The 121,896-nt window shown below is 45.4% G+C and overlaps 2 protein-coding genes across 2 annotated transcripts; one reads left to right on the top strand and one right to left on the bottom strand.

Annotated features, from left to right (window-relative positions):
* Window positions 1-2,868: 2,868 nt before the first annotated feature.
* Window positions 2,869-23,984, top strand: USP42 (ubiquitin specific peptidase 42). The gene is made up of 18 exons (XM_080940854.1): window positions 2,869-2,933; window positions 6,728-6,974; window positions 8,034-8,234; window positions 10,606-10,716; window positions 11,456-11,558; window positions 12,206-12,273; window positions 12,772-12,842; window positions 13,278-13,360; window positions 14,076-14,187; window positions 14,592-14,732; window positions 14,897-14,997; window positions 16,603-16,756; window positions 17,218-17,922; window positions 18,031-18,125; window positions 18,624-20,090; window positions 20,781-21,082; window positions 22,416-22,454; window positions 23,074-23,984. The coding sequence occupies exons 2-17, from the start codon at window positions 6,737-6,739 to the stop codon at window positions 22,421-22,423; spliced, it is 3,960 nt and encodes a 1,319-aa protein (XP_080796980.1). The 5' UTR covers window positions 2,869-2,933; window positions 6,728-6,736; the 3' UTR covers window positions 22,424-22,454; window positions 23,074-23,984.
* Window positions 23,985-24,229: 245 nt separating this feature from the next.
* CYTH3 (cytohesin 3) lies at window positions 24,230-112,378 on the bottom strand. Its single transcript, XM_080940482.1, has 13 exons — window positions 112,227-112,378; window positions 47,803-47,885; window positions 45,996-46,060; window positions 45,497-45,563; window positions 38,645-38,763; window positions 34,624-34,704; window positions 32,619-32,731; window positions 32,280-32,428; window positions 31,191-31,302; window positions 27,247-27,323; window positions 27,088-27,159; window positions 26,828-26,982; window positions 24,230-26,621 (listed from the first exon to the last, which is right to left on the bottom strand). Exons 1-13 carry the CDS (start codon window positions 112,258-112,260, stop codon window positions 26,549-26,551), a joined length of 1,200 nt encoding a protein of 399 aa, XP_080796608.1. The 5' UTR covers window positions 112,261-112,378; the 3' UTR covers window positions 24,230-26,548.
* Between the last annotated feature and the right edge of the window lie 9,518 nt (window positions 112,379-121,896).

Genomic DNA, 121,896 nt, shown 5'->3' with positions numbered 1-121,896 from the left:
GGGTGGTGAAATAAGGCAGGTCCCCATGCCGTCCTGGCCAACCAGTCTAACCTTCTTGGCATGTTCCATGCCAATGAAAGTCACTGTCTCAAAAAAAAAAAAAAAACAAAAAACAAAAAAACAAAACAAACAAAAAAACCCAAAAAGGCAATAGCATCTAATGATGACTGAAGTTTTGCTTGCCCATGCGCACATACACACACACACACACACACACAGATGCTAGGCATGATTGTGTACCCCAGTTATCTCATTTCTCTTGAGATTGGTGCAGGAGGATCAGTGGTTCAAAGTCAGCTGCACAGCCAGTTTTAGGCAAGCCAGGACTCTATATATATTTTACCCTTTCTCAAAAAAGCCTACACTCAGAAGAGAAATGATCTGGCCATAGCCTACTTATATTGCCTGGAGTGGTGGATGTAGCAGGAATTGCAAGGAGGCAATTCTCTTAGCTCTGAGATGTCTGCACAGTCTTCTAGAATGCACTCTGCTCTTTAGGAGAGCTGCTTGCCAAGGCCAGTGCAGACAAGCTGAAGTGCTCACAGCTGGAACAGTGTCCTTACACTGCCAGGGAGAGGGAGGGGACACAGCATATGACATACGTCTCTCAGAAGCTTGATGACCATCTAACCAAGCTCTCAGTTTAGTATGATATATGAAGATGCCAGAAGTTAACCTCTGTTCTTCACACACACACACACACACACACACACACACCTCCCCACAAAACATTTTCATAGTCAAATTGCTAAGGTGATCTGAATTAATGTCAAACTTTATGTAAAATGAAATTAGAATCAAGGGCCATTTCAGACTGTCCCACCCACTGGGGCCAAATTTTCTCTCTCCCCTCACTTACATCAGCAAGCCCAGCAGTTGCAGATTGAGGTGGAGGTTGTTCAGTTTAAGCCCAGTTTACAGAATACGACCTTTCCTCTAAAAGCAAACACCAAAACCCCTTCTTAATAAATCCTAATGGGGCAGGGAGAACTTCTGTGATTTCAAAGAAAGTGTTTTGAAATACAGTAAAGCTCAGTTTAATAACAATTTAGTTCCTTAGCATTTTGATTTAGTCACCTGGAAAAGGCAATGTACGAAGCCAGTCAGTTCTAGTCTCACAAATCTGTCATTTTCTTTGAGACATGGTCTCACTCTGTAGCCTTGGCTGACCAGGGTTACAGACATGCACCATCACACTTAGGTATGTGTGTGTATGTGCACATGTATATATATATATATGTGTGTGTGTGTATATGTATGTATAAAATTATATATTAATTTTTCAGACAGGGTCTCACTCTGTAGACCAGGCTGGCTTGAACATGGCAATCCTTCTGCCTCAGCTCCCTGTATTCTAGGATCACAGACATGGTTACTTTCCCTTTTGCAAATCTCTTAATGTTTAAAGGTCTACAATGGTGAAATTCCATACCATTTTTTTCTGAAGAAAAAAGTTGTGGTATTAATCTTGACAGGAGATGCTACAATGTGAGCAACTCGGATTCTCTTTCTTCCTTTTAATTCCTCAAAGTACTTGAGTTTTTTGCTCCAAATACACAATGGGAATGTTATAGCCAGACCACAGGGACAGTCATGAAGGTGGCAGCATGAGCAGGTATGGGCTCCTGGCCTCTTTATAACGTTTGAAGGTTAGCAGGCTGTGGCTAGAACACAGAAAAGAAAAAAGGAAATGTGGAGTTAGAGTTTTGATGTTTCGAAACTGGGCATTCCAATGTAGCACAGGGTGCCTTCAAACTTGCGATCCTCCTGCCTCAGACTCACCCGTATTGGGAATCATTAAAATGGGATTTTTATTGCTGAAGCTGAGAAGTTTAGCTTATTCTCTGGCCCAGGGAAGACTCTGAAGAGGGAAATGTTATGTTCTGTATTTTAAAATAAAACAACAACAACAAAATGTGTCCACAATAGTAAAGCGAAACCAGAAGTGCTGGAGGAGTCAGACTAGGCTTAATGAGAGGCCAGTGGACGGTGGTCAGGACCATAGCTCCTTGTGTCAGTCAGTATGGTGGAGCGAATTGGTGGTGTAAGGGGTGAAAGACTTTGGTCAGCAGTGAAGCACTTCAGGGGTGTGTCCTAAATGGATGCCACAGACAGGCGCTGTAGGGGAGAAAATGCCAGGATGAACTACTTTGTCCAGCCTTGGGAACCAGGAAGTGACAAGAAATATGACTGTAGGACTGGGGCTCAAGAACCCACCCAGGCGCCTCAAACTGCAGAACTAAGGCTTGAAGTGAAATGTCGATGGGGGTGCATGGTCTGTTCCTTTGCCCAGCGGGGCTACGTAACACAGAGACAGCGGAGCCCTCGTCACGGTGAGGGCCTGTGGGTCTAAAAACCAGAGATCGCGGAGCCCAGTGGCCCCGCCGTGGTTCTCTGCAGGACGAAGCGCAGGAGAGGCATCAGTCTCCGGGGATGGGAAGCTCAGGTGTGACTCTCTAGCTTTAGGGCCCCAGCTGGGGCCGCTCCTGGAACTCAGGACGGAAGCTGCCCCTCCCCGCCCTGCTGCCGGACACCCAGCCAATCAGTGCGTCCCGCCAATCAGGGCGTCGGACCAATCAGTGTGCTTTCTCCGGCGCGCCCGGCGCTTAGCTGACGCATGAGGCCCGCCCGCGCCCCGCCGCCCTTGGGCGACGGCCCCTCCCGCGCTTGCCCGGCCCGTTAGCTGCGCGCCGCGCCTCTTGCGCGACGGCCCCTGGGCGGCGGAGGCCGTGGCGGCGGCGCGTGCGGGCGCGGCCCTGGCGCGCCCCCTGGCGGCCCGGCCGGCGAGCTGCGGGTGCGGCGCTGACCCGGAGGCGGCGGCGGCGGTGCCCGGATGGAGGCACGTCATTGTCCCCCGCCGGGCGGCTGGGCTGTGTGCGGCGGCGGCGGCGGCGGCGACCGAGGGGGATGGAGCGAGTGCCGAGCCGGGTCAGGTAAGCTCCCGCCTCCTTCCCGCCCGCTGCAGGCCGGCGTGGGGCCGGGCCGCGTGTCCCTGCTTCGCGGCCTTAGCCGCCCCGCCACCTTCAGCCGGCCGCGGCCCGCCGGGACTAGCGCGGCCCCTCACCCGCCGCCCCCTCTACAGCGGCCGGGCGGCCCGGGGACCCCACGGCTGCGGGACCGGCGCTGCTGCCGCCCAGCCGGGCCAGGCCGGCAGAGCAGGAGGCGGTGGCCACGGCGGGCAGGGTCGCAGCGAAGGCACCGCTGGGGTTGCACGGGAAGGGCCGGACCCCCCCTGGTTGCCATGGCCACCGCGCTCCCACCCCCACCGGCCCCAGCCCGCCCCCTCGGTCCGCTGCTCCTGCCGGGCTGCAGCGGGCAGCTTGGGGCCGGCCGGCGCGTTTGGAGCTGCTGGGGTGGGCGTGTGCACGCCGGGACAGTGTAGCCGGCGTCCGGGGCCCTCCCGCCGCCCCCCGCGTGGCTGCCACCTCCGGATCCAGGGCGCCCCTCGAAGCTCGGGGCTGGCTTCCCCGCCCCCACCCCACCCCTAGAAACTTTACCACCCGGGCGCGGTCCACTCGGCTCCTGAGCAGAACACCCGAGTTGCCCATGCCGGAGCGGACACTCGAAAGGAGAGGCGCACAGCCGGGGGTGTGGGTGGGAGGAGCCCCGTAGCTCTTTACCCTCCGAAAAAAGCGAGTGTGCCTTCCTCCCTCAGGTTCTTTATCTTTGGGGCACGGAGAACCTACTTACCTGGAGGAAAAGGCGGGTGGGAGGGATCGGATTCAGATGTTTGAAATGAAAATTTGGTGGGACCAAAGTTTTACAATCTAGGACTTTAACCTCCCTAGAATGAATACAGTTGAGATTACTTTTGTTGAATAGCTCTTTTATATTTGAAGGCCTTAGGACTTGCTTGTTTGTGGTTCTTTCAAGTAAATACACTCAAGAAACAGAAAGTGTTGGGAAACTAGTTAACGCCCCTTTTACAAAGTAACAACTGGACTCAGGTTCTCACAGCTGTTTATGGAGAATCACTTTTCTTCAAAGCGTGCATTTTAAACATCTGCTTTTACCATGTCACTCATTCAGATGCTTAGGTCTGTGAATAATGAGTTACACTTAATTGTTTTTACTCAGGAACAGTTTCACTTTCTTTTCTGTAATCATTGACTCAAGACTACAGTAAGTATTTGGTTTGCAAAGTTTTAAGGCTAATCATTCTGTTTACCTAAATACAATTAAAAATCAAGTGGTATCTTTTTAAAGTTTCTTAAAACGGAAATGTTACCAGAACTTGAATAATACTGTTTATGAAGAGCTCACATATAACAGTTTCTTTAATGTGTTGACCTTACCTCTTCAGTGTATATGGAGTGACGCTATGTTTAAATAGTGATATTCTTTTTTAAAATGAAAGAGATAAATGTAGCTTGGCATTTACTCTTCATAAAAGAGACATAAGCAAGTAAAGGTTCTTAGTTGGGCACATTTATCCAACTTTGGTCCCTGTTCAGGTTTCAAATGGACTGTTGTAACTTTGTATATCATGAAAACGTGTTGGGGGAAAGTCTCAACTTTAAAAGTAGTTAACTTTGACTATCCCTTTTGAACACTAATTTTCAGAAGCTTTACTTAGAATAAAAACAGGAGCCACATGAATCCTGGCTTAAATAATATAATTGGGTTTTAAGAAAGGTTGTCTCTATTATAGGTGGAGTTTAGTTTGGTCCCTGGTAGCTTTAGGGTGAGATTTCATTGACTGAATATCTCAAGTGAAGGACATGAATGGATTTTGTTATTCTTGCCAGAATCAAAACTATAGCATGGGAAAGGTTGTCTGTCCCAGGAAAATCTAGGGCTTTCACTATGTTGTTTTAAATGATGATAGACTAACCTTTCCTTATTACTGAATTTTGGCTTTCTTCCTCCTGTTCCTTTTCTTTCATCAACACACACACGTACACACATACATGTATTATATGTATATACATTTGTGTATATATATACACACACACACATACAAAATCCTTTTGCCTCTAGCATGATAAATGCATAAACTTTATTTGGATAATAGGCCCAAGTTTTCTTATGAATGAAAGTGGTTTATCTTTAAGTATTCAAGTTAGAGATAATTGACTTACTGATTTTTTTGTAACTGTCCCTACATTGTGAAGGTTGTGCTTCACTTGAATTAGAAATTGTAAAGAAGAAGGTTGAAACTTTTAAGAAACAACTTTATTGTAGGCACCAAGCACATGATGACATCTGCTCACTGAAGTGTCAAGTACATGAGTATTTTATTACCCTTCGTACTTTAAAATCGGTGAATGCTTTAAAGGCCAAATTTTAGAGGTACTTTCTTAATTCAGAGGTTTCAAAGAATTATATGAGATACCATATGTAAGTCATTCAGCACAAGCTGGTGCTAAAAGCAAACACTAGTTTCTTCCTGTTTGCATGATTTCATTCATTTATCAAGTCCATGTTTGGAAAGCTTTCCCCATGAGTAAGTTCTTACTTCATACTGCCATAGAAATCAGCCCAAGGGGTTCTTAGGATTGGTTTCTGACCCAGTCTTGGGGTGAAAGACGTTGTCAAGGAAACCCTTTAGGATGGGTTTCTAATCCAGTCTAGGAATGAAAGGACTTGTCAGAGAAAGCATTCAGATGATCAAGTTCTAAACTTGAACGTGTTAACTGGCCAGAGGTAGAAAGGTGGAGAACGTGTAAAGAATGGCTTGCAGGAGCTCAGACAGCAGGGACTAAAAATGGACCCTGTCTATGGTAGGAACGTAATGTGCGGAGTGTTCCAGAGACTAAGTCATGAAGTTCAGATGAAGAACATAGGGAAGTCAGTGGAGCACTCCTAAAAGGTTTTCTTCAGTGTGTGACATGTAGATTTGGCTGCTTGGATGTGTCACATTGAGGACCATTCCTAAAAGCACTTTGCTGACTTAGGTTGCATAATGCCTAGACAACAGTCCTGGGTGCTTTGGCTCAAACACTGACCTTGCAGATTTTGGCTGATCTTTCAAAGGTTTATCATGAAAATTTAGCAAGTAAATATATATTCAGCAATTAATAGGTTACATAGCACATTGAAGAAACTCAATTTAAAAATATAAGTTAGAGATTTAAATACGCATTTGTGTTCAAAGTTTGATGTTAGTAAAATTTCTGTTTTAATTTAAAAAGTTAAAATACTGTATACTGGACTTCTTCAGAAAAATGCATTTGTTTCACTGGTAAGACTTCTCTCATAGCTAAAAATTTTCAAAACTCCAAATTTCATACAATGGTATTTTAGACTTTGAGTTAAAAATTAAAACTAAATATTCTCTATGCAATTGAATTTTTCCCCCCTGAAAAATGGTATATGAATTGAAAATGTAGTCAATGTATTAAAGTGTCGACTATTCCTAGCTTTAAGCGGTAAAGGTTTTCAAAAGGTGTTTTTAGATAAGTGTACATAATTGTAAATTGAGGTGCCTAAGTATAAACTTAGATGGTTTGGGGGATGTTGCTTTCAAGACAAGGTCTTTCCGAGACAGGGTCTTATACTGAATTCTTGATCTTCCTGCCTCCACCTTCATTGCTGGGATTACAGGCATGCACCCCTATGGCTGGGCAGGACCTCTACCAACTGAGCTACATCTACACCCTCACTAATATTTTATATTTGGTTGATTTGCTTAAAGATAGTTTTATTTGGTTGGACACAAGTTTGGAGGATACACGTAGCTGCTCTTCTCACCCTTTGAAACAAATATACTTTTTGTCTTTTGCAGAGTTGAAAAATGACCATAGTTGACAAAACTGAACCTTCAGACCCATCAACCTGTCAGAACCAGCCTGGCAGTTCTGAGGCGGTCTCACCTGAAGACATGGACACAGGCTCTGCCAGTTGGGGTGCCGTGTCTTCAATAAGTGATGTTTCAAATCATACACTTTCATTAGGGCCGGTGCCTGGTGCTGTAGTTTATTCTAATTCGACTGTACCTGAGAAATCAAAACCATCACCACCAAAGGATCAAGGTATGACTGCAGAGTTACTGCTAGGAACTCATGTACAGATGATTCAGAAGGGCATTGCTTTTCAAGATTGACACTTAATTCATTTCGCTCTAATGAGCATTCATTAATTTACCTACCCACCCACAGACCGTTATTGCCCTGTATCACAAATAGGATAGATTGATTTCTAGTTGTCAGGATATGAATTTTTTCTATTTAAATTTTAGTTTCATAAAGAATGAACTTTTATCTTGGTCTCAAACTCATTAGCTGAATCTGGTCTGATTGTTTTGTCTTCTTGATTCTCTTGTCTCTACCTCCTGAATGCTGGGTTACCCAGGACTTTCTCTGCATTCTAAGGAAGCATTCTGCTAATTGAGCTACATTTGCAGACTATTATTATGAAAAAGTATGAGAAAATATAAAGTTATGGGTCTAATAAGCTCTCAGACATCCATCAGCCAGTGCCAACAATTCATGGCCTCTGAGCTGAACCCACAGACCACCTTTGTGTGTGTATGTGTGTGTCTATGTGTGGCTTAAACCTTCTGGCATTCACAGCACCTGTGCCTGTATGTGCACAGGTGTGGCACACACAGAGAAATATAAACAAATCCAGTCAATATTTAGATTTCTCCATTATATAATTTTGAAAAATTGTATTCTTGTGAGTGTGTCCCTGTTATGGTATATATGTAGAAGTCAGAAGATAAGTTTCCAGGGTCAGGTTCTCTGCTTCTGCTGCAGGTTCCATGGTTAAACTTAGGTCATCACACTGTGTGGCAGGTTACTTTGTCTGCTGAGCCCTCTTGCAGGCCCTTGGAAAAAAATTTTAACTTGCGTAAATAAAGTCTACACTTGGCTTCGGGTGGACTTATGTCTCTGAAGATTCTTTAATTTGTACCCAGCCCCCCTCCTGTGTCCTTGAAGATGGTTTGTTGAAGAAGCCAAGTGAATGTGAAGTTAATGTCATCCTAGCTTCTGAACTTTCTCCTCTGTGCAGGCTAGTGAAAGGTATAGACTCTTGATCATATTCTGACACTGCTGTACATTTTGCTTATGTGGTTTTAATTTTTTAAGTCCTAGGTGACGGCATTGCTCCTCCTCAGAAGGTCCTATTTCCATCTGAAAAGATTTGTCTTAAGTGGCAACAAAGTCATCGAGTTGGCGCTGGGCTCCAGAATTTGGGCAATACCTGTTTTGCCAATGCCGCATTGCAATGTCTGACTTACACGCCACCCCTCGCCAATTACATGTTATCCCATGAACACTCCAAGACATGTGAGTGCCTCGCACTCTTGAGTGCATGTTTTAGTGCTGTAGTTTGATTCCCTCATTCTGTCTTCTTCAGAAATAATAACTGTTTAGTGACATTACCTGACCATGGCTCAGTAGTAGTGCGCTCACCTAGCATGTGCAGGGCCCTAGGTTTAATCCTCAAATCAACAAAAACTCCCAAGTTAAATGATCACCAAGCAGTTGGTTTGCTGGTTTAGAAACTGGGTGGAGTGGGAGGAACTTCTACGATTGGTTTGGAGTTGCATAAGGGACATTTCACACCTAGTTTGATCGGTGAAGTATTTTAAAAGAAGCTTATTTTGTTAACTTTGACATCTCAGAATCCCTTGATTTTTTTTTTTTTTTTTTTTTTGGTGTGTGTGCGCGTGTGTGTATGTCTGTCTTAGTCTCACTATATAATCTGCCAGCCTTAAAATGAAGTCCAACATCCTCCTCAGCCTCCCAGATGTAACCTGACATTCCTGTTTTTTTTTTACATTTCTTTTATTTAACTCAGTAGAAGCCCAGCTCAGTGTTGGCTAGTGAAATTTGGAATTAAATCATTTAGTTTGGGGGTTGTCTGCTGTCCCTACCCCTCACCACAGTTCCTTTGAGGTGTGATTGATAGTGAGCCTGTACTTTAGATTCACAAATTGATGTGTGCTGACACTTGTGCACCTCTGAGACATGACCACAGCTCTACTCGTGAGACCCAGAAGTTCCCTCTTTGCAGTCCTCACAGCAGATCAGCTTGATTTGATTTACTTTTTTGTATGTTGCATATATTGAGTTACAACATATATATAACTTTTTTTCCGCCTGATTCGACATAATTAATTCAACATCATTCTGTGGGTTGCATGTATCAACATGTTTTGAGCTATTACAGATTACACAGCGACACACTTGGGAAGTGAAGGCAGGAGGGTCTACAGAGTGAGTTCCAGGCCCTATCTCCAATAAGTAGTCATAAGTATTTTTTCTCTGGGGTACATGTGTAAGAATGAAATGGCTTCATCTTGTGCTGGGCACATAACTTTTAAATATTTCAGAACCAGCAGGAGATAAGAGTTCTGTTCACTCTATTTTCTAACACAAGATGTGCTCAGGGCTTATTTTTTGGGGGGTGTGGGTACAGGGGCTTGAGACTAGAATGTCACACCTGCTGTGCTAGGTAATGGTCTATCCCTCACTTACACCCTCGGCCCCATTCTATTGTGGTCCTTCTCAGGAATGTTCCTAGTCTTCTGACTGTTGTGACATTTCTCTGCACTTCTCTGAGTAGTAATGATGTAAATATCTTGTGGGGATTTGAACTCTAGATGTTTACTTGGCTGAAATGAAATGCGTATATTTTTTTCCCCTGAGATAGGATCTCATGTAGTCCAGACTTATTCAGCCACTTCTGATCTTCCTGTTTTTACCTCTTGAGTCCTGGGATTACAGGTGTTGATAAACCAGGTTTCGCATGCTAAGGGGAGCAAGGTGGCAATTGAGCTACAGCTCTCTCTCCGCATTAGATGTTTTGTCTGTCTGAAAACTGGTTTTTCAGTGTATTGAATTTTGAGGGTTTTATACTTTTTGCAAACAGTAGACTGAGATTTGTAAATTTTTTTTCCTGTCTCACTTGTGTCTTTTCATTGATGTCAGTGTCTTTTGGAAAATGTGTTACTTGTCAGAATTTGTAGTTTATTATTTTTTTATCAGTTATATCTTAAATGTTCTATTAAGAAATCTTGAGCTGGCAAGATGACTCAGGGTCAGGTTGCTTGCTACTAGACTTGACAACCTGAACAAATACCTGGGACCCCTGTAACAGAAGGAAGGAATGGGCTCCCACAAGTGGTCCTCTGACATCGGCATGTGTGTCCAAACAGAATACACCAGAATAAGTAAAATATAAAAAATCTAGTCTGAGGTCAGAGATATTTTTACTACATTTTCTTCTATACATTACCCAAAGGGCCTGTGATAACCTTTTTAGTTGATGTCCATTTGTGGTGTGAAGAATGTGGTTTTTTTTTCCTTTCAGTGCTGGGGATTGAACACAGGGGCCCGCATGTGCTAAGTGAGTGCTTAGCCCTGTGCTACAAAGGCCTCTCCTGTTGAGGTTGCTCACACTGTGCTCAGAGCAGCCTTCCTCAAAGGTCTGCCACCTTCTCCTGCTCATCTGCTGCTTAATAGTTGGGCACATTCCTTCTCTCGATGTTAAAGTGCTTGGGATATCTCTTCCCCGACCAGTAGTAGCAAGCTCAGGGCACACACATGGCAGCTGGCACTGTTGCTGCATCCTGGGTACTGCCCCTCATTTCTGGTCTACCTTCCTGTTGCACATTGTCACATTTTGCTCATTTGGATTCTCATTATCTTGCAGGCCACGCAGAAGGATTTTGTATGATGTGCACAATGCAGACACACATTACTCAGGCACTTAGCAACCCTGGGGATGTTATCAAGCCGATGTTTGTCATCAATGAAATGCGGCGTAAGTCTCACTGCAGTAGCTCAGGGCAGTCTCCCATGTCTAGCTGTTGTCCTCCATACTTTTTCCTTCTTGTATTTTGGGTTAAGGACTTCCTCTGTAGGGGTAGGCTGACCCCAAATTTATGCATGCCTCCTGAATCATCCTCTCAAGTGCTGACAGGGTCATAGGTATGTAATACTGTGCTGGGCTTGTGTGGAGTTTTCCTTTTTCTTACACACTTTTTGCTTTCTGAGACTGGGTTGTCTTGGTCCTAGTCTGGCCTAACTTGTTATCCTTTAGTTTTCACATCCCAAGCAGAGCACAGGTGTGTGTCGTCACGCCCACTGTATTGATAGGCTTTTTGCATCACGACTTACTTTAATTAACCAAGTTGTAATAAAATAAAAAATGAACACAAAACTTGTTTGGGCTTCTAGCTGAGTAGTTAGATGACAAGAGGTAATCACACAATGACAGACTGTGATCCTTTTGCTTAAAGAGCTGCTGAGAGTCAGAGATTATCTGAGCATGGTGATGCTCACTTCTATTCCTACTGCTTGGAAACTGAAGGCAGGAGGGTCAGGAGTTCAAGGTCATCCTTAGCTACATGGAGAGTTTGAGGATTAGACTCAGCCTCAAAAAACAAACCAAGTCATTCAGAGATTTTTCCAGACACATACTTGAAAGTGTTACTTTTAGGGATGTTGCCGTGGCATAAGATATGTAAGAGTAAAGCCTTGGCTTTCTTTAAATCTTTCAGGTATAGCTAGACACTTCCGTTTTGGAAACCAGGAAGATGCCCATGAATTTCTTCAGTACACGGTTGATGCCATGCAGAAAGCGTGTTTAAATGGCAGCAATAAGTAAGTATAGAAGAGCACGTACCCAGCCTGTCAGTCCGCTGTACCTGGTGTCTCATCACCTTTTCCTAAGATCAGCATTACTTTTAAATGCTATGCTTACTATCACCATTTGATTTTGTTGCTCTTAGATGCTGGGCATCTTGTTGCTGTTTAGTTTCCAGGTCCAAGTGTCACTCCCTTTACTTTTTAGCCATGTTTGATGGTTTCCTTGTTCATCTCCAAGATTCCACAGTCTGCCCCTAACCCCACACATGCAGGCTCAGGAGGGCCATGTGGCAGACGGCCACGCAGCCATGCACAACGCACACCTCGCTCTTGGCTCTCACTGTCTCACGACTGAAAAGATTGGTCTGAGTGATCGCTAGTGCTGAGCTGAGGAAGGCACTCTGCCTTCAGCCCCCCTTGCCAGGCCTTGGGAAAGAAAAGAAGGCCAGGTTTGCAGAGGGCGCCCTCATGACAGAGTGCCTTATGTCCTCTTCATGTCCTCAGAGTGGGACAGTCTTCAGCTGCAACATGTTCTGATGGCATCATCTTTTGTGATTCTCCTGAATTCTTACTCCTGTATAAACATAGAGGCTTTTAAAATGTAGCCACAGTATCCAGTTTGCCAAGCTCTTCTCTCATATTACTGTCTGATTGTTTTTCAGATTAGACAGACACACCCAGGCCACCACCCTGGTCTGCCAGATATTTGGAGGCTACCTAAGATCCCGAGGTAAAGTTTTGTGTGAAGGGTCATCATAACACACATGCTCATAGTTGTAAGTGTTAGCAGTGGGGAGGATGGTAATGAAAAGTGGATCCCAGGTCTGCCCAGACTCTGTTCACAGAATGGCCTCCTGGTGCCTGCTTCTGCATGTGTAAGCTCAGAAGTCAGAGTTCCATTTCATTTCCTGTTGAGGGATAGGTCAGTTTATGTTCTGGTGGTATCCAAATATATGCACCTTTGTGTGTGTAAATGTGTGTTGAGGTTAAAGTCTTCTAATATCTGAATCATACAGTATCTAATGGGGATGGCATTATATTCCAGCAGTAGTTCATAGGGGCTAGGTTCATCTCACTTCTACCCACAGTACAGAGTATTTATTTACAGTTGTTTTTACATTGTAATAAAAGTTGTACTCTTAGGAGTTCTTTATTTTGAAGTATTTTCTGTTGTTTCAGTAGGCAAAAAGTAGACCTTACTCACTGTTCATATTTTGTTTTATTTCAGTCAAATGTTTAAATTGCAAGGGTGTTTCAGATACCTTTGATCCATATCTGGACATAACATTGGAGATTAAGGTAAGCTCAAAGTTAACAGTAGTGAGTTAAACATTCGTCAGTCGCCTTGGATTTTTTATACATTCTTATATCAATTAAACTAAGATGGTTGTTACTCTTAGAAACTGTAGCTCATTGAATTTTTCCCCCCACACTCTCTTTTGTTGCTTGGAGCTTTTGTTTTTCTGATTAGATTCAGTTCTGTGCTTACTGTATAAAGAAGAAATATTTCAGAGAAATGCAAAACCTGCTTCTCAAAACCTGCCTCTCAGAATTCATTCTGTAGTGCTGTGATCTATACAGCTCCACAAGTAGATTGATTGCTTTTTTAAAAAGAATTTAGAATCCTCAAGTATGGGTGTAAATGTGCATCTGCGTGCACGCACGTTTCATTGTTTGTCCGTCTCAGCCTCTGGCAGGATGCATGCTGACGTGGTGTTTATGCTCCTTTCCTAGGCTGCACAGAGTGTTACCAAGGCATTAGAGCAGTTTGTGAAGCCAGAACAACTGGATGGAGAAAACTCCTACAAATGTAGCAAGTATGACTGGGTGATAGGCTTCTTCCCACTTTCCTGTGTTGATTCCTTTTGCACAGTGACTCAATTTTCAGTGCTTTTTAATTGATCTTTATTTCTTTGTTCTTTTGGTTTGGGTATGGGATGCTGAGTCCAGTCTCACATGTGATAGGCAAATGCAGTTAGTCATTTAAAGTCACTGTTTTTGAGTGCTTGTTTTTTTACAGGCAGGGTCTTTGTGTGGCCCAGTCTGCTTTGATCTTTGATTATCCTGAACTGCCAGCTTACATCTCCTTCATGTCAGTTCCCTCTGTAATTATTACTATTGCTCTGTGTATGTGGGTGTTACAGAGGGTTGAACCTGGGCCCTTGAGCAAGTGCTCCACTACTGACCTCCAGGCCTCATGGTATTTTTAATTTTACAATTTTGACTATTGGTCCAAGGGGATATTTTATTGTTGTTTTTGTTTCGTTTTCTTGTTTTAATTTTTTTTATTTTATGTACATTGGTGATTCGACTGGATGTATATGTCTGATATACTAGAACTGGAGTTAAAGTTGTGAGCTGCCATGTGGGTGCTAGGAATAGAACCCAGATCCTCTGGAAGAGCACCCAGTGCTCTTCACTGCTGAGCCCTTGTTTGAAAATCTTAATGTAAGGTGTTCTAGAAAGTAAAAGCCAAAACACCTAGGACATTTCTACACTGAGTATCCTAACCTTTCCTTCCTGTGCTTCTAGGTGCAAAAAAATGGTTCCAGCTTCAAAGAGATTCACTATTCATAGGTCCTCTAATGTTCTTACCATTTCACTGAAGCGTTTTGCCAATTTTACCGGTGGAAAAATTGCTAAGGTATGTACATGACTCATGATTGATTGTTCTCATCTCTGTACACGGATTTCCCCCCTTTTTTCTTCCCAATTAATGAAGGGTGAAATGGCCAAGATACAGTGGTGTGCAAGAGATATAACACACACGCACGTCACTTAAGATAAACCTTATGAGTAATGTCTAGAGCTATTAATGTTTCTATATTTGTTGAACATTCACAGTGTGGATCCTTCCTTATTAAAGAAAAACAACGGGGTTTCTTTTTGGTCCCTTCTATTCCATGCATTCGGTTTCTGGGGTCAACAGCTGTGGGTCCTGCAAGTCTCTTCTTGCAGGCATCCTTAGGAGTATGCCTGCAGCTGAAAACATGGGTATCCGTGTCTTCAGAAATGGCAGAACTTAATCCTTTTTCCACTGACTTTTAGGATGTGAAATATCCTGAGTACCTTGATATTCGGCCCTATATGTCTCAGCCCAACGGAGAACCAATTATTTATGTTTTGTATGCTGTGCTGGTGCACACTGGTTTTAACTGTCATGCTGGCCACTACTTTTGCTACATCAAGGTAAGCTGTTGGGTGGCTAATAAGTCTGCACTGGACATCAGTGTATTCATGGGGCAGACAGTGAGGTGTGAAGGTCTATTTTTCTTAGGTGTTTTTGACTGTAGTTTTTGATATCACACTAAATCTAACTACTGCCCACTACCCCGCCCTCCATCTCTTTGCAGGCTAGCAATGGCCTCTGGTATCAGATGAACGACTCTATCGTGTCCACCAGTGATATTAGATCGGTGCTTAATCAGCAAGCTTACGTGCTCTTTTATATCAGGTACTGCTTTAGAAACAGCTGTTGCTATTATGTCGATTTCTTCCCCTCCCCCCATCTGCCTGTAAGCACAAGGAGGCCTTTCTTTTTACTTAAAGATTTATTTATTATATATAAGCTACATATATATATATATATATATATATATATATATATGTAGCTGTCTTCATACACACCAGAAGAAGACATCAGATCTTATTATAGATGGTTGTGAGCCACCACGTGGTTTTCTGGATTTGAACTCTGGACCTCTGGAAGAGCAGTCAGTGCTCTTAACCGCTGAGCCATCTCTCCAGCCCCTCCAAGGAGGCCTTTCTGAGCAATGAGTTTGTTGTCACTTCTGACAGGTGTAGAAGGCAGGAGCAGCCCTGAGGAGTGGTTTAGGGACAGTGGAAGCCATGGGAATGGGCTCTGAGTCCCGTGTTTTCTCAGCCAGTATCTCACCAGTTTGAGCATAGGCCTCTCCGTCAGGTCCTGCTAGCAGCAGTGTCTGTCCTGCTGCAGGTACAAGCTGTTAACTCAGCAGCGCTCTCTAGAGAAATGCCTGCTTCTCTCCTTGTAAGGTCTTTGGGTTAGAGCCCAGGGCCTATGTGTGGCAGCCAATCCTTCTGTCAGTCACAGCCACAGCCCCACAAAGTATTCCAAATAGCTGAAGATTAAGGCTATCCCCAGACACTCACCCTGGAAAGAATTGTGAGAGCCATGTGCTACAATACAATGACAATATTAAGAGGGGTTTGGGGGAGATGAGGGTCTGACTGTGTTTATACAGGCTGACCTTGATTTCTTGATCTTTCCGCTAATGATGATTTTCAGAAAGCCTTTTTTTTTTTTTTTTTTTTTAATGTTCTGGGAAAGTGCCTGATGTTTATGGAAGAGAAACAAGTTGAAATATTAAGTCAGGTATTGAAAAGAGTAATGGGCAAAAAGCCTGTGGGATAATACAAATCAGAGGGGGAGATGTTTCCGTAACAGTTCTCTAAGTAACTGTTTGAGATTACAGATTTTCTATAATGGTATATATTTATAATTGAAAGCATGAGCAGAAAAATAGTTTTTCAGATAACAGAACTATCAGGATATACAGTTCAAAACATTAGCTGAGAACCAGGCATGGAAGCTCATCCTCAGGCAGAGGATTGCTCCAAGTTTGAGGCCAGTGAAAACTATATGAGTGAGCTCCAAGCCATCCAGAGCTTTAGAAGGAGACCTCCTTCAAAACGGTAACAAAAAGACAAAAACTTAACAACAACAACACTGAAACAAACATTTCATTGACTCATTTGGTGAGAGGCGTGACGGCACACAGCAACCCGCAGATGCTGAGGCAGGTGGATCTCTCTGTATTTGAAACCAGCCTAATCTATATACCAGTTCCAGACTAGCCAGGGCCATATACTGTGTCTTAGTGGGGAAAGGGGGATGTGTGTCGCTGAGTCAGGTCCTTGTGTCCTTCCTTCATCACACAACTCCTAATGGAGGTGATGTGTATAGTTCTGTGAGACATAGAAGCTCCAGTTCCTGTGTCTGACTGTAGTGTTGAATTTGTAAATGAGTCTTCTAAGGACCTGTTCTTTCTCACATAAGCCATTTCATTCTGTGTCCCAGGTCCCATGATGTGAAAAATGGAGGGGAACCCGCTCATCCTACGCATAGCCCCGGCCAGTCCTCTCCCCGCCCAGGAATCAGTCAGCGGGTAGTCAACAACAAGCAGGCCGCACCAGGGTTTATTGGGCCCCAGCTGCCTTCCCATGTGATGAAGGTAACACTTGGGTCAGGATTGACTTCATTTCTGCTCGGATCCAAACCTGGTCTCACTGTAGTAATTGCCTCATCTACAACTGGACTTCCTGCTTGAGGGCATTGCAGCCCTTGATTTCAGAGGCCTCCGGATGGGAGAGTAATCCAGTGACTGCTTAAGGACTGTCTGTGTAGAAGGTCCCACTTACTGTATACTCCCACACTTCTTATGGGTTAAATAGTTGGGTTATTTATTAAAGTCGAAAAAAAGTGAAGCTCTTTCAGAAACATTGTGTTCATGTCTGTGGGGTCATCTTAGGAATGTGGCAGTGTAAAAGCCGTTGGGCTCCGCAACAGGTGAAAAAATGTAGGGTGTATCTTACAGAGGTGAAGTTTGTCAGTTACCAAGACCAAAATGAGAAGGGCCTTAGCCATTATGCACCATGTCCAGTGCTGACCCAACTGTTCTCTTCCTTCTTCTAGAATACACCACACTTGAATGGCACCACACCAGTGAAAGACACACCAAGCAGTTCTGTGTCAAGCCCTAACGGAAACACCAGTGTCAATAGGGCCAGTCCTCCTACTGCTTCGACTTCTGTGCAGAACTGGTCTGTTAACAGGCCCTCAGTTATTCCAGAACACCCCAAGAAACAAAAAATTACCATCAGTATTCACAACAAGTTGCCTGTTCGCCAAAGTCAGGCACAGCTGAATAACAACCTCCATGGCACTTGTCTGGAGGCCCCTAGCAAGGCGGCCCCCTCCTCCACCATCACCAACCCTTCTGCAATACAGTCTACCTCGAACGTACCCACGACATCAGTTTCCCCTAGTGAGTCCTGTTCCAAGCCCATGGTGAACGGCAAGGCTAAAGTGGGCTCCAGTGTGCTCGTCCCCTATGGGGCTGAGTCCTCAGAAGAGTCTGATGAGGAGTCCAAGGGCCTGGCCAAGGAGAACGGTGTGGACACAATGGCCGGCACTCACTCCGATAGGCCAGAAGCTGCAGACGAGAACGGTGAGGCTTCCCCTCATGAGCTTCAAGAATCCGTCATGCTAAATGGTGCTAATAGCGCAGACGGTGACTCAAGAGAGAGCAGCCTGGCACTTGACAGTACCAGCTGTCAGGCCCAGCCCGATCTACACACAGAAAACCTCTTTTCCAAACTTAATGGTCTTCCTGGAAAGGTGAGTGGCAGCAAGGTTGGTCTCAAGTCTCCTGGTTCATTCACTTAGCTGGATTTCAGTAGGCATGGAGCTGGCTGCAGGAGCTGAAGTACCTTTGTCTCATTGTAGGTGACGCCTGCTCCTTTGCAGTCTGTTCCTGAAGACAGAATTCTTGAGACCTTCAAGCTTACCACCCAGGCAAAGGGTCCAGCGGCTGAAGAGAGGTAGGAGCCGTGCCACTGGGTGTGTACCTCACCCCTGGTGTGTGTATTGAGGACACAACCCCGGGCTTTGTGTGTGCTGGGTGAGCACTGCCAGCTGAGCCACACGTCCCAGCCCTGGACTTATTCACACACAGTCTCACTGTATAGTGCGGGCTGGTCTGGAGCTTCCTATGTAGATGAGTCTTGTTTCAGATTCTTGCCCAGTTTCCCAGATGCTGGGGTTACAAGTGTGTGTAGCTTCCATTCTTGCCTACACTTGGCTCTTCAAATGAGTTAGTATGAGGTGTCTAGAACTGCAGAGTGATGAAAACAGGGTAGTCCTGATAGAGAATTGATTTTTTACTGAATGAGGGAAAAGAAAAACTTGGTTTCCAGGAATGATGAGTTTGATACTGGTCCCGTTAGATATGCTTAAGTTGCAGGATGTTGAGTGGAACTACCAGGCAGTCCTGTGTGGCAGGCAGGTAACTGTGACTTGGTTCCTTTGTCTTGCTGTAGCTGGACTACAACAGGGGGAAGCTCTCCAAAGGACCCTGTTTCACAGCCGGAGCTCATCACTGATGAGACCAGTCCCATTGAGACACTGGAGGCAGTCACCAATGGGAGCATGAAGACCCCTTCCACCACGTCACCTCTGGAGCCCCCCATCAGCTGTACCAAAGAAGACTCATCTGTCATTGTCTCAGCCGAACCTATGGAGGACTTGCCTTCCATCCCTGCTCTTTGTAACAGCACCGGTACTACCTTGGGGGATGCCCCAGTATCTGAATCGTGTGACCCTGGAGACTTGACTGCCAACCCGAGCCAGCCAACCCAAGTAGTGAAAGGCAATACAGCTGAGAACTCTCAGGACTCCGCCCTGGCTGAAATGGTGGAGAGGCTGAGTCCTGCTCCCTCTGTAATCACAGGTGACGGGTGTGAGCAGAAACTTTTCCTTTACCTCAGTACAGAGGGGTCAGAGGAGGCGGAAGACTCTTCCAGAAGCTCAGCGATCTCTGCTGACACGATGCCTCCTCAGCCTGACAGGACCACCAGCAGCTCCTGTGAAGGGGCTGCTGAGCAGGCAGCTGGGGATAGAGGTGATGGAGGCAGTGTGGGACCCAAAGCTCAGGAGCCTTGCCCAGCCCAGGAAAAGATCAACAGCCTTCGGAAAGTGGACCGAGGACATTATCGAAGCCGCAGAGACCGGTCCTCCAGTGGGGAACACGTGAGGGACAGCAGGGCCCGACCAGAGGACCATCACCATAAGAAGCGGAACTGCTACAGCCGAGAGCGGCCCAAGCAGGACCGCCACCCTGTTAATACATACTGCAATGGGGGCCAGCACTTGGGCCACGGTGACAGAGCCACTCCTGAGCGTCGCTCCCTAAGCAGGTACAGCCACCATCACTCACGGATTAGGAGTGGCCTGGAGCAGGACTGGAGCCGGTACCACCATGTGGAAAATGAGCATGCCTGGGTCAGGGAGAGATTCTACTCAGACAAGATGCGGTGGGACAAGTGTAGGTATTACCACGACAGGTACTCGGCACTGCACACGGCCCGGGAGTGGCGGCCTCTGCATGGTCGTGAGCATGAACGCCTTGTCCAGTCTGGACGGCCACACAAGGACAGCTACTGGGGCCGCAAGGGCTGGGAACTGCAATCCCGAGGGAAGGAACGGCCCCACTTCCACAGCCCCCGAGAGGTCCCTGGCCTTGCTGTGCCCCTCGAGAGGCATCTCCAAGAGAAGGCAGCGCTGTGTGTGCAGGACAGCAGCCACAGTCTCCCCGAGCGCTTTCATGAACATGAAGGTGTCAAGTCAAGGAAACGGAGGTATGAGACTCTAGAAAATGATGGCCGTCTAGAAAAGAAAGTCCACAAAAGCCTGGAGAAGGACATGTTAGAAGAGCCAAGGGTGAAGAAGCACAAAAAATCTAAAAAGAAAAAGAAGTCCAAAGATAAACACCGGGATCGAGACAGCAGGTGAGGGTTGGTCGTGGGCCTGCTGTGTCCTGACACAGTTTGAAATTGTTGGTCCCTAAGGACTCTTCCAGGCCCATCACATATTCTTGTAACTGTTGTATTTTCTTCTCTGCCTGTCTGCCTGCTTAGAGTGATCTTAAAACACACCATTTATTCCTTTGGCTTTTGTTTTTTTTTTTTAGGCCATCATCTTTCATTTTCAAGTCTAAATTTTTTTTGTTATCTTTTTAAGGCCTGGGCCAGCCTCAAACTTAGATCCTCCTGCCTCAGTGTCCCCAATGCGGGGGTTACAACACTGCAGCTGGTTGGTTGGTTTTGTGTAACGTAGGTGCTTAACTGTTGGCAATTGTCTTAATGGATTCTGATAGAGAAGCAAAATATGATTCCTGGATTTTTTTTTAGCTAATATCACGTAACACTAAACTGAGAGAAGGCTACGTAGTCTTTTGTAACCAGCTGCAATCACAGCTGCCTCTGTCCTGCCTGAACACAGACAGAACATGGCAGAGTAGGCAGGGCAAAGCTGTACGGGCTGGGGAATGTGTAGACTGCTTAAAACTTGTTTCTATGAAAGGAACTCACACAGTAGCAGGGGATATTTGCCCACATATGCATAGCCAGGATCCTGGGGTACAGGGAACCTAGACGACAGTTTTCCTTGCTGCTAAACTCTGGCTGCTTCTTCTGCAGGCACCAGCAAGAGTCTGATTTTTCAGGAGCATACTCTGATGCTGACCTCCATAGACACCGGAAGAAAAAGAAGAAAAAGAAAAGGCATTCGAGGAAGTCTGAGGACTTTATAAAAGATGTTGAGATGCATTTACCGAAGCTCTCAAGCTATGAGGCCATTGGCCATTTCCGGAAAACAGAGGGCACCTTTCTACTTGCTGATGGTCTGCCTGTGGAAGACAGCGGTCCTTTCCGGGAGAAAACGAAGCAGTTAAGGATGGAAAGCCGGCCCGACAGATGCCATCTGTCAGAATATGGCCAGGGTAAGGGGATTAAGGACCCAGTGACAAACACAGAAACATAGAGGCACAGAAGGTGTGACAATGGACTGGAGATGCCCCAGACAAGACCTGCCCATGAGCAGAGGGTTGCTTTCATCTCTGCCTGGGAGCATCTGGCTCTGTGCAGTGCCTCCGTTTCATAGAGCCAGGCCCAGCACAGCTGTGCACTCTCACCCTCAGAACTAGAGTGTCTGTGAGTGTCACACAGTAGAACTTTTGGTTTTTAAATCATTCTGTGCCTTGTATTTTTTTTATGTGCATACACACATGTACATCTGTATGTGTTGGTGAACCCCTAAATGCACTAGTGTTTCCCAGCTCCTAAGTAATAAATAGAATGGTCTCTGGACATGTAGCTTCAGTGTAGGGCTCTGGTATCCTTCAAGGCTGCTGGTTTCTGGGGTGGTTCTTGCAGATCTCTTTTCCCTAAATAGTAGGTCTGTACACTGTACTCTGTATACAGCAGCCCCTGTGCCTTCATCATCCTATGTAGTCCAGGCTAGCCTATGACTCATAGTTCTGTGTTAGCATCCTGAGTGCTGGGAGCACAGGCTAGTGTCAATGTGCTCAGCTGTTCCTTCTCTTTCCGAACATATGCCCTAGACAGGAACATTGGGCTAAGCTGCGTGGGCTGTGAATGTCAGTGGGGCTAGAGCAGAGGCTTGCAGCCTGTAGCCAGTCTAACCTGAAGTTTCAAATGGCTCTTAACAGTTGAAAGTGCTAAGGACTAATATTTGTTCAAGTGAGGCAGTGTGTGGAGCTGGAGGGTTGGTGTCCGTAGACTGGTGGAGGCCCATGTGCTTTGGGTTATGAGTTGGTACCACTCAGTAGGTTTTCATCACCTAACCCTTTGTATAAAAAGCTTGACAATTCTGCTTAATGCACCCAAAGATCGCAAATTTAGGATATGTGTGTTGCTACAGAGATGTGGGCATCTTGGGGTCCCCAAGTGGAACCTTTTGCTCCTTGGCAGTCCATCCATACACTGCAGCTGGGTTTGCAGCTAGCGCCTCTGCACCCACACTTATGCTCTGGGGCCTGACCACTGCCCTTTTGAAAAGGCACAGCCCTTCCTCCAGCTCTTTGTGTGACTCTCAGTTCATTTCTTCATCGTGAAAAGAATGTTCATCCACATGAGGACGTGAAGCACTGCTGGGGCGGAGACCTGGTCCTGTGTGGCTCTTGACTATCTTGTGCCCATGCTCTGTGGCACTGCCAGCTCCTGCTGTAGGAGTGCTTTTCAGCAGCTGATAACGAGCTGTAGGAATTGATTATGGTTAGTCCAAAATAGTCACTTCCTCACTTTGCCTTCTAGGTGACTAAAAAGCCTTGGCCTCATAACAACAAAATTACGGTAAGAGTTGTCCTGTGTTTTGGTCATTTGTGGAAGTACTGAGTGGATATAGGTGGGTTTCCTTGTGAAGAAAACTGGGCGTGGGGAAGGGGAGGGTCCTAGCGTGTCTGTGCCTCCAGCACTCACTGAGTCACTAGCTAGTATCCACATGCTCGAGTTGTGCTAAGAATGAGAAACAGGGTATCTGCCAGCAGAGAGACCACGCAAGGGTCAGGGCTAAGCCCTGGTTCCTAATGGTGGTGGTGTATTTTGTGGCCCTGACACACAGGAACTCTGAGCCGGTACTTTGTGAAGGATAGTGTCTGTCAGGTCTAGTCAGCAGGGGCTTTAAAAAGAGCTGCTACAGCACTCAGCTTGCAGCTAATTAACAGGCTTCATCTGTGTCATGGAAACAAAGATTCTAAGCTTCTCTCTGCCCGGTAAAAGTGGTATCTGAGGTCTGAGGCGATTTGCCGCTGTGGGGCCCGGCAGATGGCGCCGCCCTGACATCCCAGGGTTTGCTACTGTGGTTTTAGGAAGGTAGAGTCCATTTTAGCAACTTGTTAAAAGCCTTGGGGGACACATCCAGAGAGTGAGACTGGCCTGTGTTTGGCTAATGCCTGTACCTCTTATCTTTCAGATTCAACATTTTCAACAGAAGCCATCCCCAACCCAGCTTAAATTATAAACGTAGAAAATGACTTTGTCCAAACTGCGTGGTGCTTCTTTAGTAAATACTGTACAGATTTTACCATGGACCTTTTTTCCTTTTTTTTTTTTTTTCTTTTTTTTCTTTTTTCTTTTTTTTTTCAGTTTTTATCTTTTCTTAATTGCCCTTATTCCAAACGGATACTTTCTACACTGCTGAACGTTGTAAATTACCGTGTATATAAAATCACACTGACAATAATGCCCTGGAATAGACCATCTCAAATGCTGCTTAACCACAGACTCAGGTTGACTACTTGTATCTCATGTAATGTTCCTCCACGCTAGACACCTGGTGCACGGCCAGCTGGGAACCACGGACTTCAAAAGGACAAGCGACAGTGCGTCCATTTAATTTAAAGACTTATTTAGAGACCCAAGCTCTCAGCGAGACCTTTGAGGGCTTCCTCTGCAATGTCTGATACCAGAAACTAATTTGCTTCACATTTTAGTTGTATTCAAGATTTGAAGATGTATTTTATAGACAAGTTCTGTTTTTGAACTTTGTGGAACTATTCCAATCAATTTACCAGTTATGATGAGTATTTGCATTATGAATGTATAATCCAGACATTATTTGTAAAGCCTACAGTATGTTTTTTTTACCTAACACTTTTTATACTGTGTCTCGTCTCGACAATATGATATTGGAGTCTGAGTCGTCAGCTTGATCCCTTCAAGTTTCTAGTTACAGACAAAAATCATACTGTGATTTTATTTTTAATATGGATATGCTATAAAACTGTGACACTTATAATTCACTGGTCCTGCATCAGGAGACGGGAGTGGGGAGAAGACTGTATTTAATACAGTGTGTATCTGAATAATCTGTATGGTTTATACAGTTTGTGTTGTTCAGAGATGTCTAAAGTTGATCTTTGTTTTTTTAAGATTAAAAAAAGCACTTGCCCCACTGTATATATACGGCATGTAAGATTTATATAGTATATAAACGGCAGCAAATTAAACAACTCTGTCTCAGTTTTTACTCTGTTCTCCACTAGCCGTATCTGTTTTGAAGAATTGGGTCATAGGCAGTTTGTTTTTAGCAGTATGTTTTTATTTATGGAAACAGTATTTGCAATAGTCTGACAGCTGTAAGGCCCTCCATTTTACTAGCTGTTTGCTTTGCAATAGCCAGAAATTCTGATAACATTAATAGGATATTTCTTCATGCAGGTTGTAGGAGTATGTACATTGTATAACACTGAAGAAATTAATACATATGTACATTATTTACATAGTAACTATTTATTGTAAATAGAAATGTTTTCTAAGATAAAAAGAAGAAGAAATCACAACTTATGGTTTCTGGTCTGTGACGACCGAACATGTCAGCAAAGCGCACCTGTAGCTGAAATCAGTATGACGTGAAGCACAGCATCCGCTGCATCTCCAAACGGTTCCTAGTTACACTGCAGTACCACAGCAAGTGTTCTGAAACCCAGCAGGACAGGAAACTGTCTTTGGCCAGAGTAGGGCTTAATGCTTCACTGATGAGTGCAGGCAAAGGGTGAAGGGCATGAGGGCCTGAGCCTTTACAAGCTCTGGGAGTGGCCAGATGCCCTTGGGGTTAATACTGTCACAACATAACCTGAGTTAAGTGACTCCATGTGGATGCTCCAAGAGCCAGTAACTTAGGATTCTTAGCACCAACAGCCATAAAGTAAGGTCCCCTCAAAGATGACTATGGCATTAAAGACATTAGGTAGCCTCATGCTTAATGTCCTGTCCTCGATATCCAACAGAGAGCTCTGTTGTCCAGGGCCACACGTGGGTTGAACAGGAGACCCCGGCTTATCATGGTCCTGATAGAAGGAATGCCGGTTTCCACCTCCCAACAGGTGCCCCACCAGCAGTAAATTCAGGTCTGAGGTGGTGAAGGCAGAAAGTGGGGATTACGGGGGCAGGGATCATGGAAGACTGGAAGCCAGGCTGCATACACACCAGCCAGGCAGCTCAAATGCAAGGGTTTCAGATCTGAGGTATTAGTAAAAGAAAGCCTAGAAGCTTGGGAATAAACCAAAAGTGATCAGTTTGGTGCATGAGGGAAGTTTTGGCCTTCACATCCCCCTGTGCCATCTTAGATGACAGCTACCACCAAGGTCAGAGACAAAATGCCTCAAGACAAGTCTTGTGTAAGGGCATTTGTTTGGCAGTTCTCAGGGGCCCTCAGAACACAAACTCCAGGTGTGTGTGCAGACAGTTGTGAAGCAGGTCTGCAGGGGAAAGCCATTTTCCCAATAAGCCAAATGGCAGCCTCCAGAGGGTTCTCTAAAATGAATGGGCCCTATCGCCTTATCGAATCTTAGCCCAAGCACATGTGCCCTCAAGTCATACACTGGTGTGTATATATAGGGGTCTAGATGCCACAGGTGTCCCTCAGTGACATCTTCAGCTTTCCCCTTCTTAAAAGGATGTCAAATGTTGGAAAATTTGGTACCAAAGGACAGATGGATTTTTTTCTGGCTGCTTCTGGCTGCCTACTCACTACATCAAAATATACGTCAGCACTTAACCAAAGTTTGAAACAGCAAGCAACAAAAGGACCAAAATCATGAGCCATGTGCAGTCAGACTACATGGAACTGCCCCATACCAAGGTCAAACAGCTTAATGTGGTTCTACACATAAGTGGTCTGTTTCCAGAGAATTCCATCTCCAGGCCTTGGTGCTGACAGGATAAACGCCCGGAACCACAGCCTTATCTTACTGATTCATCTTAGAGAAGCATGTGAGAAGAGGCAGTCATGCACATGTCCTCATGGTTACCCCAATGCCTCTTCACCTGGAGTGGTGCCTACGCCCCAGCGGACACGGTGTCAGGATGACTGTGTCCCAGCTGTTCCCACCCCAAGTGCTTGGGAGCTGCATATATAGACTGTCTCTGTGCACAGTATATACTTGTGTCCAGGAGTTAAGTTTATAGCTGCCATTCTAAAAATACTACTGTTAGAAATTAAGTATCTTTCATTATAATTTTCAGAATATAAAAGCATATAAAAGCTATAATCCTATATATCTGAGAAAAATTCTGAATAAAAAAGTGGTAGATTTTCCTTTCCCATTTTGATATAAAACAGCGACTTCTAGAACATCTTTGCTGCCCCAAAGAGCAGGTGTGGCATGGTGTGGATGAGGCTCTGGCTCCAGAAAAGGAGTCCCACGTGGGCTGTGCAGATCTGGAGGCTGTTCACCAGGTGCTGTTGTGGACAAGGGTCCCCAAAGGTCAACGCCAGCACGGTGGCAGGAAAAAGACGCTCACAGCTGACCAATGTCCCAGAGCACGGGTCTGAGGGCTCAGCTTTGGCTGGCTGTTCTGGAGGATCCATGGGCACCACACTGTCCCCAGTCCTGTAGCTTGTGAGGCCAGTGTATATCTGCTGAAGTCTGGGTCTTGACATTTACCTATTTCTTATTGGCAATCCTCCTTTTCCTCGTAGCCAACATGTCATAGAATGGGTCCCTACTGATGCTCGCTCTGGGGAAGAAAGGAAGTTGTGGGTTGTAGCTGCAAGGTAGCCTGATGCCCACCTCAGCCCTCAGGTTCCCAAGCAGCAGGTTCAAGTGTGAGGTAGCCAGACTGGCTTGCTCCATATCCGACATTGAGTAAAGCATTCAACATGCACTCGTGTCCACACGTCCCTGCTCCACATAAGACTGACCAGCCTGGCTGTGCCTACTCACTTGATGGACTTCATCCACTCCTCCTTCTCTTCAGGGCTGGGAGCAGAGATCCGGTACACAACATGATTCCCCTCCACCACACGGCCATCTGCCTCTGTCTTGCAGGCTTTGATGACTTGCCCTTTATGACTGGGGTTGTACAGCTCAAAGCAGTTCTGGTAGAGAGAAGGGAGCTGTCACAGGAGTGCCAGAGGCATGGGAGGGGGTGCTGCAAAAATCTAGGGTGGAAGGAAGGACACAGGTGCAGGAAAAGCACATACCGGTTTCCGAGGGTCCTCCACCTCCCTGATGCTGAGGTTCTCCAGTGGGATAATCCCCCTGGGCTCCTTATCCTGAGAGAGAGTAAGTGAGAAAGAGATGTGTGAGGCAGGGCCCGGCAGAGTGAGGCTCCCAGGATTTTGGAGGGTGTACTCACTTACCGTGGTGTACTCAAAGTAGTAGAGGCAGTTATCTGTGAGGATAAACCAGCGCCGTTTCCAGGTCTTCACTCGACCCCCTAGGAGCAGCAGAAGAGCCCTGTGAGGCAGGGACCCTGGAAGATGGAGCCCCAGGGCCCGGAGTGGGTCCCAGAGTCCCCTACCACCACATCACTACCTTGGTCAAAGGCCACAGGTGCCAAGCTCGGAACTGGGCTTCCTTCCTCTTCAAACCATCCCACACCGACCAGTTATAAGTCAAGGGCAAGCCATGAGGCCTGACCTTCCAGGTCCCCATGCACCCCCCACCCAGGGCCCACACAGGAACTCTCTCCATGGCCTCCCAGGGTCACCTTAGATCACACACTGCTTTCAAATCTGCTTCCTGGAAAAGTTAGTTGTAATGGATGGGTGTAATATTTCCCCCATGAAATGAACACGATGAAGTCAGTGCCGGCTCACACAGGTCTGTCCAGGCTTAATCCTGTTACGTCAGGGTTGTTATCGCATTACTGGGACTTTGAGCAGCCCTGGGATCCATCAAAGTCAATTACTCTTGGCCCAGGGAATTATTAGATTGAATTAATCTTTTAACAAGATCTGATCTGGAGTTACACACACACACACACACACACACACACATACACACACACACATGGTTATCTGTAACACACACAGAGGGTTATCTGTAACTCATTCTCTCTCTCTCTCACACACACACAGACACACACACACACACACACACACACAGAGCTATCTGTAACTGCTCTTTATTATAGAAAGGAACTCTTCTTTCTGCCTTCTGCCCTGACGTATTTGGTACTCTTAGTCAAAATTATTCCTACTGATAGTTCCTGCTTTTGACAAGAAGTTTGAAAACACAATAGGGGAAAGCTGCTTGTGCTGACAAAGTCAGGCGCTCCGAGGGGCTCCAGGTGAGCTGGCCTCCTCGCTCCGGAGGCTCATGGCACTGATAGTGCTAACAGAAGTCTCTACACGCTGATGCAGAAGTGTGCCTGGGGCTGCATGTGTAGCCTCCTAAGCTCTGCAGACAAATGCAAGGTTCTGGAAGGCTGTGGGAGGCACCAAAGGTGCCCAGTGTGAGGCAGGAGCTTCCAGTTAAAGACATGGGACTTCAATACAGCAGACAGTAGGAAGAGGAAGAGATAGAGTGGAGGATCTACAAGGTCTCCAGAGTGCAGTGGGGTGTCAGACCAAGTCCAACCATTTCCCCAGGTGTCACCACACTACACACCCTCCTGCCTCTTCCCCAGCCTGGAGTCATTCCTCTCCCCACCATCCTTCTGGTGCCTGGCCTGCACTCCTGCTCCCCACATTGCAGCTTCCTCACTGAAGTCCTGCCCTAAGTCAAGGTCTGTCTCACTCCACTCAACACAGGAGATTAGGGACTTATGGGAAGTCCCATTGCATGCAGGGGCCCAGAAAAACTCAGTTCTATCCGTCATGTCCCTATCTCCTCCAGTGAGAAACAGAGAAAGGAATGTCAAGATCTAGCCACACTAGCTTCTCTCGCTGCTCTCCCAGGCCTAAGCTGTGACAGAATCAGGTGACAGCAAGCTCACAAGTCAGACACCAGTCTGCTGCCTCTTCTCCCCTCAAGGACTTTTACTGCATGGTCATCCCAGCTACCTGGTGCCTCTAGACCTAGACAGGCCACCTTCCCAACAATAGCCAAAAGCACTTAGAAATTAACATGCCTAACTTCCCGCTTCCTCCTCCCACCATGGGCTCCTCCTGGGCAGAGCTGCTCAGGTCTCTGTGGCAGCAGCCCCCGGCAAACGCCTGCTCCTCTCCCATGCTATCTGTCCCTGCTCTGTACTATAGAAAGGAAGCTCCTGCCCTCTGCCCTGACACACCAGTACTGTCAGTCAAATTATTCCCACTGACAGCGCCGGCTTTTGACGGGACGTCTGAAAACACCTGGCTCTCAGGCCCTTCTGTGTTCTGCTCAGCCTCAAGCTGCCTGCCAGCCATGGATCATAGCTGCCAAGGGTACCTGTGCACACTGCTGCAGCCTGGCCGGCAGGCACCTACACCGAGCAACATTAGCTGGGTTCCAGGCTGTCCGGCAGGGCTACATTCAGCTCAGATGCAGGTCTAGCAGGGATCGAAGTCACATTAGATTCTGTTACGGAGGGTTGGGATGTCCTCTGCTTATCGTGTCTGTGTGTTTCACCTTCATTCGTGTTACCAGGCATGTGTAAGTGGACACACACATAACACACTGACACAGATATGCCTACACACACCTTTTCCTTCACGATAATTCAACTCTACCTACAGCCCATGTTTTTACTTGAATGTTCAAAATCCAACATGCACACAGCCCGCCAAGACCGCAGGTGGCTTCCAGCACATCTTCCAGTCTCCTGGCTGCAGCAAATGCTACTTATGTGCCCCACACCTGGGGACACCATAGGCAGAAGTGTCCATGGGCATCAGGCACTGGGGAGCGGCCAGTGAGGTTCTCGGTGCCTCATGCTGCGGTGCCATCTACAGGCCTCGTGTAGCCATGGCTTTGGTTCAGACTTTATAGCCATAGCTTTGGTTCAGACTTTACCCCAGAGCAGCAAGGACGCAGAGGCTGCCTGCGTGAGGGAGAGCGCAGGCGCCCGCACCGGCTCAAGCAGGTCTCAGGACAAGCCGCTCGGCTCTGCCTGTACAGAGGCTTCCTGCAGAAACATCCCTATGGAAACGGGATTGTTCACTGCACTTGAGACAATTGGGACTGTGCCTGCTGTCTCCACGGCACACCCCATGGCACACCCCATCCTCCTTTGATTCATCTTTTTAAAAATACCATCAAAATTCTACCTTTCATGTCTTTCTTACTACACAGCAGTAACCTTGCCTGAATAGAGTGCTGTCATGTGTCACAGGCTTGACTGCAAATCTGCAGTGACACTTTATCCCCCAAGAGTCAAATGAACCCTCAAAGTCTCAGTTGTCTCAAATACAGGAAACAATTATGTTTCCACAGGGATGTTTCCACAGGGAAGCCTCTGTACAGGTACAGCACTGTGGGTAAGCAGGAGTGTGGGGGTGGGGATGTGGGGGTGGGGGTGGGGAGGCCCTGCAAGGACAGGATGGTTACCAGCCTCCTCCCTGTCGCAGGACCCTGAAGACAGAGGCAAGCTCATTCCCACACAGCCTCCCCATGCGCTTCTGGTCCCAGGTGCTCTGGACCCCGCTCCTGGTGGGTGATGTCACACACTCTATGCCTGCTCCTGGTGGGTGATGTCACACACTCTATGCCTGCTCCTGGTGGGTGATGTCACACACTCTACGCCTGCTCCTGGTGGGTGGTGTCACACACTCTACGCCTGCATGATGCTGTCCCAGCCAAGTCCAAAGCCAAACAGATCAGATGAATGGCAACCACAGACCAGAGCTTCACACAGACCAACGTGGGGGAGAGAATGAGCTGCTGGGGAGGGGAGGAAGCCACTGGGTACCTACCTCCTAACGCAGGACAAGCAGGGACAGCCCGTCACAGAACAGAAAGGTGGGAGCCACAGGCAGAAGGAAAACAACAAGAAGGCACATTTAAACCACTCGTCAGAATCACAGCCACGCCAAAGCACAGGAAAGCACACAGGTTCTGGAGAGAAAGGCACTTGCTTCTCAGGCAGAGGACTACCCGGATCCATGTGGACACTAACTCAGTAGCTTTCTGGGATGGGCTGTGCAGTGAATGCTGCAAACATGACCCGCTCCGGAAGGCCACAGCTCTGGGACAGAGCTACCAGTGCTGGGGGGTGTGGCTGCCCAGAGTGGGCTCTGGCTTGACTGCACTTGTCTTTTTAATCTTTCTGCCTTGTAGCTGGGGGCTCTGGCTCCAAAGAAGGAGCAGGGCAAGGAGGCCCCTGGGAGCTGCTGCTGTGGGCAGAGGGGTACAGGTGCAAGCCCCGCCCTGCCAGGCTCACCCAGCTTCAGCAGCCAGCCTTCTCGGTCTGGATTGAAGAATGTGTGCGTCAGGTCATTCCCATCGTCTTCTGGGATCTTAAATGGCTCGTTCTTGATACTTTCATACAAGTTCTGTAAGGGAGTGAAGAGCCAGTCAGGGACTGTAATGAGAAGCAACCATCCTGTCCCCCCCTCTGCACAGAATCACCATGCAGCTTGAGAGACCAGGTGGTTAGGGAGACACTTGGAAGACACCTTTGAAGTCAATAACCCAGCATTACTGATTTTCATTGGCTGGAGAGCATTTAAAGATTAAAAATAACTTGAGAGGCCAGGCGATGGCTTGGCTGGTGAAATCCCACCTGACTGTGCACATGTGAGAGCCTAGGGTTGGTAGTACCTGTGCTTGTCACCTCAGAAGCAGACACAGGAGGATCCTTGGAACTTACTGGCCTGTGAGAGACTCTGTCTCCACAAACAATAACAACAAAACACGTGGAAGTTGGTACAGGCTCAGCAGGTGTAGGCAGTGGGCACACAGCCTGACAACCTGAGTTCCATCTACGCAACTCACGCACACACGCATGGAAGGAGAAAGCCAACTGCAGAGTGCAGTTCTCTGACCTCCACATGCCACCACCCCACACACAGCACACACACACACACACGACAAATAATAGTAATAATTAGTAATAAAATACAGGAGAGAAACGACTTAAGGGAGAAATCCAACACTTGGCCCGCCCCTCCCACACACACACAAGTAGGAAAACCCCACGAGGGACGGTAAGGACGGCGGTTCATCTTAACTGTCAACACGACACTATCTGGATCACCTGAGAAAGAAGCATTAGCAGGGAACTGTCTACATCAGGCTGCCTGTGAGGAGGGAAGAGCTGGTGCGGGTCCCACGGTGTACAGAGAGTGCACATGAGGTGAACTCGCTCTGCATTCAGGGACCTGCCCTAACCTCCCCACAGTGATGGCCCCTATGCACACCTAGACACTGTAAGCTCAACAAAGCCTTCTTCCCTCAGAGCTGCATTTGTCTGGGGATTGTATCACAGCAACAGGACAGACACACAGCAGGGAAGCCGTCTGCGACTCACCCTCAGCAGCTCCTCAGGAAGGTCCCCACCCTCGTTGATGCCTCGGTTCATGGTGATGAAGCGCTCCGCGGTGGGCTTGTCGCGCACATTGTGGTTGTGCAGGCTGGTGTTGAGCATGATGATGGCAAAGGAGAGCACATAGCATGTATCTGCAACCACAGAGGTGGCGGCTGACCTCACTGCGGCCCACTCGAGGACTGGGGCCCAGAAGTGCTGCCAAGTTGCTGCCCCGGCAGGAGGGCCTGCTCGCTATGAGGGATGGCTCCCTACAGAGGCAGTAGGGGTGATGGGGGCTATGAGTGGGAGCATCTCAACTCAGGGGCGTGGCGGGCTGCTGACCTGTGGACTGGAAGACCCCAGGGTTGCACAGGCAGTATCGGGATGCAAAGGCCTCCATCATGCGGTCGATCTTCTGTGCCTCTCCAGGAAGTCTGAAGCTCCACAGGAACTGTCTGCAAAGACAGGACGCTTCACTGAGCACCCAGGGAGGACAGAGCAGGCCAGGTCCCGACCACAGCAAGAGCATAGCTTGCCCAGTCAGTCCGAACTCCCATGAGGCATCTGGTTTTCTCCTATTCAACAACTGCAGACTGCTGACCGCTCCCTTTTGTGTGACTACAAACAATTCCAGAGCTGCTGCAGACAACATAAACCTATCCAGATCTCCAACACATCGCCCCTCATGTCACCAACTCCTACATGTACCAGATCGTCACCAGAGCCCACTTTGTCCCCACAGCTGCCACAGCTCTCACAGGATAAAGGACCTCTCACTACAAGGCAAGGTCAGTCAACAGCCAGTGCCCACCAACCTTCCAGGACACAGCCATGGTGTGTGGTGTCACCCCAACTCTAAGGATCAGACCTGAGCACAGCAATACTACTGCCCTCAGAAGTCCTACACTGGATGCCCTTGCGTGACACTGTAGTTCCTGCCTCATGTCTCCAATTCCCACTTGCTTCACTTTCTCCGTCTGCACAGCACCCACCTGTCTGCCTTAAGTACTGTGGGCAAGGTCATGTGGCTGCCCTGCCCTTAAGGTCTCCCTGGCCTGTGAGGCTCATACCTGGCTGCTCAGGCTCAGCATGAAGGCGAGAATGCACATCAGATCTATAGGCTGGAGAGAACTTCTGGGCTGCTTTTGATCTTTAGACATGGCTACACAGCGACACCAGCGAGGAGGGCCCGTGTCTCTGGGCTCTCCAGATGAGCTGGTAAATAGAATGGGTTCCCCTGGGCTGGGCCACCACTCCCTTCTCCTTGCCACTGTGCCCATTGCACATTGCAGAGGGATTCCTGCCACAACAGCCCCTCACTCAGCCAGAGCCTGGCTCAGTAGCATCTGTAGTGAGAATGTTGGTCTCTACAGAACACAGAAATAGGAATGTGCTTTGGTTTTAATCCCAGGCGTGGGGATATGGGGCTGCTACATATGATTTGCCTCATACTCTGGTGGGGGCATGATTTTGCCAACTGTAGATAGTGTCTGTGACTGTGCGACATTTGAAATTCTGGAGACTTTTTAGAGGGTATATGAGTTCTAGAGTCCCAAGAGGCATGGTGGATTGCTGGTTGGTGTTGGTCATGGTTTGTTAAGTAATTGTGCACAAAGAAGAAATGAAAGAAGAAGAGGAGGAGGAGGTAGAAAGGAAGAGAATGGCACAGGCAGCAAAGCACACATATGCTATGATGTTAACCTCCACTGTCACCTTGACTGGATATGGGATCACCGTGGAGACACACCTGTGGGTGGCATCATCCATGGACCGAAACTTATCCCTTTTACTCCCATCTCCACAAAACCTGCAAGAGCAAGGAGCTGCTCTCTTCTTAGAGCAGAAGGATCTCTCTTTGCTTCTGACCCTACTATCTACACCCACGATTCTGCTGCTCTGAAGCTGCACCGGAGCCTGTAATCCTCCAAATAAAGCTGTGGGGGGACCTTACCTCAGCCTCCTTTCTGTAAACCTGTCAACATCGGTTCTTGTCTATGCGTGTATCTTATGCAGCTGCTATGCCTTCCCCATTGTGGCAGACTGCACCCTCAAACTGAACCAAAACAAACCCCTCCTTAAGGCACTTCTTAATCAGGGCACTGTTAGAGCAACAGGCAGGTAAGTGCAAGGGGTCCTTAGAATCGTGTCACACAGGCAGAGAGGGCACAGAACAGAAGAACTTCTGGGGGCGTCCATCAGAGTCACCTGGAACCATTCGATGGCTGCTGCCACCTCAGCCTCCCATCTACACACTCGATGGCTGCTGCCACCTCAGCCTCCCATCTACACACTCGATGGCTGCTGCCACCTCAGCCTCCCATCTACACACTCAATGGCACTCACTCACCTTAAGGCCTGGACAAGGTTGAGATCAGCAAACTCATGCAGCTCAACAAAAGCCTGAAGGACTTTGATGTTAAAGTCGTCTCTAGGAAAGAACATAAACAGGGTGAACACATTACAGCTGAGTCCCTTGGAGAGAAGGCAGACCATGGCAGGCCTCGGAGGTAACAACAGCTGACAACAGGCAACCACACTCTTCATGGAAATTTGTTTGCAGAGTTTTTATTTGGTTTGCCTTTTGAGACAGAGTCTCTCACTAGACTGGAGAAGGCCTGGAACTCAGGATCCTCCTGCCTCCACCTCCAGGTGCTGAGGGTACGCCATCTACACATGCTGGGGCCTTCAAATGTCCCTGAGCAAGGCCTCTTCTGGCCTCTGCTTCATAAATAGGGCTTTGAGCATAAGGATAATGAAGAGGGGGTTGGATCTGTTTTGTTTTTGAAGGGGGGTAGGATGAGGTCTCATTCTGTAACCTGGATTGGCACGAAACTCTATATAACCAGGAACTATAACCTTGAGAACACACTGGAATCCTCGTGCCTCAGCCTTGTGAGTTCTGGGATTACTGCAGACTATAAGTGCAGTCACACTTGTTTTACAACTAAACATGAAAATACAGTAAAATACAATAAAAACTGAAACAATAGAAAGAAAAACGGAAGTATCTGTGCTTCCCGGGATCCCCACGTGCTCTGAGGACATCCCGAGCAGCTCGATGCCAGAGCTCACCTGCCTATCTCTGGACTGTATCCACCATGCAGGTCAAATACCACAGCTTCAAAGGACACAGGGATCAGACTGACAGAAAAACAAGTCTGTACCAGACAGACACTAGACATGTCGGAAGCAGTGGCCCTAGTTCAGTGCTGTCTGCCCACAGGACACCTCCCAGGTGGAGGTTTCGAGTTAAAAGAAGGGAGCACAGAAACAAAGCTCTGTTGGGGAAGTGATGGTTCCTTAGCCTGTGTCCCCAGAAGGGGGCATGATGGGACCATCCTTGGAGGCATGAAAGGCCTGTCCCTGCAGATCGCAGAGGTTGGCTTGAGTCCCCAATCTTGCAGCACACTTGTCAGATGCACCAGGTGCACACACACGCCCTGTGGAAGGAGCACAGTGGCAGACAGGCTAGGCCACAGCTAAGGACAAAGCCTGTAACCAGAATGGAAGCAGAACTGGGGGAGTGGTGGACCCACAGGCAGTTTCGGGCAGACTCTATCCTACAGCACTAGGGTCTGGGACTGAGGCAGGTCAGATGGCAGGACTTCCTTCTGTCTCCAGCTGTGTCCCAACAGTTGTCAAGTGAGATCTAATGCTGCTCTTCGAGGGGTGGGGGGAGCTGTCCCCCTCCCTCACCACCACCATGACCCTCCCTGGTTCACGACAGGCTTTCTCTGTATAGCTCTGGCTGTCCTGGAACTTACTCTGTAGACCTGACTAACCTCAAATTCAGATCTGTCTGCCTCTGCCTCCCGAGTGTTGGGATTAACAGTGTGCACCATCACTTGCAGCTTTTCTCTTTTCTTTTTCTTCCCTCTTTCTTAATAATATTGTCTGAAGCAGAGTTTGATTCCAGCGCCCATGTGGGGGAAACAGAACTAACACTCACAGGTTATCAACTGGTCTGTCAAAGTGGCATAGCATGCTATCCTCACACACACAAACAGATAAACATTCAAATGTTTAAAACAATTTTGTGATGTTCAGTTAACCCCGCCTTCTTTAACTGCTCGAGCTTTGGGCACTAGGCCTATAAAGCTCTTACAAGAACAGGATCATTGTGATTTGCCCCTGGTTCTTTCTGAGCATGTAAAGCTTCACATCTGTGTCCTGGAACCCTCTTACCTTCATGTTTAGTGAGGAGTCGATGTTGTCTCTCACAGATGTCACCTGATGCTACCTGCTGGGGTCATTCTTCCCTCACGCAGGTGTCTTGTGATGTGTTAAAATCATTTGACAGCGACACAGTTGTTTGATTTCTCGATTCTCAGTCCCATTCTATCATCTTCTGGACTACTTTTATATTGATGCCAATTGTGTGTATGAATGACCGGGGAAGGGGGACGGCACAGGTGAGCTGAGGTACAACAGAGGTCAGAAGAGGGTACCAGACCCTGGGGAAGCCACTAGATGTGGGTGTCACAAGCACAACTCAGGCCCTCCATGGAGCTCTTGCCTGCTGAGCCTGCTCTCCAGCCCCCCGATCTTCTACATGTCTGTCTTTATGTCAGCGTTGCACTTGACTGATTAGTATAATTTAATTTTATTCTGTAATCATAAAGTGGTTTTTCTATTTCAAGACGGTGGCTATTTTGATCCCTAGAACCTTCCACATGGAATTTCATAATTAGCTCGTGGGTTTATGTGAAGAAGCCAAATGGAGCTTTAATAAGAGTGTGGATCTGCCCATCACAATGGGGCATTGCTCCGAGTATTTTATCACAGCATCAGAATGAAATCAGGACATCATGTGTATGTAAGTATGGTGTGTGCACATGCCTGCTTGCAAGTGTGTTGGTGCAAAGGTGTGTTTAGCTACATATGTGCAGAGGCCAGAGGCTAATTAATGCTAATTAATGCCTCAACCACTTTCTGCTTTACAGGGTCCCACACTGACTCTGATGCTAGTGACCCAGCTTGCCCTGGGTACCGCCTCACCCCTACATCTTGAGTGCTTGGGATTACAGGTGGCTGCCACCCCTGCTCGGCTTTTCTGTAGGATTCTCTATACACATGGATCATACCATCTGCAAACCGTTCTATCTCTACCTCTCCAATATGCACTTTTGTCATTTGTTGCCTATGTGACCTGGCCAACAGCAGCAGCCCGGTGCCACACTGAGGAGCAGGAATGAGAGCAGGCAGACTTCCCGTCCTGACATGCACTGTCCTATTGAGGGAGATCCTGTCTAGTGGTTTATCATGAAACAGTGTTGCCTTTGCCACATTTCCCGAGGTATCTCCATGAGTTTTGCCGTTTACTCTAAGGCATGTGCCACCATGACCAGCTTGTGCAGTGCTGCCTAGGTCTTGTATGTTACACAGGCAACTCTAACATGTAATCTATATGGCTGGCCCTGAATTAATTGGGGTGTGTCTGTGTGTGTCACTTGGGATGAATACAGGGCCTCATGCATGCTAAGCAAGCACTGTACACTAAGTGTCACCAAAGCTCGGTAACTGACTCCACTGAACTCACTGCCCAGGGCTAGAAATGCCAGGAGTCAGCAGAGAAAGGAGTGACTGAACCCAGAGAAAGGAGTGGCACGCCTGATGGTACACAATCTTCACTTACCAGTAAGTCTGATTTGCTAACTGGTTTTCTAAAGTTCATTTCTATAGGCACAAGCTACTCCCTTGTGGCTTTTGGCTCATCGCTGTCTTGTTTGGGTGTCATCTGACCTCCCTGAATTAGCTGGGGAACGGTCACTTTAGATCAGGTGTTTTTAGTGATAAGCTAGAAGCAGACTTGCCCCGATGAGGCAATGTTAAAGGGGGGCTTTAAATGCTCCCCTCTTGGCATCTGTTGCCACTGTCTTCCCACCTAGCCTCAGCTAAGCACAGCAGACAGTTCTTCAGGGAATGGTGATGCCCCTGTAATCCCAGCCTTGGAGGCAGAGGGAAGATGATGTGTGAGGCCAACCAAGGCTACATACACAGCAAGACCTGGCCGCAAAATCCAACAAAGACAAGCAAACTAAAGCCACCAGCAGACAGACCTTTAGTTGAGCTGGGAAAATCACCTCAAGTGACAGGGGAGAGACCCCTGAGAAGACATGCTTTCACAGGCCAGGAGGGAATGCCACTGGTGACACAGACCTACCTGACTCTCAGTCACCCACTCTTTCTTCTGCTGTGTTATGTAAGAAGCCCTGTAAGGTTCAGATCATCGAGTTCAACCCTACACTTCCTAAGGAGGTCTTTGGTCCATAAGGTCCCAAATGCCCGGGTGTCCCAGTTCCTGTCCTCACTCAGCCCCCAGCAACTTGGGGTCAGCACCTCTGTTTCTGAGAGCCTCCTGAGCTTACCTCTCACCCAGGTAGTCTCCGATGACGGTCTTGTTCAGGCCCTCTCCTTTGTACAGAAACTGGGCGACGTCCTCTGGGGAGCTCTGCAGCAGGTCATTCTCAATTAGGAACTGAATGCCCTGAGGAACAATGTGGGATGAACATCCGGTCAGGAGGGCTGCTCATGATCCATTTTCAAAGTTGAAAACTGACAGGTGTAGACACAGTGAAAATGCCAGAGACGTATGGAGCCCACATGGTCTGGTTTCCAAAATACCACAGTATGTTCATCCATTTAAGAAAGAGCCACTGTGTTTGTCAGGCATTACACAAGCAGTTAAAAAGCATCATCCAATTTGTAAAACTTGGGGAAAACATCTCGTTCCTGCTGCACGGAACCTTGCCGTGGTGAGAACTGCTGTATAGCCAATATCTGCCCCCAGCCACCGCTCACTTGAAAACCTTGCTTTTCTACTTTATGTGACTGCTTTGCCTGTATGCATGCCTAGCACCTGCAGAGGCCAGAAGGAGGAGTCTGATCCTCCGAGACTGGCGTTACTGACAGTTTGAGCTACAATGTGTATGCTGGGAACTGACCTCAGTCCTCAGGAAGAGCAGCTGAGTCATCTCTCCAGAAGCCCTTCCCTACCTTTTAAAAATAATTTTAACTTATTAAAATCAAACTTATATTTATGTGTGTGAGCCCATGCAATGGACATAATCAGCAGACAACTTGCCATGACTGGATCTGTCCTTCTACCATGGTGTCCTGGGGACGGAACTCAGGTCTTCAGGCGTGGTGGTGCCTTTACCTGATGAGCCACCTGGCCAGCCCTCCTGATTCATGTGATTGTGTGAGTGACACACACGTGTGTAAGTCAGAGGACAGCCTTCAGAAATCGGTTCTCTCCTCCCCCGGACCCTGGAGAAGGAACTTGTGTGGCTGTGCTGTTCTCTCATCTTCCCACTCTGCCCCAACCCAACCCGTCTATTCTGCCATCTTACTCCAAAGAACGGCTTCACAGCACAGCACCCCGATATAAATGACCTTATGATTCAGGCCTGGGCCAGCTGACACAAATAGAAGCCTGTAGGAATGTCTTGACTGCCTTTCCTCTTTCTACTTTCAAGTCCATGCGATGACCAGCACCACAGGAAAGACTGAGATAAGCGTCTTGCTCCCGTCACTTGGGAAGATACTGCCACAGCTACTATACGAGAAAATAAACTCCATTGTGTATCCAGTTGGGGGTGGGTATTTCTGTTACCTGAAGCCAAAAACATGTTAACTGGCACACTACCACTGGGCTCACACCAACCTGCTTACAGAAGAGTCTGCAAAGCACAACCTGGAGGTCCAAGAATGGGTTGTCCCAGGCCCAGCACTACACTGTCTCACAGGACTCCAGGACACACCACGATGTCAGACCTGCCCCTTCCGAACAACTGGAGAGCCAGTTTATACCAAGCTACCCTATACCAAGGCTGGGGAAAGCACATGGAATTCTGCTATCCGTGTGCCAAGAGGCGTTTCTACAAATTCAGAGGCTTTTCCAGCTGAAACTCCCGGGCCTAAGCCTGCTGTGGCTTCCTCATACACCCACAGTCCATCTGGCAGCCATATTTAGCATTTCCAAAAACTTCAGACAGCAACAGACAACCAGTAAGAGAAAGGACAAAGATAGAAGATGGAAGATTGCAAGTAGGTGGAAAGAACAAAGTGAGCGAGAGGCTCATAGACCTGGGACCCAGTAAATGACAGCGCTAGAGCACATGTGTGTAAACACTGTGTGCGTGGTGCAGACATGTGGAAGTACACATGTATGTGGCTCATGCACAGAGAACCTACACTGCTGCCTTACCTTCCTTCACTGTGCTCCATTTTTAATTGATTGAGGCAGGGTCTCCCACTGAACCTAGAGCTACCGACTCTAGTCCATCTATCTTGACTCGGGGCTTTCCTGACTCTGCCTCTCTAGTGTGGGACCACTATGGCTGCTCCAGTTTTACTTGTGTTTGGAGGATCAATCTCTGGTCCTCAAGCTTGCTGGCAAGTTCCATGACCACTGGAACGTCTCCTCATCCCCAGGCAGAGATATTTTCATTCTGCTTACGCAGGTTTAAAAAAAGAAAACCTAATTTTGGTGATAGTATAGGATACCTGGGGGAATGGATTTGAGAAACAGTGGCCCCAGAAAGGTGGCCTACAATGTTTTGCAAGTACAGTTTGTTCTGGGTTGAGGGTTTTGTTTCTGGATTTGTCAGGAGGCTTCAAGACTTACATTTAAAATGTGTGGGCCATTTAACATGCCGTTTAAATCTGACAGTCCTACATTAACTTTTGCGTGTTTCTCGTCGGAATGGGAAAGAGCATGTCACCTGGGTGCTACTGTGAAAGCCACACATACCCTGCATACTCCACTGTGACTGTGGGAACACAGCTGTGCTGGAATATGGGCTAAAAACCAACCTTACTGCTGCTTTGTGAAGCTTGTTCTCCAACCATCCAGATGAGAAGAATTAGGAGTACTCAGAGACAGTGAGCCAGCAGCTAGCAGCCAGCAGCCAGCGGGAGAACACAGGGCAGGGATACCCTTGGAGCTGGCAAGAGACGGGCAATAACCTCAGGAGTTTACTGTCTAACACCTCAGGGTCAAAGGTCAATACTCCAGCATTATAGAGCCCTTGCTAAGAATATTAGGATTCAGAAGACTAACAGTAAGTGTAAACTGGTACATCTTGCTATTCAGGGTAGGGGAGGCATCTGAAAGCACCCAGGATTTATGGAAGTAGAGTCTAAAGTGGGTCTGGCCCACGCCTGGTTCCTGGAGACCCCTTTCACTAATGCTGTAAGAGCAGAGGTTGAGTTTGTAGTCAACCCCTCAAAGAACCTGGTGACCCCTAGGCAGACACAAATAGTCCCAGGACCCTTCAGAGGTTCTTGCGTCCTTGTCCTCTGGCTTTTTCTCTCCTCCTACCTGACCAGGAGTGCCAGACCCTGGAACGTCAGGTCTCTGCCAGGTCACAGTGACTTTGTGGAACACACTATATAGATAAAGTTCAGGACCTGCCCTGAGCCTCCATCCTCCTAAAGAACTAGGTCACTGTAACAGCCGATCTTGACTGTCACCCTGACAGCACTTAGAATCACTTAGGAGAAAAGCTCATCTGTGAGGGAATGTTAAGAGACTTTGAATCGAGATGGAAGGCCCCACTTGAATGTGCATGACACCCCCATGGTGGATTGACCCTTGACCTGTGAGCCCATGTGATCCCTTCCTGGGGTCTATTCTGTCAGGCACTTTGTCACAGCAGCAGAAAAGGAATCAATACAAATGCTTGGGGTGGCATGAGAAAGCCAGATGGCCAGAACAAGGTGATTTCTGACTTACATCACAGAAGGGATACAAGGGGGTCCCAACAAAGTGGTCCCTCTGCAAGAGACACAAGTCCTAATCGTTGGAAACAGGAAGCTGCTGGGGAGTGCAGGGCAGAGACCTATGGTGGTTAATTTTGTCAACCTGACTGGATTGAGAGACACCTAGGTCAGTGGACACCTCTGGGTGTCTGTGCTTCCACACGACTAGATTAGACTAGACTAGACTAGACTAGACTAGGTTCTGATCTCATTAATGTTAAGATTCTTCAAGGTTGATAGGGTGAGGGCAGCGGAGCTGTCTACGGGGTCTGGGTAGAGGAAGTGGGCTGATGGAGCCATGTCTTTGAAGGGTCTCTCTGGCCCCTTCCTGCTGATTCTCTCTGCCTCCCGTCTCCATGAGCAAAGGGCCTCTGCCACACCTCCTACCACATAATGTTTTGCCTCCCCTCAGGCCCAAAGCATGCAGATGACCATGGCCGAAACTCTAAAACCGTGGGCCTAATCTAATCTTTTTCCTTTAAACTCTGCTCAGGGATGAAATGTCTAACACAGATTAAGCACAAGTGGAGCCAAAAGCCAAGCACGTGGGTGTAAGAAAGTCTCCATCAGGACGAGACACGGGAAGGAAGCAGAGGACACAGGAGCAGGCTTTGGGCTCAGTGATCAATGTCCCTAAAAGAGCAGTTAAGCCAGGTGTATGGCACATACCTGCAATCTTAGCACTTTAGGGGCTAAGTCAGGACAATCACGAGTTCTAGGCCAGCCTGAACTACAGTGAGAGGAAAGGTGCACAAAAGAGAAGGCACAGAGGCTGGAGGCCATGTTCACAGCTAAGGAGCACCTGCTGTCAATCACCTGCAGCTCGGAGAGGGGCCTGGACAGACCCTCCATCCAAGTTTGAAAGGTATTCTGCTTGGACCTTTAGCTTAGACTCCTTGCCTCCTGTAAGAGGATATATTTCTGTGTCTTAAGCTATCTAGTTTGTGGTAATTTGTTACACAAGGTATATGGTACTACACATTAAACAATCACTTATAAAAGAAATCAAATATCTCATTATTAAAAAAATATATTTTGAGGGCTGGAGAGATGGCTCGGCAGTTAAGAGCGCCAACTACTCTTCCAGAAGACCTGAGTTCAATTCCCAGCAACCACATGGTGGCTCACAACTATCTGTAATGGGATCTGATGCCCTCTTCTGGTGTGTCTCAAGACAGCTACAGTGTACTTATAATAAATCAATCAATCAATCTTTAAAAAATTTTTTTTGAGACAGGGTTTCACTGTGTAGCCCTGGCTGTTCTGGAACTCACTTTGTGGACCAGGATGGCCTTGAAGTGAGTAATCTGTCTACATCTGCCTCTTGCCTCTGCCTCCTGCGTACTGGCATAAAGGCATGTGCCCAGCAGAAAAATTAATATTAAAAACGTCAACAGCAGAAATGGGAGCACACTCAGCCTTTACCCCAGTGTCTGTTCATTCCCGCCTTCCTCTAAGGTCATCTCAACTGAGAAGTGCTGGTGTGTGTCCTTATGTGTGTGTGTGCTTTGCCTCCATGTATGTCTGAGCACCACATGCATGCAAAGGCCAGAAAGGGCTTCAAGTTTTCTGGATCTGGAGTCATAGTGTATTCGAGCCACCATGTGAGTGCTGGGTCTCCAACCCACTGAGCCATCTCTCTAGTCCCTGCTGTAATTTACTTCTAACCTAGGTAATTTAGCCAAGTCAAGATTCTGTTAGAACTTACTCCTAGCATCTCTTAGCCGAGTCTTAGAGTTTGTGAAAAGACCCCTCTATTGCAGCCCAGGTCACCACACTGTCATCATCATGCCTTCTTAATTTTACCTTTTCTAGTAACTATAAACCTTATTTCATCCCTATTTTAATGGCAACCCAAAATCTTGCCATTTGACCCTGTCCGTACCTATCAATACCTAGAGCACCTCAGCTGCCTTTGCTCCTCTTCTTTTCTCCTTTCTTATCAAATACACTGAACAAATTTGGAACTCCTAAATTACATTTTTTCACATAACCCTTTTCTTGTTTAGACTTGGGTTTTATCGGTTTCTTTTAATCTCTTTTTTTGTGGCTGTTTTAGGAGACGGTGTCACACTCTGTGGTCCAGGCTGATCCTGAACTTTATGATCCTCCTGCCTCAGCCTCCCCAGTACTGGGATTACAAACATGAGCCAGCACCCATGGCTCTGTGCACCTTTGTGTTCTGTATGTTTCTTACTTTTAGGTATATTTACTCAGTTTCTCAGTGAATAATCAGACAAGGTTTCAGTGACTTTTTGAGTCCCTGCATATCTAGAAATGTCACTGCTTTTTCATTTTTTTCCAATTTGGGACAGTCTGGACAGAGTTCTCACTTAAATCATTTCTACCCTTAAAGTACCTTAGAAGGTACTGTTTCAATACTGTGCCTGACACAGCATTCTCTGGTAATTCAGCTCCAGACTTCCTTGATCTAATCAAATCTTTCCTGATTTATTTATAAACGTCAGTACTACTTCTAGACTCCGGCCCACTGAACAAAACCAAGCTCCTTGCTTAAAGTCGCTCAGAGGCTGACAGTCCCTCCCACCTGAGACTAGTCACTCGGGAATTTCTGTGTGCTTTTACAAGGTGACATGGAACTGTAAGACACAGGCATAAATAGTGCCATGTCCCTCAAGATTCCCACAGAGGCCCAAACCTGTAACAGCCTGTGGAGGCAGAGACCATGGGGTAATTAGAGTGAGGTGCTGGGGTCAGAGCATAGAGCCTCCTGAGAAGAGAAGCTCTAGACTCAGCTTGTTCCACAGCCTGGTCACAGGAAGACTCAGAAAGAAGGCTGACTGCGCTACGGAAAGAGAGAGCACATGAGCACCCGAGGGCTCAGTCCTGCAGGCTGGAGAACCGTGAGAAGAAAATGTCTGTGGTTTAAGTCCCCGGCCTGGGTGCTGGGTTCATTTATACGCATCCCAGGATGGCCTCCACCTGGCTTTGTAGGTCAAGACGACCTTGAGCTTCTGATCCTCTGGCCCTCCTGTTTCTAGTACCAGCACTGGGCTTACACCCTCACCCCACCTGCCTGGTGCTCAGTGTGTGCTGTTTTGTTAGAACAGCTCAAGCTGACTAAAGCAAGTATCACAACCAAGTCTACAACACCAGATGATTTTGTTTTTACCCAGCAGGAAATCCACATGCAGACTAAATGAGCTTTTGCTTTTATAAAACAACTTAATTATAAATAGTTGAATAGAACCAGTAATTAACATAAAATGCATAAAAATACTTTCAGGTCAAAAGGGAGACAAAGTGAAACCTGCTAAGCAATTCACTGCAGCCTGGCTAACCCGATTCCCTTGAATGTGGCGGGCTGACTAGAGTGTGTAGAGCTGGAGCTCTCAGCAATCGGTCTGCTTGTGACAACTGAAATATCAGCTCTATCTTTTCACAAGGCTATGGGAGTCAGCATCTGCACGCTAAAGGCTGGACAATTCTCTCACCTTTTTGGGGTCCATGTTGAATTTCTTCCTTCCCATGGCTATTTGCTTGTTCCTCTGAGTAGTTTTGCTGTTGGTTTTAAACAATTTTAAAAATCATTAGTATTTTATGGAATATAGCAGAGTCACACCCTGCTGTTCCTTTCCCATCTCAGGTCAACCTGGGACATAAAGCAGTGGGTGTCCCACAGACCCCACCGCCCTCCACAGGTGACACTGCTGCAGTGGCATTTTTAATGAACATTAAGACTGCTTTAGAAAGGCTAATGGTGAAAGGCAGGGCCTTTCTAAAAATAGATTTTAGAGTACTGTTCTCAAGATACAGAAGGTTAATTCAGAGTCCCTGTGCTTATTTTCAAACCAACAGTGTTGGTGTGGACACAGGAGGCGGGAGGAAGGATGGCCACAGGCCCCAACTCCCTAGCCCAGCCCTTGCAGCTACTATAGTCTGCACGTAGGCAGTGAGTGCAGCTAGGGGTGGGAACAGTCTCGAGGGCTTTACCTCTCCTCCACTGAAGTCAGATTGTCAATCTCCGTCATCACTTCTGCAATTTCATATTTCAGCCTCTGTCAGAAAAGAAGGAACTAGGTCATGGGGTATCTTATACTCCTGGGCTCTGAGACATCCTATTCTTCTCCAGGCACAAGCTTGACCAAAGACTGACATGAGCATCACAAGGCCAAACCCAACATCTGTACCTGTAGGAGACTCAATGTCAGAGGAAGCACAGCACAGAGAACACAAGCATGCATGTGCATACTCAAGTGCAAACACACTCATGCACACCCACACACAATCTCCACCTCTCATCACACACATCACAGAGGTCAACTAGGCAGGCTCTTAAGTAACTGTATGAAAAATCAAGAAGAAAGTAAACAATATAAAAGCATGTACAGGTAAGCAGGAGTCCTTAGCTAAATCATGTTGTCATCACACATGACCAGAGGCATGGGTAGCCTGCATTCTGAGGGAAGCAGAAACCTAGATATGTCTAGGTTGGCATCGGGTTTGCCAACCAGTCTCATGACTGTCACTTCATAAAAGATAAAACTCCCCAGAGCAAGAGAAAAGGCTCAGAAGTTAAGAGCCTATGCTACTCTCTTCCAGAGAACTTAAGTCCAATCCCCCCACACACACCGGATGGCTCACAACCACATAGGTCCAGCTCCGGTGATCCCACTCCTTTGGCCTCTGTGAGCACCTGTACTCACGTACATATACCCACACACACATGCATAATTTGAAATAATAAAAATTTAAAGCAATGATTAGTTATGACTCCTTTTAAAAGAGTGACGTGAACCCCTAAGGACAAGGCCCAACGCAGAGACATCAGAAACAGGGGACAGAAAAGGTTCAATACCCACTGGCTGGCTTCCTCACGTCTCTGCAGTCAGATTCAGGGAAAGGTCCTTGCTACTGAGCAGTATGATCACTTCTGTCCACACGAGATCCAGTCTTACTCTTAGATAAAGGACTTCTCTGGTTTGCAGAATTTTCCAAGAATGCGGGCCAACCTTTCAGCTAAATGGCCACCAATTACCTCTCAAGTACAAAGACGTTTTATTCAGAATGCTATTATGTGCGTGCCAGCAAGTTCAGACGTAAATAAGTTCCTAGAAAGGAGTCATTGTCTAGGACAAGGCCTGGCCTGCGAGACAACATTTACTTTGGCAATGACAATGACTAGGAAGCTTCTCAAGCAGAGCCACACGACTGACTGTCTTTCCTGAGGAAGCTCCACACCAAGGACGGGGTGGCCTCTGAGTGGGGTCTGAGGCATCACAGATCCCCAGCTCCGAAACTGTAGCTTCCCTCAGCTCCTGTCCTGTGGGACGCCCTCTGCAAGTCACATACACGACTGCGGGAAGACAGAGTTTATCCCTTGGTTTTATTCATCTTTGTATGTTATTCTGCCCTTACCAAGCAGGCACATGGCACACAGTCAGAATCCAACAAATATACTTGTCTGTCCATTCAAAGGACACTTCTCTAAGTGCCTAGAATAACACACACAGAAAAGGGTATTGTATCCGGCTGCTGCCACTGTTTATGCCTAACACTTGTAACTCTGAGGCCACATGTCAACTACTGGGACTCTGGCCCCATCAAAGTCTCTACCAGAGTCCGTGCTGTCTGGGGTAGTGTTTGCCACACCAGCCTGGAGAAACCATCTCTTCTGTCTCTGTGCTTCTAAAACACACATACCGAAGACTCGGTTTTACATGTTCCTGAAGCTATTCTATTGATATTCAGTATCCCACACAAATCCAAAGGCTAAGACCCTCCGCTGTCACTGTTTTACCTCGATGTCATCAATAAGTTCCTTTTTTCTTCTACGAATGTCCAAAAGTTCTTCTCGCTCTTCTAATGACAGGTCTTCAGGTACTGAAAAGAAGAAGAAAGAAAAGTCAACAACTGCAGGGAACCTGGTAAGGCTGGAGACTGAGGTGGGCGGAGGGGATGGGAGGCCCCGACCCTCCTCTGATCCACCCCACAGAGGCCGCCTGCTTCTCTGGAGGAAGACAGAAGCTACAGGGCACCAGCCACCTCTGAGCACACCTCACTCCACAATGCTGACTATCCCGCCCCCAAGCTTTATCACTGACCTTCTCCACCCACAGAGCACCGAAGAGCAGTTACCATGCTGGGGTACTTCTCTGCTAAGACAGACACAGACGCCTACCATCACACCCCCAGCACCTGCTGTACTCGGTTCTCAGCTGCTTCTCAGCCTCTCACTGACCTGCTACATGTGTGACACAGAAAACATGCACAAAGGTAAGAAAGGTCAGAGTGGTTACACTCTGGGGACTGAGAAATGCAGTGGGAAGACAGCGCGGGGCTGGCCGCCCACACTCAGCCCCACCGCGAGCCTTGTAGAACTAGGGGCTTTCTTCAGCACAACTATAAAAATACATGCCAATCTCACCAGACTGGCTGTGGTGGGGTGGGAGCAGAACTCAAGGAGCACAAATGAGCAGGTACGTTGGGACACACTCAGGCACATCAGACAGCATCAAGGATGCACATGTCACGCCCAGCTGCTTTCCTTTAAGCATATACAGAACATTCTCCATCAATGCAGCAAGAAGTGCAACGATGTTGAAGAAGCATAGCTTATAGAGTAAAAACTATCCAAGACCTTAAATGCCCATCCTCGGTAGGATGGGTAAACGTGCTGGGCTCTCACACAAGTGCAGTTGCCACAAGCAACTATCAGGTGATTTCAGACCATCTGTGTAGACATCACATACATTCCTTTATGAACCTCTAGAGCAAAATACTAAATAACATATTGTTCAGGTATTTTCTTAGTCTTGTTCTCCAATGCCATGACAAAATACCCTGACAACATAAGAGGGAGAAGATATATTTGTCTCGAAATTCCGATCCATTGTTGTAGGGATGCCATGCGTTTGAACACACATCCAGTCAAGAGCAGAGAGACTGTGTGCGTGTGACCGTGTGTGTGACCATGCTAGTGCACACCTTGCTCTGTTCACTCACTTGGACCCGGCCCGTGCATGAAATGATGCCATCCACATTCTTTCCCACCTCAAACCAATCAAGAAATTTCCTCACAGCCATGACCACAAACCAGTCTAATCTAGAGAATTCTTCACTGAGACTTCTTTTCCAGACATTCTTTTAAATGTCAGGTTGGCAATTAAAACTAACCACCAACAGGCTGAAGAGATGAGCCTGAGCTGAGGAGCACTGGCTGTTCTTCCAGAGGACTGGGTTCAATTTGTAGTACCCACATGGTAGATAACAACTTTAACTCCAGCTCAAGGGAATCCAACACCCTCACACAAACATACATGCACCAATTCACATAAAATAAACAAATCATTTTTAAATAGTAAAAACTAATTATAATCACAGGCATATAAATACATGTCATAAAATAATTAGAACAATGAATACAGAATTTATAATAAGCACATCTTCTAAAGGGAGGGAAGGAGAAAGGTGGGAAGCAGAGCATCCGCCACATTTCTACTTCTTCCTTCCTCTGCTCCTCCACATTGAAATATGCACAGCACCTCAGCAGCGTCCTTAGGTAACTTTCTATGCCAAGACACTACTAAGGAAAGGGTTATTGTATCCAAGTAACAGTGAGCTATAAAATGCCCGGGCCCCTCAAAACACCATGAGAACAGCCATTGTTATCCCTATTTTATAACTGAGGCCAAAAGAGATGGGATGATTTTCCCTAGAGAAGCGATATTGAAGACAGAATGGGGCTGGAAAGATGGCTCAGCACTAAGGAACATTTGCTGCTCTATCAGAGGCTCAGATGATCAGAGGCTCCCAGTACCCACATGAGGCGGTTCACACGTGTCCATGACTATGATTCCAAGGGACTGGATGGCGCTTCTAGAGTCACTAGATAGATGGATGGATGGACAAATGGACGGATAAATTGACAGACACAAATGCACGTGCTTACACACACATACACACACACACACACACACACACACACACACACACACACACACACACACACCTAGATAGAGAGATAGCCAGGCAGGCAGAAAGAATCTTTTAAAGAGAAATAATGGTCTATAATTCAATGTGTCTGGTAAACAACAAGAATAGTACAATCCAAGATGTTCAACACATGCCAATCATGACAAACTTAGATTTCTACAAGGTCTCTGGAACCAGTGTCTTCCTTTTGTCTTGCAAAGTGCCAGCTTCACTATACAGTACCTGGTAGCTAAGGCTTCTTTACCCCAGGACTCCTCAAGCTTCTCCCCAGAAGGTCCTCTAGAAACTCTCCTTAATTCTCACTGGCCTAACCTGTCTCAGGTTGCAGATCTCAGCTCATACCAATCAGCAAAAGTAGGAGACATGTCCAACATATACCAAAGAGAGAAGACAAAGGAGCCAGGAACACCCAATACCCCGGAATATGAAGCATAAACAAGTATACACTTTTCCTCTTCAAACTATTTCCACATCCATGTATTCTAACAAAGAGAATATTTCCCAAATTACCCAGCCTCTAGTGCTATAAACCCAATATCAGTCAACCACACAGATCAGCTGCCTAAAGCAACCCCTAAGAAACCCTAAGGCTTTTCTCCTGCTGACCTCACTGACACATGCACACATGCATACACACGAGCGCGCGCGCGCGCGCGCACACACACACACACACACACACACACAAAACATAAGCATCTAGAAGGGAAGAACTGCAGATTTCAATCTTCTACAGATGGTTTTTCTAAGAAAATGGTTTTTCTCGGGCTGCCCTGAAGACGAGAAGGCTGCTAAGAATGATAAAGGTAACTGACATCTAGATGATTTCATCCTAAAGATGCCAGTGTTCATCCATGTGAACTCTCCATGGACTGCCTGGCTTTCTCTCTTCTTTAAAGACAGCAAGGCACTAAACAATAAAGGGCTGCGCATTCGCCTTACCAGGAATCCCAACCAAAGCTTGCTTCCTGTTTTAAAAGAGGGGAGCCAGAGGTACAGTGCTTCCCACAAAACCAAACCTGAGTGTGATCCCCAAGATCCTGAATCCTATATGTGTGTCATGGTGTGCATGCGCACATGCACACATGTATGCAAACACACAAACACATACACACAATGTAATTTTTAAAAGACACCATAATGGTGTTGCATTAATATAGGAAGTATCTTTATTTCCTAGAGACTTATACCCAAGTGCTTTGTGGTATCAGACTATTAAATTTCACTCTCAAAAACTTCAGAAAAAAATTAAACAAGCTAAAAGTTACTTAATCTATTTGATTGGCTGTCTGTTCTACATTTAAAGTTTGAGATTTCTAGGCTGGGTATGTGGGATGCCTTTAATCTCAGCACTCACAAGACTACAGCAAGCGGATCTCTGTAAGCTCAATGGGAGCCTGGTTTTCGCTCCCTCACTCTGCAGACCTTCCCCTGCAGGATGCCAGGCCTTGCCCAGGGAAGCCAGTACAAAGCCTGGACTTGCTTCTGACATCCTGGGCTCTGCCTTGTTACTTTCAGTCTCTTGGCTTGGGAGAAGTAAAGGTGCTATAATGAAAAATGTTCCCTCCAAATTCAAGTAAGAAAAAATGACAAAGGTGTCCATCCTGTGTGGTCTTTAACATTTGGATGTTTCCATTTTGCAAAAGGTCTTCAACAGAAGGTGTACTTTCTTTTCCTGGCCATGAAAATCCTGGGTGACAGCGTCACTGTGGAGAAGCTTTAAGCCATTTGTGAGTTGAATTTTCAGCACTGGGGGGGTGTGCCTGGCTGATACATCTGATACATCACTGCTTCTCCTGAGTGTGACATCAGCTTGAAGCCAGACTAAAGGCAGCACAGTGAAGAACAACTGACATATGGCTTACAGAGATCTCTGCTGGTGGCTCAGAAGCTGCTTCCATCTCTCAGGAGCCTCTGCACTCTTGCTCGCAATGTCTGCCAACACCACTCCGTTGACGGGGAGGCTCCCCACACACACTTTTGCTGTGCACAATCTGTGTCGACTGTGAGCTTGTGCATCCTTCTAATTCCTGTGACTTATTTTACTGTCCGCACCTTTCTACTCAAAAACCTGTCAGACATCAGTCCATTAGAGGAGGAGCACTCCACTGTGGTAAAGCTTTCTGGGCATCACTAAATAAGTCTCCGGGGACTTAATGCCCTCACCATCCCCCACCCCCTTCTCTCTCATTACTTGTGATGCTGGGTACAGCAGTTAGGACCCTGTGCATGCACGGCGATTACGTACCATAGAGCTCTGTCCCAGCCCAGCTTTGATCCTTTCTCCGGGGGACTAGGGGGCCTTGCACATGCCAGGTAACTGAACTACACCCCAACCCCTTTATTCTGAGTCTTGCTAAGTTAGTCAGGTTGGCCTTGAACTCATACAGTCTTAATGTGGGCGATTCCTCGATTCATAACATAGTCACCGTTTCCTACACAAACGCCATGGCAGTGAATACAGAGCGAGAGACACTTCCTCATGATCCTAAGTAGTCAAGGCAGAGAAGCAGGGAAGGGAAGTACTACCTGAGCATGCCCATGTCTGTCCTGTGTGTTCTCACTGGGGATGGACAGGATCCATACACTTACGATGTCTTAAAAGACAAGGATCCGATGATGACTCTTCCCAGAAATCAGAGTATGCTGCCATGGTTTACAGAAGGTGCTGAGAGACCGCCAGCTTTGTTATCAGGAACAGAAGAGGGCAGCCAGATAACCACTACACAGAATGGCCCAGCTCTGAACACCAGGAGGCTGCAAAGCCTGCCAGTTCAAGATCTACTTAGCAAGTGTGAATTTGCTGCTCATCAGAAAGCACAGCTCACATAAATCATTTGCATACAACTTTCTCATGTCAGCAGGTACGCCATGAGAAAAAGATACTGTTTTCAAAGTGAACGGCTCTGACCTGTGTGTGACTCACATCTCTGTGTGGGGGGAGGGAGGTAACATCTGGGTTAAGCTATTAAAGATCGGGGAATTTGGGTTGTAGTGTTTGCTGTTTCTCATTTCACTCCGACTCCGAGTTGCTTTCTGCTGCATCCAGGGTCAGGTTTGTGTTTATTTCTTGCTGTGAATTCTTGTTTCTAAAAATGCCTTTGAGGGTTCCCGCTCATGTGCCACGGTCTTGTCTCAGGCCCCTCTGTCACCCCCACACACTAATGTTACTATTGTGAGAGTTCTAAATGCTGAGATTTAGGCAACTAGTTGGTCTGTGTTAAGCGTTTAACATATGAGGCTGTATTTTCTATAGAAATGTTTATCATTTTCATTTTTCCCTAGTGGATTTAAATGTCACTCTTATTTACCACAAATTATTAAAACATTTGTGCTTAGGGTCAGACATGATGGTGCACACTCCAGTAATTCAAGCACTCAGGACGTAGACACAGACAGATCTCTGTTGAGTTCAAGTCCAGCCTGGTCTACAAAGCAAGTCCAAGAATGCCAGTGTTCACAAAGAAGCCCAGTTTCAAAAAAGAAAGAAAAAAGAAAGAAAAAAAAAAACCAACCAAACAAACAAAAAAACCCCTCTGTGCTTGTAAAAAAAAAAAAAAAAGTAATAACAAAAGCTAATTAAGTGTCATCAGTGGTCTGGTAGCTCCATCACAGAGCTCTGACCACGTGGAGGCAGGCCTGAGTTCTGTGCGCACATGAGGAGTTGCTCGGAGCAGAACTTGTAGGACAGCAACAAGCCCTGGCAGCAGTGTTTGTCATGGAGGACCGCAGGTACAGTTTCAGTTTGGCCGGGGTTCTGAAAAGCAAACAAATGTTTTCACAAGGGAAAACAGGAAGGAAGGAAGACAGGAAATCCTGTTTCTGCTGCTGGCACAGCCTCAGAGAAGACCTGGACCAGGCCTTGCTTTCTCAGGTACCTGCCTCCTTCAAATGAAGATTTGCATATCAAAGCACCATAGGGTTGGAAGAGCCTGCCTCCAGCCAGGATAGGTAACTAAAACTGAACTTTATTAATGTCCAAGATGAAGGAGAAAATGGACAAAATTCCAAACCTTGCAAAATATCTTTCAGAAAAAGTGAAACCAGCTACTTTTCTCAAAGTTTTATTGAAGATCATGAAACTTCAGAATAATTAATTGGTGACAGATCTGCAGGCAAACAGGTGGGGACTACCACATGAAAATCTCTATCTATAAAAAACAGTGCTCAAAGGGAACAGCGTGAGCAAAGGTTCTCCAATCCTGAGTTCAAGGCCAGTCAGAGATATATAATGAGACTTTGTCTAAAAAAAAAAAAAAAAAAAAAAAAAAAAACTAAAACAAAACAGACAAGAATGGGAGAAAAATATTTTCCTATGTGAGAAATGGTATAATGTCTGATGACAGACTATAGTAAGTTAAGAATACATATTACAAGGCTGGGAAATGGCTCAGAGGATAAGAACACTCGCTGTGCAAGTATTCAGACCTCAATGCAAATCCCTTGCAACCACATAAGAAGCTGTCATGGCTGTGCACAACTGCAACCCCAGCACCGTGGGGGACAGAGGCAGGAGGATTATTCTGGCTTACTAGCCTCCTACATGGCTCAAGACCCTACTCAAGTGACTAAGTACAGCAGGACACTGACATCTTTCTCTGTTCTCTACATATAAACACAGCCCCCCAAACATACACACACACACACACACACACACACACACATGCATGTACACAACCCTGAAGCAGCTAACAAGGTCGGAGATACTGTGTAGAGAGAGTGGAGTGCTGCTCAGTTCACCACATTCAGTAAAGTCCAAGTATGCACCCATTACACACTGCCTGTTCACAGACACGGAAGGACAGGGATATTTACATCTCAGAATCAAGGAAAAATAGGGCACTTTGTATATAGCTTAGAAAATATATTGGCATTTAAAATGTATACTGACAAAGAATCAGTTATCTCAAGGATGTGCAAGCACTTTGTAACAGAATGTGAAATAGTTTACTGTGTGACAAATTACAGGTGCCAAGCTCTGGATTGTTGCTGTAGCCAAGGCTAACCTTGTAACTCACCCCTCCCCTCCACACACACACAAGCATTGTCTCTCTGTGTCTCTCTACAACTTTCCTGAGGAAAGATAAGATCCCCGAGTTATGAACTGTGACCAGCATTATGCTTTAAGGACTAGAAGTCAAATATGGTAACAAGTTATCAAGTGAGCGGAAATTTGACCACTTGGTTACTCAGCAGCAGACTGATGTCTGCCACTTTCAAGTTTACCCTCACTGAAAGTAATCAACACTAATGCACCAAAGCTGACTTTCCTGTTGCCATTTGACAGCTTTTAGGTTTTCTTGGTCAGGGATATGCCAGTCCTACAGGATATTAGCAAGGCATGAGCCTAGAAACTGGTCCCCACTGGCCACTAAATGAGAGAGAGCCCTGCGAAGAGAAACAATCCTTTCCTGCATTCCAAACACTGGTGACTCAAACTTTAGTAAGCACGGGTTCAGAAAGATAATCCAGAGCAGGGAGATCTGACAGCAGGAACGGAAGGGCAGCTGAGCACAGGAACAGTGCTGAGCCTGGGGGGTCTCACAAAGAGCCTCTTGACCTCTGCAGGTGATAAGGCTAGTCAACACACTCACTTCCAAGTGGGTCACCTGGCCAGTCACATGAGGACTACAGCAGGAGTCACAGTGGGGAGTGCCCCAGCTGGCCCTAGTGCTGGCTGAGCCACAGGACCAGGTAGGAACTGGGAGCCCCAAGGTCACATGTAAATTGCTAGTGCACTGTTACCCTCTTAGGTCCCCTCAACTTCCTCTGTTCCTCTTTGTTGTCCCAGGACACTTTGCCTGATCTTCTTTGAATTAAGTAAAACAATTGTAGACAAGCAAAAACTGAGTAATGTGCCACCTGGGTGCTACTGTTAGAGGACACCCTGCAAAAGGACTATTGAGAGAAAAGATGTGAGCCAGGTAGAGAGGAAGCCAGAGAGGGTAACCGTAGACCTCCTCCGTCCACTCTGAAGGAGAGTCATGCCACAGACACTGTCTCAGGATAAACAGCTAGAAACAGCCAAGGAACAGTGAAGCAAACAAGCTTCCCGAAAGCTCCTGAGAGTTATGAACCATCAAGTGGAGTCTTGACAAAATTTTATACAAAAATATCCAGGCTACACAGGAAAGGAACCGAGTTTCAAATTCCAAAGATGGGAGGATTAAGATTGGACTGTGGCTCATTAGAAGGCTGGCCTAGGTTCTGTGCCCAGAACCACAAAATAAAACAACCAAAGACAAGAAAAGAGACACTACACCACCATTAGAAGCATAAAAGATTAAAGCAGAAAAAAATAGTGTATTGGTTTCTACTACTGGAGAGAGAAAAAAAGACTGCAGTAATTCAGTTCCTCCTATCATGAAGGGGAATCTGTTTCTCACCAGTGGCTGCAGGCTATCTTAGAAACTTCTATGACCAAAGGAAGAGGGCAGATGTGACAGAGGCAGGGTCAAGGCCGCAGAGCCTCAGACCTCACCCCTCATATCCTGGAACCTGAGACCACCATGCTCTGAAAAAACTAAGGCCCACAACCTTGGGGAAGAAACCACACAGAGACAGAGCTGCAGACACCCCAGCTGTCACAGTCATCTCAGCTAAGTCCCCAAAACACCTAGTGTCACTGTGCAGATGATCTCAGCACCCACATGACCTGCCAGCTGAATGCAGCAAAATGAGTGGACCCATCAAGTCAGGAGACAAAAAGGCTGTAAGAGATGACATGCTGCCACCAGCTCTAGCAACTGCTGTAGAGTACGTGCTCTGCAGTACTGTGTAAGTAGTACTTATACGATAAATATAAAAGGGAAGCAAGTCACACCAAAAACCTGAAGTTAGACATTGAACAAAACAAGCTAATTTACAACAAACATAGTCTGTAACAGTTAAAAATGAAAACAAGAAAGTAGGGGTGGGGAAATGGTTCAGTGTGTCATATAAGTGTTTGTCATATAAGCATGAAGGCCTGAGTTTGCACCCTCAGAAACCACATGAGGGTGTGAGGGTGGGAGACCTCTTAGGCCCAGAGTCCAGGGCTTTGAGTTGGCCAGGGACATCATCCAGCCAGCCCATCAATGAACTTCTGCAGTGCAGCTCCTACAGAGCAAAGCCAGAACTCAGACAGGAGGTTCCAGTTTTGATAGAGTAGCAGAAGCCAGCAAAGAAGTATGGAAAAGAGGTGTTCTGTTGGACACACTGTGACAGGCTACAGTGTCCACAAGAAGACTTTGTTTCTCTGTTGAAAGGAGGTTGCAAGGGTGGAGGGCAGGTATGAGGGGAGGGTAAGATGCAAGGGATTGGAACACATAATGTGAAAGTCACAAAGAACCAGGAACAAGTTCTTTAGAAAATCTAGGAGACTGGTGCAGGGTGTAAGAGTGGTCACTTTTGCAGGGCATCCAGTCAGTTGAGAACACCCAGATGGCAGCTAACAGACAGCTTTAGTTCCAGTTCCAAAGCAACCAACTGTCTTCTGGCCTCAAAGACACTGCACACATGTGGTACATAAACACACATAGGCAAAACATAAAATAAGTGCTTTTTAATGTCTCAGGGACTTGGCAGAAAGTGCAGTATGGACGAGAACATGCTATACAAGCATTAGAATCCAAGATTGAGTTCCCAGTACCCACATACAAAGCTGTAAATGACCACACAGGCAATACCCCAGAGCTGACGAAGCAGAGATAGGAAAATCTCAGGAGCTCACTGGCCAGGCAGCCTAGCAAAGAACAAGCCTCGGGTTCAATGAGGAACCATGTTTCAGGGAAATAAGGTGAAAGCAATATTCGTGCATAAGTGCATTGTGATGATTACATATGCTTGGCTCAGAGAGTAGCACTATTAGGAGGTGTGGCCTTGTTGGAGTAGGTGTGTCACAGTGGGTGTGAGCTTAAGACCTTCAACCTAGCTGCCTAGAAGTCAGTCTTCCATTAGCCGTCTTCAGATGAAGATGTAGACCTCTCAGCTCCTCCTGCACCATGCCTGCCTGGATGCTGCCATGCTTCTGCCTTGATGATGATGGACTGAACCTCTGAACCTGAAAGCCAGCCCCAATTAAATGTTGTCCTTTATAAGACTTGCATTGGTCATGGTGGCTCTTCACAGCAGTAAAACCCTAAGACATGCATACACCTATATATACACACATACAGCACAATCACTGTATTCAAGTTTAAAATATTTTTAACTTTTGGTGGATGTACGATGGATAGATGGATATAGTGTGGGGCCTAGATTCGATTCTGCATTACATGCATGAACACAAGCACATACTTTCCCTCCAAGGCACTGGTGGAAGAGACATCTCAAGTGTCCTTATCTACAGGGCTTCAGCCTGCCTCACTCTGTGAAGACAGAGTGATGTTGATCAGAGAGGAAGAACAGGCTCAGGGTCTATGTGGAGCATGAGTCAGACAGTGAGGAAGCCAACTGCATACATGCCTACTGCTGAGTACATAGATCTTTAAAAGCAGTACTAGCACACGAGGTAATGGATATGTTTAATGGCTTGATTTAATCATCCCACAGTGTATACACATACAGCAAAACAATCCACTAACAGATAAAAACACTTCCTGACAAGTTTGGTGACCTGAGTTTGAAACCAGAAACCTAAATGGTGTCAGAATAGAGCCAACTCTCACAAGCTGTCCTGACATTCACATGTGTCATGGCACATGTGTGCCATCCCTAACATACTAAAGTAATTATTAAAAAATTAAATAAAAGAACCACATAGCACACTGTCAATATACACAAGTCTTGTTACCACTGCCTTAATAAAACTAAAAATTAGAAAATTCCAACTTAAAATGACATTCCCAGATAGATAGGCCTGTATGGGCGAGTGGACCCACTGACTAGGGACGGTGCACAGGCCAGACACAGAAGCAGAGTAGAGTCCACCTGGGCTTTTCTACTGGCTGCTACTCAGAGAGCAAAAGACGGGGAACAGAGCCGGTTTTCTAGATCAGTCTCTACATATTCACCATGGAGTTTATTCTCTACATCTCTAGCACTGTGAGCCCACTGCAGCAATGGTGTTCTCCTAGTTCAGAACTGAATGATTTGAGGGATGGCCACAGAGGTGAGCTCTCTCTTCTAGTCCTCCCATACCACAGCAAGTACCCCATTATTTCTCATAGCATCCCATCCATCCCTGCCTAAGTCACTCACAGTGTTTAATTTCTTGGCTTTCATGGAAAGACCACATTCTCTGACCACAGAACCATAAAATTAGAATTCAGCAACTAAACAGTCACTGGAAAAACCATTTGTTTAGAAAGTAAAAAGCAATCCTAAAAGGATATTATGCTAAATGGAATAAGACAAATACCACATGCTCTGTCTCATGTGGAAGCTAACAATATGGATGTCAAGTAGAAGAGAAAGCAGTTGTTACGTCATAAGATGGGGAAGGGAAGGGAATAGAGTGGGTGGGTGGCCAGGAGGAAGGTGGGCCCATGTTCTCCAACACAACAGTGTGGCCAGATGTTCCAGTAGGAGGCAGAGTTTCAGGCCATGCTGGGCTACATAGTCCCTGAGAGAGAAGACCTGGAAGAGCAGAGTCTGGGGTGCAGGGCAGTAAGTAGAAATGCTAATTACCTGATCTCATTAGTGTACATTCTATACAGGAATCAAAACTGTATACTATACCCCAAATAATATGTACAACTATTACATAATCAAACAGAAAAACCTGAGGATCTTTATTGCAAATGAGTTGCTGGTCAAAAAAGACATAGTAAAAAATTGGTTCTCATAGTAAAAAATTTTAAAGACCCAAAATGGAACTAGTGTGTAAAATGTCACACACCAATGTTCACGGGCTCTAAAACTTAGAAAATCACAAGCTAACATGACAATTTCAGAAAACAAACTAAAAATTTAAGCCAGGCACTCACCCTTTAAAGTAAAAAATAAACCACTTAAACCCGAAGAAGAAAATGAAACACTTAATTTTTTTAAAAAATGTGATACACTGTACCATTTTGGAACAGAGCTTAGCGGTTCTTCAAAGACTCTTAATGCTGCTTAATGCTGCAGCTCAACTAGGTGTGTATCTCAGAGAAGAAGCCTGTCAACGAAAGACCTGCATGTCAATCTTCAGAGCAGTACTGCTGACAACAGCCAAAAGTGGAAACAGTCCAAATGTCCACTATCATAAGAGTTGAGGGAAGGGGAGGGGGGAGACATACAGACATACAGACAGATGGATGGAGGGAAGAAGGGGGAGAGAAGGAAAGTAAGACAGGGAGACAGAGACAGAGAGAAAGAAAGAGAAGGAGAGAGGGAGGGAAGGGAAAAAGAGGGGAGATTAGGGAGAAAAAGGGGCGGGAAGGAGGTGGAGACACAAAGGGAGGGGAGAGGGAGGGGAGAGGGAGAAGAGAGAAAGGAAAAAAAATACATGTGTGTGGGTCTGACTGTGTCTGTCACCACATATGTGTAGGTAAGAAGAGACATCAGATCCCCTGGAGTTGCACATAGTTACAACCTGCCATGTGGGTGCTGGACACCAAACCTGGGTCCTCTGTAAGAGACAGAAGCAAGGACTCTGAAGTGCTGAGCCACATCTCCAGCCCTTAAGACCACATTTTAATAGGGAAGGTTGAGAATAGGCCAAGAACCGACAAACCAACTCATGGTGACAGAAATCTGAGTGGTGGTTAATCTGAAGGTAGAAGGTGCTGCCTGAGAAGGGCATGGCAGAGCGTCTGAGGTGGTCCAGGTGCTCTGCTCTGACGTGGTGGTCTCCCCAGTGCATGTACCCAGCATATGCAGACATGAGACAGCTTGGGCTCTAGGGAACTTAGCAATGAGCACTCTGTTAGTCATATTCCAGTCACTGTGACAAACAGCCAAGATAATCAGCTACGAGCACAAACGTTTCTTCTGGCTTGGAGTTTCTGAGGTTTTCATCTCTAGTTGTTTGGCCCTTCTGGGTTTGTTCCTTCTGGGTTTGGGGCAAGTGACAAATGCTCAAAAAGGAAACCACTTCATGGCCCGGGTCGGACAAGTGAAAGGAAAAAAAAGACCCAGAAATCAAAAAAATCCCCTTCAAGAGCACACTTTTGATGAATTCTTACACCTTTTTCACTTCTTCATTCTAGGTCCCATCTCTTCAAGATCCACCATCTCTCAAAAGTGCCAAACTGGGAACAAAGCCTTTACCATATACAACTTAGGCAAGTATTTGAAATCTAAACTATAGCACACTAACCCAAACTTTAGCACGCATTTTATTACCCTGAAAGGTTTCCATCTAAAGGTTGGGACTAGTTTAATGGGTTAAGAGTGCTTGCTATGCAAATATGGGGAACTGAGTTCAAATCTCTAGCACCTAAGTTAGAATTGAGGCATGGCTACGCACGCCTGTGACTCCAGGAACAGAGGAACAGAGACAGGTGATACCAAGAGCTCCCTAACCAAACCAGTTAGTTTTCTGGTTCAGAGAGTTCTACCTCAATGGGGAAAGGTGGAGAGTCTGCTCTGGTCAGAACCAGCACTGATCAGTGACTCCAGCTGTTGAGAATACTGACTTTGTATAGAACAGCCTATTTTTTCCTTCCAAAGTTACTACCTTTATCTCACAGTAAGTAAAATTGTTTAAAAATGAGCACATTGTATAGATTAAAGACAGCGAAAACTGAGAATCAGAGCAGTCAGTATAATTTTTAAATAATGGCCTTGTCTTTATACAATGCTGCATATTTTTTAAATTGCTGGCATTGCATGTCCTTGAATTAGCCTTTTGGACTCCATATAAACATCCTCTTGACAACTACCATGCCAACCCACAACTGTTGCTCTTCCTGTTTGATGATGCAGTCAGCTACCACCAAGGAACAGAAGAACCACTGTAGTCCTGTGTTACTGAGGCAGTGGTGGAGAGCAGTTTACTCCCTGGCTCCATCCAACAAAACTAAACACAAGAACCAAGGACACAGCCAGCCCTCTAAAACATGCAGTAAACATGTTCCTTTAGAGAAGGATTCTCTGATTCTAACTGATTTTCCACAGCAGATTTTTTTTTAAAACTATGCGGCCTGTAAACCTCCACCAGAACTATGCAGAAGGATGTATGTGGGACTGAGAGATGCTCAGTAACTGCTGATTTTACACGTATGATGTCTGGAGTCTGGGTCCCCAACACTACATACAAAGCCAGGTACAGCCTGTGAATCTGCAATCCCATGACGGTGAGACAGAGAGGAGGGTCCCTGAGAAAGTACTAGCCAGCTAGCCTGGCCAACTGACTGAATACCAGGCTCAGTAAAAGACCTATCCCCAAAATAAGGGAAGAGACTTGATACTGACCTCTGTGCATCCTCCCCCTGCCCCTAGAACACACGCACCTGCATATACCCATTCGAATGCACACACAAAAGTGCATATTTGAAATACATCAGACCCTTTCCCAGGCCTTTCACATCAGAACCTCTAGACATGATTTTAAAGATTCTGAACTTTAAAGAGATTGTGGGATGGTTCTATTGAGCACAGAAACTTAAGAATCACTGCTAAGATGGGCTGGGGAATGTGGAAGTCCAAATGCTTGGACATGGTGCACTAAGAATGGAAGCAGCTGGGGGTGGAGCATAACATTTGAAATGTAAATACAGAGACTATCCAATAAAATTAAAAAAAAATTTTTAATGGAAGCAGCATTGTGGTTCGGATCTGGACTGGTTCCTTTTATAAGCACCTGGTTGAGATCCTGATTTCCAATGCAGCACTATTCATAGCTTTTGAAAGAAAATTCGATCATGGAGACTTTGATTTCATCCACAAGCCTTATTACGAGCTGGTGAACCCCTTTAGGGTGGGGCCTGACTGGAGTAAGTAGGGAGTGTACCCACAAAGAGGCCCAGCCTCTTTCTCATCCTCTGCTTCCTGCCACCATAAGGTGAACAGCTTTCTTCCTCTACTGCTACTGCATCTGCCCCAGCACAGATAGATCTGCAGCATGAACTGAAACTTTTACAGTTTCATGGACTGAAACCTCTAAACCTGAGCCAGAACAAAATATTGTCCCTTCATGTTGTGTGTCTCAGACACTTTGGAATAGTGCTATAAAGCAGTAACCAGGAAGTATAAGCCAGATGTGGTAATGCACACTTACAGTCCAAGCCTTGAGAGGTGGAGACAAGGCCATACTGAATTCTGACCATCCTGAGCTTTGTGAGGCTGCCTTAGTCACTGTTGTATTGCTGTGAAGAGTCAGCATGACCAAGGCTACTCTTAACAAACAAACAAAGGCATTTAATTAGGACTGACTTGGTTTCAGAGATTTAGTCCATTGTTGTCATGGCATAAAGCACAGGAGCACACAGGCAGACATGGTGCTGGAGCAGTAGCTGGGAGTTCTATACAGATCCCCAGGCAGCAGAGAGAGAGACACTAGGCCTGACTTGGGCTTTTGAGACCTCAAAGCTCATCCCAGTGACACACTTCCTCCGACACGGTCATACCTACTCCAACAACAAGGCCTAATCCTTCTCAAGTAGTGCCCCTCCCTGATGACATGAGCTATGATGGCCATTCTTACTCAAGCCACCGCAGACACTTTGGCTCAAGAAAACCAAATAGAAGAAGAGTGAGTCTTGAAGAAGTGCTGTGTCTCAAATCTTATATTTAGCACATACTAGCTAGGTGACCTGAGTTACTGAGTGAACGTCACGAGACTCAACCTCTCGCCTATAAGACGCAATGCTACTGCTTCTAAAAGGCAGGCACACCTCTTCTTCATCTTTAAATCTTAAAAACAAGACATTTTCTGTCTGTCTGTCTGTCTGTCTGTCTGTGTCTCTCTCTCTCTCTCTCTCTCTCTAACAAAAACAAGGAATAATTTAAAACTCTGAAGAATACTTGGGAAATTAACAATGGGCAATGAGACTTTGTACCCTCAAAAACAGTTGAGGAAATACATTTTATATACAACCCGATGGGGTGACTCTTTCCACATCCAGAAGCTGAGGCTGAGGAGGAAGGGAAAGTTTCACAAATATATGAATAGGAGCTGTGTGGCGACACTCTAGAAGACAGCGTGCAAGCCTCTCACAGATAAACACAGGCAAGCGAGACGAGCGAGTACTGCATTCCTAGGGACTTACCCAGCAGAGCAGAAAACTATGTCTACATACAGACCTGCCCAGGGATGTTATAGCAGCCACCATTTCATTGCTGCCCAAATCTAGAAGCAACTGTGACACCCTTCAACAGGTGAATAAAGAAGCCCCTTACTATGCACTAACATGCAGAAATAAAGTATAAAGCTGTGTTCCTGAGGTCCTCACTGCAATGACAAACACTTAACAGACAGTCTCAGGATGAGATTCCTTCCCAGAAAGGCCAGAATTATCCAACCTCCTCACCTCAGCCTCCAGGTTCCTCTCAGATCTCACCCACCTGGGTGCTGTCCCCTCCTTGTTGGCAATCCCTTCTCCTGAGCACCAGCTCCGCTCACACTCCCTCCCCTTCAGATTTGAGCTGTATCCTGACCTCCCCCATTCCACTGGTAAATTAAAGACCCACAACCACTGCCTAGAAGACATCACTCGGAGCAGCCACTGTTAGCAAGTGATCTACAAGCAAGAGCTGGACTGGACTCAGTGCTCCAGGGTCAGGCCCAGGGTCTGACTCCTGGCTCTGTTCACCGCATTTCCCTTTATGCATTTAAGAACACTAATGCTTGCTTGTTTCCAATACAGGGCTTCTCTGTGTGGCCCTGGCTATCCTGGAACTTATTCTGAAGACTAGGTTGGCCTTGAACTCACAGAGATCTGCCTCCCAAGTGCTGGGTTTACACAAAACACTATTTACCATCATAGCCAGGTACTGTAATTAATATTCCTGCAATTCTAGCACTTGAAGGGAAGAGGCAGGAGAAGTCCAGAGGATTTGAAACCATCTTTATAAGACACCAAAATCAACCATTATAACCATTTGTAGGGCGGAGTATACAGATGAGCCTGCCTACACCAGGGACTGAACCCAGGGCCGGACTGATTCAGACAAATGAAGCACCTTCCTGATTGAGCTACATCCCCAGCTCCACCATGGCCATTTTTAAATAGTTTTATTCGGTTTATGTGCACTGGTGTTTTACCTGGATGAACATCTGTGTGAAGTGGAAAGTGGACCTGCGTCCTCTCTAAGAGCACTCTGTGAGTCTCCCAACCACCCAGCCATATGTCTCCAGCCCCCTTCATAACCACTTTTAAGAGTGCGGTTCAAGGACATCAAGATGGCTCAGCAAATAAAGACCCATGGTAAGGGTGCCTGCCACCAAGCTAGTTCCACCTCAGAATCCACATGGTGAACTGTCGTCTGACTTCCACACATTCTGTGACATGTGTGAATGCACAGCACACACATGTACATACATGGATAGGTAGGTAGGCAGGTAAATAGAATGGTTCCATAATATTAACAACGTTCATCCATCTTTTCATCCTCAGAACCTCCTCATCTTGCAGAATACGTCCACATTAAATACTAAGCTAACCCCACTGTTCTTCTCCCTTGAGCGTCACCATCCAACCATCGTCAGTAAGAATCTGCCACTTGTGGACACTTCATGTAGGGGTTCTGGGAGAGGCTTACTACACTCAGCTCAATGGCACCCGCGGGGTTTATCTAGGTTCTATAGGATGTGATTTCCCTCCTTTGGGAAAAACGTAAGTGTGTCACTTGTAAGCCGAGGGTAGTCATGAATTCAAGGTGGTCACTCTTTCCTAACCTGCCCAAAGCACTGGACTTACCACGTGTGCACGTCTATAAAAAGCAAGTTCTTCCTTCTACCACATGTTGTCATTCATTTGTCAGAAGAACATTTTACTAGATTTATTTTATTGTATATGTATTTTACCTATATGCATGTATGTACACCACACATGTGTGGTGCCTGCAGAGATCAAGAGGGCACTGGATCCCCTGGGACTGGCGTTACAGATAGTTTTGAACTGTCTTGTACACGCTAGGAATCAAACATGGGTTCTCTGCTAAATGGACAAGTGTTCTCATGGCTGCACCATCTCTCCAGCCCACAGTCTCCACTTCGAATGCACAATCGAGAGTCATGTGGCTTTCTACACTTACTTTGTCAAGGCATGGCCACACTACTCTCCATGACAGTTATGCCTGTTACACTCCTACCCACAACACACAAGAGAGCCAGGCTCCCCATTCTACCTTCTCTGTAGCAGATACAGAGAACTGCTTTGCCCTCACAATGGGAATGCTATGTATCAGCAGCGTCAGTATCGTCACAAGTTATTGTTTAGTTGTGTCTAAATAACACACAGTAGGTGCTCTGAGATTGTTTCCTTGCAGCATATTTAAATGACTGAGAGACAGATGGAGAAAATTTTCGGAATACTTACATCCAGGCTTTTCCTTTCTAAAATGTACTCAAGGGATTGGAGGCATTTGCTTATTAATGTCTTCAAATATAAAAGGCTGCTTCATGAGACTGGAGAGGTGGCCCAGGAGTTAGGAGCACATGTCGCCCTTCTGTGGGCTCTGGGGTCATTCCCAGCATCCATGTTGGTCCACCTGTAACTCTAGCTCCAGGTAATCTGATGTCCTCTCTGACCTATGTGGGTACCTGTATGCATTTACACATACCCATTCATTTATACACATAATTAAAACATAATAAAATAATTATTTTCTTTTTAAAAAAGAGTTATTTCAATATTATTTTATGGTCCTAGTGAATTCCTGAAATTTGGCCCCAGCACTGAATGCTGTGTCAAAATCTACAAAACAAAATTGGGGGATGAAAAAATTGTCTCTAATGATATGTCAATAATATTTTAACTATTTTTGTGTCAAATAATTTTAAAGTTGGAATGCCTTTAAAGACACAGGGCCCAGGATTTTGAGATCTACAACACAATGAGGAAATATGATCCTGGTTTGTGAAATACAACCTCAGTCTTGGCAAAGCATCCCCTTCCTATTTTTCCTGTTCTTTAAATAAACAGGGAAAGTAAGTCTTAATCCTTTTGGCCCACAACTCCCAGGGCCCTTGAGAACCTACGGTCTAGGCTCTCACCGCCATTGTGAGTTCTTCTAGTCCCTAAGAACAAAATCCCATCTTTCTAGATTCCTCATCTAATGCAAGAATATACCCCAAAACAAGATGAACACTGCATCCTAGAGCTGGCAAAGCAAGAGCCTATCATCCCAGGGATGCTTTCCTGGACCACCTGACAGAACTCCACTCCATACAGTTCCAAGATACAAACCTCAGTATCCATCTGGGCAAGGGCACTCTTCTTATGGTCCTGTAGGAAGTCTTATGGATGTAGCAGGAAGGGTGGAGTGAGATAGTCCCTGCAGCACCTAACACGAGGTAGGGTTATTTTACATGTGAAGAGAACAGACTTGGGGGGAAGGTCTTCTGTAGTTCTGTGTGTAGGTGTGCTGGGGCTGGGCCAACAGTCGAACACAGCTATCTTTGTCCACACAACCCCCCCCCACTTTTGAACAAAAGTCACACAGTGGGGCCTGGGTCTCAACTGTTAGCCTAGACTTGCTGACTAGCAAGCCCCCAGGGATTTGTCTGTCTCCAATTCCAAGCTCAGCATCACGTATGTAAATATGTAGTGCCACACACAGATTTTTTACATGGATGTTGAGAAGCTTGTGCAGCAAGCACTTTACCCACAGAGCCATCCCTAGCTAGTACCTTTGAGCAGGTTATCTGTGCCTCTCCACACATGCAGGAGTGTGCAGACAGAGCATGAACTTTCCAATGGGAGCACCCAAGTCAATAAAGAAAGGCCCAGTGAGTCTGAAGGTTCCTGATGCTCCCCTCAGCTCAAGGAGCCAAAAGAAGGAGATGCTCTATAGCTAAAGAGACACTGGCAATCCATAGAGCTGTGGAGAACTTCCCCAGCACAGACATAGGCAAAGACTACAAGCTGGAAAAACATCTTTTATGGCTAAAGACTTCTCAAATTTGATACAAACTCCTTCACAAACCTATAAATTCTAGAAGTTTATCCAAACAGGATAAACCCAGAATTCTATGCCAAACACATCGTAAGTACAACCCTAAGAGAGGGGAAAAAGATAAAAGTTTCTGGCCAGAGAGAAGAATGCCTTCCCTAGAAGAGACAGACACATTTGCCAGTGGCTGAACGCCCCTTGGAGGCCAGTGAAAGGCCACAGTGCAGGAAGAAATCTGAGAGAACAGGTGGGATGCTAACTGTGATGCTATCTGAGCCTGTCTCAAGCACAGTGTACACCTTTAGTCTCAGCATTCTGTAGGGCAGAGGCAGGAAATAGTGTGAGTTCAAGGCTAGCCTGGTCTACAAAGTGAGTCCAGGACCTTCTGTATTTTATCTTGTATGTATGAAAGGGTATGCATGTGTTACAGTGTGAGAGGGCAACCTGTAGGAGACAGTTCTCTACCGCACAGAGTGCAGGAGTCACACTCAGGCCATTGGATGGCTTGAAAAGTACCCTGGCAGGCCAGTGAGATAGCTCAGCAAACAAAAGCATGTGCTACCAAGCTTGATGACCTGAATTCCATTGCCAGCACATGGTACGAGATGACAAAGGACTGCCTCAAATTGTCCTCTGGCCTCCATTTGCATGAGACAAGCATATGCATAGACACATAGACACACACACACACACACACACACACACACACACACACACACACACACACACACACAATTTAAGTACTACTGATAAGGGCCAAAAAAAATTCAGGTACTTCTTTTCAGGTAGTATTATTTATTTTTTAATATTTTTTTATGTATATAAGAACACTATAGCTGTCTTCAGACACCAGAAGAGGGCATCAGGTCCCATTACAGATAGTTGTGAGTCACCATGTGGTCACTGGGAATTGAACTCAGGACCTCCATCTCTCCAGCCCCTACTAAACACTTTATACCTGGTCAGAAAGGCTTGCTGACAGACTAGCTGACAGTCCCCTTTGACTGACCATGTGGAGCAGAACTTGGGATGCAGCTCTGAAGCGCAATGCTAAAGGTACAAGCTGTTGTCTTACTGTTGATGAAAGAAAGGCACTAACAGAAAGGGATGAATTGAAAAATTTATGCACAGAGGGACTAGGAAATCTGGGCCCTTCTGAAATGCAAAAGCTACTACAAACAGCTCTAACAAAGCACGTACAAGACCTGCATGCTGAGACCCTTACTGAAGAAATAAACAGAAGTCTGAAACAGAGAACAGCACAATTCATGGATTGGAAAACTCACTAGAGTGAAGATGTCAGTTCTCTTGGTACACGGGTATAATGTCACTTCAACCAAACCTCCAGCAAATTTTTCTTTCTGAAAAGCCAGGTGCAATAGTGCACAACTGTACTCTCAGCACTCGGGAGGCTGAGGCAGGAGGGCCAATCAATCTCGCCTACACAAGACAGCAAAGGAAAGAGCAAACCAACTATACACACCTTATCAAAACCAGTTTCCTGATGTTTGGTATTGTGTTACGGTTACATAAGGTTGCACTATTGTGTTACAGTTATGTAAGATTCAACAAGGCCCACAATTGGGCTAGGGGTTATTGATACCTCTGTATAGACTCTTTGTAACTTTCTACAACCTACAATTACTCCCACATAAAGTTCAGCCAACCAATAAAATGAACCCTTTAGTAGAAAACAGGTGTTTTCTATATCTGCTGACCTGACAGCAGGACTTGGCACCCCATCTCTACAGCCACAGATTCTAGAGCACCTGTGGAGTGAACACCACGGACAACTAGCAGGGGGGATAAGAAGCACATGAGGCTCAGAGGAAATAACGGAGGTCACCCTGCTCATCACGGCCTCGACTGGGAGGTGACCGACGTGCTCATGAAACACCAGTCAGAATTTTCAAAGCAGAACCATCAAGTTCCATCTCTGAATGGGCACCAGAACTTGCTAATTAAATACATGATTTCAGTAAGACACATTGGCAACATACACTGCTGTCTCTGTTTCAGAGCGTGGGCCCAGCTTTCTGCCCTTGAAAGCCTGTCATGGTGACGACACTGAACTAGAAGAGTCTTTACATCTTTAAATTGTCAAGAAGAAACACACACATTCTAAACCTTTAGGTGACAGTTCATTTTTGATTGACAAACATGACAAAGGAACATTTTAAAACTAGTTCTGGAGAGCATTGTTTAAGCAGGTGTGGGTGTTCATGACTATAATCCCAGAACATGGGAAAGCTTAGGATGAGGCTAGCATGGGCTACACAGCAAGATCCTACAAAAGGAAAGGAGAATGAAGAGGAGGAAGAGGATTAAAATATGGAAGGAGCTGAAGAGATGGCTCAGAAGTCAAGAGCACGTGCTGCTTTCCAGAGGACTTAAGTTTGGTTCCTCCCAGCCATGTTCAGTGGTTCACAACAACCGCAACCCCAGCTCCAGACCTACCAGCATCTAGAATCACCTAAGAGGCGAGCCTGCCTGAACACCTGTGGGAATCAGCCTAGATCAGAGCAGCCTTGGCGAGTCTATGCAGGTTTGTCTTGATGACATTAAGTGATACATTAATTTGTGGCAGGACAATTCATTCCTAGGCAGGGGGTCTTGGGAGAAAGCTGCACATGTACTTGGATGCACTCTTCTCTGCTTGCCTGTGGATACCCCATGACCAGCTGCTTCAAGTTCCGATGCCCTGAAACTATGAGCCAAAGTGGGTCCTTTCTCCCTCAAGTTGCTTTTGTCTATTACATCACAGCAAACAGAGAAGTAACAAAGGCATGTGCTTTTTAAAACAGTTTTGTGCCGAGACATGAATAATTTAGCCAAGCACCAAGGCACATGCACACTTGAGATGCAGGGGCAGGAAGGTTACAAGTCTAAGGCCAATGTCAGCTCCAGAATGAGATCCAGTTTCAAATTTTTTAAAATTAAATTAGAAGCCAAATCACAACAAAACTATGGTGATTTAAAAATAAAAATCTTCCCAGTGGTGGAGATGTACACCTTTAATCCCAACAGAGGCACATGGATCTCTGAGTTTGAGGCTGGCTTGGTCTACAGAGTGAGTTCCACGACAGCCAGGGCTACACAGAGAAACCCTGTCTTGAAACACCCCCATACACTCCCCAAACAAGCCTGGACGGGGGTCCTGGGTGTGGTCTGAAGCACTACATAGCCCATCGTGGTGACAGCATGTGAGCCAGCACTCTGCAGGTGGGAGCCAGGGGTCATCCGTTCAAGGTCATCCTCAACTAACTGTGAAGACTGAGTCCAGTCTGGGCTGCAGAAGACCCTACCTCAAGGAATAATTTTTGTTTGTTTGTTGTTTTTGCTTTTCAAGACAGGATTTCTCTGTGTAGCCCTGTCTGTTCGGGAACTCAACAGCCTCATTTAGCAGGTTGGCCTCGAACTCTCAGAGATCCACCTGCTTCTGCCTCACTGAGTGCTGGGATTAAATCATAAACCACCACCTCACCGCCAACCTCCGTAGTGAGTCTACAAAAATCAGAATGTGTCGATGCTGCTCTAAAGTAATTTTAGCCCTCACGGAATGAAACAGTCAGGTCAGGCTGAGGTAGTAAAGGCAGTGCTTATAGAGCCTATGTCCTAGACATCAATTCTTTCCTCCCTACAGCTCTGCTCCCTCCGAACCATCCCTCTCTCCCCTGCAACCTTTCTCTTTTCTACTAGCTACAGTCCATTGATGATAAATAAGTTCCGAGCCCTCCTGTCCCCACCCTTTGAAAACAGACATTCCTTTCTCCTCACATAAACTATCTGAAAGCATGCTGATCTTAAACTCTGCTTCTTGAAAACAGGGATGATTTGAACATGTATTAATCAACAACTTCAAGTTGGCTGGTAAACACTGGAGCATGTAAACATCCAATGATACTCTGACAAAAGTGTGGTCCAAAAAATTAGGTAAAGAGAGCAACAGACCAAACTATAGCTTTACAGCAGATAATCCACACATTAAAGTACTCAACTCTGAAGCTTGCTAGTGCATGCACACACACACACACACACACACACACACACACGTGTGTGTGTGTGTGTGTACACTCTAAATGAAAATCAAATAACAGGAGACAGAGTCCATTGGCCATCTCCTGTCATCAAACGATGCTTCCCATACTGGAATTGGATTACATCTAATTGAATTGTTAGCCAAGAGGTCCTGTGGGAATCCCAAACAACACAAGCAGTTTCCATGACTATAAGTTGCTCTCCACAACTGACAAAAAGCCCCATTGCTGAAGACAACACTTACAGAACTCATTGAACATGGAGAAGTTGAGCTGGTACCTACACAGAGCGTTCACCCCTATGTGTCTTTGGTACAGGAAAGTACCCTGCACACTACCAAAGGCTACCAAGCTAGCCACAAACCCTGATCTAAATAGTATATCTCCTGCAAGATATGTTAGGGCAATAAAGCTTGTGACACAGAAATTGCAGGAGTAACCAACCAATATCTAATTTGACTTAAAGCCCCACGCCATGAGATAGAATCCATAGCAGACACTATTTGGGTGACTAAAACCTAGCCAGGGACCTAGGATAAAACAAAACAACAAAAATCACTGTTCTAAAAGCAAATGACCAACAAAAACAAACATAGTAATAAAATGACTCCTGATGTCCTAAGGTCTCTCTGCTCATAGATCAGTGCCTGGCTCAGCCAGAGAAGCTTCCTCCTGCAGCAGATGGGAGCAAATATAGAGTCCCACAGCCAGACATGGAACACTCAGCCCCAAATGGGATTTCCCTCCCCCTCCCCTCAGGGCTCAGACAACCCACACAAGAGGCAGAATCTAAGAGCCAGAGCAGGTAGAAGACACAAGAAAGCCCAGGCCTGTACCGGTCCTCTGCATACATATTATGGCTTCTGATTTAGCATTTTTATGAGATTCTGTTTAATAAAAGTCCAAACAAGTGGTCTCTCATTCTTGTCCTCTTGGGCTCTTTTCTGCTTATCTTGTCCAACTCCAACCTGTTGGGTTTTTGTCTTATTTTGTTATTTTTATCCCTTAGAAATGTTTTGTTTTCTAATGAAAGACAGATAGGGAGTGGATCTGGATGGGAGGGAAGTGGCAGGAACCAAAGGAGTAGAGGGAGAGGAAATGGTAATCAGGACATCTGTGAGAGGTAGCATCTATTTTCAATAAAAAGAATTAATCAGTAGTCTCTTCAATAAAGTATGCTGGGATAATGGAGTATCAACAGGAAAAAGATCTTATACTTCTACCCCTCATATAATATTCAAGACTCCACTCAAAATGGGTTATCTAAGCTCAGGGCGAGAGTGAAACTGCTGGAAGACAAAGGAGGTCAGCCCACAGAACCTTGGGCCGCCAGTGCACTGTCACATGACAGTAAAAGCAGGAGCAGGGAGAGCAGTGGGCACACTCCTAGGACTGACTCCAGCTCTCAAGATGTTAAGATAGGAAGATGACAAGCTCCAGGACAACCTGAGTTCCACCCACAGTAAGGCCATCTGAAGACAGCTGGCAGGAGGGCAAGTCGTCTGGAGTAAGAGCTCCGTTCCTAAGTGACTGCAGCTACTGCAAGGGACCTGGCTTCAGTTCCTAGCATCTGCATGGAGGCTTGAAATCATCTGGAACCCAAGTTCCAGAGCATCTGACACCCTCTTCTGACTTCCAAAAGCATTAGGTACACACACAGGCAGTCAGTCAAAACACTCATACACATAAAATAAAGTTAAATTTTAAAAAATTATTATGTACAAATGCCAACAAACACATGAAAAGAGACTGAGTGCTGTTAGTCATAGAGAAGTGCAAACCAAAACCACAGCATTCCATTTCATAGGCATGAGAATGGCTTTAATGTTTTTAAAACATAAAAACTAGTGTTGGCAAGCACGTAAAGAAATTAGCTGTCCCACAGTGCTAGTGGCAATGTAAAATGGACTAGTCACTGTGGGAAAGGTTGTTTGCCTCTTCAGAAAGCTGAACACTAGATGACCCAGCAATTCGGCTTCTCTATATACACCTGACAACAAATACTTTAAGCAATGCTCACAGGTGCACTATTCACAATAGCCAAAGGTGGAAACTGCAGAAACACCCACCAAGCCATAAGCACATAGAAAACAGTGTGGCAGGGGCTGGACGGATGGCTCAACAGTTAAGAATGGGTGTGGTTCTTCCAGATAACCCAAACCGGCTTCCTAGCACCCACTTCAGGCATCTCACCACCCTCTCTGATGTCCTCTTCTAACCTCCTCAGACACTTATACTCACATATGAACTGCCCCCAATATGCACACACACGAACACACACACACACACACACACACACATATTTTAAAATATTAAGTCTTTTTTTTAAAGGTGGTGGATATACTAGAATCCTATTCAGGTAAAAACAGAACCACCAACACCTGCCACACCATAAATAAAGCACATAAAGACTCCAGTAAAGACGACTGGCTGGGAACGCACTACAAACAGGAATAAAGGATCTCTTGAGAACATAAAAATTTTTAAAGCTAAACTACATGGCAACTGTCATTGAATTGTGCACTCAAAATGATAAATGTTATGGTGTGTCAACTGTACCTCAAGAGAACTATTTTAAAGCACAGGCTGTTGGGGGCTGGATACATGGTTCAACAGGTAAGAACACTGGCTGCTCTTCCAGAGACATTGAGTTCAATCCCAGGACATGGAGGCTCATAGCATGGTGACTCCAGCTCTAGAGGGTCCAGCACCCTCTTCTGGCCTCTGCAGGCATCAGGCACGAAACACATGGTAAACAAGCCAAACACATGAAGAGCGTTAGACTCTCTCATTCATACATGCAGGCAGAACACCCATGTGCATGAACATAAGCAAACTGGTGCAGGCTGTAGGGCTGGCCGCTTCACTTTGGAATCCTAGAATCTGAAACCCCTGGCTTCCTACTCTGCCACATTCTGTGCATTTTAAACGACAGGAAAATGGGACAATGCAGCATGGGACATGGGGACTGAGTGCCTGTAAGGCTGACTATGTGGGAATCTGATGTAGGAGGGTCACTGATATGTAAGTTCAAAACCAGCCTGAGGAACTCTGTCTGATCCAAGGCTACACACACACACACACACACACACACACACACACACACACACACACCTACCTAGGAACACACAGAAGTACCAAAGCACTCCTAAAAGTCTAGACTAACAAGTAGTCCATGATTACTGAACAAAAGTTCTAATATTAATAAAGTCTACAAATAAAACAAATCAAGCCAGTACAATGTGTCATAATGTTCTCTACCACATATCCAACTAACTATAGCAGAAATGCTTTGCACACAAAGACCAAACCATGGGATAAACTAAACACTAATGAAGCTCAAAAAAATTAATCTGCAGATTATCATGACAAAAAAAATAGGTTTTGTCTTTAAACAAAGAAGAAATCAGTCTTGTTTGTTAATCAGTGTCTTTTGACATATGTCTAACAAAGTAAGTCACTAAGTGTAAATAAACGTACCTCAGGCAGACAGTATATAAGAGAGAAGGGGAGGGAGGGTGAAATAATAAAGTGAGACAGGGTTTCACAAGGACACGCACACGGGCTCCCCACCCACACAGTGAACCTATGTGTGTGCAAGCACGGAGGTCAGAGGACAACCAGTGGGAATCAATACTCTCCTTCCACAATGTGGGTTTTGAACTCAAGGTCAAGGCTTGGCAGTAAGTGCCTTTACCCAGTGAGCTGTCTTTCAGCCCTCCCCTTCCTTCCTTCATTCTTCCTGTCTTTCTATCTATTTTTCATTGATTTCATGTGCATGGGTGCTTTGCCTGAGGAGGTCAGAAGACTGTTGTGTCCTCTAAAGCCGGAATTAGAGAGAGTTGTGGGCTATATGTGGATGTTGAGAATCAAGCCCTGGGTCCTCTGGAAGAACAGTCTGTAAGATCGCTTCTCGGCCTTTTGGCTAAGATCAAGTGGAAGAATAGTATGTGCTCTCAACCACTGAGCTGTCTCTCCAGTTTCTTTCTTAAATGAAGAATCTGAGGAGTCTCCACATAGACTGAGGTGTCTCCCTGCACCAATCACACACAAGCACAAATGCTATTTCCCAGTCAGTTGGCTTAAGGAGCCTTGGAGATGCTTCTTCCCTTCTTGCTTGGAAAGCCTGAATCACAACTCTGAGGCAAATTGGGTACAGCTGCAAAACATCTGGCACTCCATTTCCCACTCACAAACATCTAGAAGGTAGAGCACTTAAGGAATTTAATGTTGGGGTGGGGGCAGGGGAATGCTATTTTAGGACACTGTGGGCAAAGACGGGTGTAGCCCATCTGGTTTTCATCTCCCAAACCAGGCGTGAAGGTGAAGTGAGCAGCGGAGGCTGGAAAGGCTGTAAGGCTTCTCTAGCCTCTCCAGAACCAGTCCTCGAGGAGCCTGTCATGTCTCCTCACTGATGCAGAGCCTTCGCCCTCCACCAGGGCCCCAAAGGAAAAGCACTATTGTAACAGCTCACAGGTGGTCAGAACACCAAGGTTCCTACGGAGCAGAGTGGGCCAGAGAGGTTGCAGTTTGAATTGCAGAGACATGCTGGAGAGGGCAGGGCTGGCACATGGGTGGACTCCCTCTCTCCTAAACCCAAAGTAGCACAAGAGGCTTTTTACAGAAAAAATCACTCACAGCTCAGAAATGCTACTCTTTTTAAAAAGGAACATACTGAAGAAAAGATTTCAGAGGCCACAGGCGGCAGACTGTGAGACGTTCATACTCTAGAGTCTGAAGCCTGCAGTCGGTGGGAATGCTTCGTTCCCACTCAAGTCAGAACTAAAGAGGAGGCTCTGTGTCCTGCTGCTGCACACAGCAAATTTGTATCAAGTTTTCCAAAGATGAGAAGCAGTTAGGGCTTACCAACCCAGAGAGAAGCATCCCCCCAATTAACATTTCAATAATTAGGGCCTGAGAAGTGCCTTAGCAGGGTAAAGGGGCTTGCCACACAACCCTAACAACCTGAGTTTGGAAACACAGAGATGCCTATCTGTAACCCCGACAGCCCTACCTTAGATGGGAGGCAGAGGCTGGGAAATGCCTGGCAGATCAGGGGCCAACGCCCCCGTAGGAAGAAAAGAGACAGCAGAAAACCCTGCCTCAAACAACCTAAAGCTGTCCTCTGACCTCCACAGTTGCACTGTTGCATGTGAAAAGACCATCCCCCAACACACACACATACCCTGATCCAGAAATTTATTTTTAATTAGCAATGTCCAGTGTGGTGGCATATGGCTTTAATCCCAGCACTTGGGAGGCAGAGACAGTCAGAGGGAGATCTGAGTTTTGAAGCCAATTTGATCTACATGGAGGGTTCCAAGCCAGTCAGCACTACAATAATGAGACCCTCTGCGAACACGAACACACACACACACACACACACACACACACACACACACACACACACACACCATGAAATTAGGAATGAATGTGAAAATATGAACTTTTCCCTTATTTTACATTTTAAAATGCTCACTTTTTACTGCTAACTCGAGGATCATGTAAGAACGGTCTAAGAAGTGTCCCCACACACAATGGTAGGACTTAACCAGAGGAATATACACACGAAGCAAGCATCCTAGCACGGAGCTCCACCCTAGCCCAGAGTTCTCTTCTCTATTCTATGCAGCCATCTGAAACACTGATGTGGTTGCAGTGTCTGAGGCACACCAGAAAGCAGATCACACACGTACAGTACATTCCTGAGGACAAGACAAGACTGTTTGTTAGCTTCAGAGTGCACGCTCTTCCATGGCCGAGAGTCAGAACACACTCAGCATGCCCTCTGGCCAGGCCTCTGCTCTAAATACTCAGCTCCAAATGTGGAGGTTAGGGGGAGAAGAGGGGCCAGAAAGAAAGGTCTTTGTGAGCTAAGAATCAAGTTCTCAATTTGTGTGGGAGGGTAGGATTCAGGGGTCAGGAAGCAAAGGAACTTCCCCCAAAACGGCCTTATTTAAAAAAAAAAAAAAAAAAGAATCATTTTAAACCGAAAAATGGAGGCAAAAGAACTTATCTACAGCCAAACCAATGCTCAACTTTAACATTTAGCTCCTGGAAATCCAGGCTGCCTCCCACAGCTGAGTGCCCTCCCACACTTTCCTCCACAAAAGGATTCCCTCAACTCAGGCACTCTGCCTCATTTTTAAAAATGTAAAAAGTGCCCCTTCTCATAGGGGACTTCCTCCTCCCGTTGGCCTTATCGTCCTTCCCTTCATTTATCTAAGGGGACAGAGTCTAGTTTTGTTAGACGGTTTTTATCGGTAGCTTCTGAGTTAGAGGCTACAGTGACAAGGAGGAGCATAAAGCCCTTTGCAACTGCCTCATTCTGAAGGCACTGAGCCACACAAACAGGATACAGGGAGCCACTGTAGAGATGCAAACAACTGCAAGTCCTCTGAGGACAGCAACAGATGTGTAACAGCTGTCCAGTGACAGTCTGAAACAGTGGAACAGAAGGTAAAACGTGAGCTAGCCAAATGAAGTGTAGAGAGAAATCCAAGGAGGAAACAGTTATATTCAAGTTGGCTGGGGAGCCCCGGTGCCCTACTGACTTGTTTCTCCCACTGGCTACTCAGCTACAGCTGGATAAAGGAAAGCAGCCCCGCTGCTCTTAAGCGACCAAAGGCACTTTTGTGGTAAAATCTGCTTCTAGTTTTAAAAATATGGCGCCTCTTTAGCCTTCTAAAGATGTGGGATTTTACTACAACCAGCTGTGCTTTAGCTCAGAGAGCAGACTTGCTTGTCCAAGGTAAGGCCTGGGAACCAGCGATCATGAGCCCACAGCTCAATTCCACCTTAGGTGTGTCATGAAGATTATTTACACGGGATATTTCATCTGGTTAAGTCCCAGTTTTCTGGTCTAGTGACTGGGATTTATAGTGACTACACATTAAAATTCTGAAAATTTACAAAGCATATTTAAGAAGTAAACAAAACTTACACCTCTCAGGAAGCTCCTGAATCCTACAAGATTCACAAGGTCCTCCTTGAGATTATTATGCAAGCTGTAACAACTGCTAAAGAGAAATTCTGTGTGCTAAGGTAACTGCATGCTCATTCATACTACAGTGGATTTTTAGGGGATGCAGCTGCCTATGTGTCATTCATACTCCTGTAGAAACCCCTAAACCTCACTGGTTTGCTAAAGTGAAGTAATATCTGGTAGAAGAGAAACATCTCCCCAAGAAAAATCATACTGAACAGGAGCAACCGTTTCCAAAACTGTAGTAAGGATTACAAGTGAGCTCACAGTTACTTTATCAACAGTACTTAAAAGCACACTGAACACTCATAAGGAGCCACAAGACCCTAAAATTAAAGTTCCTATCACTGTTAGATGGAGGAAAAGGAAACTTGAGGTGAATGAAGAATGTCAGATGACTAGTGCAAATGCCAGAACTAGCCAAAAATAAAAATGAAGTGTGATAGTGAACGCCTGTAATCCCAACACTCAGAAGCTGGAGGCAAGGCTAGCCTAGTCTATGTAAGACCCTGTCTCAAACAAACAAAAACAGGATTCCAATGTACATTCTACCTTGTTAATAATTAGACCTAGAGAAAATTCTGTGCCTTGGGGAACTGATAAGATGGCTGAAGGAATATCTATTTAAATGAAAAAAGAGGGCTGAAAAAATGGCTCAGTGGTTAAAAGAGCATTGACTGCTCTTCCAGAAGTCCTGAGTTCAAATCCCAGCAACCACGTGGTGGCTCACAACCATCTGTAACTTTAGTTCCAGGGAACCTGATGCCCGATTCTGACCTCTGAAGTCTCCTGCATGTACATGGTACACATAAACTCATGCAGGCAATGCATTCTTACACTTTTTTTAAGTAGCAACTGCTGAACAAAAAGGGGTTTGGAACACATGAGCATTTTCTTGATGCTAACTAATCAATTCATAAAGATAAGCCTGCCACAGGCAAGAGACTTCTAGGAATTAACACAATCAGGGATTATCTCTCAGAGTAGAACCCACTAAGAATCAGAAAACTGATCAAACTGGAGAGGGGCTTAATACTGGCCTAGGACATTCACCTCACTAAAGACACTTTCCAAACACCTCCCAGCACCAGTTCACCACCCTAAAGAGATCTATGGATTTCTTGATAACCCTGCACTTAATGGCATTCTGGCCAACCCCACAATCTGATTATTACTGAAACAAAGCAGGAGACAAGTAGGCCTCTGAGCCTGGATATATACCTACAAGAAGTACCTACTAGGACTGGAGAGTCAGCTTGTACCACAAGAGTGAGACATAAGGCTGAGACCCAGCAACATGTGAGAAGGGCAGGGGGCAGGAGGAACCCCGATGGCACATCCTTGTAAATCCAGTTCTAGGAAAGTAGAAACAGGCCAATCCTGGGCTTGCTGATGAGCAAGTCTAGCCTAAATAGCAGCCTAAGTCTTAATGAAAAAGTTCTACTTGAAAACAAACAAAAACCAAAAACAAAACCAAGGTAGACAATGAGGAATAACACAGGAGGTCGACCTCTTGTCTCCACATCCCTCAACATGAATGAGTACTCCCACACACACACACTTTGTGCATACTGACTGACCAGGCTCCAAGCCAATAGCTACTTTGGTTAGGTCTGCAACGAGAGCTCATCAGAATCTCTACCAGGTCTCACCTCTAACTGTTCTTCTCCCCAGCTGCTCCTTCTCTGCTCCTGTGGAAACTATCAAGAGCACAGTGACAGATGGATCACACGGGCTGTCATGATGGGCAGGCTGCCATCACAGAAAGAAAAGATCTGTGTCACAGCTTCTGAGCCCTCCTGTTGTGAGGCTGACCAATATGTGTACCCAAGGCTTGATAAAATCAATCAAAAACAACAACAAAAACAAACAAAACAAACCAAGTAACTCAGAAAGCCTTTGCCAGCACCAGCAACATCCAGGAGCTGTGGTGGCAGCTGCACAGGCACAGGGCTGCCTAAGCCAGACTGCTCACGTGGCCTGGCTCCTCTGGTTCTGGCTCTAACTGCACTTCCCTTTGCTCTGGTCAATTTCCTGGGTATGGCTTTCCAGACTGCCTGTAGGTTCTGGAACGTCCACCTCATCCTTCCAGAGACTTTCTTACATATTTAAATTAACTAACCTCATCTTCTGTGATTTGCAACAAGAACCATGGTGGGCAACAATAACATGAGTTTTCAAGTCCAGGCCTGGTGCACGGACATCCCACATCCCTGCAGTCTTCTGCTTTGTTCGACCACAACTGCTCTCCCAACCTTCCACTGATTTCTCATTCTTTCCAGCTCAGGTAACCCGGAGTTCCTTTCCCCCAAGTACCTTAACTAGTACTGGCAAGACCTTGCTCTTCAGCCGCCATGTTCCTCATTGTGAGCTTTCTCCGGCTGTCCTTATGCTCAGTACCGCTGGAACTTCACGGATGTCCTGAGCACCAGCAGCCTTCAACTACAAAGCCACCTCTTCACTAAGAAAAGCCACACATCAGATGCTGGCAGAGTCACCTGTTCCTTGTCCTCTACAGTCCGTTTCTACCCTATGCTCAACTCAAGCCTCTGCCTTCCACGTCAGACCAGTCCTAGCGTCCGCCCAGAGCAAAGGCCACCAAATCCTGTGGACTGCAACTTCAAGCTTAGTTTCTGCAGCTGCAGTTTCTACCCAATCCATGCCCTTACCCTTTCTCCAGCCTTTCCACCGCCTGTCTGTCTGCCTAGACTGCTCTTGATCAAGCTGCTTAGAAAGTACAGAAATGTATGTCTCCCAGTTCTGCAGGCTGGAGTCGACAACTGGTGTCCAGAGGAACTTCAGCGTCTGGTGAGGGCTGCTCTCAAGGTGGCCATCTTTTCGCTGTGGCCTCACGGGGTGGAAATGCAAGCAACTCTCAGGGGTCTCTTTTGTGAGGGCACTAATCCCCATTCATGACCTAATCACCAAAGACCCCCAACTCCTAACCATCATCACCTTGGGGCTAGGACTTTTTTTCTTTTAAGATTTGTTTTATATGTGTGAGTGTTTTGCCTGCATGTACAAATGTGCATGCCTGGTACCCACAGAGGCCAGAAGAGGGCATCTAATGCCCTGGAACTGAAGTTACAAGTGGTTGTGAGACTCCATGTGGATGCTGAGAACCAAACCTGGACTTTCTGCTAAAGCTGCAAGTGCCTTTAACCCCCAAACCATTTATCCGGCTAGGGGTGAGGGAAGGGGAGATGGTGCTAGGATTTCAACAGATGCACTCTGGAGCTGGACAAGGTGGTACACACCCACAGTCCCAGATATTCAGAAGGCTGAGGTGAGAGGATCATTTGAGCTAGGAGTTCAAAACCAGGCTGAGTGTGTGTGTGTGTGTGTGTGTGTGTGTCTGTTGCTGGCTGAGTCAAGAACAACATACCAGCTAGTTAGGGCCATTCTGAATCACGAAGCACCTTGAGAGCAACCACAACCTATGGTTTCACTCTACTTTTCAGAAAGCTGCCATTGGTTCCTCCTTACACAGGGAAGTCACTCACCTGGAAGTGTGACTAAACAAGAGCAGGCCGTCCCTTCCAACTCTCACTCAGTCTCCTGACATCTGGAAGTCAAGTACATTACACAACCCTCAAGACAGAAACCACATTCCAGCGTGAGTCTTCCTTCTCTCCTCAATGATCTACAACACATCCAGCTACCTGTTAGGGATGCTGTTCTCAAGAGCTCCAAGTGCTGGAGGCTACAGAGACAGCGCCATCCATAAATTGCCTGCCATACAAACGTGAGGACTTGAGTTCAGAACCCTAGCTTCCATCTAAAAAGCCAGGCATAGCAACATATATCTGTCATTGCTGGGGAGATTGAGACAGGAGGCTCCCTGAATCTTGGTGGCTAATGAGCTTAGCTCAATCACTGAGTTAAAGATTTACAGAGAGATTTTGTCTCAAAAACAACTGGTGAAAAGCGGGTTCAGTGGTTAAGAGCAGCTGTTCCTACAGAAGACCTGAGGTCAGTTCCCAGCACCCACACTGAGTGGCTCACAACCCCCAACCCTAGACTCAGAAGAGCCAACGTTCTTCTCTTCTGACCTCTCTGGGCATCCACACACACACATGTATAAAGACAAACACATACATGAAACTTTAGGGACTAAAGACATGGCTCAGTGGTTAAGAGAACCTGCTGCTGGTTCAGAGGACCTCAATTCTGCTCCCAGTATCCACATGGGAGTGTCCACCTGTTCTTAAATTGAGTCTCAGGTGATCCCCTGACTTCTTCTGACCTCCATAGGTAATAGGCATGCATCCCATACACATACATGCACACAAAAACAAGACACTCATATACATAAAATAAAAGGTAAAATTTCAATTTAAAACGTTAAAATGGGGCTGGAGAGATGGCTCAGTGGTTAAGAACACTGACTGCTCTTCCAGAGGTCCTGAGTTCAATTCCCAGCAACCACATGATGGCTCACAACAATCTATAATGGAATCTAATGCCCTCTTCTGGTGTGTCTAAAGAGAGCAGCAGTGTATTCAAATATATAAAACATAAAAATGTTTTAAAAGGTGAAGGGTCTAGAGAAATGGATCAGAGGTTAGGAGCACTTGAGCCTCTAGAAGAGGACCCAGGTTCAATTCCCAGTCCCCACAGGATGGTTTACAACCATATGTAACTCCAGTTCCAGGGGATCCAATGCTTTCTTCTGGTCTCCATGGGCACCAGGTTGCCTGGCACACATACATGCACTGAGGCAAAATACTTCTAAAGGACACTACATTCGGTAAGGAAACTTACCTGACTCCAGTACCACAAGGGCCTTGCTTTAAATCTTCTCAAAAGTCTACATACAAACCACCTTACTTTAAGTCAAGACATGTAAAAAAGAACTGTGAGGTCAGGCCCTCAGAACACAAGGGGAATGAAGAGAGCACAAGGCATGGGGCCTGGAGGGCAGCCGAGGCTCCAGAAGTCTCCAGAGGACAACTTGGGTCCATTGATAATAAACCTCAGGAGCACAGGACATCACTGAGTCAAAGCACCAGTCCTTCATCCATTCTGGTCTGATTTCTACTTTAAGACATGTTCAGGGACTAGAAAGATAACTCAATAGACACGGTGGGGACCCCAGTGTGGATCCCCAGTATCTACATAAGAAGCCAAGTATCCCAAAAGTCACATGCACACACACACACATTCCCAGAGAAGGTAGAGGAGACAGCAGGATCCCTGGAACTCAATGCTAGAGACTGACAGGGAAAACATGGGACATCAGCCTCTGGCCTACACACACACACACACACACACACACACACACACACACACACAAGCATGAAGTGCTTACTCCCATAAGAATCACTGCTAATTACCTGGGTCTCAACTCTCGGGAGTTGAAAGTCTCAATTTCATCTAATTTACAGAGAAGACAAGAGAGGCAAAATTCAAAAATGAAATTTCATGACACTCAGGGAAACATTTGCCCTCTGTTGTTAGAACAGGGCTGCAAACCAATTTGCCTGGGATGTACAATTAGTGGAATTGGCTCAGTGCAAACATTCTAATTTACAAAAGAAAACATTGTAACTGTCTGAGGTAACTATTATATTTTATCAAGCACCCTTACAAATGGTTGTCAGTCAAACCAGGAAACAGACTATAACTACCAGGACACAAATTAACTATTATTATTTTAAGTCAGATGTGTTCTTTTTTAAAATTAATTGCTTTTAAGTACATGTACACAAAATGCTAAGCATCATGAAACTTGGTATCTATGTAATTGCTTCGTTTATAGTCAAAAGAAATAACCCTAGGGCTTACAGCCAAGCACAGCCCTCCCCCACCGGTAACTGCTTAGCAGTTTCCATTAAAGGAAATTCCTTATTCTTAAAAAGAAAAGAGTGGAGGAAAAAAAAATAGATTAAGAAGTGACTGCTAATACCCAAGACAAAGCTCTAGGGAGGATGCCTGGCAGGGAATGCAAAGTGCAGTGGGAAATAAAAAGTACTGTGCAAAGGTTAAAATGTGTTAGAGCCCTGTAGCAGTGTAGACTTTGGGTTCTACTCCTAGCACCAAAGACAGGAGTGGGGAGGAAGAGAGGAAAGATTAGGAAATGGGAGACCTCCAATACCACTGCTCTGTGACACTACAAAACATGCATGCTGTAGCGTTCAGATCTGTAGAATAGATACCAACAATGTGAAACCCATCTATGTACCCCAGTGGACGGCCACATGGCTACAGTTTAATTCCAATAGACACTGGATGTAAAGGGTTTGCTTATCAGTTGACAGTCTCGTTGAGAGGTGACTGAATCATGAGAGTTCTGACTGTATCAATAGATTAATAACCCATGGAAGAAGGAGGATGCTGAAAGGCAGTGGCTCCCATGAGGTGAGCAACTGTCCTCCACCAACAGTCTTCTGCCATGACATTCCTACTTCACATGGGCCCAAAAAACACCAGGCCCAGCAACCACAAACTGAAACTTCTCAGGCTTCGTGGCAAAATAGATCCTTTCTTCCTCACTTTCGTCAAAGCAACTAGCAGGTGACTAACAGATAAACTTCATCACATGTAGTATGGGTGTTAACCGTGGGGTAAAGAGCAGGTGGGGCAGAGGGTACAGAGTCCCTGCTTACCTTCAAGAACATGCTCTGTGACCTCTAGGTGACACCTAAAACTACACATAGTACTAATGTGTGTGTGTGTGTGTGTGTGTGTGTGTGTGTGTGTGTATTCCTACATAGACATCTGTAATGAGTTGGTCTGATGCTGCTTGTATTTTAATACTAAATACTGATTTCTCAAGATGTGGTTACCCCTGATGAGCAAATCCCTGCGATCTCAAGTGATGCTATGTGAACTTTCTCCCTAGTTTAACTGATCAATAAAAGGACTGTGATTGGGCGGGGGAGGGAGAAATATGGGACTAGAGGTTTGAGAGACAGGGTTGCAGGCAGAGGAAGAGAGGAAGAAGACAAAGAAGAAAAAGATGCCATTAGAACAGAACTGTGTGGCCAGGAGAAACAACAAGTAACAAGGGGCATTTTTGCTGGGGAATAAGTTGTATAGCCTAGATCTGCCCAATCTTGGCATATGGCTTATAAATAAAATTTCTGAACTGTGTATCTTTTATGTGGACGTATTAGAATTGTAAATTCTTACTCCAGATACCTAAATAAGGTTTGGCTTATTATTTAAGTTCTATAGGAGATTTAAAAGTTAGTTGACTGTTGTAACATATTGTTTAAAAAAGTTGCTTTAAAGTAATGAATATTTCTAGAACTTTCCATTTGATATTTGAGACCAAGGTGAACCATGAGAAAGTGAAACTGCAGAAAATAAACCCACATACAACCAAGGACAGAGGATGGAGGTGATTACTGAATAAGGGAACTCTATACCGTCTGCTCAGTTTTGTTGTTACCTAATTATTCTAAATAAAGTCTGTTAAAAAGACTATGTCTCTAGAAACAAGAGGCTAAGGTAAGACTAAGTTTGTAACTACCATAGGCTACTCAAGACCTTGTCTTTAAAAGGGGGGAGGGGCACTTCTTTCTTATCCTCTCTGGTCTCTACACATCACCACCCACAATGCCTTAAGGTCACTGGGCTCTCAGCTCTGTCCTCTTTCCCTTTAACAAACACAAGTTCCCAATGTTTCAATTCACCATCTACAAGTAAATGACCTCCAAAGTTGATGAGATAGCTAACACTGCTAACTTGAGAGTATCTAAATTCATCAATGGAAGCAAACCTCTGGGCATGTCTGTGAGTAGGTTAGCTGAATCAGAAAGACTAGCCCCAAATCTGGATGGCTCTATCCTTCTAATCTCATAAAAAGAGAGAAAGGTGGCTGAATGCCAGCACCAATCTCTGCTTTCTGACTACAGACAAGGTAAACATCTGCCTGACAGTCAGTCCATGGCCATGCCTTCCCTGCAGTGACAGACTGTGCCCTCAAACTGTGAGCCAAGTTCTTCCTCCCTTAGATTGCCTTTGTGAGGTATTTGATCACCACAATGAGAAAAGTAACTAACACAGCTGTGTCTAACCTATCACTTTGAATTAGAGTACCAATGGCCTCTGAGACCAAGACCTTACAGAAAATACTGGGTTATGTCTTTCATGCCTTTGTAGTAAAATACCAGAGGACTTTGGAGACTGTCAATTAGCTAGAGTGAGCAACAAAAGCTACAGAAAGTATGAGAAGAATATATAATAACTTTTTTCCAAGTTTGGGGTTGTTATTACTTTTATACACTTCTTAAAATGTCTTAAATTATTGTGACTTCTGTTCCATTACAAGAATTTGGGGGTGAATTATAGATTATCAAAATTCTAAATAAGGGAGCTGGAGAGATGGCTCAGCAGTTAGAACACTGACTGCTCTTCCAGAGGACCTGAGTTCAATTCCCAGCAACCACATGGTGGCTCACAACCGTCTATAATGGGATCTGATGCCCTCTTCTGGTGTGTCTGAAGGCAGCTATGGTGTACGCATATATAAAAATAAATAAATCATTTTTTTTAATTCTAAATAAATATGATCCTCAGCTCCTATCAGTAACCTCCATAAAATGCTCCCTGCTTAAATACTTTCTAAAACAGGGTCTGGGAGATAACTTCACTGGGAAAAACATTTGCTGCACAAATATGACCCAAGCAAGCACCAAGCAGCCACAAGCAAGCAGCCACTCATCTCCATTACCCTAGTACAGTGGGGGGGGGGGGGGTCAGAAACAGGAACATTCCAGCATTAGCCAGAGCCAACAGACCCTGTCTCAGAAAAGAGGAAAGCAGCAGAGGAAAGGCATCTGAGGCTGGCCGCTGGCCGTCACAAGACATGAATTCACAACATGTGAGCACATGAAATCTCTAAACTACACAGCAAAAGTATCCAGTTATACTCTGAACAAATAGAGGGGAAAACAGACCACAGCGTGTTTGACTGGAGGACCTGATCCCATAATCTATTTTATTTTGTTCTGTTTCCTTCCTCTGATGTGAGATGCCTTTATCTTATTTTAAATCTTCTAGCAGTTAGGTTACCTTCATATTGTCTTTTTAAACCACAGTGCTATTAAATGTTTGTAATTCTCAATGTCAAAAGTCTGGGTCCTTACCTTCTCCCAATACTTCCTGAGCCATCCATCCCCACCATCAACTTGCTAGCTTCTCTAGTTCCCAGACTCTATTAGAATCGCTGAGTAACCAGCTGCCCCTTTATACTGTTTTATCTTCTCATTGAATTCACTCCAATGGTTAAGTTTATAACTAGACAATTTTATGCTTAAATTTCAATAACAGTGTTTTGGTTTCAAAATCACAACTTTCTCATTAAAGTTATTTCAACTTTTTTGCCATTAATAAGACACACTCGTACTATGTTGCCAGGCTGGGCTTGCATGCTCCCATTTCAGGTTTTCTGGAAGCCGGGTTTCAGGCACACCAGTTAAGTCTTTTAATTGAGGGTCCACTATGAAAAAGTTGTCTCTTTATACAGAAAACCTCCCAAATGGCAACAGGAAGAGTCCAGGGAAGACCCCACATCCTTGAACAGAGAGGACAAGCTGGTGCCTGTAAGTCTTTAGTCCCCAGATAAGAGAGCTCTCACTGAAACCCACATTGCTAGTTCTACCCTTTACATGTTCATGTGTGCAGGAAGCCAGATCAATGTAGGTGCATTCTTTTCGCTCTTCCGTCCTACTTCGGAGACAGGTTCTCTCCAGACTAGACTGGGTCACCAATGAACTCTAGGGCTTATCTCTACTCCCCACACCTGGCTTTCTGCATTAGTGCTGGGGATAAGACTCAGCTCCTCATGTTTACACAGCAAATACCTCATGGACTAAGCCGCCTCACCACACTCTAGCTCTACCTTCTTTGCAGTTTCAGAGAGCTCCTAATTAACAATTAGGGTGCTTGATTATTGTATACAATTTTTTTCTCCTAAAAACTCTCAGCTTTACTCTACCCAGAAATATTGTAAGAAAGCCTGAAAGCATCCTGACACCCCCTTCCCGAGAAATGTGTACACACACACACACTTGCTTTAGCTGGGTTGGTTTTTTTTTGTTTGTTTGTTTGTTTGTTTATTTGGTTGGTTGGTTGGTTGGTTTTATTTTGTTGGTCATTTATCCTGATATGTCTTTCTTTCTTCTAATTTCAACTAATGCGGAACAAGCCCATTGAATGTACAAAAGCATCTGGTATTTTTCTTTGAAGTCAAAGATACTTTTTCCATTGTACTTCTGATGACTGCTTCTGTTTGTTTGGTATCTTCTCAGGAACAATACTTAGATCACAGCACTGATTTAACTTCCCACATGGCCAATTTTCTTCCTCGTGGATCCTAGTAGTTTAAGATTCTGCAAATGCATTAGTAATAGAATTTTCTTTCTCTTGGCTTATTCATTTCACTTCATAATTCTGTCTCTCAATCAACTAGTTTTCAACTTGGCCTATGGCCTTTTTCTGTCTTAAAAAGATTGTGTGTGTGTGTGTGTGTGTGTGTGTGTGTGTGTGTGTGTGTGTGTGTGTACATGCACACAAGCATGCCTGTGTCATATGTATGCAGTGTCTATGGAGACCAGAAGAGGGTAGTGGACCCCCTGGAACCATGGGAAGAAGGTGCTAGAAACCTTGCAAGAGCAGCAAGCACTCTCAACTACTGAGCCATCTCCCTATTTCCACTACCTTTAACTTTTAATCCATTTATTTCCTTCCTTCTATTTTAGTAAAATCAACAAAAAGTACATTTTACCCAAAAGTTTCTTCAAGTTTCTATAGTCCTTCCTTTTTTTTTTTTTTTTTTTTTTTTTTTTCAGAATCACATTTCAGAATATGTATCCCCCTTGATTTTATTTTGGCAGCAAGCTGTTTCTATTATTATTAAACAATGGTTTCCAAGCCCAAGCTTCCCCCACCCACCTCCAAACAGAGTGGCTGGCCCTGCTTGTAGCACTGCCAAGTTTGGCTGAGTTTGTTTTGTTTTACTTTTCTACCTCTTATGTGTGAGCAGGAGAGGCTGTGTGCACCCGGACCACGTGAGCACTCCTGGAGTAGTCCAGCTTCATCCCTCAGACACTGTCAGAGTCTCCTTGCATAAACCCATCCTGTTGATTCTGGATCCTGATATCTGTACCTAACTCTGACCTGGTTTCCCCTCCAGGTGGCTGGAGTGCTGCCCACTGCTCCAGGGAAAGACTGCAGTGTGGAGGCAGCAGCCTCGGTATGGCTGAGCACATGGAGCCCACATGTGCCCAGTGGTCTCCCAGTCCAGCGGCTCCTGACACTAATTACTGTACAGGAACAAATCCACCCCTGGCTGTCTGAAGTCACTTGGGATCCATCATCCAGCCTTTTTCCTACTTCCCAAATTAGCAGAACCCATATCACAGTTTACATTGTTTCTTGAAGCACTGAATGCTTTGGAAACAGTAAATGAGTCAGGCCCTGATATTTCTTCACCCGATCCCACCTATAATGATTCAGCTTTTCACTATGTTTCCTGTCAGTCACTTCTATCAGAAGCTGCTGATTCAAGAGGAAGGAAGATGGAAGTCATGGATTCTAGTACCTATTCACTTACCCCTGCAAGTTACCAATGATCATTTTTTAAAGTGTTCTTCCATCCTCTCAATTCTCTTTCTTTTGGCGTCAGCTATTCTTTCTAAAAATATTTTGAGTTAAATCTGTCTCGTGCTGCTGCTGGGTGTTTCCCCCCCATCTGGATATCCTTGCTGTCTGCACACATTTACAAGTGAGATGGAGTGAGCTTTGTGGCATCCTTCAGTGTTGTAGGCAAGTGTCCTCCCTCAGTCGATTCCCTCTTAAGGTTTGCATTTTGAGTGAGAAAGTGCATTAACTTTGGGGTTCATAAGCAAAGCTTAGACACTACCTTCCATCATGGAGAAAGGTCAGATAAGGACAACAGGCTCAAAAGCCTTCAGAAAGCAAAAAGTAAAAGTAAACAACTTTATTTGGGTTCTCAGGATATGTCCAGAGAGCCCCAATTTCCCTCTAAACCGAGAACTCAATTTTTATAGAGAAATGTTTGAATAAATATCTATCAACTATGCCCTTACTAAGAGGGAGGGGAGCAAACAGAGGGAAGAGTGTGGGAGCATTCTGGCACAATGGCTTCCAGATGGCCTTTTGAATCCGGTTTGTGTGAGAAACAATTCCCACACTCACTGCCCTGGCAGGAGAACAGCCTTGCTAGGGCAGCCGAGAGCCTTCCTGCATCTTCTAAGTTCCTACTCTCACCGGCATCATGGCGGTCCAGCTTTTCATCCCAGCACTCTGAAGGTGGAGGCACAAGTATCAATTCAAAGCCCATCTTGGCTACAAAAGAATTATCTCAAAGAATAGCCCTTATTCTGTTTGATCTGTTGGTAGGTTTCCAACTCTCCCCCTCTACAGAAGGGTCTTTCCTTGAATTTGTCTGTCTCCACTTAAACTACAGCATAACCGCCGACGTGTCATCGATGTGTCAGAGGGCTGTAGGCCATGCACCTTTAAGCCCTTGGAGGCAGAGGCAGGAGACTCCATGTGAGTCCAGCCTAATCTATAAAATGATACCCTGTTTCAAAGAGCTCTTTGATATATATTGTGAGATGATTATCATTTAAGCCAATTAACGTGATCACCTCTGTTACCAAATGTGATAAAAACTAAAGCTGATGAATTTCAAGTATACAATTCAGTATTAACCAGAGTCACCATGCTGCTTAATAGCTATCCAGAATTTACTTATAATGCCACCAACTCCCTACCTGCCCCATCCCCTCTTCCTAGTCTTTCTTGCTGTTTTTAACCTTGCTATCTGTCAAGACTTTGGAGTAAACAGGAGATGAAGGTCTGGTGTCCGATGTCCACTACTGTGGGCATGCTGGAGTCCCTCAGAGGCAGATCTTCCATGGTTCTGTTAACAATTTATCTCAGCCCCTGTATCTATGCATCGGCCTTCAGAGTAAACAGCTTCCAGACAACATGCATCAGCCCATACACACTGAAACAAGAGTCCTGCTCCACACGTAGTGATGCCTACCTAAAATGCAACTGCATCTTTTCCTCTCGCGTGTGGGGCAGGGGAGGTGCTCTGCCTATCTGCCCGTGTGTGCTCTCATGTGCACTGGGCTGCCCGACGAGGACGAGCTTCACCTTATTATACTGTTGGGGTGGGGGAGGAACACCATGGCCTTTCTGTGGAAGTCTGAAGACAAACATTCAGGAATTGGTTCTCAGCGTCCTCTTGCTGAGGTAGACTCTCACTTGTTTCTGCAGGTCAGTGGATAGAGAGCTTCTGCACAGTTCTCCTGACTCTGCCTCCCCTCTCACAGGGCAGTGCTGGGGTTAAGGGTGCTTCCTTGCTACCACCCCAGCTTTCTTACAGGAGTTCCGGAAAGTGAACTCAGGCTCTCGGGGTTACGCACCCGGCACTTTTACCCACTAAGCCATGCATCAGCCCCTTGCCTTACTCTTTGGCACAAACTCTGAGGAACCTAGGGCTTGCCTTTTTGGTAGCCTGGCTAGACAACAAGTGACTGTCTCCAGGCCCCAGTCCTGGAATTAGACGCCTGTCCAGCTTTAATTTGGGTTCTGGGGTCAAGTTCAGAATGTCACACTAGTACAGCAAGCACTTCAACATGTCAACGTTTCCCAATGTGACAAAAATTCAAGGAAATCTGAAAGAACCAGCCACAAATTCAACCACAACACACGAGGACACGAGGTGAGCAGACTCTCCTGTCACCCCCAAAACTCAAACCAATCAGTTCCCTTCACGGGCCATGCATGGTGCTGCTTTCTACAGCTTACATGAGCCAGGGACACCGAACCCGCCACAACATGAATGAACCTGCTAGGGGAAAGGAGTCAAGCACAAAGGCCCCGTAGTCCACAACCACACCAATATGAAATGAAGTAGCCAAGAGGTTGCCAGGTGGAGAGACTAGAGATAAGGACAGGCTTGTGATAGAACATTGTGATAAAAATGTTCTAAAAATGGGACAGCGCTGATAGTTCAACATCTTCAAAATTTGAGACAAATGTCTCATATAACGCAGGCTAGTCTCGACCTCTCTGTATAACTGAAGAAGAGCTTACACTCCTAATCTTCCTACCTCCACCCCCATACCCTACCTCAGTCCCTCCCCATACTGGGATTACAGGTCTGCACCGCCACACCCAGTTTATGTAGCACTGGGAATGAAATACACTAACTCACTCATGCTAGGCAAGCATTGTACACCTACTAAGCTTTAAATACTTTAAAATGCTGCACTTACAGGCCGGGGATATAGTGCAGTGGTAGAGTATGTGCCTAACATGTGCAAGGCCAGGCCCTGTGTCAATCCTAACACTGTGTCCCCCGCCAAATGTTACTGTTATGACATGAATTTTAGTGCTCTAAAAAAATAGGCATTTTATTGCCAAAGAGACTAAAAGGTTACAATCCTGATTCCCGTTAGTTTGTAAGATCTAAAAATAACAGATCTTTGATGCTATAAAACAAGAACAAAAACCCAGCAAGACAATCATTTATAAGTAAGCAAGCTGTCAGACTAATTTAAACAAATAAAAAGTAGGGAGCATCGATGAGGGAGAAGTGGGAAGACATGCAGGAAGCGGCTCAGTTATGGAGATGCTCCTCTCAGTGGGAGACAAAAAAACAACTCAGAGGACCAAGGAGACTGGACCCTTCCTATGTAAAATAGGAAAGAAGACACAGAAAGCTTGCCAGTGCTGGCAGTGACCCAGCAACACTCTAGGAAGTAGATTCTCTTCCCTTACATCTGTCCAGCAGTGCTTACCAGTCCCTTAGCTCCACGAAAGCACTGCTAGCAGTTATATATATATATAAAGTCTAAATAGCCTTTAGATAGTGAACATTTCTGTGCTAATATGTATGTATTACTAATGCCCTGAACCACAGAAACATAGATCTAAAAATAGTACATGGGGGTTTTCAAGGAAACTTGCCTATAAAATCAAATCTGAGAAGACTAACTAAGAAGGCTTCCACAGACCACATGATTTCTTCACAGGCAGCACTGGTCTCAAATAGCCCCCAAACAGGATGTCTGGCTACAATTAGAAGAAATATGAGAAATGTGACTCCCACACACACACACAAAAGAAAAACAAAATGTCCAAGATGCACAAGTGTGTGAAAGCCACTAGCCTTACAATCAGTCCACTAATCACCAAATTATTTCCCTTCAGCTACAGGGTGATAACATATAGTTGGTTCTTAAAAGACGCCAAGATTCAACGGCTTTCTAGTAGACAGACTTAATTAAACAGATGCAAATTAAAATTTTCATTGAACTTAATGGCTTAATGGCAAACGCACACATAGGAGTATTCCAGGAAAGAAAGAAAGAGAACCTGGCTTTCTTTACCGAAGCGGCGCTGGCTCTATCCCACCGTCTGCCCATACCGTGTTTTGAAGAATTCTCATGTTTTGCATGAGGCACAGTTGGGTCCTCTGGGTTCTCACATGTTACTATTTTCTGCCTCCCACTGAAATGTGTCAGCCTCACGTACACTCTCTGGTTACATGGTGTGTGCATAATATTAAAAGGGAAAAAAACTAAAACGCCTACTAGACTAGTCACAAACAGAATTAATACTTCAGAATGGAATTTAAATCAGCCTTCTGAACGGGAGACTCCTAGATCCTGTTGCTATTTCTTGAATGCTTTTATAGGGTGTCATTTTTTTCCCACCCTGCCCTTTTCCTTTATTGAATTTTCATACAATGAGTTTGCTATGACCATCACCGGATGTAAGAACAACAACAAAAAGTCACAGCTGGATCCTGTATTGGCTTCAGCTGCAGCTAAAGTTGATTTCTTTTTTAAAGGCTACGGAAAAGCACCGAGGGAGGGAAGAAAGACTATTTCCACAGAGAATTCAAGTTTGCTCTATATCCAAGGATATAACAGTGAAGCATCCCTTTTATCTTGTATAACTACAGTTTGTCTAAGTTCTCCTATCTTATAGTTCATTTCATTAGGAAACCCTGACCAAATATTCAAATAGGATCTTCAAATAAAATCTTCACTATGTTAAGCTAGACAATTAGTCACCTTCACACTGTGCTGGCCAGTTCCAAGCTCACCCACACACAGGCCCCCACATCTGAGCCATTTGGTCACTTCTTCTGGTGACCAACTTAGGCCACGTTTATCAAAAAACATGAGAAATGAATACAACATCGACCTTGAATTTCTATTTTACATATTTGTAATGAAAGTGGGATTAAACAAGAAGCTAAGTCCAGCTCATATGGACGATCTAGTCTACAGTGTGCAACGAGTATTCGGCAGAACAATTATACTCATCAACAAAAGGGAACGCTGACAGACTATATGATGCAAATTTTAATCAGACCTAAATACGTAAGAAAAATAATCAGTGAGGCTGAAGAGACGGCTCGGCAGTTAAGAGCACTGGCTCTTTCTTGCAGAGGACCAGCAATCACAAGGCAACTCACAGCTTTCTGTAACTCCTGTCCCAGGAGATCTACCGTCCCCCTCTGGCCTCCATGGGCACCGGGTACACACAGTGTACAGGTGAACACAACACCCTTATACAAAAGGTAAACAAAAACTGGCCTAAACCGTACAGGCGCAGGAGCAGCATCCTGCTTCAGCCTCCCACGTGCTAAGCCCACAAGTGTGCCCCCAGGTCCATCAGGAATTGCTGTTACTCTTTTAAGTGGAACTGTGGTTGTGATTCTACCGAAGTGTCCACAGCAAGCCAAACAACAAAGTATTTATGGAAAAAAAACTAATGATACTCAGGAGTTACTTTTGTATAGCTTGTCTACACACACAAACAAACTTACACATATACCATTTAAATTATATAAAGAGAAAGAAAATGAACAAAATGTCAGCAATTCAGATGAAGAAATCATACAAATGAATTTGACTGAGCTGCAAACTCTGACCTTAAGGGCTCGGCGGTAAACCGTCAGGACTGTATGTCGAAGCCTTCTTTTAAAACGTGTATACTTAGAGACATGCAAAATACGAGGCTTGGAGAGAAAAACTAATTACATTGCCAATCACAAGGTTTTCCTGCACCCCCAAAACAGAAGCTACTCCAGCTCTGTTTGCCCCGTGAACTGGGGCAGGCAGGGGGCTTATTAAAACAATAAGGGCTAGTAGATGTGAGCACTATTTGACAACTTCACTCAGAGTTCTAAACAGTCGCTTCATAGATGAGAAATCTGAAGCTCAAAGAGAATGACTTACACAAACCAGGAAGGCAGAAATAATATATATGTCAACGCCAAGTGCAACTTCTAGGTTCAACACGCCCATATACATGTCTATGTATGTGAGCACACAAAGTCTCAGACGTTACAGACCCTTCTGCCATGAAGGAATGACTGACCTAGACACAGGAAACGGGTAAAACTGTTCAGTCACACACAACAGGAGGCGTCTTAGGAAGCAATGGTTGCACGGCTTCCTCAGCAGCACGATTCCTATCATGTCAGCCATGAAGATGCTCAAGTGCTGTGGCAACCCTACAGTTAACTCGGGCAAGTGACAAGCTCTACATGGAGGTAAAGGACCTACAGTTCAGAGGCCAGCTAACTCGCGCAAGGAACAGTCTCTACACGGAGGTAGAGGAAAGGCATGTTTGAAGCATTAAGAACTAAGAACATCAAGTTCAATCCACCCAGAATAGAAGCCACTCTCTCCAGCCTCTATGACAGGATGTCAGGTCAGTGTGGCAGCCTGAGCCTGCCAGCCTTCTTCCCTTTAATCAGTGGCAGGTGGGACAGCCCTGCCACCAACACTTTACAGCTCTCTAGTTAAGGGAAAGGTACACCTGTAAAAACCTGCTCCTGACATCTCCCATCACTAACTCACTAAAAGCATGACAAAAACCAGCCACCCCAAACTCCTGAGACATGGAGGACATGTTCCACTAACACAGAAGCCCTGAGAGCACACTGCAGAGCTCTGAGCTCCTGGGCCGCCTGCACCATGCTTCTCTACAGCTATGCTGAAGATGGAGCCCAGAGCCTCAGACTGCTGAGCCTGCCTAGCCAGACTGAATTCTTTTCTGTCCTATCAAAACCTTTTATAAGTAAATCAGCAAAGTCAAGTAAATAAAAGTTTTCGATGTGGTACTCGTGAAAACTCTTCTAAAATAGATGGTCTCCATCCCTCTTCAAATGCAAGACCAAAATAATCCATAAAAACTGACAGGAAGACAAGCAAGCCCAATTAGCCTCTACCGTGAAGGAGAAAGGTCGAGGCAATGTGAAAGTTAACAGTCTTAAAATCTAAACACTAAATGTCAAAGCATTAATAGCGGCAGGATCCCAGGGGAGAGAGCTTATGTTCCTTCCAGATTTAGAAAGAAAACTTAGTCATGTTTTGCATGTCCAGCCACATTACTAGGCATTTTATGAAACAGAACTTCTACCCCAGCAGCCAAGTGAGGGCGGGACACATATGTCCACTCTGACTCCCGCCAACGGTTGTCATCAGAGCGGAAGGCCATGCGACAAGGTCTGGGAACCAAGAGCAGAGAAGTCTGAGGGAAGAAGGGAAGGAAGCAGGAGCCCTCCACTACCCACCAGACTGGTGTGGAGTCCAGCCCTGTCTCAGATGAAAGAAACTTTCTAGAGAGCCAGTCTTTTAAAAAGAGCACAAAGCTTTCCAGTGATGTTGCTCTGGGGGTCACAGATAGCCTATGACTCTTGAGAGATCACAGTCATAGAGGCTTGGCCTACATGAAGTCTCTCTCTGTCTGTCTGTCTGTCTGTCTCTCTCTCTCTCTCTCTCTCTCTCTCTCTCTCTCTCTCTCTCTCTCTCTCCCTCTCTCTCTCTCCCTCCCTCCCTTTCTTCCCAAACCACCCATGCTCGCTGACAACGCAGTCACCCAGCTTCCCACACCTGGGCGTACAGCACCGTGAGCAGGCCAGACATCTGAAAGACTCTACAATCTTCTATCTCCCATACTCTAACACAAACGAAAATGAATTCATTTGCCTGAGCTCTCTCAACTCAAAAATATTTTAATCTAATTAGTGAAAGTCAGCAAAGGGCATTCTTGATCATTGCCCTTTATTTCCTCTCTGCTAAAAACTAAAAGGAGTCCTGTCTTATAACAGAATGGTATGTTGCCAATGCCCGCACCACCATTCCTCACAGCGTTAAAAAATAAATTATGCTTGAAAGAATGGTAATCATAAATGTCTGCCAAATGCAACTATAAATATATCCTAAGCATATGAAAAATAATTTTGTTTATATACTTTTATGCAGAAGAACAAAGTGTTAATCTCAAAAAGAAAATATAACCTGCCTCAGTTTTAGAAAGAAAAATATCTATGATTAATATACTTACAGAAAAGAAAAATGCTTTTTTCTCTGCACTCTACAGCAAAGTGATCCTTGCTTAGAGAGAGAAGGAAACTTCCCTACTGCCCCACTGCCTCAGGCCAGTCGCCTCTGACTCTAAGAGACACGCCTCCCTCTTCCTGGCCATTCTAAAGAGGAATTTATTGCCCTGTGTGACAGGAAGTACAGAGACAACAAGGGAATTAATCCAACAAAATCATCATCTGTAAGAATGTGGTCTTAGAACTCAACTGGTTGAAAGGACACCATGCCTGCGAACTGGCTAGCCATCTAGGCTCAGTGAAGTCCGGTGTAATAAAAGAACCATATCCCCCATGTAGTTATTTAAGATGGGAAATTCCCCCAAGAAACCCCTCCACTAGTGGCCTTGGTACTGGCCCACCTCCCCAGGAGTGGGAATAAGCAGAGCGGCTAGACTATCAGACCCTGTGGTGTTGGACGAGGAGACAGCGTCTGTACAACTCCTGGTTCTGTACACAGGAAGAAAACAGGGTGGACTTGTGACAGGCGACCAAACACAGCAATGAGAACAAGCTCCAGAGAAGCAGGATACGGAGGATAAACAGGCTGCTCAATCCTTCTCTCCTGCTCCCCTCCCACCAAGGCCTAGGTCCCAGCTTTATGGTTCCAAATCACAGAGCATTACTTAGGTACTGCTTTATAGAAAAAAAGGAAACTTAATCCCATCAGCCACCCCATTATTTAAATCAACTCTAGAAATAGCTAAATAGTTGCTGCTTTAATGAACCCTCATATTATCAAATTGAGGTTTTTAAAGAACCTCCAGAATGTGAAATAATAAATGCAACCCAGATGTTCACTAAGAAAAAAGAAAAAGAAAGAAAACAAGACTGTTTTTACTTCATAGCAACCAAATAGGTCAGCCCATTTCCTCCTTCCGAGAATCCTCAGGGGACCGCAAGAGCCACTCCAAGAGCATGTGTTTCATATGTATCTGTCCACAGAAATAGGAAATGCCGCTGTCCAAAGTAAACGGGGAATATTATATGTTCCCATGAAAGTGAATTTAAGACTTTAGTGAGACTGTTTTCTCCAAGTTGCCAAACATCTGGATGAGAACAGGGGGAGGAGGGTAGTTAGTAATTACCTTTCAGTCACCATCAAAATGCTTAGTTTTATAGTACATTTCTGAACATATTTATCCATTACAGAAAAGTATGTCTGTCAAAAGGAAAAAGGAGCCCAGCGCTGACTGCTGCTGAGAGCTCCGTACAGGAGCTTATCGTCCCTGTTTGAACAGTGCTCCTGGCGACTTACTAAAACTCAGACAGCCCAGAAAGTCAATTTGCTCTGAGAAAGTAAATTACAGAATCATCTTGGCCAACTAAGTTGACTTGAGTGGCTCTCTCCTAACATTTACTCAGAGCTGAAAGACATTTATCTGAAATAAAAAGCTTCCTGGGCTGTCTCTAGGCAGATACGTAACATTTCTGAATCCCCCGAGTCTATCTTCTAGGGCCATTCATCAACTATCACAGACATCAACAGACATAGACAGCCAGACATCAACTATCAAGTTTATGAGCACAGTTAATTTCAGAAGTCTGATGGAGACAAGAGGCATTTTCCACCCTTACTTAAATCATTTACTGTGTTCCCAAAAAGTCAAAATATTTTATGTATCTTCAACAGATTTTAGGCTAGGTTAATAAAATATACTTTTAAAATGTTTAAAGAGTGAGGGAGATGGCTCAGTATTTAAGTACACTTAACTGCTTTTGCAAAGGACCAAAGTTCAGTTCCCAATATCTATCGGTGGCTCACAACTGCCTTCTTCTAACTCTAGCTCCTGGATAGCAAAACCCTCTTTTTGCCTATGCCAACACACACACACACACACACACACACACACACAATTTTTTAATTTAAAAAATCCCTACTAGATGTAATGATGTATCCCCATCACTCCAGAGGTAGAAAAAGGCTCTATGACTTTGAGGCCAGCCTGGTCTACATAGTGAGCTCCACGCAAAACAAGACTACATAGTTGATAACTGTCCCAAAAAAGCATGGGGTAAAAACTCAAAAGAAGTTTTTCACATAACAATCGTCCTGTATTACAAACTGACAAACCCACTTCTTTAAGCTCACCGACTCTCTCCAAGGGATGAGTCCTACCAGTCATGCTGAAGCAGTGACAGTGTGCTCACCTATACTCTCAGCATAAGGAATCACTTTTGCTCTCCATACAAACTGATTACTTCAGAAATACCACACACACACACACATACACACACACACACACAAATACACACATGTGCACACACACACACGGAGTTTTAAATAATGAAAAGTACAGAAACTAGTCTCAGATATACACACATGACAACACAGAAGACACACCTAATTACATGTAATCAGAGTTCCATGAGAAGAATCAATGAAGGACAATGACCAAGAATTCTGCACATCTTATTTAAGATTGGTCCTTAGCATGGCCCTACCACAAAGAAAAACAGCAACAGCAACTCATCCCAGGCAGGACAGATTAGAGAAAAGCCTCCTCTGGGCCCAGCAGAGCTGAAAGACAAACAAGAAGACAGCTGAAGGTAAGCTGCGAAGAAAGTCATACTAGCTTCAAAGGAGCAGTAACACTGATCGGATGCCTCCAGAGACACTGGCAGCCCATGCAAACAGTCTCTTCCAGCACCTTGGAATAAACTTGGTAACCTATAACTGCACACTCAGTAAAAGCAGCCTTTGAAGGTGGAGGAGACAAAGACATTTTTGACAAAACAAACACATGAACCCTCTATTCTGCTCTCAAAGACTACTCACAGAAGCTAAAAACCCAAAATCATATTCCAACTCTGAGGTTCTTGCACTGCTAACCCCTACAAACTGTCAGTGTGTCCATGTGAGCCTTCAAAACACAATTCACTGCTAGAAAAGCAACAAGAGTTACAGCTGTGGGGCTGGAGCAATGGCTCGCAGGTTGGGAGCACTACCTATCTTCCAGAGGTCCTGAGTTCATTTCCTAGCAATCACACAGTGGCTCACAATGTCTATATTGGGACCCAGCACCCTCTTCTGGTGTGCAGACAAAACACCCACATACTTAGAAAGAAAAAAGGGTACATAATGTATCTTACCCAAGACAGGTAGACATTTAAGATAAGACCCAGGTCACGAATGTGGATTAAAATGCTGGGGCTGCTGGGAAATCAGAGTAGCACTCACCACATCCCAACGAGAAGGAAATCTGCTGGAAATCTAGGAAAACCATAACCACTGACTGTGATGCCAACACAGACCAGAAACAACAGATTCAGAAAGCCTCAGAGAGCCTCGCACATTTCTGAAGAGACACAAGCTACCAAGCTCATCTCAGTATTGTCTGTAACCATATCAATAGAAATCAGCATGTCACAGTTCAACACAGGACAGAGACAGAAGGTGAGGGAAGTTAAAAGAAGCAAACAAAAGTCTCTATACCATTATGTGGGTCATCTTATATTTACACGCAAGCTGCCAACCATTCATACAGTTGACACTAGTTTCATCATTAAAAGGAGACTTACATAAATACACACCTCTGTCATAGCAAGAAAAACCACAGAGCCTCATAGCAAATCATAAGGGTTGTCTGTCTCTGCTGATAGAAAAGAACAGAGAACAGGAACAGAGCTTGCTATACAACTGTAACCACACTGACTTGAAGTATTTACTGAGAACTGGGAGACAGTTCAGCAGTGAAGGGCCTGCTACACAAATTAAGGCCCTCCAGTAGAGATCCAGGCACCCAGGAAAAGTCTAGGCAAGATCCTGCATACCTGCAGGCCTAGTGCTGGGGAGTCAGACAGGCGAATCCCAGGAGCTCAACAGCCAACTGGTGGTTCAGTGGGCAACTTTCTCAAAAGAAAATCTCAGGAGCTGGAGAGGTAGCCTGGCAGTTAAAAGCAATGGCTGCTCTTCCAAAAGGTCTGGGTTCAATTCCCAGCACTCACATGGTGGCTCACAACCACCTGTAACTCCAGTCCCCTGAAGTAGTGCCCTCTACTGGCCTCTGTGGGCACTACATGTATACACATTCAAGTGAACACAAACATGAAATTAAAATACTGTTTTAAAGGCCAAGGGCCCTTGAATAGTTCTTTAAAAAAAAAAAAAAAAAAAAAAAACAAAGCAAAAAAAAAAAAAAAAAACACATGTATGTGGTAAGTGTATGGTGTGAGAGACACCAGTCATCAACCTCTGGCCTTTACATACACAGACATGCATGTGCACATACAAACCATATCAAAATAAGTAAATGATTTTACTGAGGCCTGATGTACACAGATGCACAGAACTGTATTTAGTTGTTAAAGGCATAGCAGCAGATATTTCTTCATCCATACAACCTACATTCTTTTACATTATTTTATTTTATTGAGACAGAATCTCAGTTTGTAGCTCTGTTTTCACAGAGCCCCTTCTGCCTCTAACTCTCAAGTGCTCAGATTAAAGGCATATGCCAAAGCGCCTTACTAGAACTTATATTCTATGAGAGAAGTCGGCTATAAGCAAACACACAACAAACAGGCAAGGGGTGTGCAGTACTGAGGAGTGGGACTAAAGAAACTGAGAACGCAGAAAAGGGAAGACTGACGGGGGGGGGGGGGGGGGGGGGGGGGGGGTGCTCCATGGGCTGCCTGAGGGAGGGCGCTGTGCTAAGGGACACTGCAGTCACAAAATTCTGAATGAAATCAGGAAGGCACCAGGTGCAGCCAGCAGGAAAAGCCTGGGGGCAGCTGAGCAAAGGGCCTGGGGCAGCTGTTACCCGGCAAAAAGAGACCAGAAGGTATAACTGGAGTGAAACAGAAGGTAGTGAGAAAATGTTGAACTAGAAGAGCTGGGGCTGGGGAGACAGATGAGCAGCAGCTAAGAATGAGCATTTGCTGCTCTTGCAGAAGACTGGAGTTCAGGTCCCAGTACCCATGTCAGAAGGCTCACAAGCACCTATTACTCCACTTCCAAGGGATCTAACACTCTCTCTTCTGACCTCTACAGATACACAGGCAGGCACACATGTACACACCACAGATCAAAAGAACAAACAACAAGCCACAAAACTCTTTTCAAAGAAGATAGGCCATACAGGGGCCAGATGTAGTGGCAAATGCCTTTAATATTAGCACTTGGGAGACAGAGACAAGCAGGTCTCTGGGTCCCAAAACACCCAGGGATATATAAGTCAGAACTTGTCTCAAAAACAAAACAAACAAAAATAAAAAAACCTACAAAGAGGCCAAGGAGAACAAAAAGGGTTTATTTAGCATATATTAAAGTAGATAAATTAGTAGATATACTATATCATATATGCTAATTTCTATATATTATATACTTTACATATATACATATATACTGATGTTTATACTTTAATAGATTCTGCAATTGTGGAACATACTCTGGCTGCAGTACAAACAAGGATGATGAGGAGCTGGGTGGGGGAGGGTGTTTAAAGGCCAAGGCAAAGAAAAGAAAGATAGCACCGTATGTTTGGCTGGAGTAACCAGAAGGATGATGCTTCTGTATACTAAGATAGAGGGGCAAGCCTCTGCTATACACTGAGGTGAAGGGACTTATCTGCAATAATACCTAAGGTCATACCACATACTGTCAACAGCTAGTATACTAATTCTGAGCGAGGGAGACATTATGTATATTCACAAAGGTTTGTCTGTTCTGAATCAGGGTCTCACTCTACAGACCAGGCTGGCCTGGAACTCACAGATGCCTCCTGCCTGCCTGCCTCCAGAGCACCCAGCTTTTTATGGAGACAAGTCACAGTTTTTCAACCCTTTTACCACTACTTCCCTGATCCAGCAGCTGGTGTTAACTGTCACCTGAACCATGACAACCTCCTCATTGCTGTGCCCACATCTTGTGATCTTCCAACCCATTCTTCACTAGAAACCAGAACACCTTTCCTAAAAAGGCAAGGTGGTCAATGGATGAACAAGCTGAGAAAGAAAGTAGAAAAACAACACCCTTCATAATAGTCACAAATAATATAAAATACCTTGGTGTGACTCTAATCAAGCAAGTGAAAGATCTGAATGACAAGAACTTCAAGTCTGAAGAAAGAAATCAAAGATCTCAGAAGATGGAAAGAAAGATCTCCCATGTTCATGGGTTGGCAGGATTAATATAGTAAAAATGGCTATTTTGCTGAAAGCAATCTACAGGTTCAATGTAATCCCCATCAAAATTCCAACTCAATTCTTCATAGAGTTACAAAGAGCAATTTGCAAACTCATTTGGAATAACAAAAAAAAAAAAAAAAAAAAAAAAAAGGATAGTGAAAACTATTCTCAACAAGAAAAGAACTTCTGGGGAACTCACCATCCCTGACCTCAAGCTGTACTACAGAGCAATAGTAATAGAAACTGTACGGTGTTGGTACAGAGACAGACAGGTAGATCAATGGAATAGAATTGAAGATCCAAAAATGAATCCACACACCTATGGTCACTTGATCTTTAACAAAGGAGCCAAAACCATCCAGTGGAAAAAAAGAGCAGTTTCAACAAATGATGCTGGTTCAACTGGAGGTCAGCATGCAGAATGCAAATCTATCCATTCTTATCTCCCTGTACAAAGCTCAAGTCCAAAGCTCAAGTGGATCAAAGACCTCTACATAAAAGCAGATACACTGAAACTAATAGAGAAAGAGGGGAAAAGCCTCGAACACTTGGGTACAGGGGAAATTTTCCTGAACAGAACACCAATGGATTATGCTCTAAGATCAAGAATCAACAAATGGGACCTCATAAAATCAGAAAGCTTCTGTAAGACAAAGGACACTGTCAATAGGACAAAATGGCAACCAACAAATTTGGAAAAGATTTTTGCAATCCTACATCTGATAAAGGGCTAATATCTAATATATACAAAGAACTCAAGAAGTTAGACTCCAGAGAATCAAATAATCCTATTAAAAATTGGGGTACGAAGCTAAACAAAGACTTCTCAACTGAGGAATACCGAATGGCAGAGAAGCACCTAAAGAAATGTGCAATGTCCTTAGTCATCAGGGAAATGCAAATCAAAACAACCCTGAGATTCCACCTCATACCAGTCAGAATGGCTAAGATCAAAAACTCAGATGACAGCAGATGCTGGCGAGGATGTGGAGAAAGAGGAACACTCCTCCACTGTTGGTGGAATTGTAAGCTGGTACAACCACTGTGGAAACCAGTCTGGTGGTTCCTCAGAAAATTGGACATAGTACTACCTGAGGACCCAGCTATACCACTCCTGGGCATATTACCCAAAAGATGCTCCAACATATAACAAGGACACATGCTCCACCATGTTCATAGCAGCCTTATTTGTAATAGCCAGAAGCTGGCAAGAACCCAGATGTTCTTCAGCAGAGGAATGGTTACAGAAAATGTGATACATTTACACATGGAGTTAAAAAACAATGACTTCATGAAATTTTTAGGCAAATGGATGGAACTAGAAAATATCATCCTGAGTGAGGTAATCCAGTCACAAGAGAACACACATGGTATGCACTCACTGATATGTGGCTATCAGCCCAAAAGCTTGGAATACTCAAGAAACAATTCACAGACCACATGAAGCTCATGAAGATGGAAGACCAAAGTGTAGATGCTTCAGTCCTTCTTAGAAAGAGGAACAAAATACTCATAGGAGAAAATATGGAGATAAAGTGTGGGGAAAAAAACTGAAGGAAAGGCCATCCAGAGACTACCCCACCTGGGGATCCATCCCATAGACAGCCACCAAACCTAGACAATATTGAAGATGCCAAGAAGTGCATGCTGACAGGAGCCTGAAATAGCTGTATCCTGAGAGGTTCTGCCAGAGCTTGACAAATACAGAGGTGGATGCTCACAGACAACTATTCGACTGAGAACGGGGTCCTTAATGGAGGAGTTAGAGAAAGAACTGAAGGTGCTGAAGGGGTTTGCAACCCCATAAGAACAACAATACCAACCAATCAGACCTCCCCCCAGATCTCCCAGGGACTAGACCACCAATCAAAGAGTACACATGGAGCTTCCCATGGCTCCAACTGCATATGTAGCAGAGGATAGCCTTGTCCGGCATCAATGGTAAGAGAGAACCTTGGTCCTGTGAAGGCTCAGTGCCCCAGTATATGGGAATGCCAGGGGGTTTCTGGAGGGGAAACTGGGAAAGGGAATAACATTGAAAATGTAAATTAAAAAATATCCAATAAAAGAAAAAAAGATATAGACTCAGGCTGGGCCGTGACAGCACCCGCCTTTAGTTCCAGTGCTTGGGAAGCAGAGACAGTGGCTTCCAGGCGGCCTGTCTACAGAGTGAGTTGCAGGATAGCCAGGGAGGTAGAGAAACCCTGTCTGAAATAAAATAAAATAAGAAGAGAGGCTCAAACAAGAACACAGATAAAGTTAGTCATGGCTCCACCACTTACCCTGTGACATTCGAAACCAACTACTTACTTCCCACCCCCCTCCATTTTTCTGTCTGTAGCTAGTGATACTTGACAGTGTAGAAAATCAAGATATGTAAAGCATAGAAGACAGAACCTGACAAAGAGCATTATATAAACATTAGATAAAATTATTGAAACGTAAATGTAATGCTGTCCTGTTTGAAATGAGCTCTCTGCACTGTGAGTAAAGCCACACACTGGTCTTTGCCAGGCTCACCAGCCCTATAGGCTGACCCTGGAGGAGTCCTTCCTCCAAGAGGCTGTCTAGGTCAACAGCTTTCTCCCACCTACAGCACCCTTCTGGTCACCTCTTGATCTCTTTCAGGACATTTAGAATAATTTTTGATTACTTTGGAAATCTAGTTACCTTTTAAATCTGTCTCCCCGTGTAAACATAAGTTCCATGAACACAGGAAGTTCACCCTTATGGCAAGCATAGGAACTGCCACTCGATACAGACCATAGCAAAGTCTGAATTACTGCTAGAGCATGCTCAATGCATAATCTAAAAGCACCTGTCCCATCACAAGCTCTCAAAAGTAGAGTGGTTACTAGTGTCTATAAATACAACTAATGCCTTTTATCTTATGGAAATTTTCTCAAAAAAGAAAGTTTTGAGACATAAATCTCTTTATAAAAGGGATGTCTTCATTTCTCTTGTAGGGATTGGTGTGTATTTTATTTTTTGTTTGTTTTGAGAGTGTTGTCTTAGGGGTATTTTGTTTTGTTGTTGAGACAGGGTCTCTATATAGTCCTGGCTGGCCTAGAACTCACCATCTACATAAGACTGACCTCAAACTCTTAGAAGCCCGCCAGCCTGTGCCTTTGGTACTAGGACTGAGGTGTGCCGCCCACTCCTGGCTCCACACAGACAGCTTCTTGTTTTTTTGTTTTGAGAAAGACTTATTCTGTAGCCCACACTTTCCTAGGACCCACTCTGTAGTTCAAACTGCAATTCAACTCTTTGCAATCCCCCTGCCTCAACCTTCAAGCACAGGGATTAGAGGTATCCGATGTGCCCAACAAAAATAAGGGGCAGGAGGACTAGGATGGAATAATGTTTTTCCCAGAAACTTGTTTTCTAATTTTAGCACTGTAAGGACAGATTTATTTCAGCTTCATCCAATTTCAAGAAATATGAAGGCAGAGAATGAAACATTTCCTCCCCATTTAAATTCATCAACCTGTCTGAAAAAGTGATTGTTGATTTTAGTTCCTTGTTTAATCTTCCGGAAAATATTCATTCATCTACAAGCACTTCCTTAAAAAACAAGCAAAACCAAACCAAAACAAACAAACAAACAAACAAAAAACCCAGAAACTAGCACACAATGCATATCTTCCTACTTTGCTTCTGTAATTTAGCAAAACATCATGGAGGTCTGTCTGTATCAGCTCAGCTGCCTCTTTCGTCAACTCTGTAGTTTCAGTCACCATTTACTATATTACTAAGAATTTATTCTCCCAAGTCTGCTGATAGGCATTCAAGGCAATGAATAATCTTTTGCTTTTATTGCCTCATGCAAATACAAATGTATTCCCACATTAAATTCCTACAGCCGCACTGTTGGGTCTGAGGACTTACAGTGTGATTTTAAAAGATATTGCTCAGCGTTTCCCATAGATATCAGAGTAAACAGCATCTCTTTAAGGCTTTAAAGTAGAGGGAAATTGGCCTAGGGAATTGGTTACGCATGTGACAGAAAAACAGGAAACAGTAAGACAACCCAGAAACCAGGAGGAGCCACAAGCTCTCCCTTCTGTTGGGAGGCTGAAGGCAGAAGGCATTTCCAGAGCTGGGGGTTAGGAAGGATAGGAGCTAGAAAAGCAGAGACCCAGTGGCTGGAGCAGGAGCCTAAATAAAGGAAGAGCAGCTGCAGAGACATGGCCTGGGGCAAGAACGTTTACCTAGAACTTGGTTTCTCCTTTCTTCCAAACTCCCCAGTAGCTCCCATTGGCCAAACCCAGCCAGGCACTCACTGAGAGTTTGGGAAATGCACCTGCAGGACAGGGCTCCTCCCCAAGGCAAGGGCAAGAAAAAGATCTGAGCCAACAGGACCCAGGGTATAGTAACCCTTCTTGAGAGATGTGACTAATTTGCACTGCCACCAGCAAAGGCTAAAAAATGGCCTTACCCACATTGTTTTCAAACTTCAGGCTTAGCACTTGTCTGGCAGGTGAAAGCTTAACTGTCGTACTTATGGAGTACCCCGAACTTCAGAGCACAAGCTGCACCCGCATCCACCCAGATGGGAAATACAGCAGGTACAAATGAGGCACGTCACCTCATCTGTCCCCGTGGCACATTCAGAAACACAAATCTAGTGATGGCACAGAGCCAAACTAGCCAGTTACTTTCAAGTAGAGGCCCGGTTCAAGAACTGTTCTAGAAGATCTGAAAGGTACCAAGTGCCAAAGGAAGGAAAAACACCTTAACTACACTCTGCACACAGTCCAAGGAACAATGTGTTCTGTAATCTTGTACCCCCACTCGCTCCGCCTTGTAACCGCCTTCCAGCCATTCATGCGCCATCCTTCTCTTATCGTGCACTGCAAAGAGCAAATAATTCAGGCCTGGACAGAAAGTTCAGCTATAAAACCTGCAGTTGCTGAAGCCCTTCTCGCCTAACCAACACACCAGCAATAAGGAAAAGCCTTTAAATCACCTTCGGCCTCTGCTGTAGCTACTATTTGAAAACATACATTTAGCTTCCTTTTTCTTTAATCGTCTAAGAAAGCTGAAACAGAGGTCCCAGATGTAGATGAAAGGTCTCTCATACACTCTAGTCATATGCCAAATAATGCTACGCTTTGTAACTGTCTGGCAACTGAAACAGTTTTATCAAAGGGCTAACAAAACAGAACAAAACCTTTTTCTAAAACAAAGACATTTTTTTGAAAATGGAAATGGATTACTATATATTAACTATAAGATTAACTTTAAATCTCCACAGATCAAGAGTCATACAGAAGCCATCAAAGTCAATAGTAAGTATACAATAACTCACATTTCAAAGCTGTGAGAGATTTTCATAGGGTTCAAAGTTAAAAACTCTACAATTGCCAAAGCATCCATGAGTGTTTTTCCACAATGTGAGGAGGAAAGAGGTTTTTAATTTTTTTTGATAAGCTGAATCAATAAAAGTTAAGATGCTGTTTTCTATCACATAGCACACTGTCTGGCATTCCAGCAGAATAATCAATAAATCTCTTTGCTGTCCAATGTTCCAGGAAGGTGAATTAAATCATGCCATATGTTTAAAATATCCACATCTTTTATAAGCCAAAAAAATTTTTCCCAAATTTGAAAGCATGTGTTCTTATTCAAGAAACCTAGAAAATGCTAGAGAAAAATCTATGAGAGCCATATTTACATCGTTTAGACCAGAATGTGTAAAATAACTGCTTATTCTTGGTTACTTTTTAAAATTGTGTGTGTGCACAAGCTTGTTGCTGCTTGCCTAAGGAGGTCAGAAGACAACTTGTGGGGTCAGTTCTCTCCCTCCCATGTGGCTCCTGAAGAGTGAGCTCCAGCTGTCAGGATGTCTTGATGACTTATTTGTAATGTCTCCCTGAAGTAATCTTACCTGACAGCAGTTACTGTGTCTCATTCTGTTAACTTTTGACTATGGAATACAGTGTCATTGAATGTGACATCTTTTTTTAATTTTAAGAGCGTTTCTCTGGTATATTAATTTACCCGGAGACATTAATAGTCCAGAGAGAACTTTAAGCCTCTTTGATACTTTAACACTGACCTCTATTATACTTCTGCAATCCCATGAACTGATGAAACACACTGGCGTCTAAGTCCTCCCCACTGTATCTGCTTTAACCTTCAAATCTTCCACGTGTTGCCTCAACAGACGGCAACACCTGCAGAGCAATCGCCAACTCAGCTTCCTGAATTCCAGTGTCAAACTGCCACTGTCTTGTCTTTGCTAAACTATGTCAAACTGTGATATAGGGCAAAGGCGAGGCATCCACCGGGATCTAGAGCCTCCAGACCGGCAGCCTGTATGTAGGAGGGTTTGCAACTGGGCTCGTTCTTCTCACAAACAAAACACCCACTCGGTGCCACTGTGCTACCCCTGGCTTTTACTATGAGAACTGAACTTGGCAAATGCCATGAGGAGTGCCAACTTCCTACCAACCCTGCCACCTCACCTCGATTCTTTCACACGGAAGAAAAAACCTGAGAAGCTCTGGAATTCTAGAAGGCACCTTGATTAACCACTTCACGGGGAAGTCTTCAATACTGCAGATTCTTACAGGCAGCTGCTCCAGCAGCCTGTAATTAAGACTTTTTTTCCCCCCTATACACTCTCTGATTACATGGGATTCTGATCATTCTGTCAGCAAAAAAGGAAGATCATTTCTCAAAGTCCAGACAGCTTCAACTTGGGGTGTTTAGGTAAAAATGAGGGGTACATTATTAACCCTTTGCTTTCTCAATCAAAGACCCGCACCCCAAACGGTGACTCTTAATGTTTTGGGAAACCAAATTCATAAAATGACACAACAGGGATTTGTATTCCGTTGAGTAATTTGCAACCAGCACATTTTCGGCAGGCTAGAACTCTAAGTCGGGCACATACAGCCAGAGCAACGCCGAGAACTGGCAACCCGCTTCTGGAAGGGTGTCTGCAACACGCACCTGTCCTGGAGTCTTACAGCCTTCCTTTAATTTCTTAATTATATTTTCCACTTGGTGGTGTTGAGGATCAAACTCAGGGAGGGCCCTGGATACACTAGACAATGATTCGAGCTATTTGTCCCCTCTTTATTTTACAACCCACCCCTTCTCTGTGGCATTTTTTTCCTATTTGATAAAAATGCATACTCAGACCTAGACTGGAGCTGCCTGCCCCTCGTGTCCTTTAAGCCATTCCCAAGGAATACTTCTGATCTAAAAACCAAAGACGTGGTCACGACTTCCAACCTTTCTCCTCTCCCTCGACCGATCCACCAACCCCCGGTTCCTCAAGGCGTCCAAATTGAAAACTTTCCCCTCCCCATCCACGAGCTCCCAAGCTCCAGACACCTGAGGAGAGCTGAAAAGGAGAGGGGCCCGTCCGAAACAGCTGGGCTAGGGAGGGCGTGGATGCCCTTGGCAATGAGACGCTGGTAAGGTCGCCCTGCAATGTGCCCCCATCTCAGAAGGGCAACCTGGAGCTGGGCGGCGGAGACCCCGGCCTCGAACCCGCGACCTGCGACCGCGCTGGGCGACGACCCCGCGGTGCCCGACATGTCCTCTCACCAGCGCTGCGAAGCCCCCGTCCCGGCCTTACCCCGCGCACCTCCCCACGGTCGCCGCCACCCTACCCGACACCCAGCCCCAGGTCTCAAGCCTGGACTCTCAACAGCGCGACCCCCGGCCTCAGGGCCGCCCAGAGAGCCGGCCACACCTCCATCACTCACCGCTGCCGCCCTCACCGCCACCGCCTTCGTCCATCTTGAGGCCACTCCCAGCCAGCCGGCGAGCCCGGAACCGGCGGGAGCGACTGGGCTGAAAGCCGGGACTAGGAGAAACGGTCGCGGGGAAAACCGAGGAGCTCCTCAGCTTGCGCGACCCGGGTCGCGGCCGGGCCTCCACGGAGGGCCGGGCGGAGCCTCGCAGCTCCGGCGCCGTCACGTGACATAAACCACGCCCCTCTGTCGGTGTGGGCGGAGCCTGGACACCGAGCGGTCCCGCCCTCCAGACTCCACCCGGCCTTGCAGTAGCTGCAGTAGCTGCCTAACCCAGAGACTTGGATCCTGCAGCGCAGTACCCTCCCTCGAGCCCCTCTAGAGCATCCAGGAGGGAAAGCCGCGTCTAACAAGAACACGAGGACGCCCCGCTCTACAACACCAGATGGCTAAGGGTTGAGACTCGCAAGTGCATGGAGTAGAGGAGTGGGGAAAGATCTGGAAAGGAAGGCTGATGATTGGCTCAACTGGCCCCCTACTTAAAAGCAGAGTGAAAGAACTGACTATATGCACATGACATATACATAGTAATAATTGTGTGGGGAGATAGTTCTGCTTTAAGAGCACTAGCTGCTCTTAAAGAGGACCAGAGTCTGTTTCCCAGCACCCACAGAACCCTTGTAACTCCAGCTCCAAAAAGGATCCAATATTTCTGGCCTCCAAGGGCACCTGCACTCATATGAGGGTTATCTGGCACACTTTTCTTGCCTCCACAGACACCAGGCATACTTGTGATGCACACATACACGCGGGCAAAACACCGATACTCACAAAATAATATTTTTTTAAACGTTTTTGACACAGGGTTTCTCTGCATAGCCCTCGATGTAATAGAAATCTCTCTGCAGACCAGGCAGACCTTGAACTCAGAGATCTTCCTACCTCTGACTCCCGAATGCTGGAATTAAAAGGATGAGCCACCATGCCCAGCTAAATAAATCTTTTTTAAAGTGTTTATTTAAAAACATAATTTAAAAAATAATAAAAATTGGGTGTGGTGGCGAATACCTTTGATCACAGCAAGCAAATTTCTGGGAATTCTTGGTGGGCTTGGTCTGCATAGAGAGTTCCAGGTTAGCCAGAGCTACCTAGTGAGTCCCTGTCAATAATAATAACAATCTGAAAATGAGCCCACTGAGAAGCCTCTCCCTATTCCCATCTCCTTCCTTCTTCATCCTCAGGATGTTAGGATAATCCCAACCTTTTATCCTTTGGGTGTATAATAATAATGGAGTCTCAATTTTCCTGCGGATTTGATGCATTTTAAAATTAACAAAGTATTAGGTTTGTAAATGAATGTAGTCATGACGTTGAACCCTAATCCCAGGCCAGCACAGCTGGAGCCCAGCTCTCAAAAAGCATTATTGCAGGGGCTGGCCAGCCTGGCGTCAGATGCCCTTGGAGTTGAGCTTTAGTCTCTCTTGGATTGCTGCCAGCTGCCCTGGATTTATGATGCAGTAGGAGCTCTGAATTCAATTTCCCGTGGGCACAGCCCAGGGCTGGGCAGACAGCCTCAGTTCGCCCCTGTTCCAAATCTATGGCTGGCTTTTCTCAGTCTGTATGTCTCATTTCCAGTAACCTCTCCTTAGCATTGCATGTGTACCCTCCCAAGCCTTTCTGCTCGAATTAAATTGCATTAAAGAAAAGCAAACATTATAAGGGAGGAGATGGTTCGTCTGTAATAAAATTTTCCAGCAGCTGTTTTATACTTACAAATTGCCCATTGGATCAAAGGATACTTCCTCCACCGTCTGTCTATGAAAGCCAACAGCCTTCACCTTTTTACTCAAGGTTAACGGATGATTTCAAAGAGCCCAATTTCCTGATAACCTCAAGAATTATAACCCCGGATATTCTGCTGCTTCCTAAACTGTAAGATATGCTTCTGTGAGCTGATGAGATGTTTAGCAGCTTATGACAAATCCACAGAGGAGTGATCTGAGAGTCAAGAGATGTAGATTCAAGTCCCTGATGAACAAAACTGTGGCTTCCTGGTCCTGTTCCTGTCCATTTTGTTATCTCAAGATAACAGCATCTAAGGAAAAAAACAACAGCACTCTTTGAAGATAATAATGTCCTAGAGTGGAGCTTTGAACTCAGATTCATCCATTATAAATGCTTTTCAATATTAATCCAAGATGGCTCAGAGGGTGAAGGTGCTTGCTGCCAAGCCTGACCACATAAATTTAATCCCAAAGACCCACACTGTAAAAGGGGAGAATGGACTCTAGCAAGTTGTCCTCTGACCTCTCCAGGTGTGCCATAGTACACCTATGCACACATACATACATATATGCATGCATAGTAACAGTGAAATATATATTTAATATGTACTGTAATGTAATATAGAAAATGACAAATTAATATTAATTCATAATGCTCCTATTTCTTAGATTGTGGTCTATAGATACATCTCTCAGAGTCCAAATCTAAAAACCTGCTTCTGATATCACCCAATCCAATCCCATTAGCATAATAGATACACAAGTTATTTTTAAGCAATGTGCATTATCCCCATGGGCTACCCTGAAAGGACGTTTGAAGAAAAGATATCTTGGTGTGCCAGGTGGTGGTGGCGGCAAATGCCTTTAATCCCAGCACTCAGGAGACAGACGCAGGCAGATCTCTGAGTTCGAGGCCAGCCTAGCCTATACTGCAAGTTCCAGGACAGTCAAGAACACACAGAGAAATTCTGTCTCAAAAACACAAACAAACAAATACAAAACAAAACAAAATAACATTGGGAGAATAATAAAGGCTGTGGGTGTCATTTTTGCTCTTTATTAAAGAAATCAGAAGAGCTTCAAATTTCACAGGTATTAATACCAAGAAAAAAATTTGGATTTTTTAAAAGTGGTGTTTTCTGGTATTTCATAAGTCTGACAAAAATATCTGTTTTGCTCTCATACTGGGATATTCAATGCTCTCATTAGCCACTGAGACACTTGATTATAGCTGGTCTTGAGTGGTTTTCTCAGCTGTTAAGATGTTTTCACTATATTTATTTATTTATGGGGGGCAGTGCATACATGCCAAGGCACTGGAGTGAAGGTCAGAGTACAGTTACAGGAACCATCTTCCCTTCCACCTTGTAAGTCCTGGGTTCAATTCAGGTTGTTGAGTTTGATAGCAAGTGCCGTCAATACTGAGCCCCTGGGGTGCTGAAATTCTCCTAAGTAAAATTTTTAAGTAAAAAAGACTCTTCTTTAAAAAAAAAAAATGCATGGTCCAAGATGATTGTGTTGAACACAGTTACCACACTGTTCAATTACTGGGTCAGAAAATAGGTATGAATGCCACTTTAGTTTTACCATTTCCTCATTGCATACATGTGGGGTCACTCGAATGACACATGTATGGGAAGAAGAGGACAACTTTCAAGAGTTGATTTTCTCTCTCTCTTTCCACCATGTGGGTCCTGGGGAATCAGACTCAAAACCTTGTCCAGGGGATAGAACTTTGACAGTAGGCATCTTTATCCATCTAACTACCTTACAGACCCCTTAGGCACCTCTTAAATTCCTGTCTCAGTACTCAGAATACAAAAAATAAAAATGATTCAGCCTTTGTCTTTCTGGGATTGATGGACTAGAAGGGAAAAAAATCATCAAGGAAATAATTATACAAATATTTACCCATTCCAGCTGTCCTCACCCTGCTCTGGTTCGAGGGAGTCAAGGGCAGATGCTAAATATCCACTCTCCACATTATAATTTTGATCCCTCTCTTTTTTTATAGCCAATCTTGAGTTTGCTGGTTCATGCCTTACTGGCTTTTCAGCCTTGCAGAGATTGTAATCTGTCTCTACAATCACCAGCAGGGTGTGGCTATGTAAAAGGGGGAGAAAACACCAGCTAATTGCTGGAGGGACAGATCCTATGAAGTGGAAGACACTCTGCAAACATGTTGAAACCCATTTGTCAGTCTCTTAATCGTGGAGGAAATCGTTGAGGAAATCAAGAATGTGTACATTCCATTGAGGTTGGGTTTTTTTTATTTATTTTTTAATACGTTCATCTCTCTCTCTTGCCCAAGAAAGTCTGTAAAAGCAGAAGAAGCCTTCTCTAGAACAAAGGGCATAACAGCCAAGGCCTGCCTAGACCAAATTTTTCTCTTCCTTTCTTCCTACCTTCTTTCTTTCTTTTCCTCCCTCCCTCGTTCCTTCCCTCCTCTCTTCATTCCTTTCTCCCTCTCTCCTGTCTCCTTTTCCTTTTTTCAAGTGGGCCAGGGTGGCCCTGAACTTGCTACGCAGCTGAGGATGACCTTAAACTCCTGGTCCACTGCCTTCTGGGTCTAGTTCCTCTCTGTGTCCTTGTCTCTCTCCCTCCTCCCCACCCCACCTCCTTCTCCTTTTCTGTTCTAACAACATCTCCTGTGTAGCCCAGGCTGGCCTCAGTGGCCTCCTTCCAGCCTTCTGAATGCAGGTATTGACGGACAGCCCATCACTCGCAGATGCCCTCCCTCTTCTTTGGGCCCTTTGCTCTTTGCATGATCAGAAAAGAGACCGCCCACACTGCTGAACTCCAGCTGAAGCCAGATCCTGGACAGAACAGCTCCCAGCTTCCTTGATAACGGTCAAAGAACGCAGACACAGTGGTGACAACCAGCAGACCGAGACTGGACTAATAGGTTACATGTGGTTAGGGGTCTGGTCTAGTCTGGGGAACACACAGAGAGGAAGCCAGCTAGCTCCCTATGGACTCACAGTCATGAAAGGAAAAATAATGGTTTAAAAAAAAATCTAATTTCACCTAGGAATAGAGAGGATCTTGAACAGATTAGCAAGCTCCAGGCTCCACTCTGCCCAAGTAAACAGGAGGATTTCATGTGGCAAGTCACAGCCTTCATTAAATTTTCAAAGGCCCAGACACTGTCCTTCAAGCTCTGCCTTTCACAGTGTTCAGTGCCATCCACCTTGGCCTGATTTCCCCCTGGAATCCAGCGTTGACATCAGTTCCCTGGCCTCACATTACTGGGGGCAGCGTCATTGGCTTAAGATTGATTCCTTTTTTTCATTTTTTATTTTTCAGGAACAAAAGTGGTCAGATTTCTTTTTCATGGTAAATGTGGAAAGAAACTTGGAAAGTGGACTGACTGCTATTCCCAGTTGTTTGTCCTTGAAAGCAAGGCATGCTGGGCAGCTTTTTTTTTTTTTTTTTTTTTTTTTTTTGTTAAGCAATTATTTTGTTAACTGATTCTTGTTATTATAACTTAAATTGTCTTCTACAGCACTAAAATGAGGTGCTTTTTTATTTTGATTCATTTGTCAGTTTTTGTTTGACTTTTAAGAAAGGATCTCTAGGGGCAGCTATACCTCACCACCCCATCTTGATCCTTTGTGGCTGCAATTACAGGTGGGCCACCACACCCATCAGACACTTATTTATATGAATTTTGGGGGCATCCAAACTCCAGTTATCATGACTATGCAGAAAACACCCTAACTGCTAAGTCATCTCTCCAGGCCAGGCCCCAAACCCAACTTTGTTGAGGCAGAATGTCTGAAACATACAGGAAATAAAACCTGCAAGTCCCAGGAAGTTCCTGAAACTTAGCATGATTCCCAAAATACCTTTCCCCAACCAGGTTATGTAAGCAGTAAAAACCACTCATCTAGGAGCTCCAAGGACATAGCTTTTCCTGATCATGGTAGAGTGGGTTTTTGCTGACACAGCTGCCTTTGAGTCACTCAAATTCCTGTAAGTAACCTCAATAAATTCACTGGTTTGCTAGGCTAGACTTTAGGTGAAATATATACTGTCATCATTGCCTTATCAGGAAGTGAATAATGTTTTATTTTGTTTTTTTGTTTTTAATGTCTTCTTGGGAATACTCACCCAACCATAACTTTCGTAGTCCTTCAAATCATGATCCTCCTGCTTCCAGCAACTAAATGGGTACCAACATGTTAACCTAAATAATACTGTTATTATCTTTATCTAGTTGGTTGTTTTAATAGTTTGCTCTTGACCTACTGAAAAATAAAACTAATTTTCACACACAAGAAGTTGTTAGGTCACAGTCTGTGGTACACAGCTTAAAGCTATCATCAGATATTGTCCTGGAGTTCAGAGTGTTTAACCAGTTAGGGGATTTAAAAGGTGAAGGATAAAATAACAGATAGAAAGACGTAGAGTATCTGCTGTGATTAAGGACATCTACGCAGAAAGTGTGCTCCTTGCCAACAAATGACAGGATGCTAAACATCCCTGTCCTGTAAGAACTGTGATTCAAGAGGGTTTAACTATACCCAAGCAACTGTGATTCCATAATTTGGCCTCTAGGAAGAAAAGACAATCATGAGATCTGACCACATCACAGCCAGTGTGCCTCTGGGTCCTGGCCATGAAACATCACATAGTATCACCATTGGTACCTGGATAATCATACTTTCCAATTAGAGGGACAGGATACTGGTCCCTGGCTGTGGAACCCTGTGTAAATTGTTTCACTTCTCTGTGCCTTAGTTTCTATAAAATGAGACCAACAACAAGTTCTGGCTCAGAAAAGTGCCGTGAGAAACTGCTATTGGCCCTGGTGGTGTGTACCTGTGATCCCCAGCACTTGGCAACAACATCAAATTCCAGGCCAGGACCAGGAAGAGCACTGGCTGTTCATCTGCATGGCCTTGATTCCATTCCCAGCACCACAGGGTAACTCACAATTGTATACAGCTCCAGTTCCAGAGGATCTGATGGCCATTACTGGTTTAAACAGGTAGGAGGCATGTACATAGTTTACAAATGTGTGTGTGTGTGTGTGTGTGTGTGTGTGTGTGTGTGTGTGTGCAGGCAAACCACCCATACACTTAAAAATTGAATTAATTATCCTAGCTCTCTCCTTTGCTCTCTAGAGAGCATTCTGGGTTCCTAAACCCAGGTACTCTGCTCTGAATGGTCAGTAGCCCAACATAGGTTTGTACCATGACTCTGTTGCTCTGGGATTGCTATATCTTTTGACTTCAAAGATTAGGACCAGGCTCAGTGGTTAAGAGCACTGACTGCTTTTCCAGAGGTCCTGAGTTCAATTCCCAGCAACCACTTGGTGACTCACAACCATCTGTAATGCAATCCGACTCCATCTTCTGGTGTGTCTTAAGGCAATGACAGTGTACTTAACATAAAACAAATAAATAAATCTTTAAAAATTTCGATTAGGACCAGGGCTTTCTAGTTCTGCTTCCCACTGCAGACATCACAAACAATATTTCCAGGGTCCCAGTTACTCAGGAGGCTGAGGAAGGAAGATTAAAAAAACTCAAGGTTGTGTTATGGGGAGTTCAAAGCCTGTCTAGACGACTTCATGAGATTCCATCACAAAAAAAGATTATTAGGAATGTGGGAGAGCCCCTGCCTAGAATCCCCCAGTGAGGGGCTGAGGTTTGGCTCAGTGGTAGAGCCCCTGCCTAGATTTCCCCAGTGAGGGGCTGGGGTGTGGCTCAGTGGTAGAGCCCCTGCCTAGAATCTCCCAGTGAGGGGCTGGGGTGTGGCTCAGTGGTAGAGCCCCTGCCTAGATTTCCCCAGTGAGGGGCTGGGGTGTGGCTCAGTGGTAGAGCCCCTGCCTAGAATCCCCCAGTGAGGGGCTGGGGTTTGGCTCAGTGGTAGAGCCCCTGCCTAGAATCTCCCAGTGAGGGGCTGGAGTGTGGCTCAGTGGTAGAGCCCCTGCCTAGATTTCCCCAGTGAGGGGCTGGGGTGTGGCTCAGTGGTAGAGCCCCTGCCTAGATTTCCCCAGTGAGGGGCTGGGGTGTGACTCAGTAGTAGAATATTTGCCTAGTATGTCAGGCCCTGGGTTTGTTCTACAGTAACACACACACACACACACACACACACACACACACACACACACAAGTAATTTATTCAGATTTTTGATTTCAGATGCAGCAAGTGACATACAAGTGACACAGTGAACATTGTATGTGAAACAAACATAAGAAGATGGAAACCGTGGACAGAAGTCCAGACAGACTCAGAACATAAGGACCCAAGGAACACCCTCTTCTTCTTCCTGCCTAGACATTCAAATGCTCAGAAACACTAACTGGCATCTAGGGGTCGAAGTGGGGAGTGGGGAAAAGCGCCAACAAACAAGCGGGCTGCTCTCTTCAACCAAGATCAGGAAAGGCGTAGCCTGACAGGACAGAGAATGTTTAGGCGATAAAGCTCGGCCCCCACCACTCTGCCCCCACCATAAAACAAAAGGCTGAGTGGGGAGCCTGTCTCCCACCCTCCCAGAGCTGCCAAGACCCATGGCGGCAGATCCATGCCTCCCTTCCCAAAGGCCAAACAATGAAATGGGTTTGACTCCAGCTGCAAACTAAAAAAAGTTCCCCTCCCTGCCCACTGAGGTGATGTTAGGGAAGATGGAAGGGAAAATCAGGACTTCCCCTCACCTGCCGAGACTTATGGGTATCCAGAAAGCCCACCCACACTCAGACACAGGAACGTACCCCCACAACCTGATATGGCAACAGAGGTCAGATGGAAAAACTCAGCTTCCACCTGCAATGCTCCTAATGGGAAGATGTCCTGCTTTGACAGAATAATCCAAGACCTAGAGTCTCCTAACAGATAACTTATGAAAAATTACTTATCAAGGCCTTAGCATGGTTGTGTATACCTGTAATCTCTCCCCAGACGCCTTTCAGTTATTATTAATCCATTTAATTTGTCCTCATTTGTTACTAGACTCATAGGGAACTAATATTCTTTGACTCAGTCATTGTATTTTTTTCAGCATCTCATGTAGTCCAGGCGCCTTTGAACTCACTATGGCTGAGGATTAACGCTCTGAATTTCTGGCCTTCCTGAATCAGCTGCTGGGAACAGAGCTAGCCACTCTGTTGATGGAGCTGGGAGCCTAGCCTCTTCTATTTCTATTCCCCCTAGTACTCCCCCCCCCCATTTTTTAGAAAGGGTCATAGCTGTGGATGTCCTAGAACTCCCAGAGACCTGACTGCCTCTGCCTCCCAAATATTGGGATTAAAGGGGTGTTCCACAATAGCTGTCTATTTCCTTTTAATGCTAGTCCCACTATGTACCCCAGGCTGATCTCAAACCCAAGATCCTCCTGCCTCAGCATCCTGGGTGCTGGGATGACAAGACAGACCACCATGCCCAGCTGAAGGGAATCTTGCTAACAGCATCTCAGGGAGATGCTTTATGTAAAGTTTTATGTGGAGACTTGGTTGGCTCTGTCTCTAAAGCTGCTTCTCCAGGAAAATGAGTCCCAGATTTGATCTGCCGCTAAAGAACTGTCTTCTACAGAAGGAAAGCGGGACCCTCCCTCGGCCAGGCAGCATTTTTCTACAGTGAAGAAGGAGTTATAATAAGCAAACAAAATCACTTTCTACTGGAGGTGCCAAGGCAGCGCAGTGCCTGGGGTACCTTCTTCCCCTGGAGCGTGCTCTCGGTCAGAAAGCTCCTTCCAAGTCCTCTGGCTAGGAGCTTAATAAGCAGGGCCTTTCAAACCTCCTCCACAAGGCCAAGTTCAAAGGAGGCGGAGGAGGCTCAGGGAGGCACTCTGAAGGGGCAGGTGAGGCAGAGTGAAAGGATGTATTAATTTCTACAGACTTTGCATTACTCCGAATGTCATGCTCCTTCCCCCTTCCCTCCCCAATTCTTTC

The sequence above is a fragment of the Micromys minutus genome (assembly GCF_963924665.1).
Source record: "Micromys minutus genome assembly, chromosome: 29".
In the NCBI taxonomy this organism is placed as follows: Eukaryota; Metazoa; Chordata; class Mammalia; order Rodentia; family Muridae; genus Micromys; species Micromys minutus.
The sequence above is the reverse complement of the archived record's forward strand: the minus strand, read 5'-3'. Positions and strand labels throughout refer to the sequence as shown.

Coding starts and splice junctions, on each gene's coding strand:
- USP42 (XM_080940854.1), top strand. CDS start 6,737: ATGACCATAGTTGACAAAACTGAACCTTCAGACCCATCAACCTGTCAG. Junction 13,361..14,075: donor AACTCCTACAAATGTAGCAA/GTATGACTGGGT, acceptor CTGTGCTTCTAG/GTGCAAAAAAATGGTTCCAG. Junction 20,091..20,780: donor CACCGGGATCGAGACAGCAG/GTGAGGGTTGGT, acceptor CTTCTTCTGCAG/GCACCAGCAAGAGTCTGATT.
- CYTH3 (XM_080940482.1), bottom strand. CDS start 112,260: ATGGACGAAGGCGGTGGCGGTGAGGGCGGCAGCG. Junction 38,764..45,496: donor TCAACATGGACCCCAAAAAG/GTGAGAGAATTG, acceptor ATTGTTCCTCAG/GGCATTCAGTTCCTAATTGA. Junction 26,622..26,827: donor GAGTGGATGAAGTCCATCAA/GTGAGTAGGCAC, acceptor TTTCTTCCCCAG/AGCGAGCATCAGTAGGGACC.